This window comes from Ranitomeya variabilis, chromosome 3, assembly GCF_051348905.1.
Source record: "Ranitomeya variabilis isolate aRanVar5 chromosome 3, aRanVar5.hap1, whole genome shotgun sequence".
Lineage (NCBI taxonomy): Eukaryota > Metazoa > Chordata > Amphibia > Anura > Dendrobatidae > Ranitomeya > Ranitomeya variabilis.
In genome coordinates this window covers 261,553,229-261,671,107 of record NC_135234.1, presented here as the reverse complement: position 1 = coordinate 261,671,107, position 117,879 = coordinate 261,553,229, and the positions used below count along the sequence as shown (strand labels likewise).

At 45.4% G+C, this 117,879-nt stretch overlaps 1 protein-coding gene across 1 annotated transcript; it reads left to right on the top strand.

Moving 5' to 3' along the window:
* The first annotated feature begins 28,385 nt into the window (after positions 1–28,385).
* SARS1 (seryl-tRNA synthetase 1) lies at positions 28,386–107,451 on the top strand. The gene is made up of 11 exons (XM_077295419.1): positions 28,386–28,619; positions 34,565–34,635; positions 37,252–37,332; positions 40,476–40,634; positions 46,683–46,826; positions 51,749–51,904; positions 54,762–54,983; positions 80,397–80,526; positions 81,397–81,554; positions 88,739–88,868; positions 107,088–107,451. Exons 1-11 carry the CDS (start codon positions 28,484–28,486, stop codon positions 107,231–107,233), a joined length of 1,533 nt encoding a protein of 510 aa, XP_077151534.1. The 5' UTR covers positions 28,386–28,483; the 3' UTR covers positions 107,234–107,451.
* The last annotated feature ends 10,428 nt before the right edge of the window (positions 107,452–117,879 follow it).

Sequence of the window (117,879 nt, the reverse complement as noted above, 5' to 3'; positions counted from 1 at the left end):
GCCGGTACATGTGGACTGACTCGGCCAGCAGGTGTAGGCACTGTATGAGCTCAGCCAGGTGTATGTGACCCTAACAGCCGGTACATATGGACTGACCCGGGCAGCAGGTATAGGCATTGTATGAGCTCAGCCAGGTGTGTGTGACCCTGACAGCCGGTACATATGGACTGACCCGGGCAGCAGGTATAGGCACTGTATGGGCTCAGTCAGGTGTGTGTCATTCTGACAGCCAGTACATGCGGACTGATCCGGGCAGCAGATGTAGGCACTGTATGAGCTCAGCCAGGGGTGTGTGACCCCGTCAGCCGGTACATGCGGACTGATCCGGACAGCAGGTATAGGCACTGTATGAGCTCAGCCAGAAGTGTGAGACCCTGACAGCCGGTACATACGGACTGACCCGGGCAGCAGGTGTAGGCAGTGTGTGTGACCCTGACAGCCGGTACATATGGACTAACCCGGGCAGCAGGTATAGGCACTGTATGAGCTCAGCCAGGGGTGTGACCCTGACAGCCGGTACATGTGGACTGACCCGGGCAGCAGGTGTAGGCAGTGTGTGTGACCCTGACAGCCGGTACATATGGACTAACCCGGGCAGCAGGTGTAGGCAGTGTGTGACCCTGACAGCCGGTACATATGGACTAACCCGGGCAGCAGGTGTAGGCAGTGTGTGTGACCCTGACAGCCGGTACATATGGACTGACCCGGGCAGCAGGTATAGGCATTGTAAGACCTCAGCCAGGGGTGTGTGACCCTGACAGCCGCTACATGCGGACTGATCAGAGCAACAGGTATAGGCACTGTATGAGCTCAGCCAGGGGTGTGAGACCCAGACAGCCGGTACATGCGGACTGATCCGGGCAGCAGGTATAGGCACTGTATGAGCTCAGCCAGGCGTGTGTGACCCTGACTGCCGGTTCATGTGGATTGACCTGGGCAGCAGATATAGGCACTGTATGAGCTCAGCCAAGGGTGTGTGACCCAGAAAGCCAGTACATGCGGACTGATCCAGGCAGCAGGTATAGGCATTGTATGAGCTCAGCCAGGTGTGTGTGACTAAGAAAGCCGGTACATGCGGACTGACCCGGGCAGCAGGTATAGGCACTGTATGAGCTCAGCCAGGGGTGTGTGACCGTGACAGCCGGTACATGCGGACTGACCCGGGCAGCAGGTATAGGCACTGTATGGGCTCAGCCAGGGGTGTGTGACCCAGAAAGCCAATACATGCGGACTGATCTGGGCAGCAGGTATAGGCACTGCATGGGTTCAGCCAGGGGTGTGTGACCCTGACAGCTGTTACATGTGGACTGATCCGTGCAGCAGGTATAGGCACTGTATGGGTTCAGCCAGTGGTGTGTGACCCTGACAGCCGATACTTTTGGACTGATCCGTGCAGTAGGTATAGGCACTGTATGGGCTCAGCCAGGTGTGTGTGACCCTGACAGCCGGTACATGCGGACTGACCTGGGCAGCAGGTATAGGCACTGTATGAGCTCAGCCAAGGGTGTGTGTCCGTGACAGCCGGTACATGCGGACTGACCCGGGCAGCAGGTATAGGCACTGTATGAGCTCAGCCTACGGTGTGTGACCCAGAAAGCCAGTACATGCGGACTGATCCAGGCAGCAGGTATAGGCACTGTATGAGCTCAGCCAGGGGTGTGTGACTCAGAAAGTCGGTATGCAGCGCCCCAGAGTCCTGGTCGTTGCAGTACTGTGGCTCCGCCACTATGGGGAGCTGCGGTGCGTCCGATGGCACTGAAGGAGTTCATCTGATCAGGTATCACAGACACCAATACATTTCACAGCTGGGCCTCCGGGGGGAGCTAAGGGTGCTATTCATTAGGCCACTCCCCACCATAGTGGGTAAACTGGGGGTCAGGCAGGAAGTTAGATCAGAAAGCTGACTGGATTGGACGAAGCAACACCTGGTGGCAGAGGGTGTTGTGGAGGAAGAGACAGTAGGGTCTCTGTCAGGGGTGGGATCCTGACAGAGGCTTGGCATTGAAAAGAACGTAACGGGTCCGCGCCAGCTCCGGGAAGCGGCGGGACCCAAGAAAGGATTAGAAGCGAGATAGATTGTGCTGAGTGAGAAACGGGATCACGCAAAGGAGAAATACCAGTAGGAGTCGTGCTGTAAGACCGAAGCAACATCCTACTGAGGCGCACTACCGGTGGCCGGAACGCCGAGGCAGTAGAATAACATTCAGCTTCAAGCAATACTCCAAACAGCGGCAGGGCAGTCAGTCTCAGGCGGGCTGTCTAACTCAAATCACCTATGAAGTCTTGGGAGGCAATTGCGGGAGAGGGGCGTCTCTAGGGTCCCGGAAGAACTCCAGGCCTACCCGTCAAACGGGTGCCGTTCCTACCCGAACCTCAGGGAGGGACGGAGGATTAGCAGAACATCATCTAGTCGAGTTGTGAGGGAACATCAGAAACAGACACAACAGTTGTGGGGTACTTTCCGTAAGCACAGCAGGGAAGGACTACAACACATAGCGCTAGGGGGAAGGCACAGATTTCCTCCTGTGAAGAGAACTCTGGAAGTGTCATTGGACCGGCCGGACTTGCGTAGCCTGGTGAGCCGTATTCTGGATTGAGGACTCAGAGATCTTCAGTAAAGAGGTAAAGAGACTGCAACCTGGTGTCCTCGTTATTTACCGCGACCTGCACCTCACAACTGCACCGTTACAACACCACTTATTGCACCGGACGTCCCCCACTGACAAGCCAGGGCCACGGACCGGGTCTAGCCACTGTGACAACCCCAGGACTGAGACCCAGAGGCCCGGCTCCGGGTACCCCTCGGCCCTGCGGCGGTGTGGGGGCGCTCCAGGTACATGCAGACTGATCCAGGCAGCAGGTATAGGCACTGTATGAGCTCAGCAAGGGGTGTGTGACCAAGAAAGCCGGTACATGCGGACTGACCCGGGCAGCAGGTATAGGCACTGTATGACCTCAGCCAGGGTTGTGTGACCGTGACAGCCGGTACATGCGGACTGACCCGGGCAGCAGGTATAGGCACTGTATGACCTCAGCCAGGTGTTTGTGACCCTGACAGCCAGTGCATATGGACTGACCCGGGCAGCAGGTATAGGCACTGTATGAGATCCGTCAGGGGTGTGTGACTCTGACAGCCGGTACATGTGGACTGACCCGGGCAGGCAGCAGGTGTAGGCACTGTATGAGCTCAGCCAGGTGTGTGTGACCCTGACGGCCGATACATGCGGACTGACCCGGGCAGCAGGTATAGGCACTGTATGAGCTCAACCAGGGGTGTGTGACCCTGTCAGCTGGTACATATGGACTGACCCGGGCAGCAGGTATAGGCACTGTATGGGCTCTACCAGGTGTGTGTGACCCTGACAGCCGGTACATGCAGACTGACCCGGGCAGCAGGTATAGGCACTGTATGAGCTCAGCCAGGGATGTGTGACCCCGACAGCCGGTATATGCGGACTGATCCGGGCAGCAGGTATAGGCACTGTATGAGCTCAGCCAGGGGTGTGTGACCCTGACAGCCGGTACATACTGACTGACCCGGGCAGCAGGTATAGGCACTGTATGAGCTCAGCCAGGGGTGTGTGACCCTGACAGCCGGTACATACTGACTGACCCGGGCAGCAGGTATAGGCACTGTATGAGCTCAGCCAGGGATGTGTGACCCCGACAGCCGGTATATGCGGACTGATCCGGGCAGCAGGTATAGGCACTGTATGAGCTCAGCCAGGGGTGTGTGACCCTGACAGCCGGTACATACTGACTGACCCGGGCAGCAGGTATAGGCACTGTATGAGCTCAGCCAGGGGTGTGTGACCCTGACAGCCGGTACATACTGACTGACCCGGGCAGCAGGTATAGGCACTGTATGAGCTCAGCCAGGGGTGTGTGACCCTGACAGCCGGTATATGCGGACTGACCCGGGCAGCAGGTATAGGCACTGTATGAGCTCAGCAATGTGTGTGACCCAGACATCCTGCAAGATCTCACAGAACACCATATGTTACATCAGGGCACATCGCTGTATTGGAGTTTATTTTTGGAATTTATTTTGGTCATTAAACCTGAAAAAAAGAAACTGTAGAATAGAAAAACAACTTCTCAGCATCTTTTCAGGCCCAGACTAAGGCCGTCATCGCACTAGAGAGTTTTACGGACGTATGTGAAGCGCAAAAACATCGCCTTGCACACGGATCAATGAATCTCTATGGGGCAGCTCCTATTTGGCGTATATAACGCATCCGTATTTTACGGGCATAGAAAATCGCAGCATGCTGCGTTTGTCAGCGTATTGCACAGAAAATCACCAATGAAAGTCTATGGGTGCGCAAAAATACGGATTACACACGGACCAACAGTGTGACTTGCGTAAAATACTCAAGAGTTCAGCAGGTGACAGGAAATGTGCCAAGCCCTCAATCAGGAAGCTTAGACATGCTAATTAGCTGAAAAAGCCAAACAGACATCCCGGAAGTCTGCCGCACGCCTCCACGGAGTCTCCTGCATCATGGCCAATATTATTAATGTGGAAATGCTGCTGGTTCTGCTGCAAGAGAGGCCAGGAATATGGGATCAGCGAGATGCCCATTATTCCAACCGGGCCAGAAAAGAGGCGGCATGGAGGAGCATATGTGGGATCCTTTTCCCAGAATATGAGCAGCGGCCACGTGAGGTCCAGAGGCAGATAAGTACACGTTTATCTATGAAGAATATTGCGAACTGCATTACCTACATGAATTTGGGCCTTCTGATATTTTCATCAACATTAATCTCATTTATTTATATAGAACCATTAATGGTGCTGGACATAAGAAAGAGGTTACTTACAGAGTTTTATAGATGTCGTTTATATTAAACAAATTTACAATGACATACTGCTACAGAGGGGAGAGGACCTTGCCCTTATGGCCTGAAATTCTATGTATTTTCCATTATATCGTATTGTGCTGTTTGTGTTTACAATATTTATGTTGATTTTTTTTTTAAGAAATGCAGGTTACTAGGCCATATTAAAATCTGTTATATCACTGACACATTGTGGTACCACTGTGCACAATGGCCTTATACATTATTTTTTTCGCTTTCATTGCAGTGGAAGAAGTTATGATACGATGGCGCAGCATACGCCACCAATATAGGCAAGAAAGGCAGCAGCGGGCCAGGAGTGGGGCAGCAGCACCTGCAAAAAAAAAGGAAATATATTTATTATGACCAACTCTCCTTTTTAGATCCCTGTATGGATCTGAGACTGTAAGTAAAAACATAAATAAAAATTACACGTTTTATAAAGGTAAAATTTTAATTTATCATTAATTTTTCTCATACTTTACAAACAGAACACAGACAAACCTCACTGAGAGGGAGACCGGCTTAGACTCAGAGGCCCTGATAGATCCGGTTGGGGAAGGAGAAGAGGTGGCTGGCCCATCTTCTCATCCTTCCAGTGACATCCCTCCTGCAACATCTTCAGTTGCACCACAAGATCCGGCAACAACTGGCCAAGAAGCTGCACCACCACCCGCAGCAGCACCACATCCAGGAAGTCAGGATGATCCAGGAAACACTAGCAGCCCAACTGTTCCACTGGAGACATCCCCACAGCCTGCTGTCATTTCCCGCCGTGGCTCCAGAAGGAGAGAGCTGGAAGAAACTTGCAGATATGTGGACATTGGGGTCCCTAATTACTTGGCCAGGGCTGAACAGGATGATGGTGAGGAGGCCTATTAGAGGAGCCTGGCCCGGTACCTCCGTCCCATACTCCGTGAGGTGAGGCTACGTGTGAGAGGGTGTTTTCAAATACTTATTGATGCATGTACCCCACCAAATGAACCCTATGAATTATTTGAGTTCATTGAGAGGTGGCAGCTGTCAGCATGTAACGTCCTGCACCTTTCATCATCTCAACAGGTGCATGCTCAACAAGTATTTGAAGCACCCCCTCCACGTGTGCCTACACCTCTACCCGTTCCCACCCAAAACCCACCAAGGCCAGCACATTACCATATGCCATCATACCATCAACCTTCCCAATATGGCCACTTGTCCAGACCCAGTGCTGGAGGCTGGTCCCAACCTGGGTTTGGACGACATGGCCATATTGAAGGGAGGGTTATGATGCAAGGCCTTATTTTAAACCTCATGAGGGCCATATTCAAAACCCTTATTAACCCCTTCACCCCCAAGGGTGGTTTGCACGTTATGGACCGGGCCAATTTTTACAATTCTGACCACTGTCCCTTTATGAGGTTATAACTCTGGAACGCTTCAACGGATCCTGGTGATTCTGACATTGTTTTCTCGTGACATATTGTACTTCATGATAGTGGTAAAATTTCTTTGATATTACCTGCGTTTATTTGTGAAAAAAATGGAAATTTGGCGAAAATTTTGAAAATTTCGCAATTTTCCAAATTTGAATTTTTATGCAATTAAATCACAGTGATATGTCACACAAAATACTTAATAAGTAACATTTCCCACATGTCTACTTTACATCAGCACCCCCTTTTGTTAGGGAGTTATAAGAGTTAAAAGTTGACCAGCAATTTCTCATTTTTACAACACCATTTTTTTTTAGGGACCACATCTCATTTGAAGTAATTTTGAGGGGTCTATATGATAGAAAATACCCAAGTGTGACACCATTCTAAAAACTACACCCCTCAAGGTGCTCAAAACCACATTCAAAAAGTTTATTAACCCTTCAGGTGTTTCACAGGAATTTTTGGAATGTTTAAATAAAAATGAACATTTAACTTTTTTTCACACAAAATTTACTTCAGCTCCAATTTGTTTTATTTTACCAAAGGTAACAGGAAAAAATGGACCCCAAAAGATGTTATACAATTTGTCCTGAGTACGCCGATACTCCATATTTAGGGGAAACCACTGTTTAGGCGCATGACAGAGCTCGGAAGCGAAGGAGCGCCGTTTGACTTTTCACTGCAAAATTGACAGGAATTGAGATGGGACGCCATGTTGCGTTTGGAGAGCCACTGATGTGCCTAAACATTGAAACCCCCCACAAGTGACACCATTTTGGAAAGTAGACCCCCTAAGGAACTTATCTAGACGTGTGGTGAGCACTTTGACCCACCAAGTGCTTCACAGAAGTTTATAATGCAGAACCGTAAAAATAAAAAATCATATTTTTTCACAAAAATGATCTTTTCGCCCCCAATTTTTTATTTTCTAAAGGGTAAGAGAAGAAATTGGACCCCAAAAGTTGTTGTACAATTTGTCCTGAGTACACTGATACCCCATATGTGGGGGTAAACCACTGTTTGGGCGCATGGGAGAGCTCGGAAGGGAAGGAGCGCCGTTTGACTTTTCACTGCAAAACTGACAGGAATTGAGATGGGACGCCATGTTGCGTTTGGAGAGCCACTGATGTGCCTAAACATTGAAGCCCCCCCACAAGTGACACCATTTTGGAAAGTAGACCCCCTAAGGAACTTATCTAGACGTGTGGTGAGCACTTTGACCCACCAAGTGCTTCACAGAAGTTTATAATGCAGAACCGTAAAAATAAAAAATCATATTTTTTCACAAAAATGATCTTTTCGCCCCCAATTTTTTATTTTCTAAAGGGTAAGAGAAGAAATTGGACCCCAAAAGTTGTTGTATAATTTGTCCTGAGTACACTGATACCCCATATGTGGGGGTAAACCACTGTTTGGGCGCATGGGAGAGCTCGGAAGGGAAGGAGCACCGTTTGACTTTTCACTGCAAAACTGACAGGAATTGAGATGGGACGCCATGTTGCGTTTGGAGAGCCACTGATGTGCCTAAACATTGAAGCCCCCCCACAAGTGACACCATTTTGGAAAGTAGGCCCCCTAAGGAACTTATCTAGATGTGTGGTGAGCACTTTGACCCACCAAGTGCTTCACAGAAGTTTATAATGCAGAGCCGTAAAAATAAAACAAAATTTTTTTCCCACAAAAATTATTTTTTAGCCCCCAGTTTTGTATTTTCCCGAGGGTAACAGGAGAAATTGGACCCCAATAGTTGTTGTCCAATTTGTCCTGAGTACGCTGATACCCCATATGTGGGGGGGAACCACCGTTTGGGCACATGGGAGGGCTCGGAAGGGATGGAGCGCCATTTGGAATGCAGACTTAGATGGAATGGTCTGCAGGCATCACATTGCGTTTGCAGAGCCCCTAATGTACCTAAACAGTAAAACCCCCCCACAAGTGACACCATTTTGGAAAGTAGAGCCCCTAAGCAACTCATCTAGATGTGTTGTGAGAGCTTTGAACCCCCAAGTGTTTCACTACAGTTTATAACGCAGAGCCGTGCAAATAAAAAATATTTTTTTTCCACAAAAATTATTTTTTAGCCCCCAGTTTTGTATTTTTCCAAGGGTAACAGGAGAAATTGGACCCTATATATTGTTGTCCAATTTGTCCTGAGTACGCTGATACCTGATATCTGGGGGGGAACCACCGTTTGAGCGCATGGCAGAGCTCGGAAGGGAAGGATCATCATTTGCAATGCAGACTTAGATGGATTGGTCTACAGGCGTCACATTGCGTTTGCAGAGCCCCTAATGTACCTAAACAGTATAAACCCCCCACAAGTGACCCAATATTGGAAACTAGACCCCCCAAGGAACTTATCTAGTTGTGTTGTGAGAACTTTGAACCCCCAAGTGTTTCACTACAGTTTATAACGCAGAGCGGTGAAGATAAAAAAAAATAAAAAATTTCCCCAAAAAATTATTTTTTAGCCCCCAGTTTTGTATTTTCCCAATGGTAACAGGAGAAATTGGACCCCAAAAGTTGTTGTCCAATTTGTCTTGAGTACGCTGATACCCCATATGTGGGGGGGAACCACCGTTTGGGCGCATGGGAGGGCTCGGAAAGGAAGGAGCGCCATTTGGAATGCAGACTTAGATGGAATGGTCTGCAGGCGTCACATTGCGTTTGCAGAGCCCCTAATGTACCTAAACAGTAGAAACCCCCCACAAGTGACACCATTTTGGAAAGTAGAACCCCTAAGGAACTCATCTAGATGTGTTGTGAGAGCTTTGAACCCCCAAGTGTTTCACTACAGTTTATAACGCAGATCCATGCAAATAAAAAAATAGGTATTAAGCTTACCGTTAATTATGTTTCCAGGAGTCCATCCTGACAGCACTATGAAGGACGTCCTCCTCCCCCTTGCTGGGACAGGAAACACACGAGAGTTTAAAAGGTCCGGTCCCACCCCCATTCCTCAGTGTTGTAACAAGAACCGCCTCAAGGGAGATGCAAAAAAATAATATTTAATAGTAAAGAACATAACCACATATATTATGAACATATTACATCATATGTTAGGAACATACTACGGACATGTCAGGCTCATGTTATCAAACATAGTTATATTAACAGGGAGGGAATTACCCGTGCTGTCAGGATGGACTCCTGGAAACATAATTAACGGTAAGCTTAATACCTATTTTCCAGGACGTCATCCTGACAGCACTATGGAGAGTACCAAAGCACCTCCTCAGGGTGGGATTACCGCTTGGAGAACTTTTCTCCCGAATGCAGTATGTTGACCGGACAAAACATCAAGTTTATAATGTTTGCAAAAGGTATTCGCACTAGCCCATGTAGCGGCCTTACAAATCTGCTCTAGAGAGGCGCCCGCCCTCTCAGCCCAAGAAGTAGCCATCCCTCTAGTGGAGTGCGCATGAAGACCTTTTGGAGGAGGGATGCCCTCTGACTGATAAGCCTCAGAGATCACAGAAGTGATCCAGCGGGCAATCAATGGAGGCCTTTTTTCCCTTATTTTTACCGGCGAACAAAATAAACAGGTTTGGGTCGATGCGCCATGGGTTGGTGGCTGACAGGTAGTCGATGACCGCCTGTCTGACATCCAAGGAATGCAGAGCTTCCTCTTTAGAATTGGAAGGGTTACAGCAAAAGGATGGAAGCACTATCTCCTGATTCCTATTTTTTAGAGTACCCACTTTTGGAACAAATGAAGGATCTAGTTTGAGGACCACACTATCATCTCTAATTTGAAGGTACGGGTCCCGAGTGCACAGGGCTTGAATTTCCCCCACCCTCTTAGCCGTGGTGATCGCCACTAGGAATGCCGCTTTACGTGTCAGGGTTGAAATGGACATGTTATCTGCCGAGGCGTAATTATTTTTGCAGAGGAATCTCAGGACAAGGTTAAGGTCCCAAGGAGGAGATAATTGTCTGATAGTGGGACGCAACCTCTGGGTGGCTCTGATAAACCTAACTATCCAAGGGTGTGTTGCCAGGGGATAGTCTAGAAAGGATCTAAGTGCTGAGATCTGCACCTTCAATGTACTCGGCCTAAGCCCTTTATCAAACCCAGCTTGCAGAAAATCCAGAATTCTGGGTAAGTCTGGAGTGCCTGCCGCAACCTCGGACCTGCCACCCTCTAGACAGAAACGCCTCCAAATCTTCAGGTAGATTGCTGACGTGACTGGCTTCCTGCTAGCCTTGATAGTGGATATGACCTGGTCAGACAAGCCTCTTGCCTTCAAGATGTTCCTTTCAGGATCCAGGCTGAGAGATGTAGCTTCTCTGGGTTCGGATGGTACACTGGGCCCTGGTGGATTACATCTGGTGTGTGAGGGAGCTCCACTGGACTTTCTATCGCCAGGTCTACCAGCAGGGAGAACCAACTCCTTCTTGGCCAGTATGGAACTATCAACATCACTCTGGCCTGTTCTTCCTTGATTTTCCTGAGAACAGCCGGGATTAGAGCTAGAGGAGGGAAAGCATACGAGAGGGGCTCCGTCCACCTCTGGCTTAGGCCATCTATCCCTTCCGGCAGATCTTGAGGGTTCAGCAAGAAGAACCTTGAGACCTTCGAGTTTCTCCTGTTTGCGAAGAGGTCTATACTGGGAGTGCCCCAACGCCGGCACAGCTCCTGAAAGATGTCCTGGTTGAGTTCCCACTCTGTTGCAAACACTCTTCTTCTGCTCAGGTAATCCGCTACAATGTTCTGGGAGCCCTCTAGGTGGATTGCCGAGATGGAAAGGATCGACCTCTCTGCCCAGCGAAATATTCTCCCTGCCAGCTCTTGGAGAAGATGATGTCTTGGGCCTCCTTGGTGTTTTAGGAAGGAGACAGTTGTCACGTTGTCGGACAATACTCTGACGTGACGATTCTCCAGAATGCAACGATTCCTTCTCAGGGCTTCCCAGACGGCATACAGCTCTCTGAAGTTGGATGAGTTGCGAGCGACGTCTGGCGGCCACCTTCCCTGGAGGATCCTTCCTTCTAAGTGAGCTCCCCAGCCCCAGGCGCTGGCGTCTGTAGTAACTACTACGTAAGGGTCGGTAGTCCATAGAACTCCTGTTCTTAGCTTCTCCGGGTCTGTCCACCACAGGAGGGAACTTCGTACCGGATCTGGTAGATGTAAAGTATTGTCTAGAGAAGACTGACGACGGTCCCACTTGGAGAGGATTAGGCTCTGTAGAGATCTTGAGTGGAACTGTGCCCATCTTACGCATGGTATGCATGCCGTCATTAGGCCAAGCACTCTCATAGCCATCCTTATCGAGACTCTGCGTTCTAGTAGGAGTCTGATCTGAATCTGAATTGCCTCCAGCTTGGATTTGGGTAGTAAGGATATTCTGTTTGCAGAATCTAGACAGACACCCAGGAAGACCTTCCTGTGCTCCGGAATTAGGTCTGATTTTTGCCAGTTTATAATCCATCCCAAGTGCTCCAATACCGCGATGGTTCGGTTCCTGTGGTCCAACAGGATATCTGGTGTTCTTGCTATCAGGAGAAAGTCGTCGAGATACGGGACTATAACAATCCCCTGATTTCTTAGGAATGCTACAATCTCCGACACCAGTTTTGCAAATACATGAGGTGCTGAGGCAAGACCAAACGGCAGGCACTGAAACTGGTAGTGACAGGTCCCGGACGGCAGGACTACCGCGAACCTCAGAAGCCTCTGAGACAGATGGTGGACAGGGACCTGATAATAGGCACTCTTCAAATCGAGAGTGCACATTACCGCGTTCTGATCTATAAGGAGGATTGCAGAACGGATGGACTCCATACGAAACCTCTTGTACCTGACTCAGGCATTTAGAGGTTTCAGGTTTACGATTGTGCGTGAGTCGCCGGGCGGTTTTGTTATGGAGAACAGGGAAGAGTAGTGTCCCTGGCCTAGCTCTAGCGGTGGTACTGGTATTATGACTCTTGAGGACAGCATGTCCATTAAGTCTTCTAGCATGGGAGAGTCCTGCATAACCACCGTGGGTACGATGTACCTGTCTGGAGGAGGGGAGTAGAACTCTATACTGTAGCCCTCTGATACAGTGCGGAGGACCCATTGATTCTGCGTGACTCTGCTCCAGTTTACCGCGAAATGGCGAAGCCTTCCCCCTATAAGAGTGGCGTCATTGTGATTTGGACTTAGAGGAGGGGCTGAAGAAGAAACTCCTGTTCTTACTGCTGTGACCGCGGGAACCCCTATTAAAGCCTCTATTGGACCTTCCCCCTCGGAAGTCGGACCTGTAGTCGGACTGTCTCCTAAAGGGAAACCCTCTCCGAAAGGACTGAGGCCTCTTAGGCTTGTCCTCTGGGAACCCTTTTTTCTTGTCCGAAGCCGACTCTAATATAGTGTCGAGGGAAGGACCAAACACCCTTGCGCCTGAGAAGGGGATTGAACACAATTTTGTCTTGGACGCATTATCACCCGACCAAGACCTTAGCCAGACTGCCCTTCTAGCCGCATTAGACAATGAACCATTTCTGGCTGAAAATCTTACAGACTCAGCCGTCATGTCAGATAGAAAGGCAGTAGCCGATCTCATTATTGGGAGAGAGTTTAGGATCTCTGATCTTGGGGTCTTATTAGAGAGGTGCTCCTCTAATTGACCCATCCAGAGGTGCATAGACCTGGCCACCGAGGTAGCTGCGATGTTGGTCTTAATTAGAGCCGCAGAAGACTCCCAGGCTCTTTTTAGCAATATATCCGCCTTTCTGTCCATCGGATCGCGCAAGCTTGATGAGTCCTCGAAAGGGATAGCAGTCTTTTTTGCGACCTTCGCCACCGGGACATCCACGTTGGGTATCTCGTCCCAAAGTTTCACGTCATCCGGCTCAAAGGGCAGGCGTGCCTTAAATTCTTTAGACAGAGTCAGCCGACGTTCTGCCTCCTTCCATTCTTCAAGCACCATAGCCTTGATATGTTCACTAACTGGGAAGACGGTCTGCCGACGCGACATAAGTCCCCCAAACATCAGGTCCTGCCTGGACTGTGGCTTAGATGCCTCCTCTACTTGCATGGTGCACCTTACAGCCTGCACCAGCTCATTTGTGTCCTCCGCCTGGAAAAGGTACTTCCTTTGATGGTCCTGGCTTCCAGATGGAAGCTCGCCCTCTTCCTCAGAGATAGGCTCTTCAGAATCGGACCTGTCGTCCGAACTATAATCCACCTCCCGTCTGGCCCTTTTCCTGCTGGGCATAGGGCTGGACTTTCCCGTCAAGGTGGCCAGAGATGCTTGGACCTCTTCTCTTATTAAGGACCTCATCTCGGACAATAGGGAGGGCTGCTCGTCTCTCATAACCTTAGATGTGCAGTCTGCACATAAGGTTTTGCCATGAGTGTCCGGAAGCTTTGTACTGCATATCGGACATCTACTGGACTTTGCTGAAGCCTTCCCAGATTTCTTAGCTTGACCAGGGGGGACCGCTGAAGTTCCCTTATCCTTAAACAATATAAGATAGGGAAGGTAACAGGAAGGCTCTCACTACCAGGGTGCAGGGGGAGTTTGCGCTCTGCGCACTTACCCCATCCTCAGGTGGCATGCTTTCCATAGCTCCGGAGTACTGGTGCTCCCTGCGGCTTGTCGGCGTCTGAGCGCTGTAGTTCCTGAGCTGTTGGCTGGAGCGCACGCCTCCCCTGTATTCTCCGGCGTTACCGGAAGTGCCGGCAACGAATGGCGCAAACCGGAAGTGACGCGGTCCCCGGAACTTCCGTTGGAAGAGTCAGAGCCCGGCGTTCACGCCGCATGGAAGCTGCTGACCTCAGGGACCGCGTCCGCAGCCGAGAGCCCCCCCACCGGGAGGAGCGGCCGCTGGTCTTTGGGACCGAGGGACCCCCCTCTGGAGGGTTTCGGCCCTGAGCCTCTTGACAGGGGGAAGGATCTGGCCGAGCCGCACGATCCCCCTGAGCTCCGGTAAGCAGCGCAGCTTTCTCTCATGTGTCCCTTGCAGGGACAGGAAAAACACTGAGGAATGGGGGTGGGACCGGACCTTTTAAACTCTCGTGTGTTTCCTGTCCCAGCAAGGGGGAGGAGGACGTCCTCCATAGTGCTGTCAGGATGACGTCCTGGAAAAAAAAATTTTTCCACAAAAATTATTTTTTAGCCCCTAGTTTTGTATTTTCCCAAGGGTAACAGGAGAAATTGGACCCCAAAAGTTGTTCTCCAATGTGTTCCGAGTACGCTGATACCCCATATGTTGGGTAAACCCCTGTTTGGGCGCACGGGAGAGCTTGGAAGGGAAGAAGCACTGTTTTACTTTTTCAACGCAGAATTGGCTGGAATTGAAATCGGACGCCATGTCACGTTTGGAGAGCCCCTGATTTGCCTAAACAGTGGAAACCCCCCAATTATAACTGAAACCCTAATCCAAACACACCCCTAACCCTAATCCCAACGGTAACCCTAACCACACCTCTAACCCAGACACACCCCTAACCCTAATCCCAACCCTATTCCCAACCGTAAATGTAATCCAAACCCTAACCCTAACTTTAGCCCCAACTCTAGCCCTAACCCTAACCCTAGCCCTAACCCTATTGGGAAAATGGAAATAAATACATTTTTTACATTTTTTTAATTTTTCCCTAACTAAGCGGGTGATGAAGGGGGGTTTGATTTACTTTTATAGCGGGTTATTTAGCGGATTTTTATGATTGGCAGCCATCACACACTGAAAGACGCTTTTTATTGCCAAAAATATTTTTTGCGTTACCACATTTTGAGAGCTATAATTTTTCCATATTTGAGACCACAGAGTCATGTGAGGTCTTGTTTTTTGTGGGACGAGTTGACGATTTTATTGGTAACATGTTCGGGCACGGGATATTTTTTTGATCGCTTTTTATTCCGATTTTTGTGAGGCAGAATGACCAAAAACCAGCTATTCATGAATTTCTTTTGGGGGAGGCGTTTATACCGTTCCGCGTTTGGTAAAATTGATAAAGCAGTTTTATTCTTCGGGTCAGTACGATTACAGCGATATCTCATTTATATAATTTTTTTTTGTTTTGGCGCTTTTATACGATAAAAGCTATTTTATAGAAAAAATAATTATTTTGGCATCGCTTTATTCTGAGGACTTTTTTATTTTTTCGCTCATGATGGTGTATGGCGGCTCGTTTTTTGCGGGACAAGATGACGTTTTCAGCGGTACCATGGTTATTTATATCCGTCTTTTTGATCGCGTGTTATTCCACTTTTTGTTTGGCGGTATGAGAATAAAGCAATGTTTTTTGCCTCTTTTTTTTTTTTTTTACGGTGTTCACTGAAGGGGTTAACTAGTGATATAGTTTTATAGGTGGGGTCGTTACGGACGCGGCGATACTAAATATGTGTACTTTTATTGTTTCATTTTTTTTTTATTTAGATAAAGAAATGTATTTATGGGAATAATTTATTTTTTTTATTTATTTATTTAGGAATTTTTTTTTTTTTTTTTTTTTTTTTTTTTTACACATGTGGACGTTTTTTTTTTACTTTTTTACTTTGTCCCAGGGGGGGACATTACAGATCGATGATCTGATAGTGTGCACAGCACTCTCAGATCACCGATCTCACTTACATCGGTGCAGGCTTACCAGTGCCTGCTCTGAGCAGGCACTCGGTAAGCCACCTCCCTCCCTGCAGGACCCGGATGCTGCGGCCATCTTGGATCCGGGACCTGCGGCGAGGAGGGAGGTAGGAGACCCTCGGAGCAACGCGATCACATCGCGTTGCTCCGGGGGTCTCAGGGAAGCACGCAGGGAGCCCCCTCCCTGCGCGATGCTTCCCTATACCGCCGGCACACCGCAATCATGTTTGATCGCGGTGTGCCGGGGGTTAATGTGCCGGATGTCAGCTGCGATAGTCAGCTGACACCCGGCCGCGATCGGCCGCGCTCCCCCCGTGAGCGCGGCCGATCGCGTATGACGTACTATTCCGTCCTTGGGAAGTAGGGCCCACCCCACATGGACGGAATAGTACGTCTAATGACAGAAAGGGGTTAAAGCCAATACACAACTGGCTAATATGAGCAAAAGTATCATTTTGAGCAGGGACAGACATCATACACACAGGATGATGGACAATTGGCACCAAAGGCAACAAAGGCCACCTGACCAGGACCCTGAGCTTCCGCCATCACCTCCACCAACTTACAGAAATCTGTAATGAGAATTGTTTTATGATAATTCTTTTTTATTTTTGTTTCTAAACATGTTTTTCTTTGACTCTGCTGTGATAGCACTTTGTTATATTTTTCTAACAAAATGGGTTATGTCCTGTTTTCTTAAAAAAAACAACATATGATATTAATATGGTGTTTAAAAACCAAAAAAGGCTTTTGCTATAATAAAAAAATATAGTCAAAAGTCAATTTCAGTTTGTTGGACAAATCATTACAACATCATACTCAATTGCTCGGTTGATAAACATCTGTTACATAAGTCAATGAAACACACATGGTTAAGTAATTTAAGTAATTTATGCATTTTTAAAAAAAAAATATATATATAGGTATATATGAAAAAATTACAACAAAGAAACAGCATTATCTTGCCAGGGAGTAGCTCCCTGAGGAGAAACAAAATAATTTGTAAAAATATCCCTAACTTTTATGCCAGAAAGGGGACGTCGCGGAGAAAGGACTTGTGTTGTAGGCCTACCCACATTAGGCGACATGCCTTCACCACTGTCAGTTGAGGAGCACTCATGAATTCTTGTGAAATTGTGTAGAACAACACAAGCTTTTATTACTTCATTTACATTTGACTCACTCAGCTGAATGGCAGACTGGAGAACACGCCATTTGGATGCCATAATGCCAAAGGCGCACTCCACCAGTCGCCGTGCACGTGAAAGTCTGACATTAAACACCCGCCACCGGTGGTCAAGGTTGCGCCGGGGATAAGGCCTCATGACATACCTGGTCAATTGGAAGGCCTTATGAGCCACAAGTACATATGGGACTGCTTCAGCATTGGAGCCTGGGAGTTATTGTGGTGGTGGGAGGTCCAACAGGTTTTCACGTAGACGCCGACCCATAATGCACGAATTGAAGACCCTAGAGTCTCCAGTTCGCCCATAGGCCCAAATATCCACAATTATAAACCTGTAGTTACTGTCTACTACAGCTAACAGAACTACAGAGAAAAACTGCTTATAATAATAGAATTGGTTGCCCGAGTTCGGCGGCTTACGCACCCTGATATGTTTACCATCCAGGTCTCCAATACAGTGCGGAAATTGACAACAGTCAGAAGATCCACGGGCCATTTTCAGCCAATCCTCCATTTTGGGCTCCAGCATCACAAGTTCATGTAGTTTGTCCCATATTTGAACACATGTATCCCGCACTATGCCGGAAATAGTGGACCGCCCTATGAGAAATTCAAGATGTAGTCCCGCATAAGATAATCCAGCTGACAGGAATCTGAAAACAAAATAAAATTTAAAAAATTAGCTATGTTACAATGCTTTAAAAAAAACCTAGTAAACCAAAGTAATATGAGGAACAAAAAAGGCAGGAGACCAGTGTACCTTCCTAAATTTACACTGGATACTAACATTTAATCCATATTTGTATATGAGTTATACAAAATGTATCAATATAATTTAAATAAGATGCTATGAAAATCAAAATAGAACAAAAAACATCAACATACAGTATGTGAGGATGGTGAATACATACCGTAAGGTAAGAAGAAGACGCTCCTCTGCAGATATGCATTTCCTCATTCTGGTATCCTGATACATAATTCCTGGACATACTGTCTCCAACAAGATATCAAAGGCGGGTATTGTCATGCGACAGTACTGGAAGAATGTCAGGATGTGTCCGCAGAGCAGAATAGAGCCTGTGAAAATGCCCTTTAGTGAGGCGTTGCCGCAAAAGTGGATGCACCCACATTCTTCTTCTCCTCCTTCGCGGATCAACTATCACGGGGTATAGCTGGCCAAAGCGGCGTGACAAGACCCAATTAAATAACACCCGCTGAGTTGGTGTGAATTGCAGGAGGTCACACATGTTGCCCAAGTACCACCAAAACACCTACACAAGCACAGCAACAAAATGGCCATATGGGGGGGTTTCAGCTGTTGTAGAGGCCTTAAATAGGGTTTATGCTGATGATTTAAATTATTTTTAGGCCTCAAAACCATTAAATGTCCATTTTGTAAGGTTGCGTAAAAAAACGCATTACGGATGCCATACGGATTACGGAGGTTAACAAGCGTAAAATACGCAGACACACCCTGCCTACGGATGACATACGGAACACTGTTTTGGGCCGGTGTCACACTCAGCGTAGGGAAATATGGTCCATATTATACAGGCGTAATACGCAGAAATCCCAAAACAGTGTTCCGTATGTCATCCGTAGGCAGGGTGTGGCTGCGTATTTTACGCATGTCAACCTCTGTATGTAATCCGTATGGCATCCGTACTGCGTTTTTTTCTTGCACCCTTGCAAAATGGACATATAATGGATCCATGGGATCAAATATTCGTGAAAACATAGACAGTCCATATATACACATATTTATATTTCATACAGCGATAGCAGAAAAGCCGGTAATTCAATTAAAAACATCTGCCCCCAGCCACCCCAGAAAAGGCATATCTGGAAGATGCGCCTATTCTGGCACTTAGCCTCTCTCTTCCCACTCCTGAGTAGCGATGGGATATGGGGTAATAAAGGCTGAATGTCACCTTGCTATTGTAAGGTGACATTAAGCCTTGTTAATAATGGACAGGTGTCAATAAAACACCTATCAATTATTAATCCAATAATATTAAAGGGTTAATAATACACACACACATTAAGAATAAAGTATTTTATTGAAATAAAAACACACATGGGGTTGTAAAATCTTTATTATACACTTAATCCACCTGAAGACCCTCGTCCTATAAAAGAACAAAAATAAAAAAGCAACAATATCCCATACCTTTCCGGCGCTCAGTCATGTCCCATGCTGTAAATCCATCTGAAGGGGTTAAATAATTTTACAAGCAGAAGCCTGCTAATGCAGCTGTGCTCATGACTGTAAAAACTGGGGAATGAATTGAAAGCAAGGGAATGTAGCTACCTAGACTTGCGGTGCTGCGCCCCCTGCTGGCATAACCTCAGATGAACTCGAGCGTGGGAATTTTTCTATTTTCTCACGCTAGAGTTCATATGAGTTTATACGAGCAGGGGGCGCCGCACCGCAAGTCTAGGTAGCTACGTTCCCCTGCTTTCAATTAATTCCCCAGATTTTACAGTCAGCACAGCTGCAGTAGCAGGCTTCTGCTTGTAAAATTATTTAACCCCTTCAGATCGATTTACAGCGTGGGACATGACTGAGCGCCGGAAAGGTATGGGATATTGTTGCTTTTTTATTTTTGTTCTTTTACAGGACGAGGGTCTTCAGGTGGATTAAGAGTATAATCAAGATTTTACCCCATGTGTTTTTATTTCAATAAAATACTTCATTCTTAATGTGTGTATTATTAACCCTTTAATATTATTGGATTGATAATGGATAGGAGTCTTATTGACACCTATTATTAACCAGGCTTAATGTCACCTTACAATAGCAAGGGGACATTAACCCTTTATTATCCCATGTCCCACCACTACACGGGAGTGGGAAGAGAGTGGCCAAGTGCCAGAATAGGCGCATCTTCCAGATATGCCTTTTCTGGGGTGGCTGGGGGCAGATGTTTTTAGCCAGGGGGGCCAATAACCATGGACCCTCTCTAGGCTATTAATATCTGCCCTCAGTCACTGGCTTTACCACTCTGGCGGATAAAATTGCGCGGGAGCCCACGCCAGTTTTTTCTGTGATTTAGCCCTTTATTTTAACAGCTAGAGCCCCCAAATTTTGCACACACACTCTACTAACATTAGTAGTGAGGAATCTGCAAAAAAAAGGGATTTGAAATGGTTTACTGCATGTAAACCATGTCTCATATCCTGTCGGGTTTGGGAAGGAGACAGCAAAAGCCGGCAATTGAATTACCGGCTTTTCTGCTATCTAGTGCTGTATGAACTATAAATATATAGGCGTCTCACTGACATATATATATATATATATATCTCTATTCTGTGTACACATTTATTCTACCTATTCTATTCTGTCAGTGTGATTTTACTGTACACCGCACTGAATTACTGGCTTTTCTATAGAACACCGCTGCGTATTTCTCGCAAGTCACACGCATGGTCCGTGTGTAATCCGTAATTTTCTCGCCCCCATTGACTTTCATTGGCGGATTTTTGCGCAATACGCTGACAAACGCAGCATGCTACGATTTTCTACCCCCTGTAAAATACGGCCGAGAAATATACGGCAGATAGGAGCTGCTCCATAGAGAAATATTAGTCCGTGTGCAATGCGTTGTTTTTGCGCCTCTCATATGTCCAGCCTAGGGATCATTTCTGCGTATGACGCATGTAAACTATGGACCGTATTTCCCTACGCTGAGTGTGACGCCGGCCTAACGGGTAGGACACTGATGGGAATAACCAGGGGCGGACTGGGCCAGGTGGCAGGAGTGCATATGCCCCCCGGGCCGGTGCCTGAGCAGCTGCACAGGGCCGCTGGAGGACCGGCAGCGATTTTAATACATAGCGCGCCGCATCCCTCCAGCCGGCCCTTTAAAACTAAGCCAGGTCCTGTGTGTGCGCGTTGCCCGCGCTGATATAAGTGCCGCGGCGGCCCACGCTAGTGCGCGAGCACGGCCGCGGTCCTAGTTCCTGCGCGTGCTCGTCTGCTGCCCGTGTCAGCGCGGGCAAGCAGGAGACCACGCGCGCACATTTGAAAAGGCCGGCGCGCATAGGACGCCTCCACCTGACTGTGTCTGACGCTGGCCGGCCTGTACCAGCGTCAGAGAAGACTGCTCACCAATGCCTGGGATCCTCTTCACCGCCGACGCTGGAGAGGACCCGACACACCTCAGCCCTTCATCCTCCCGACCTCCCCCCCCAATCTCAGGGACCTGGGTGAGTCCCAAGATGATTTTTTAATGTATATACAGCAGTTGCACCTATATAATGTGTATAGACTGCTATATATACGTTATATAGGTGATACTGCTGTATATAATCACTATACCACTAAAATGTATGTATAGCAGCCTATATCTTATATAGGTGACACTGCTACTGATGCGTATATACGTTATATAGGTGATACTGCAGTGTGTGTGTATACATACTGTATATACAGTATACTGCACACACACATGTATGTATACACATATATGTACATGTATACGCAGCAGTACCACCTATATAAAGTATATACACATAAGTAGCAGTGTTACCTATATAAGATGTAGACTGCTATACATACATTATATAGGTAGTATAGTGATTATATACATCAGTATCACCTATATAATGTATATTTAGTAGTCTATACACATTATATAGGCAATACCGCTACTGATGTGTATATAGGTGATACTGCTGTGTATATATGTCGTTATATAGGCGATACTGGTGTGTGTGTGTGTATACACACACACACACACGTACATATATACACAACAGTATCACCTATATATAACATATATACACATCAGTAGCAGTATTGCCTATATAATGTATATAGACTGCTGTATACATGATATATAGGTGATACTATCATTATATACAGCAGTAGCAGTATCGCCTATATATCGTGTATCCAACATTTGCAGTATCACCTGTATAATGTATAGACTACTGCATATACGGTGTATAGGTGATACTGCTGTGTATAGCAGCACTATCTATCTGTGTCTAATATATATATATATATATATATATATATATAATATATATAATTTTATTTTATCAGTTTCATCTATATAATGTGTGTACACCAGTCACAGTATCACATACAATATATAGGTGATACTACAACTATACACATCAGTCGCAGTGTCAACTATATATTGTATATACAGTAGCTTCAATGTGATATATATTCAGCAGTCGCGGTGTCTCCTATGTACATCAGCCTCTGTGTCTCCTACGTGATGTATGCATCATAACATAGTATAATTCTGTCCTAATTACCGTATATTGTAGAGATGTGTGTGTATATATTTTTTGAATATATATATATACAGTATATATATTACATAGAGAGAGAGAGAGAGTGTAGAGATGTTTGTATAGTATGGCGCTATGTATATATATACAATATATAGTTGACACTGCGACTGATGTGTATAGTTGTAGTATCACCTATATATTGTATGTGATACTGTGACTGGTGTACACACACTATATATACACTGCTGCCACATCTCTACACTATCTACTATATAATTGTCTAAGGGTCACTTCCGTCTGTCTGTCACGGATATTCATTGGTTGCGGCCTCTGTCTGTCATGGAATCCAAGTCGCTGATTGGTCTCGCCAGCTGCCTGTCATGGCTGCCGCGACCAATCAGCGATGGGCACAGTCCGATTAGTCCCTCCCTACTCCCCTGCAGTCAATGCCCGGCGCCCGCTCCATATTCCCCGCAGTCACCGCACACAGGGTTAATGCCAGCGGTAACGGAGCGCGTTATGCCGCGTGTAACTCACTCCGCTACCGCCGCTATTAACCCTGTGTGACCAAGTTTTTACTATTGATGCTGCCTATGCAGCGTCAATAGTAGAAAGATCTAATGTTAAAAATAATTTTAAAAAAAATAAAAAATCATTATATACTCACCTTCTGCCGCCTTTCCCACTCCTCGCGACGCTCCGGTGACCGGTCCATGCAAGCGGCAGGTTCCGTTGGCAAGGATGGTCTGCGAGAAGGACCTGCCGTGATGTCACGGTCATGTGACCACGACGTCATCACGGGTCCTGAGCGCCTGCGCGAGAAGGACCTGCGATGATGTCACGGTCAAGTGACTGCGACGTCATCACACCCTGGGACCGGAAGCTGCCGCCTGCACGGCACACAGGCGACAGAACTACAAGGGACCCCTCGGAAGGTGAGTATATGTTTATTTTTTATTTTTTAACCTGTGACATACATGGCTGGGCAATATACTACGTAGCTGGGCAATATACTACATGGCTCTGTGGTGTATACTACGTCGCTGTGCTATATACTACGTGGCTCTGTGCTGAATACTACGTCACTGGGCAATATACTACGTCACTGGGCAATATGCTACGTGGCTGGGCAATATGCTACGTGGCTGGGCAATATGCTACGTGGCTGGGCAATATGCTACGTGGCTGGGCAATATACTACGTGGCTCTGTGCTGTATACTACGTAACTGGGCAATATACTACGTGGCTGGGCAATATACTACGTGGCTCTGTGCTGTATACTACATCGCTGTGCAATATACTATGTGGCTCTGCTGTATACTACATCGCTGTGCAATATACTACGTGGCTCTGTGCTGTATACTACGTGGCTGGGCAATATACTACGTGGCTGGGCAATATACTACGTGGCTGGGCAATATACTACGTGGCTGGGCAATATACTACGTGGCTGGGCAATATACTACGTGGCTGGGCAATATACTATGTGGCTGGGCAATATACTACGCGGCTGGGCAATATACTACGCGGCTGGGCAATATACTACGCGGCTGGGCAATATACTACGCGGCTGGGCAATATACTACGTGGCTGGGCAATATACTACGTAGCTGGGCAATATACTACGTGACTGGCCAATATACTACGTGGCTGGGCAATATACTGCGTGGCTCTGTGCTGTATACTACATCGCTGTGCAATATACTACGTGGCTCTGTGCTGTATACTACGTAACTGGGCAATATACTACGTGGCTGGGCAATATACTACGTCACTGGGCAATATACTACATGGCTGGGCAATATACTACGTCACTGGGCAATATACTACGTGGCTGGGCAATATACTACGTGGACATGCATATTCTAGAATACCCGATGCGTTAGAATCGGGTCACCATCTAATATAATATATACACCGCTCTATATTCCTTAACACGGTATATAATATGCCTCTGTGTATATAATAGATTGTAGTATACCGTATAAACTCATGTATAAGCTGAGTTTTTCATCATATTTTTTTTTGTCCTGAAAACACCCCCCTCGGCTTATACACGAGTCATTGTCCCAGAAAAACGGAGGGGGAGCAGCGAGTCACAGAATATTCCAGTGCCGTGAATATTCATTTCTCTTATAGGGTTCACAGCCACAGCCGCCGGCTTCCAGCACACATCCTACTTACCTTCCCTGCGCTCCCTCGCTGCATCTTGTTCTGGCGCCAGCAGCTCTTCAGACCGAGCGATCATGTGTCTGCCTCTCATTAAGGTAATGAGTATTCACCCCTCTCCACTCCCATAGGCGTGGGTAAAGGCCGGAGACACACTGGTGCGAGATACGGCCGAGTCTCGCTGGTTAAAAGCAAGCTGTGGCACCTGCACTCCGGAGCGGAGCGTGCGGCTCCATGTATTGCTATGCAGCTGCATGCTCCGCTCCGGAGTGCAGGTGCCACAGCTTGCTTTTAACCAGCGAGACTCGGCCGTATCTCGCAGCAGTGTGTCTCCGGCCTAAATATTCATTATCTTAATGAGTGGGTGACACGTGATCACCCAGCCACAGGAGCTGCTGGCACCAAAACGAGATGCTGCGAGGGCATGCAAGGACGGTAAGTAGGATGTGTTTTTTTTTTTTTTATCGGAACCATGCATACATGAACAAGGACGGAGCCATGAATAAAAGGACGGGGATAAGGAGCCATGCATACAAGGACGAGGATAAGGAGCCATGCATACAAAAATGGGAATAAGAGGCCCATGCATACAAGGACGGGGATAAGGAGTCATGCATACAAGGATGGGGATAAGGAGCTAAGGAGCCCATGCAGACAAGGATGGGGATAAGGAGCCATGCATACAAAGACGGGGATGAGGAGCCATGCATACAAGGACGGGGATAAGGAGCCATGCATACAAAGACGGGGGATGAGGAGCCATGCGGACGGGGACGGGGGAGCCATGCAGACAAGGATGGGGATGAGGAGCCATGCATACAAGGACTGGGATAAGGAGCAATGCATACAAGGACAGGGATGGGGGGACCATGCGTACAAGGACAGGGATGAGGAGCTATGCATACAAGGACGGGGATAAGGAGCCATGCATACAGGGACAGGGGAGCCATGCATACAAGGACGGGGATGTGGGGACAATGTATACCTGGCTTATACTCGACTCAATAAGCTTTCCCAGTTTTTTTCTGGCAAAATTAGGTGCCTCGGCATATACTTGGGTCGACATATACTCAAGTATATACGGTATATTGTGGAGCTGTGTATACTTCTACTGTCCTGCATAAATGGTATAATTCTCAGTATCTATTCTTATTATGTATGTGTGTGTATCTGTCTATCTATCACTCTGATTAATTGTGAGAAAAGTAGCGTACTCCTTATTGGCCCATGTGGCAACGTTTTGGATCCATAACTGCACATTTCTCTGATATGGAAGTGAAATGTTGCCACATGGACTAATATAGTGTATAAAAAAAAATCGGTTCCATTTTCTTCCACAAAAGTGGTACGATTCTCTTCTCACTTGCTGTCCGTGTGCAGTCGTTTTTTTTTTTCTCAGCAGATGTTGCAGTCTGATACACGGCGAGTCAGACCATTGAGAAGATGGAGAAATTAATTTCTCCGTCTCCTGCACACTTGTGCTGCGAGAGCATTGGAGCACGGACACTCGGATCGAATCTGTCACCCCCCCCCCCCGGCGTTTTTAACTAAAAAAGCCACCTTGTGCAGCTGTAATGCTGCATTCTGTGAAGGTGGCTCTTTTAGTTCTGGTCCCTTCCAACGCTGAAGTAATCGTTTTTAGAATTTGCCTGTCATACCTGTAGTTTGTCAGGGGGGCATGTCTTTTCCCCCCTGACACAAACGCCTCCCTCAGTACTCTGTGTGCCAGGCGCCACCTCCTCTTCCTTCATTAGCGTCTCCAGCGCCTGCGCTGTAAGTTTTTTTTCGGGCATGCACAGCTTGCGCTGCCCTTCCAACTTACAACGCAGGCGCCGGGGGCACTAATGAAGGAGAGGAGGAGGCGCCTGGCTCCGGAGCAGATACTGCTGGGCGGCAGGAGGAGCGCTGGTCCCCTGTGAGGGAGATGGCACCTCTGCTGTGAGTCCTCTGCAGAGCGGTCACTGGACGCTGTGCTCCTCAGTCCTCTGCCATCCTCTGGGCTCTCCTCATCCCCAGGGTGTCCCTGATGCCTGCCTGCAGTGTAAAGAGCACCATGTAAATGGACCTGTGTTCGATCATGCGCACTGCGGCGCCATTCACATGTGGCTCTTCAAATAACGCCTTTAAGAGAAGTGTTGAAGGGCAGGACAAAGTATAGCAAAATTCACTGATCGGGGATGGGGAGTGTTATAGTATGTGGGCTGGTGGGGTTTGTGTGGCAGGGCTGTTTTTTTTTTGTCCCAGTCCGGCCCTGTGTGTGTGATTATACAGTGTGTGCGTGAGATTATACAGTGGGGCTGTGTGTGAGATTATACAGTGAGGCTGTGCGTGTCATTATACAGTGGGGCTGTGCGTGTCATTATACAGTGGGGCTGTGTGTGTCATTATATAGTGGGGCTGTGCCTGTCATTATACAGTGGGGTTGTGTGTGTCATTATACAGTGGGGCTGTGCGTGTCATTATATAGTAGGGCTGTGCCTGTCATTATACAGTGGGGCTGTGCCTGTCATTATACAGTGGGGCTGTGCGTGTCATTATACAGTGGGGCTGTGTGTGTCATTATACAGTGGGGCTGTGCGTGTCATTATACAGTGGGGCTGTGCGTGTCATTATACAGTGGGGCTGTGCCTGTCATTATACAGTGGGGCTGTGCGTGTCATTATACAGTGGGGCTGTGCGTGTCATTATACAGTGGGGCTGTGTGTGTCATTATACAGTGGGGCTGTGCATGTCATTATACAGTGGGGCTGTGCATGTCATTATACAGTGGGGCTGTGTGTGAGATTATACAGTGGGGCTGTGCGTGTCATTATACAGTGGGCCTGTGCGTGTCATTATACAGTGGGGCTGTGCGTGTCATTATACAGTGGGCCTGTGCGTGTCATTATACAGTGGGCCTGTGCGTGTCATTATACAGTGGGGCTGTGCATGTCATTATACAGTGGGGCTGTGCGTGAGATTATACAGTGGGGCTGTGCCTGTCATTATACAGTGGGGCTGTGCATGTCATTATACAGTGGGGCTGTGTGTGAGATTATACAGTGAGGCTGTGCGTGTCATTATACAGTGGGGCTGTGCGTGTCATTATATAGTGGGGCTGTGCGTGTGTCATTAATTATACAGTGGGGCTGTGCGTGTCATTATATAGTGGGGCTGTGCGTGTCATTATACAGTGGGGCTGTGCCTGTCATTATACAGTGGGGCTGTGCCTGTCATTATACAGTGGGGCTGTGCCTGTCATTATACAGTGGGGCTGTGCGTGTCATTATACAGTGGGGCCGTGCCTGTCATTATACAGTGGGGCTGTGCCTGTCATTATACAGTGGGGCTGTGCGTGTGTGTGTCATTATACAGTGGGGCCGTGCCTGTCATTATACAGTGGGGTTGTGTGTGTGACTGTCACTGTATACAGTAGGACTGTGTGTTATATATATATATATATATATATATATACATATATATATACATTCATTCGCATGCTTGCAGTCACAAGACCACCTGTTCCCGGCACCAGAGAATCCTCACAGTGTGCACGCTATGGGGATTCACACACAGTGACTTTAGACATGTAGCTTAAGATCCGACAACCCCTTTAAGGATGGGCCGCGACTCATGGGCCACTGCTGTGTGGTTGCCCCCCAGGCTAAAATTTGCCAGCCAGCCCCTGGGAATAACGGAACAAATAAGGGCAGTAGATTGGGCTGGAGAGACTGCAGCACCGAGAGCCATGACCACTGGCCCGTTCCAGCACGCCCCGGCCCGCACTGCTCCCGTATAGGCAGTGATAGGCGCCCCCTGGTGGCGGCAGTGCAGAATGCGCGGTGCTTCCCCTCAGGTCCCGGCACAGCACCGGCCGCTGCTATCGTTCTGCTTCGTTGCTGCCCAGTGCGCGGTCACATGATCGGACAGTCATCCTTCCCTTCAACCAACCGCGTGCAGGATGAGCCCAGCTCCGCCCCTCCCACGTGACTCGCCAGACCCGGCTGTTCTCGCTGTCAGAGCGTGGTACCCGGCTGCAGCGACTACTGACATACTGCGGCTGTCACCATGGTGCTGGAGCTAGACCTGTTCCGTGCGGATAAAGGAGGAAACCCCGAGCTGGTGAGAGAGACGCAGAGGAAGCGGTTTAAGGATCCGGGTCTGGTGGACGCCTTACTGGAGGCAGACACTGCGTGGAGAAAGTGTGAGTATCACCGAGGCCCTGTACACGCACGGCCAGCAGAGGGCGATGCCGGGATCCTGCGCGCCATGTGGCTGATGCAATCTCATGCAGCAGGCTGACTGCAGGGGCGTGGCCATGTGACGTCAGGCCGAGTCCTCCAGGGATTGTGCCGGGCGAGACCCCAGTGCATCACATATATATATACGGGCCGTGCCGCAATACTGGCGGGTGTCTATCGTGAGATGATGCAACGTCTTACTGCCACAGCGCCACCTGCCGGCGCCTGGTACCCACGCACCCACTAGCCGGGCGCACTGCTGCGAGTCACTACCTCGCCCACCCGCTGTGTTCTGCTGAGCTCTCGCTGGCTTTGTTTTCCCTCTATCTCCGCCCCCTCTTTGATTGACAGCTGTCAGAGCCAGAGACGGGAAGAGTTGGAGAACAAGCAGGGTTGAAGGTGTGATGGAAGGGAATCTGTCACGTCTTTTTTTCCTATTAAACTGCCCCAGTGTCTTGTTAGTGATGCACATTGCTTCAGTAATATGTTTTTCTCAAGCAAAGCGTCCCAGTATTTATCACAAAAGACACGTCTTATACTTTCAGGGCTGGTTTTAGGCAACGATGTCCCCAAATGCTGACATATATCACATTACACAGAAGTATTTCTGCTGTATTTACATGCGCTGATCTCAGGCCACTAAACGAGTGTGATCGACAATAGTGAAGTCGTTCGCTTGTTTCCCGGCCTCTTTACACCAACTGAGAAAGAATTAAGGGAACAGAACAAGCACAATTAGATCAATCTGTCCCCATACAGTATCATGTTAGCAGCAGCACATCTGCAGCTTACATCTGGTGATGTGCTGCTGAGAACAAGGATTTGTGTTCCCACATAAACAGTCCAATCACTCGATGAATAGGCAGCATTTTGCTTGTTTAGTATAATACACCCCATAGTCCTCCACATAGCATGATGCATCCCACAGTCCTTCATATAGTATAATGCACACCCCATTGTCATCCATATAACATAATGTGCCCCATAGTCCTCTATATAGTATAATACACTCTTCAGAGTCCTCCATATAGTATAATACACTCCCCGTAGTCCTCCATATAGTATAATACACTCCCCGTAGTCCTCCATATAGTATAATACACTCAACATAGTCTATATAGTATAATACACTCCCCATAGTCCTTCATATAGTATATTGCACCCCCTATAGTCCTCCAAATAATATGATGCATCCATCATAGTCCTCCATGTAGTATAATACACCCCATAGTTCTTCATATAGTATAATGCATTCCCCATAGTCCTTGATACAGTGTAATGCAGGTACCATATAGTATAATGCACTGCCCATAGTCCGATAGATTACAATGCAGCCCTCCTATAGTATAATTCAGCCCCCCCACAGAATATAATGTAGCCCCCCTATAGAATATAATGCAGCCCCCCTCATATGGTATAATGCGGCCATCAAACAGAATATAATGTAGCCCACTCATAGGGTATAATGCAGCCTCCCCATAGAATATGATGTAGCCCCGTCATAGTGTGTATTTCAACCTCCCCATAGAATATAATTCAGCCCCCATTAGAATATAACACAGCCCCCCTCATGTAATATAATGCAGCTCCCTCATAGGGTGTAATTCAGCCCCCCATAAAAAATAATGCAGCCACCCCACAATATAATGCAGCCCCTTCATCGGGTATAATTCAGCCCCCATAGAATATAATGTCGCCCCCTATAGAAAATAATGCAGCCCCCTCCTTATAGTATAATCAGTAGACCCTCATATAGTAAAATGCAGCCCCCCCCATAGAATATAATACAGCCCCACAGAATTATGGCCACCAGTACTCACTGATAAAAAAAAAAAAAAATACAATACTCGCCTCTCCTCCTCGCTTCCACGCTGATTCCAGCTGTGCTTCGTTCTCAGCAGCTGCACCTTCCGTCTGCCTGGCACACACAGCATGGTGCGCAATTAAGTCATGTCATCGTGCACCCGCAGTGTCAAGGGCAGAGGAGAATGATGGGGGAGGGAACGTCATATGACGCCATCTCCTCCATTATTGCTTTCAACTGTATTGGTATCTATGATGCTGATACAGCTGAATGCGGCACCTAGGGGGTGGGCACTGACGCCGGGCAGACCCCTGGAGGAGCGGGGGCCCTAGGAAGCTGCCTAGTTTGCCTGCCCCTAACGCCGGCCCTGTGTACTTTGATGATTGCCCCACATACTTTCTGTTTTAGTCATAGGGGCAGGGATCTCTAGCTTTCCAGTCATGGTTAGTCAAATGCCTTTTCAAATTTTCCACACCCATCCCATCATAATTTCCTGCTCCCTACATCACCAAAATCTCCCAGCAGATCCCGGGCTTGCACAATGACTATCCGTTTCCTGGATACATATCCGCTTTTATGCTCCGGAGCCGCTGAGAGTCAGTGGCCACATGATAGTTTGTGAACACGCACGCTATGCGACTGTGACTCTTAGTGGTTCCGGAGCATGCACACATATGACATTAGCAAATACCTCCAATTAGAAATATAGTATAGTTCTTCTGATATGCTTTGCAGCTTACCTCCTGTGCAGGCATTGCAGTAGCTTAGAAATCCTTATATTCCACTGAAGCCCTCGTTCTCATGTAATGAAACAAAAATTAAAAAACAACAATATCCCTCACCTCTCTGTCATTCTGTCCCACACCGTAATCCATGTCTGGGGGATAATTAGCTTTCAACCTGGACGGTGCCAAGATGCTACCGTCCAGGCTGAGAACCACTGGTGAATGAGCTGCTGTGACCTCGGTGAGACTACGTTCCCTGCCGGGCTGAACTTCCGTGACCTCGGTGAGATCCCCGCTAACACCGTGAGAAAAACCGTGATGACCTCTCTGCCGGTCACTGACGCTGTGCTAGCAGCAGTTCAGTCACCAGTGGTTCTCAACCTGACATGACAGCGCAACAAACACCTGGTTTTTGGGCAGCCGAATCCGAACAGTAACATGGACTTCCTGGTGAAGTCCGTGCTCTGTGTCCATGCCCGAACTTTACTGTTGTGGTTTGCCCATCTTTAGTTCTGTGCTTTCCATGCATGGTGGCCTAGAGACCAATATTTCTCAATATTGCTTTTCAATTTTTCAATTAAGTTTTCAATTTATCTATTTAATTTTCCATTTCGCTTTTCAATATATTGATAGAACCTGCCTCCCTTCCCCTGCTGAAGGAGACACGGCATGTTTTTCCCGTTAAATCAATAAGGTGCTTATTCATCCATTGGATGCCCAATCACAATTGAGTGCAGAATTTTAGTGGTTAAAAATCTGGCACATGTTGGCATGGATCCAGGCTGTAGTAACAGTATCATCAGTACACTATAGCTGGCCACACAGCTCCCCAGTATGTAGCTTCTTTGATAGACAAGCAGCCATGGACGTAGCTCCTAAATTTCGCACAGGGGCGTGTAAGTGCATTTGGAGTGTTTCTTCCAAGTATATTACCCCGAAAAGGAGCAGAAAGTTTTTTATTTTTCTTTGCCTAAAATGATGCGGTAATAAATCTGCTGCTATATCTGCCTGCTGTTTAATGACCCTACGCTGGCCGATGGCTGCAGTGTTGTGTAATGACCCTACCCTGGCCAATAGCTACAGTGTTGTGTAATGACCCTACCCTGGCCGATAGCTACAGTGTTGTGTAATGACCCTACCCTGGCCGATGGCTGCCGTGCTGTGTAATGAGCCTACTCTGGCCGATGGCTGCAGTGCTGTGTAATAACCCTACTCTGGCCGATGGCTGCAGTGCTGTGTAATAACCCTACTCTGGCCGATGGCTGCAGTGCTGTGTAATAACCCTACCCTGGCAGATGTCTGCGGTGCTGTATAATGACCCTACACTGGCAGATGTCTGCGGTGCTGTGTAATGACCCTACACTGGCAGATGTCTGCGGTGCTGTGTAATGACCCTACTCTGGCCGATGGCTGCAGTGCTGTGTAATAACCCTACCCTGGCAGATGTCTGCGGTGCTGTATAATGACCCTACACTGGCAGATGTCTGCGGTGCTGTGTAATGACCCTACACTGGCAGATGTCTGCGGTGCTGTGTAATGACCCTACACTGGCAGATGTCTGCGGTGCTGCGTTATGACTGACCCTACCCTGGCAGATGGCTGCTGTGCTGTGTAATGACCCTACTATGGCAGATGGTTGCTGTGCTGTGGTGCAGCCATCTGCCAGGGTAGGGTCATTACACAGGGCTACAGCAGGTCGCCCACATCAGCACTGTATCTGTAACCTGTGAACAGGTTTTTTTTTTTTTTGCCAGTTTTTTTTCACTACTCTATCTATCTATCTATCTATCTATCTATCTATCTATCTATCTATCTATCTATCTATCTATCTATCTATCTATCTATCTATCTAGATGAAAAAAAGAAAGACAGCACAAAAAAATAGAAAAAAGCTTGAAAAAGGATAAAGATATCCGAAACGTCGCCACGCCGTTCAGGCATTAAAGCCCCTTTTTTCTATTTTTTTGTGCTGTCTTTCTTTTTTTCATCTATTACCAAAGACCATTTCAACAGTGGTTGGGAAGACGCTGCACTACAATTTGGTAATATAAGATGCTGTTCCGATTTTGAACTCTATCTATCTATCTATCTATCTATCTATCTATCTATCTATCTATCTATCTATCTATCTATCTATCTATCTATCTATCTATCTATCTATCTATCTATCTATCTATCTATCTATCTATCTATCTATTCAGCCCAGAAAGCGACATTTCGGTCCCAACAGGATCCTCAAGGTTCCTGTTGGGACCGAAATGTTGCTTTCTGGGCTGATTACATTGCTTCTTTTCACTACAAAACGGTGTGCTGCCTCCAGTTTTTCTAGATTTTTTTTTATCTATCTATCTATCTATCTATCTATCTATCTATCTATCTATCTATCTATCTATCTATCATTATTGTTGTTGATGTAATTCACTTGTGACTGCTCTTTTTATATATACAGTATATATTCATTGTGTGCCTTTTATGTGTTTTTTTTATTTGTATCTGTCTTCCTTCTTTTGGGACTTTATGTGATCACATATACTGTATATTTTCATATTTTTAATAATTCTATTTGTGCGATCAATAATTTTTTACCTTTGGTCCGCCTCTTACTATATTGGATGTGTATATCTGACTGTATATTGATTTTCTTGTATACTATTCTCTGTACGGTCCTTATACATGCACATGTTTTTTTAGTACTACTGATTGCCATTGGTTGTTTAATAAAGGCAATTTTATTAGAATATTTCTTGCTTGGTATTTTATGATAGTCCATTTAGTTTTCTCTTAGTTTTCTTCTTCTGAGTGGTCACGACTCCTCTCTACTGAACATCTGGGGTAATCACTACATTGGTGTGTTATATATCTTTTAATTGTACTTCTATATGAGTGCTGGCCTACAGGTATTTCTGCTGTGTTAATTCTGTGGACACGTGAGCCAGAAAGGCCATAAAAGTGGAAAAAAACAATCTGTACAAAGTGAAAAATCTATTCGGATGGGCAGAGTCAAGTCTTTGGTTATTTAAATCCACATTTTGTGGGGGGATTTTGACTTGTTTTCAATGGCATTATTATGAGGGTTCTTTTTTTTAAGTGTTTTGCTGCTGTCCGATTTTTTTTTAATTTTTTTTTATGGTGAAATCGGAGAACGTTTCCCTCCCTATGTAGAACATTTCTATAGTGATCAGTAGTGCTTTTATCAAAGCGAGGCATTTTTGTAATGTTTTTCCGCATGGGTTTATTTATAGAGAAATGCTGGGAATGAGTGTGTGAACTGTCACAAAGACATAAGACCTACCGCACCTAGGAATGCCTGCCTTTCTTGTGGGTGTATGGCGCACAATACTGGTTCATGCTTCTCATTTTCTGGTGTTTGTAATTCCAGGCAGATTTCAGGCAGATGCTTTAAACAAGTCCAAGAATCTGTGCAGTAAAAGCATTGGAGAAAAAATGAAGGTAAGTGGAAAGTTCCCGCAATGAGTTTTTGATGTTGCATATTTTCACTGCGCAAAATAACTTGGTGCCCTGCAGTTCCAGAAAAGTGGCTGGGATTCATAGAAATGCGCAATTGCTTCTTTTTTATGCAGTGTAAACTGACCTGCTGTACGTGTTTGAAAACCATATGTGAATCTGTCTTGCTGGTCCTCTGAATTGTTTGTGCAGATTTTTCATGTAGACTTCCATCAAATACGGAAAATCCGCAGGTGAATAACACATACGTTTTTAGTGTTTCCGTTGCATAAAACACATGTGATCTGCACATGACCGTTTCAATACAGTTTTGTCAAAGTCAAAATTCCAGGAAGTATCAAAACAAAGCCGTGTTCTATAAAACATGACATACCAACAAGAAACCAAAAGCCCTAGGCGTCAACAACACACGTAAAAAATGCACTCAAAACCGCACATTTATCTAATAGGGGCAGAAAATGTGCACCATCAAAAACTGAACAACAGGACATAGCCTCTAAAGAGAACCTTTCACCAAATTCTTCATGTTGAACTGAACAAACAATGTAAGGCTGTGTGCACACGTTGCGTTTTTTTCGCTATAAAAATGTGATAAAAGCGCATACATATGCATCCCATCAATTAGAATGCATTCCGCAATTTTTGTGCACATGATGCGTTTTTTTTCGCGGAAAAAAACGCATTGCGGTAAAAAATGCAGCATGTTCATTAATTTTGTGGATTTTTTGCTTTTTTCACGCCATTTAATACATTGGGGGAAAAAACGCACAAAAATGCGTCAAAAACGCAAAAAAAACGCATGCGGATTTCTTGCAGAAAATATCCGGTTTTCTTTAGGAATTTTCTGCAAGATATCCTGATGTGTGCACATACCCTAATAATGGCTGCAAAGCGGATTAAAATGTTTGTTTTTTGTTTTTTTTGCCCTTCTGTTGTAGAGGTAATAGAAATCAAATGAGGAGTTAACTTTAGTTAGGTCCAAGTGGGTGTTATTAGATAGTTTTCACTGGGGGAGTGTACTTCTGCCTCCTATATGACGCTGACCAATCATAAGAAGGCAGCAACATAGAAGTGCAGATGGACTTGTGGTGATGTCATCAGTCCCCAGGTCCTGCCAGCCAGCGTGCGCAGCCTAAATAAGCACTGAAGATGTATCCCACAGCACAAAAGTGGAAATATTGCCTGGAGTTGTCCCATAGACATATAAGTAGATAGCGTCCATCCTCTGTTCACATTCAGTGCAGCTGTTTGTCCATCAAACGACTATGGCAGGTTAACCCCTTAACATACAATGACGGGCAGAGTCTGTCATTGGACACCTCCCCCTGTTTGGTTCGGGTTCCGGCGATGAGCCCGCACCTTTTCCAGCACATGATAGCTGATCTGATCAGCTGATATGTGCCCCTAACAGCCGCGGGTGGAATTGCGATCTACCCACGGATGTTAACATGTTAAATGCCGCTGTCAAACGCTGACTGCGGCATTTAAAGGGAATCTGTCAGTTGTTTTGGCCGCTATAAGATGCGGCAACTGCCTCTCAGGGCTTATCTACAGCATTCTGTAGACAAGCGGAAGCTTTTCATTTCCTCCTCCCATAAGGTGCCCGTGTCACATGAACGCAAGTCAGCGATGGGTTGGCATGACAACCCGGGGTCAGCAGGAGACCCCTGTGTGGTTGTCATAGCCGGATAGCTATGAGCACCGCTAAGTGGGACGGCAAATCATAGCAACTGAGCATATCTGCTACATAGAGCAGGGCTGCAGCTTCTAGTCTCCCGTAGGGACTATTGCAGCACGTAAAAAGTAAAAAAAAAAAAAAAGAATTATGTAAAAGTTCAAATCATCCCCCTTCTTTCGTCCAATTCCAAATAAAACAATAAAAAACAAATATGCACATATTTGGAATCAACCGATCTATCAATTCATAAAAAGAATTAATCCAATCGGTAAACGGCGTAACGAGGAAAAAATAATCAAAATGCCATAATTAACAGCAATAACGGGCGATCCAAAGATTGTATACACACCAAAATGGTATGAATAAAAACATCAGCTCGGCGCACAAAAAATAAGCCCTCATCCGACCCGAGATCACGAAAACTGGAGACACTACGGGTATCAGAAAATGGCAACATTTTGGATTTTTTTTTCACCACTTAAATAAAAAATAACCTGGACATGTTTGGTGTCTGTGAACTCGTAATGACCTGGAGAATCATAACGGCAGGTCAGTTTTAACATCTGGTTAACACGGTAAAAAAAAATCCAAAAAACCATTGTGGAATTTATTTAACTTTTTTTTTTGCAATTTCACCCCATTTGGATTTTTTCCTGTTTTCTAGTACATGATATGGTAAAATCAAATTCAAAAGTGCAACTTGTCCCGAAAAAAAGAAGCCCTCACATGGCCATATTGACGGAAAAAAAAAAAATGTATGGCACTGGGAAGAAGGGAAGCAAAAAATGGAAACACAAAAACAGAAATACCTATGGTCCTTAAGGGGCTAGTGAAGGTCCCATTCAGTTACTGACAGCGGTGATCTTCAAAACCATGAATGAAGATAACTTGTATTTTTTTTTTTTTTTACTTTGTGATTACAGAAAAAGGAGCCCGTTGGTGACACCGATGTTCTTCCAGACTGTATATGTAATGTGGAGGAAATAACAGCAGATATACTTAGTGTAAGTTTACCGTAAAGCCACACTTTCTAAGGCATGCTAATGTTTTACTTTCCTTTTCAGGGGGCTGCAAAATAATGACGATGGAAAATGCACAAAAAGTAGTACCACGACCTTTGGCCCTCCTTTTCCTTATATTCTGCATTCTCCTAAATATATTGTCTGAAGCATTTGTAAAGAAATCTTTTCTATGGTTCTCTGCATCCGTTCAGGAAGGTCCCGCCACAGCATTTCAGTTGGGGTGAGGTCTGGTTGTTGATTGGGCCATTACAACACCATGATTTTCTTTTTCAGCCATTCTGATGTATACTTTCTGATGTGCTGATCATTGTCCTGTGTCTTGTCTTATGACTCCATTTCATCCAAGCTTTAGCTTTTGGATAGATGGTCTTTGAAAAGACTCTAAAATGGTATACAGGTTTATTCACTGACTGTAAAAAAAAAAAAAAAAAAAAGCCCAATTAGTCACCCCTTCACCACCATGCTTGACAGTTGGTATGAGGTCTTTGTGTTGATATTTTGTGTTTGCTTTTTGCTTGTACAGACAAATCTCCACTTTGGACTTGTCTGTACAAAGGACATTTCAGAAATGATTTTACTTTGTTTAGATACACCTGTGCAAACTTTATCCATGTTGCCATGTTCTTTTCAGAAAGAAGAGTCTCCTGGCAACGCTTCCAAACGATCCATACTTATTTAGCATTTTTCGTATATTACTGTTATGAACTTGACCGTTAAACATGGAAGCTGAGACTTTTAGAGTCTGAGCTTTGACTCTTGGGTTTCTTGCAACTTATTTGTGCATTGCACAGTTTGACCTTTTTGGTGAATTTTCCAGCTACGTCATTCCTCGGAAGATAGTTACTCTTTTTTTTTTTTATGTTTTCCTCTTGGTTTTCTCAATGTAGATTGATATGCTTCAAATTATTTGGAAATTGCCAGAATGATGTGCAGCAAAAATAGCTTTTCCAATATCATTGCAGATTAGTGATGAGCAGCGTGCTCAGATAAGGCATTATCGGAGCATGATTGTATACGAACAGAGTGTCTTCGGTGTGCTTGAAAAATATGTATGAGTCCCAGCGGCTGCATGTCTCGCGGCTGCAACACATGCATTGATTTCCTGTTTGTTTGCAATCCCTGCAAGTGTGGTGGTTGTCCGACAGCTGTAAGACATGCAGCCGTGGGGACTCAACCATAGTATTTGAGCACGCCGAAGACACTGTTAGCACACAAGCATGGCGGATAACGCCTTATCCCAGCACGTCCGCTCGGTACTATTATATTGATGCCTTTTTCCCTTGCCATTGTGTCACATGCCTGAATGCTCCAGAGCAGCAAACTGACAAAACTTCTGCTTTTATACTTACTGATGAATCCATCAAGAACATTTGGTCAGCAGAACCTGGCTGTGACTTGCCCTCTTAATTCCCATGGAAGCAGTAAGAGTCCACTTAATTTTTTACAGACTGCTTCCGCTTTTTGGCAAAGCACGAAAGTGTAGTTTGTCAAGGGTTTTTGTTCATCTGAGGTTGTATTTACCTAATTTTAACAGCTTCTTACGGAACAGATTTTTTCTGCCCTGATATGTGAAACGTATAATTAGTTTTTAGGTATTTATTTTCTTAGTTGTACATGTGATTACCGCATCAGCCTTTTAATAACGACTGTATAATACAGCTCTCAGTAAAGACTGTAACTCGCCAGTAAGTTTATCATAACCTTTCATTGAGACACATGCAAACAGTGAAAAGGGCAGAACTAGATACTAGTACCCCTAGCTTTTACCCCCTGCTCACTTCTATTATAGTATTTGTTTTCCTTTTACACATATTATTGTATTAGTAATTTATTATAATTGATTAACTTTGTCCTTTTGAATTTTGTATTTTATCACTCTTTATAATTGTTTTCACTGATCATGTAACACTGCTCGTTATGATATAATCATGCTTTTTGTGCTTTCTGGGTATTTCAGCTATTTGTTATATCCATTAAAGGGGTTGTCCGGTCTAAAACGAAAAGTCTGCAGTCACTCTGTGTGATTGCGGACTTCCGAATCCCCCCAGATCATATACTGTGTGCAGAGAGGATTCTCTGGTGTCTGAGCCGGGACTAGCGGTGATGTATGCATTATACATACTCCTGGGCAGAGCTTTTCTAGTGGGTGTGGCCTCGCTCCATAAAATTGTATAGAGCAAGACCACGCCCGCTAGGCAGCCGCGCCCACAAGCGCATACTTTACTTTTATGGAGTGAGGCTGTGTCCACTGGATGGCTTTTGCCCAGGAGTAGGCATATCTCATACATGACCGCTGTTCTCGGCTCATAAGGCTACTTTCACACTAGCGTTAACTGCAATACGTCGCAAATGCGTCATTTTGCCGAAAAAACGCATCCTGCAAAAGTGCTTGCAGGATGCGTTTTTTCAGCATTGACTAACATTAGCGACGCATTTGCGATGCATTGCCACACGTCGCAATTTTCGTGCGACGGTTGCGCCGTGTTGTGGCGGACCGCCGGGACCAAAAAACGTTACATGTAATGTTTTTTGCTCCCGACGGTCCGCTTTTTCCGACCGCGCATGCGCGGCCGGAACTCCGCCCCCACCTCCCCGCACTTCCCCGCACCTCACAATGGGGCAGCGGATGCGCTGGAAAAATGCATCCGCTGCCCCCGTTGTGCGGCGGAGACAACGCTAGCGTCGGTGACCTCGGCCCGACGCACTGCGACGGACCGAGCCCGACACTAGTGTGAAAGAAGCCTAAGCCAGCGGATCGTTGCAGCGTTTCTCTGGAGGATTCATGAGTCTGCAGTCACATAGACTGGGATTAAGAGGAATGAGTTTGGGAAAGGAATACTGATTATTAAAAGAAAAAATAGTTATCAGTAACTCCATCCCATCGAAGTCTTCATTGGGTATCCAGAAGCCCTTGACCGGAGTCTTTCTTTTGCTTATGTCATTTAACAATTGAGCTCTTAGTGTGGAAACTCTCTTATGGGAGTCATCACTGGGATTTTAGGGCTAACAGATGCAGGTGTGCGGTTCCTGTACTGACTGTGCGGATTATAAAGATACCGGTATATTGCCATTGGCTTTATGGTTTTTATTTTCATTTTGCACTTAATGTGTTTTGCTTGTTTCAGTCGTTGACAGTGACACAAATCAAGAAGTTGCGGCTAGAAATAGATGACAAAATAGCAGAAACGGATGCAGAGCGCTTACGTCTAGAAGCTGCAAGATTTGAGTGTCTGAGAGAAATTGGAAACTTGCTTCATCCGAGTGTCCCCATCAGTAATGATGAGGTATGTCATTCATGGTTGTATTTCGGGTACACGTAAGTAGCAGTATATGGTTTGGGGCAGGACTTTGTCTGCTTCCTCATAAATTATAGTCCATGAGCCGGGCCAGATATCGGTACCACCCGGAGTGACTAATTTTCTTTGGTATTTTTAGGTAGATGCATGTCTGTAGTTTATTTTTTGATATGATAGCCCTTACATATACGTAGCTTATTAACCCCTTCAGCCCTAGGCCTATTTGTACCCAAGTGCCTAAGCCAATCTGACCTGTGCCACTTCATGGGCTAATAACTTTGGAACGCTTTCACCTATCCAAGCCATTCTGAGATTGTTTTCTCGTGACATATTGTACTTCACGTCAGTGCTAAATGGGAGTCAATATATTTTACCTTTCTATATAAAAAAATGCTAAATATTCGGAAATTTTGGAAAAATCGGCAATTTTTTAACTTTGAAATTCTCTGCTTTTTACAAAAATACTGATACCCCCCATAATAGTTATTAATTTACACTCCCCACATGTTTACTTCATATTGGCATCATTTTGAAAATGAAACCTTATTGTTTTACGACGTAATAGGGCTTATAGTTTTATGCGCAATTTTTCACATTTACAGCAAAACCCACTTTTCAAAGGACCAAGTCACTTCTGAAGTCACTTTAAGGGGCTTACATAACAGAAACCACCCATAAATTACCCCATTTTGCAAACTACACCCCTCAAGCTGTTCAAAACTCATTTTTAAAAACTGTTAACCCTTTAGGTGTTCCACAGGAATTTTAGCAGAATGAAGGCGAAATTTCAAAATTTCATTTTTTTTCCAGATATTACATTGTAATCCAATTTTACCTGCAACCTAGCAAGGGTTAACGGCAAACCCAAACTTGGTTACCCTAATTCTGCAGTTTATAGAAACACCCCACATGTACTCGTAAACTAAAGTATGGGCACACAGCACAGCTCAACACGGAAGGAGCGCTATGTGGTTTTTGGGTGGCGGATTCACTGGAAGAAATCTAGGGGGCCATGTCACATTTGAAGGCTGCCTGAGGTACCCCCACAGTGGAAACACCAAAAAGTGACCCTATTTTGGAAACTACACCCCCAAGGAATCTTTTAGGGGGTATAGTGACCACTTTGACCCAACCAGTGTTTCACAGTAGTTGGAAACACTTGGTTGAGAAAATGGAAAAAGTGCATTTTTTACATGAAGGTGTCATTTTAGGCTCATTTTTTTATTTTTAAGAGGTGTACCAGCAAAAAATGCACCCCACTATTTGTTCACCAATCTCTCCCGAACACAACAACACCCGATATGTTGTCGTACACTGCAGTATTGGGGAACGGCAGGCCTCGGAAGGGAAGGAGCGCCAAATGACTTTTGGAGTGCAAATTTTACTGGAAGAAATCTAGGGGGCTATGTCACATTTGAAGACACCCTGAGGTGCCCCAACACACGCACACACACTGACACATACACGTACACACTGACACATACATGGTCGAGACCATGCTGGCCCTGGTTCGAGCTTCAAGAGAAGGCAACTGGATGCTTCACCTAGGAGCAATCCGACAGATGATACCATGGTGTTTTGCCTATGACAAGGTCAACTATGCCCGATACCTAACCTATTACTATGCCACAATGTCTCGGCTGCCCATAGAACACCCAGAGGTCCATGAATACTTCATGCAAGGTGGCTTTTCGGTCCAGATCGGTAGCAAGAATCCTTTTGGACGAATTCCTGTGGACCAGACCATTGAAGAGACAATCAACAAAGACACCCAGACACCAGGGGGCACAAAAGGCTTCAGCCTCAAAGTTGGAGCTGTTTCCAGGTTCTACCTGACATCAGAGTACCGCAGTATGTACTTGAGGCAGCTGAGGGCCCTGGTAGGCCAACAATATACTGACTTCAGCCATTCAGACCTACAGGTGTCTAGGATTAGAAGAGATGAAGCCGATGTCCAATCTTTCGTTCAACTGCTGGAGACAGGTTGGGTGAACCCCTTCAACAAAGAGCATAATGGTGAACTTATCAGTTTGTCAACAGCGACTGTAGCACCACCAGATGTAGCCAAAGACCTTCAAGGGGCATACAGTATAGGAGAGGATGCATATCAAACATTCAAGGATGAGCGTTTGGGTACCGATAAGCCAACTACATTGTTTCATGACAAGATGACGAAGAACAAACTTAAAACGTTCTCTAACATCCAAATGAAGACACGCAGACAAGGTCTTGGCAAGGAGGTAATTTTGAAGGCTGACAGAAACCTATTTGGCCAGATGATACTTGTAGCTGAGAACAGAAAGCTACAAATGAGTGATGTCTTGACTCATCCCCTGGGTCCATTGCCATGGGCACTTGCCAATGGTGATGGGTCTATCCGCAAGACCAACAAGGCTGCCCTCGCAAGGGAGTTGGAGAGGAATGCTCGTCCTGCAGAAGTGATCCCCGAGCCCTCTGCAACCATCATTGATGGGATGAGCCTGGTTCAGAAACTGAAGGGAAACAATGCAACATTTGGCCAGCTAGCAGGCACAGCAATGAGTCGCGCTATCCATGAGGGTGCTAAGAGCAAGCGCATTGATATTGTCTTTGACGTCTACAAGGAGACATCCATCAAAGATACAGAAAGAGTCAACAGATATGAAGGCACAGGGATCCATTTCAAGAACATTCAACATGGGCACAACATCCAGCAGTGGAAAAAGCTTCTAAGTAGTTCCTCCAACAAGGCAAGTCTCATAAAGTTTCTGGTAGAAGAATGGAAGGCGAAACACCACAGGGAGAAGCTTGAGGAGAAGGAGCTGTATGTCACATGTGAGCAGCTCTGCTTTAAGATCACCAAAGAACAGTGGGAAGAGGCTGCTGACCTTAAGTCAAATCAAGAAGAAGCAGACACACGCCTCCTTCTCCATGCTCTTCATGCAGCAGAATCTGGTTACAAGTCGGTCATCATCACTTCGGAGGATACTGATGTCATGGTCCTGTGTCTGGGCATGTGCCACAAAATCCCATCCCACCTGTTCCAGAAATGCGGTACACAGAACCGGACAAGATTCCTGGATATCACCACTCTGAGCCGAACATTGGGAGGCAGCGTATGTGATTCATTGATTGGTATGCATGCATTTACAGGCTGTGACACCGTCAGTGCATTCGCTGGCCGTGGGAAGATGACGACACTCAAGCAGTTGAAGATGAACAAGACATACCAGGATGCCTTTCAGGAAGTTGGTCGTTCATGGGAAGTGTCTACCGAACTTTTTGAGAAGTTACAGGAAATCACCTGCCACATGTACCTGCCAACTACCCAAACAACTGAGGTAAACAGGCTCCGTTATCAGCTGTTCTGTGCCAGACGTGGAGTGGTAGAGTCAAGTCAACTCCCTCCTTGCCAGGACTGCCTTTTCATGCATGCACTGCGTGCAAACTACCAGGCTGCGATCTGGAGGAGAAGTCTGCAGAGCCAGCCATGGGTTGCAAACCCAACAGACTGCGGTTGGATGATAGATAACGACGGAAAGCTTGTTGTCAAGTGGATGCAAGGGGCACCAGCACCAGAAGCTATTATACAGCTACTGTCCTGCAAGTGTGTGCGGTCATGTGAACTTCCTCAGTGTACTTGCCTCAGCAATGGCCTGAAGTGCACAGACATGTGCAGATTACAGACATGCCAGAACAAGGGTACTGAAGACGAGCCAGTAGAACAACAGTCAGATTCAGAGTCCGATGTTGAAGATATTATGGAGTAACATATATATATATATATATCGGACGATATCGGTACCACCCGGAGTGACTAGATGTAGTATTTGTAACAAAATTTAATCCAAGTTATGTAAATACACACTGAACATGTCATGTGCATATATATATATATATATATATATATATATATATATGCACATGACATGTTCAGTGTGTATTTACATAACTTGGATTAAATTTTGTTACAAATACTACATCTAGTCACTCCGGGTGGTACCGATATCGTCATATTTGGTTCTTGGCTCATGCTAAAATTCCTGTGGAACACCTAAAGGGTTAACAGTTTTTAAAAATGAGTTTTGAACAGCTTGAGGGGTGTAGTTTGCAAAATGGGGTAATTTATGGGTGGTTTCTGTTATGTAAGCCCCTTAAAGTGACTTCAGAAGTGACTTGGTCCTTTGAAAAGTGGGTTTTGCTGTAAATGTGAAAAATTGCGCATAAAACTATAAGCCCTATTACGTCGTAAAACAATAAGGTTTCATTTTCAAAATGATGCCAATATGAAGTAAACATGTGGGGAGTGTAAATTAATAACTATTATGGGGGGTATCAGTATTTTTGTAAAAAGCAGAGAATTTCAAAGTTAAAAAATTGCCGATTTTTCCAAAATTTCCGAATATTTAGCATTTTTTTATATAGAAAGGTAAAATATATTGACTCCCATTTAGCACTGACGTGAAGTACAATATGTCACGAGAAAACAATCTCAGAATGGCTTGGATAGGTGAAAGCGTTCCAAAGTTATTAGCCCATGAAGTGGCACAGGTCAGATTGGCTTAGGCACTTGGGTACAAATAGGCCTAGGGCTGAAGGGGTTAATAAGCTACGTATATGTAAGGGCTATCATATCAAAAAATAAACTACAGACATGCATCTACCTAAAAATACCAAAGAGAATTAGTCACTCCGCTTGGTACCGATATCGTCAAATTTGGTTCTTGGCTCATGGACTATTAAGATACATTTGTATTTATAGGATTGTAAAAGATTTAGTTTTCATTACAAGCTATAAGACATTTGTACTAGTTTTAGTAGAATGTTCCTTTATTGCACTAATGGCAATTTGGACCTTATTGAAGCTTCATATTGGCTTACCACAAGAAATACTCGTTAAAATGTAACTTTTAATGTAAAACATTCAACACTAGATTATAGGAATTAGAAGAATGAACCCAAAAGGGAAGGTAGTGTAACTAGTAATAGATATTGTGCGAGTTCGAGAAAACGCCCCTGTTGGAGGTAACAGTATGTCTATGATACAAACTGTACAAATACCACAAGAGACAAACGCTGATAAATATATCACCCTGATATGTCCCTGTAGAATGTCCCTAACTTGCCGCAGAGGTTGACACCCTAATTTGAACACAAAATGGCGCCCCTGCTCACCGATGGCTGACCCTTATAGGTCCTATTATTTGCTATCCTTATTTTATAATACAGTAAAGGAAGCTAAGGGTCTTACAGACCAAACAATATATGCTCTAGTGTAAACCATCAAGACAAATAACATCAGATAAAGTCAAAGCCATACCAGGTGCAGCACCCCACTGGAACAAGCTAGCTATAATTAAATAAGGTGGGACATGGGGATTAGATGAAAACTTGGTAATCACAGAGTAGTTACATGAGAGAAATAGTCATTTGTTCCAACCATTCATCTATAATATAAGGGCATACATTTAAAAAAATAAATGACATCCAGATCAGAACGTTACTTATCTGCAGCCCCGCGTCATGTAAACAGCCTCGACAGTCACAGGAGGCACGGTCCCTGCTTCAAGAGGTAAACAGCGGCGGCAAGAGTGTGGCAATGCTGCAGGCCCCGGGCTGGGAGGAAGAGTTGTTTTTCACGTATGAGGCTGCGGCGGGCTCTGGGCTTCCACAAAATGTTTGCAGAGTCCCTGCACTTCCCATTGTTTTCACTGTGGCTGACTTCGGGAAAATGGCTGCCAGAGGCAGCGCATGCACTAACTGAGATGTTGGCTAGCAGCATTGCCCCATTTCTATTGCCATCAGCTTCATGCAGCATCAACCCTGTCTCCTGTGACCCAACTCTACTGCAGCCGCTACGCCTTCCAGGTAAGCAACCGTAGAGTTAAACTATAAGACGCACCACCATTTTATAAAAATAAAAAATCCTATTTTCCTCCCCAAAATTTGGGGTGCATCTTATGGTCTGGTGCGTCTTATAGTCCGCAAAATACGATATATTGAGTAATGTCTTCCGGCTCGCCAAAAAAAAATCATTTAAAGTTTTTTTTCTTCTAGGACAATGATAACAAAGTGGAACGATTGTCTGGGGATTGTACTCAACAAAATAAATACTCCCACGTGGATCTTGTCACAATGGTGGATGGCTATGAAGGGGAGAAAGGGGCAGTAGTTGCTGGCAGCAGGGGCTACTTTCTGAAGGTGAGTGCTCCTAAGTGAGATGCTCGTTTTGAAAGATAATAAATCGTGATTTATTGTTAGCACCAAATCTGAGTGCTGCCTAGAATACAGTCAAACGTAATCCTTCCATGACAGGCCATTTTTTTTTAGATATTCACTTACACTTCTTCCAAGATCCATAACATTTATATTTTTGCATCTACCAAGGTAGATGAGGGCTTTTTTTTTTTTTTTTTTTGTCTCTTCAGATAAGATATAGTATTTCCCAAATAATGTCCTAAAAACAGGAAAGAAAATCCAAGTGAAGTGAAATGGTGAGAAAACAAAGCTGCCATTGTTTTTTGAGTTTTGTTTTTATGGTGTTCTTGGTGCAATAATAATTACCCAGCAGTATGATTCTCCGGGTCAGCATTATTACAGCATTACCAATTATTTTTTTTTTTAAATGTTTTAGTGGATAATGGGGTTTCCTGGCAGGTTTGAAAAACTGATAGTAGTAATCCATTTGGAGATGTAGTGGCCCCGGGAATTTGCTCCAGGGCTGCCAGTCTCTCCACTGGACCATTGCGATCGCCACATGACTAGATTTGAGCGAATTTGATTGAGTCCTTGCTTATTCGGCAAGCTAGAGCGCTTGCCGAATAAGTTGTAGAGGGAACCTGGATACATGGAGCACACTGGCTGATCAGCTGTTCGGTGCTGCACTACATGTGTCGTGGCTGTGTCACTGTAATAGAACATGCATGGAGAGCCTGTTTGTTGGGCTTTCCATGCATGTAGCTGCGGAGCCGATCAGCTGATCAGCCGGTGCGCCCCATGTATCCGGGTTCCCTCTGCAGCTTATTCGGCAAGCGCTATAGCTTGCCTAATAAGCAAGGCCCAATCAAATTCGCTCAACTCTACTCATGACCACCAATCACCTGACTTCATTGTTTCTGGCCTGGTGGAGACTATTGGAAATAGTGTCAGGAGCAGATTCCGGGGTTATTAAATCTTTTCTGTATCCTCATCGGTTGCCACTGTCAATTTTATTTAATGAAGAAAACCCCTTGAAATAAATGCCGAAATTTAGAAAAAGAAAAAAAAAAAACCTCTTTTTTCAAATATAAGTACCGTATATACTTGAGTATAAGCAGACCCGAATATAAGCCGAGGCACCTAATTTTACCACAAAAAATGGGATAAATTGACTCGAGTATCAGCCTCATCCCTATCTTGGTATGCATGGCCCCCTCATCCCTATCCTGGTATGCATGGCCCCCTCATCCCTATCCTGGTATGCATGGCGTCCTTATCCCTATCCTGGTGTGCATAGCCCCCTAATCCCTATCCTGGTATGCATGGCCCCCATCAAAAAAACATTAAAAATCATAAACTATCCTACTTACCTTCCCTTCTCTCGCTCGCAGCGTCATGTTCCAGTGCCAGCAGCTGAGGACAGCTGCCGGAATACTCACTGCTCTCCACGCCGGGACTATGTGCGTGGAAAGCAGTGAATATTCATTGCTCTTTAATAGCGGGCACAGTAACCTCAGCCGCTGGCTTTCTGCAGTGGCTGGTCGATCACGTGTGTTCACTACTACTAAGCCTATGGGAGTGGAGAGCAATGAATATTCATTTCCTTAAGCAGCCGGCACACGTGATGATCGCCTGGACGCTGCAGGAAGCCGGCGGTTTCGACTACTGTGCCCGCTAGTAAAGAGAAATCTGTATTCACTGTGAGCCCAGTGAACATTCATTTCTCTTTAGCAGCGGCCACAGGTGTTAGCTGCAGCAGCCAGTTCCTACCTCCTATGACCCGCTGCTCCGCTGTGGCTGGGTCTTCCTGCAAGACAATGACCCAAAACATAGAGCTAAAGCTTGTTTTACACTTGCCGTGTTTTTGCGGCCCCAATAGATTTCTATGGGGCCGCAAAAACCGGGCGGTAAAAATTTGTCAGAGCGCCGTATGGTCGTGAGGGCCGTATTTACGGCTGTGAAAAAATATCGAGCCTGCTCGATGTTTTTCACGGCTTACAGACACTGCCTCTATTGAAATCAATGGGGCCACAAAAACAACGGAAGCTTGCCCAGTGTGTTGATTTTGCGGTACACCGTTAAGACCGTACTTGCGTAACGCCATATTTTTACTAGGACACTCCCATGTACTTCCTGTTTATCACTTCGAAGGCCTGCAGAGACACGAGATGGACCTATTCCAAACCAGAAAAACGGCGATCCGAGAAGATTTTGTGGCCATTTTTTGCGAAAGACCGTGAAAATGACGGCAACACGGCCCGCAAAAATGGGCCGCAAAAAACACGGCAAGTGTAAAGGAAGCCTTAGGCAGCAGAGGAGTGGCTCAAAAAGAAGCACATTTACCCCCTTTCTGAGCTTAGACGGAATAGTACGTCCGAAGGCAGAACCCCCGCTTTGATGTGGGCTCCGGCGGTATTGCCGCTTTCACAATAGCCCAATCTAACAATAAAAAAATAGGATTAACCTGATCGCTAAACGGCGTAACGATAAAAAAAATGTAAAAACGCCAGAATTACGTGAATTGAGAAAAGAGAAGAAAAGAAGCGCAATAAAGGTGCACACACAGCCTTTTATATTAAATGTGAAAAAAGCTTTATTGAGACCAGATTAAAGTGCTCATAACAATAAAAACATTTAAAAACATGTAAAACATACCCAAACATACATATTCAGTATCCTCTTGATATGAGGATATGAATACATATGCTAATAAATGTTAATATATACTGTATGCAATAATTGTTACTGGACATGTTATGCACCTAATGGCTATTTTGTTTATATATATATAAATATTTGACCTAGGAGGCAACAGCTTTGGCCTATTGCATATAACCATTAGCTTTTTTGCCATATCATAATATAATACTTTCTGTAAAACTAGATTTCATACAGTTTTTTACAAGGTATCATTAGAGGGAAGGCATAACACCGGAGCCTAAAACAGAGACACGTGCCAATCTCTATTAGGGTATGTGTCCACGTTCAGGATTGCATCAGGATTTGGTCAGGATTTTTCATCAGTATTTGTAAGCCAAAACCAGGAGTGGAACAATTAGAGGAAAAGTATAACAGAAACACATGCACCACTTCTGTATTTATCACCCACTCCTGGTTTTGGCTTACAAATACTGATGAAAAATCCTGACCAAATCCTGATGCAATCCTGAACGTGGACACATACCCTTACTGTATTGTATATACTTGTGCATTACTCACTGTGGTGTCTTTAGGGGTCATTTTCCCCTTGGTGGCCCGCTACTTTTTTCATATCCTCATATCAAGAGGATACTGAATATGTATGTTTGGGTATGTTTTACATGTTTTTAAATGTTTTTATTGTTATGAGCACTTTAATCTGGTCTCAATAAAGCTTTTTTTCACATTTAATATAAAAGGCTGTGTGTGCACCTTTATTGCGCTTCTTTTCTTCTCTTTTCTTGATACGTGTAGTTCAAACGCATTGGTAGCACCAGGCTGATAATATTGATAATATTGTGGTGGTGCCCACTCCACTTTCTATCTTTGCTGAGAATTACGTGAATTAAAATGCAATAATGGGCGGTCAAAAGAACGTATCTGCACCAAAATGGTATTGTTAAAAACGTCAGCTCGGCACGCAAAAAATAAGCCCTCACCCAACCCCAGATCACGAAAAATGGAGACGCTACGGGTATCGGAATTTGCAAAAAAATTTTTTTTTTTCAGCAAACTTTGGAATTTTTTTTTCACCACTTAGATAAAAAAACCCTAGCCATGTTTGGTCTCTATGAACTCGTAATGACCTGGAGAATCATAATGGCTGGTCAGTTTTAGCATTTAGTGAACCTAGCAAAAAAGCCAAGCAAAAAGCAAGTGTGAAATTGCACTTTTTTTGCAATTTCACCGCACTTGGAATTTTTTTTCCCTTTTTAGAGTACACGACATGCTAAAACCAGTGATGTCGTTCAAAAGTACAACTCGTCCCGCACAAAATAAGCCCTCACATGGCCATATTGACAGAAAAATAAAAAGGTTATGACTCTGAGAAGAAGGGGAGCGAAAAACGAAACTCAAAACCGAAAAAGCTGGGGTCATGAAGGGGTTAAGGTCATGGAGTGGCCTAGCCAGTCTCCAGACCTTAATCCCATAGAAAACTTATGGTGGGAGTTGAAGCTCTGAGTTGGCAATCCTCAGCCTCAACATCTTAATGATTTAGAGATGATCTGCAAAGAGGAGTGGACCAAAATTCCTCCTGACATGTGCGCAAACCTCATCATCAACTACAAGAAATGTCTGACTGCTGTGCTTGCCAACAAGGGTTTTGCCACCAAGTATTAAGTCTTGTTTGCCAGAGGAATCAAATGCTTATGTCTCACTGCAAAATGCAAATACATTTATATAATGTATACAATGTGATTTTCTGGATTTTATTTTTGATATTCTATCTCTCAATGTTAAATCAAACTTTTATACTTTGTTTTTGTTTTATTGACATTTACTTATTTTGTTCTGGAATTGAACCTTTGATATTGTATAAATCTATAGCCCAATACTTAAGTATGTGGTAAAAATGTCAAAAGTGGCTTTGATGTGAAGGAGTTCAGAGAGGTGGTGCAAGCTTTAAATGACTTGCTCCAAAAACACAGCTGAAAGTCTTCAAGCCTCATTCACACATTGGAGATTTTTCCCTAATGCAAAAAAGACTCATTTTCATTAGCATTTAGGACCATATTTTCGTCAATTTTTTTTCTACCATTAGTTTTATCTGGTCTATTTTTGTTTGAGGATTTCTCAAGTTTCTCCTATCAAACAAAAGCAAATTGACTTAGATTTTTTTCAGTGTTTTTCTGTAAAATGTGATAAAAAAAAAATGTATTGCATTAAAAAAAACTTGTCACAAATCTGTTTTGGTTATGTTTTCCTATCTTTCTTTCTCTCTTTAGGGTCCATTGGTGTTTTTGGAACAAGCTGTTATCCAGTATGCACTTCAGACGTTGGCTGCAAAAGGCTACACCCCAATTTACACACCCTTCTTCATGAGGAAGGATATAATGCAGGAAGTAGCCCAGTTAAGCCAGTTTGATGAGGAGCTGTATAAGGTGTGTTCTGTACAGTATTGGGTGGAAATTGTGTCCTGTTAATAAATGCATGTGAAGTCCGTACACAATCATGGTACCGCTGCACTGAAGTTAAGATCCCTTAGGGAAGCTGATGCATCTGGCTGACAATCATGCCCATCTGCAGCCATGAATGGGCACTTTAGTTTTTGGTAAGACTGAAGTGCTTATATGTCTCTGCAGGTGATCTAGGCTTTTAGACATATTCAGTAGCGCACCGTATGACTGCAGGCATGGGGCCCAACGGTCTTGATAAGAGGGCGTGCTGGAGTCAAACACTCTTGTTCATGGAAAGTTGCATGTCTCTTGATGAATCTGGAGCATCTGACAAGTGGCCACAGTTCGTTATGAATTAGACGAGAGTTGGCTTCCTGCTCCAGCCTGGTTTTTTTTGGAGCTGGGAGAAACTTGGGTGAAACTGTTAAGACACAACATTTAGGCACAAATCTGAATTGCGACTAAATTTTGTGACTTTTGCCTACGTTCCCACCATGAGCTTTGGTTGAGTTTTACATGTTGCAGATGCACCCATTAAGTAGTTTAGGTTACTTATATATTTTTTTAAAATTCACAATTTAAAAAATGCATGAAAAACTCATCTTGAGAACTTAGCCTGAAGCTATTGTTTAAATGTTTTTTCACTTAGCATAATAAAAGAAATATAACTACCAGTGTTGCTATGTGCATCCCAAGAATAAATGTACTGCAACTGTATGCAGGGGCGGACACTGATAGCTTGGGGCTTGTGCAAGAATTGTGTCCGGGCCCCCCTCCTTTTATGGCGACAAAGATTATATATACATGTGTATATATATATATATTACGTAGTCTCCTTTGTTATGTATATTGCCATCCCTTATTATACAGTGCCCTCTCTTGTTATGTACAGTACCGCCCCTTACGTATTGGATTTTATAGAGCCCTGTTTTTTATTACATACCGTCCTCTCTTGTTAGCTGTATGATGCAATGATGGCTGATGGAACATGGGAAAGCTTCTTTTCTAATGGAGGAGCTGATGGACTGGTCGTCTGGTCACCAGCTCCTCCATCAGCAGTCATTTTATATCTAAAAAGAGAGGGACTATGTAATAAAAGTGGGCGCTGTGAATAACAAAATTAACAAGAATATACTATGTAAGAGACAGCATTGTACATAACAGCAGAGGAATCTATATAATAAGGGTTGGCACCATATATAGCTAGAGAGGATGGTCCGTAATAAGAAACGATGTTATACATACATACATAAAAGAGGAAACTATGTAACTAAGGATGTCGTTATATAGAATTAGTGAGTACACCCTATACTAAGGGACTCTGTTAGACATAATAAGTGATAATGTCGTCTTCCTCCACCTCCCCCTGTTCCTAAGTCCATTATAAGTCCCCCTTCCTCCCATCCCAATCCCCAGCATCCCATTACTGTCCTCTCACCTACCCTATCATTGCCCTCTTCACCACCTCCATCATTGCCTTCTCCACCACCACTATCATTGCTTTCTCCCCTACCACCCCATATCATTGCCCATTCCACCACCTCCATCATTTCCTCCTCCCCCACCCCCATTATTGCCCTTTCCACTACCGCCATCATTGTCCATTCCATCACCACCATCATTGCATTCTCCCCCACCACCTCCATCATTGCTTTCCCCCTCCACCCCATCATTGCCCTTTCCATGATTGCTTTCTCCCCTACCACCCCATCATTGCCCTCTCCATCATCCCCATCATTGCCCTTTCTACCACCTCCATCACAGCCTTCTCCTCCACCACTCCCATCAATGTCTTTTCCACTACCACCATCATTGCCTTCTTCCCCACTTCCATCATTGCTTTCTCCCCCACCACCCCATCATTGCCCATTCCACCACCTCCATCATTTCCTCCTCCCCACCACCCCATCATTGCCCTTTCCACCACATCCATCATTTCCTCCTCCCCACCATCCCCATCCTTGCCGATTCCACCACTTCCATCATTTCCTCCTCCCCATCAGCCCCATCATTGCCCTCTCCTCCCCTACACAGACACACACAGCACCATTCACCTCTCTGCACATTCCCCCGCAACGCTACGCATGCATACACACACACACACTCTGTTCTGCCGCAGCATCACCGTCGCCTTCCTCTCTGGCACAGCTGGCCACTGAATGATGACATCATCCAGCGGCGCTGCTGCCTGTGTGAGAGGAAGCGCAAGCAGGACAGATCGCTGCAGCTCCACTGCCATTATTTCTAGTAGGCAGCGGAGCTGCAGGGATCTCTCTCTGCCCGCTGCACATGAGGGCAATCTGGCCAGGGGCCCCCTGAAGCCTCGGGGCCAGATAAACAGGCCAGATTACCCTCATTATTAGCCACCCTTCAGGGGCCCCTCTCTACCTTCGGACCCCGGTGCAGCCACATAGGCTGCACATGCGGTATGTCCGCCCATGACTATATGGGCAGACATACAAGTTGATTTCATTTCATCTTTATTTGAAAAAAAAGGCCCATTCACATGTAGGAAAAAAAAATCCACACTCAAATGCATAATGTCAAATCTTGTGTGCATTTTCAGTGTGGGTTTTAACCCTTCCATGTATAGAGGTACCTATTCATGTAAATGTTGTTGCCTTTTATTGATGCTGCAATGGTTAGTGAATGATTGATACAAAACATTTGCTGCGTATATGTCCTGTGTGAATGTAAATTGTCACAGGACACAAAATAGATGGGCGACCCCTTTGTCTAGTGTCCTCGTAGCTTCACGGTAGTTTCATATTTTGAGGTACTGTAACACCTGACTTTTTAGGCAGTACAATAAAACAAAACTGATCTTTTCTTTTCACATTAGGTGATTGGAAAAGGTAGTGAAAAACAAGATGATAGCTCCGTTGATGAGAAGTATCTGATTGCTACGTCAGAACAGCCAATTGCTGCTTTGCATCGTGATGAATGGTTGAAACCGGAAGACTTGCCGATCCGTTATGCAGGTCTATCCACTTGCTTCCGCCAAGAAGTTGGTTCCCATGGAAGGGATACTCGTGGCATCTTTAGAGTGCACCAATTTGAGAAGGTAATTGATAGCTAAGAGTATATTGTCACATTTTATTTTCTGGTGATGTGCACAGACAAATAAGTCCATATTTGTTGGCCTACTGAAATATATTTTAAAACCGTGACTCAATCTGTCTGTGTACTTTGCGGGGCATGCAGTGTACTTTTAAACAACAATGTGCTTGGTCTGTTTTGCTGACAGTCTAACTCCTTCACGTCATGTGAAGTATATATATATCTCACAACGGGAGGAGGTGTTTGGAGTGGACTCCAACTGTCTGCTAACAGCGATTTGCGCTAGCTCTAATCACTGCTGTTGGCTTAAAGGTTATCTGTCACCACATTTCACCTATCTAATGTTTTAATATGAGCATACTGGTTATAGACTGCTGAAAAAAGTTCTACATGTGTCTTATATTGGGTGCCTTGTTGTTGCTGAGAAATCATGTTTCATCATTTTATATAAACGGCCTCCTTCAGGCTTTGGGAGGATGTTACCCAGAGGATAACTCTGCCTCCAGAGCTTATTTTACATGAAGTGGGAGTTACCAGTGTGAGACAAGTAACTAACACAGAACAGGAGAAGCAAACACATTTTTTGCTTCTTTTCTCAGCTCTGCTGTATTGTAACACTATTACAGCCCTGTCTGCTTGTGAGATGGAAGCTGGAGCTGAGAGGAATCTGCTGATGTGTTGGTGATAACCACACACAGCTCTGCAGAGAGCGGCTATTATATTTCACACTGTTAACTCCACCTCATATAAAATAAGCTCTGGAGGCGGAGTTCCAGGCAGCTGAAGTGTGAAGGAACCAGCAACGAACAACCTATTGCATACCTTGAAAAGCTTTTAAGCGGACCAGCAGGCTATGGGCTTCACGATTATAGGTGCTGCACCTATATCAAATAGCGTCGTAGAAATCCAGCCAAAAACATTCTTGGACCCGTTAAAGCGTGAAACGCGAAACGCCTATTGTCCATTGCTGGACCTGTTTCCCTGTATCAATGTACTAATATTCTACACTAAAAAATAATTTCTTTATCGCTTCATTGGGGGACACAGGTAACCATGGGTGTATGCTGCTGTCGCTAGGAGGCTGCCACTATGCAAAAAAAGGAAAATAGCTCCTCCTCTACAGTATACACCCACCGACAGGCAGGAAGTACCTCAGTTTGTGCTTAGTGTCTGTAGGAGGCGGACTTGGATCTCCCGGATCAGATTCAACTTTTTAGGGAATCAGGGTGTTAATTCACTCTGCCTTCCCATTATTAGCGGCTGAGTGAGCAGTAATAACGACAATTAATCCTCATTCACCAGTCATTCCAAATTGTAATGTGAGCGCAGAACTTCTGGTACCGGAAAAAGAAATGATTCAGACACGTAGCTGATTCAATCTTTGCTGACGCTCTTGCGTTCACCTGTGTCCAGAGCCGAGCAGCAACTACTTTATTTTTTTATTGAATACACAGTACTATTGTTTAGGAAAAAGGAATGCATTAGGCGGAGTTTAAGCAGCATACATCTAGTGCTCAGTCTCTCTCTCTCATTCGTCAGGACATCTTCGATAGTTACTTTCTTCACATTCCAGAGTTATCTTTTTCAAGAGAAATAAACTTAACTCTTCACATTCTAAACTGAAATGAACAATGAACACTGGCAGCCATCTTTAGATACAATTACATTTGCATTAGCTAGCAGATAGGAAAAACTTATTGTTTCACAGTATAAAAGTATAACAGTACAAAAAGAGTATAAAGATTTATAAAAGTATAAAAGGTATATAAGAAAATACATTTTCACCTTGACAAATCCCCTAAACACTAAGTTTTTTCCCTTAAAGAAGGATCCTTCGAGACTGTCCATGTGATGGGGAAAGGGGAGGTGGATTTCTTCATCCAGACACCTCAGAAGCTCTCCCCTAGTGAGAGGCCTCCAGGCAGCTGAACCCTTCACTAACCTCACATGGAGTTCTCCCACTGTCCCTAAACTAAATCTCTTAGCATCATCTGAGAATGGGGGGTTTTGCCTACTCTCTTGAGAGGAATATACTTAGGGATTTCCCCTGGATCAGTATCATCGTACTCTGGTAGATCTATTTCTTGATTGAGGAAGGTGCCAGTCGGAGTTGCTTTGGCAATAACCTTTTTGTACAAGGGAATAACACAACAGAGAATTATCGATCCAATTACAAGGAGGGCAATCAGTACCAGACAGGCCTGTTGAAAGAATCCCTTGAGCCCACCCAACCAACTGGAAAAGAAGGATGTGTCTACTCCGGCATTAGTTTTCAATTCTGCTGCTAACCCAGTTATCTTTTTAAGGGCTATCATAGTTTTTCCATTCACTCCAGTGTTCTGAGGGATATAGGTACAACATTCTTCTCCCACCATCCCACAAACTCCTCCTTTCTCAGCTAAAATCATATCAAGGGCTAGTCGGTTTTGAAGAGTCATTCTAGTGTTAGGGCCCAGTTCTTCAACTATACCCTGGAAGGCATCTTGGCTAAAATTGACAAACCTTTGTTCACTGTAATATATGTAATTGATCCATTCAACATTTTTATTAATCTGCACCTGTGGGATTATAGAAGCAAAGCCGGCATAAATCTGGTTCTGGGCTTTAAATTGGTCAGGCACCCCCCTTGGCACTCCAATAGCATCAATATATACTAGTGGATCTTCTTCATAACTCATGTGGAGCTGATCAAGGCTTCTCCTCTTTCTGGTAGGTTCATCAGGTATCTTTGGATCCCAAGGTAGAATCTTGAACTGCATGGCTAGTTTAACAAGGGTGCATTGGCCTATCCAGGCATTAGGCAACCTAGGACGGAGCTTACCATCCCCACATAACCAATAAATGTCGTACATATAATGTGTATGTTTGATTAGCAAGTCAGTATCTAAAGAACTGTTCTCTTTGCAGAAACCTGTCTCGAAGATCCCTACTGGTGTACCTGTGGTGTCGTGGGAATTATAGCAGGTGTAATTGTCAGCTAATACGGTTACTTCTCCTGGGACCTTTAGTTTAGGTTTCTCATGAATTAGTGGGACATAATCTGGGCAATCAGTGGGCTTCAAACCTTTCAACAAATTCATAACACAGACAGTAGTGTTGTCATCAGGAAAAAGCAATGCATGTGTGTAGAGGTGCGTATTCGCAGCAGCACAAGCAATACATCCTACAGAGATGTTCTGGACTTTTACATTGTATCTTACCCATTCTAACCATAGGTTTTTCCTTGGGGCTGTTTGTGTTTCTATGGAGAAAACCTCTTGCCACCTGAGACCTGGAATGGGTATCACTTCATTAACTACTTTTTGCAAACGCTCACCTGGGCCTGTTTTAGCTGTACTGGTAACAGGAGCCTTGGTTGGTCTAGAGCTAATATCCTGGAGCTGTATATGGCCTAAATACGAATGGGGTCCAGCACTAAATACATAATTGTAATTCCTTCCTAATACAAACGTCTGCAGATCAGCAGATTGGGCGTTTTCAAGATTCAAGAGGAGGGGGTGACAACTTTTACCCCATTTACAGCCCCTAAGTGGTTGCAGAAGGGCTGTAAGATGCATTCTCTCACGGAGAGTCCTACCCGTTCTATCCTTAGGGAACATGGCTTCGCTAGGTTTATATCCCCAATCTTTCCCTGTACTCCAGGCAGCATCTGTCCAATAGTGACAATTATCATTGTATTGTCTGGTAACACACAGATAAAACTGGATAGTTCCCTCTACTATCCGTTCAGTGTCAAGGCACTTGACTACATCACAGAAATCAAATCGCCAGATATTCACCGGGGCTGTCAGATTTACCCAGAGAATAGTGGGGCCAGAATTCTTATTTACAACAGAGGCCGAAAAGGTAGGGGCGAGGATGGCCCCCAGTCCCAAGGTTAAAAACAGCAACATTTCCCTTCAGTCACTACTGTGACTAAACACTGGTTCGGTCTCTTTTACAGTGTGAAGCGTGAATCCAGGTGCTCTTTCCTTCAAGTTTTACTGCAGTGGGGGTGACCAGGATCACTGTATGAGGTCCTTCAAATCTTGGCTGGAGACAATCTCTGCGCACAAACTTTTTCACATACACCAGGTCTCCTGGCACAAAGTCATGGACCACGTCACCTGTGGATTCTGGAAGAGAAGCAGAAACTGTAGAATGGGTGTTAGACAGTTCCTTAGACAATGCAATCACAAATTGTACAACTTTATCATTTGTCTCAGACAACTCTTGAGGCCTAATATCTCCTATTTTAGGTGGAGCACCGAAAAGAATCTCAAAGGGGGTCAAGCCGTGTTTTCCCTGTGGGGTGTGTCTGATATGGTATAAGACCACAGGGAGCAAATCTGGCCATGGGAGTGGGTGGTCCTGGCTCATTTTAAGCAACTGTGTCTTAATTGTGGAGTTCATTCTCTCAACTTTGGCTGAACTGGAGGGGTGATAAGGGGTGTGTAGACCCAAATCTGTCCCTAACATGTGCCACAATTCCTCGTAGACATTGGCAGTGAAGGCTGGGCCTTGATCTGATTCAACAACTTCGGGTATTCCAAATCTGCACGAAATTTCAGTGATGAGCTTCTTAGCTGTAGTTTTGGCAGTCATATTGGTCACTGGGTAGGCTTCAGGCCATCCTGAGAACATATCCACAGCCACTAGGACGTACTCATACTTTCCTGACTTGGGCATTTGAATATGATCAACCTGGATTCTCTGCCAAGGGTAATCTGGTTTGGCAAGATGCTGAAGTGGAACCTTGGCGGTGGCTGTTGGGTTACAGATGGCACAGACTGGGCAGGCTCTTGAGTAAGCTGTGACAGTGGTAGAGATTCCTGGGGCCCAGTAGAGCTTCTTAATACAGGCTAGTGCTTGGTTCTTTCCTCGATGAGTTGATCCATGAGCCCATGCTGCAACGGCTGGATACATTCTTTTGGGTAGACAGGGTCTCCCATCCACCTTATAGAGTCTAGGAAATTCGTATTGTCCAGCAGAACTACGATTCCCATGAATGGCTCCTGCAGCTTCCCACTGTTTCTTTTCTTCTCTAGAGGTCAACTTTTGTTCTTCCCACAATCTTTCTTCAGGTGGTCGAGCTGGCTTCCAGCCAGATCCGGTAGCAGGGTATTCCATTTCCATGTCTTCTATCAACTTCTTCTTCTTCTTTCTTCGGGCTTCAGACTTCTCAAAGTCTCGTTCTTCTTCGGCTTGGGTAGCTTCCTTGGTTGCTTGTTCCTTTGTTTGTGCTCTGGTAAGCACAGGCATCACGGGTGTAGCAGTGTCTTCCCAACAGGGTTTTTCTGGTGCTGTTTCTTCTTCTTCCCACTTTGCTGAGACATTCTTTATGGCAGCAGCTTTGGCAGCTTGATCTGCTAAATGGTTTCCTCTAGTTTCCTTCGAGTTGACTTTCCCATGAGCTTTGACCTTGATCACCGCAATCTGTGCGGGGAGCTCTAGTGCCTTCATCAGGGCTTTAATCCTTAGTGCATGTTTAACAGGGGTTCCTGTAGCCGTAATGAACCCTCGGGATTTCCATAGGAATCCGAAATCGTGACAGATTCCATAGCCGTATCTTGAGTCAGTGTAGACATTGGCCGTTTTCCCTTCTGCTAGATAACATGCTTGTTGTAGGGCCACAAGTTCGGCTTCCTGAGCTGACAGGTGAGGTGGTAGAGCTTCAGCCAGAAGGACTTCTGTGTCAGTGGTGACAGCATATCCAGTGTGGAACTTGCCATAAGAGTCTGCAAATCGGGATCCATCAGTCCATAGTTGCAAATCAGGGTTGAGGAGTTCCTGAGTTACCACATTCTGTGGTGCAGAAATTTCTTGCTCCAGTGCTTTTACACAATCATGTGGGTCACCAGGTGATCTCCAGTCTGGTAAGTCCTTATACCATTCAGGTAACTCCCCCCTAGAATGTGGAAGCAAAGTGGCTGGGTTGATAGTAGTACATTTCTGGAAAGTGATGTTGGAAGGCAGAAGTAGAGAGAGCTGAAGCCTGAGATGTCTTTGGCTCGTCAGATGCTTAGGAGATGTTTGTTGAAGGACGGCAGAGAGATCATGTCCAGCTTGAATGACCAAGTCATGACCAAGGGCTATGTCAGCAGACTTGTCCAGGAGAACATGGGCCGCATGTACAGCCTTGAGACAGGATGGAGCAGTTCTGGCAACAGGGTCTAGTCTGGCTGAGTAGTAGGCCAGAGGACGGAAACGATCAACATGTTTCTGTGCTAGCACACCAGAGGCATATCCTTCAGACTCTGAAACAAAGAGGTGGAACGGCTGAGTGTAGTCAGGGAGACCCAGAGCAGGGGCACTGACAACAGCTTCCTTGAGAGTCTCAAAACAGTCCTTTTGCTGAGCATAGATATACGGATTTTCAGCATGTTCCCAATCTGGTCCTCCAGTTTTAAGACAGTCATACAAGGGTTGCATGAGTCTTGAAGCATCTGGAATCCACTGTCTGCAGTAGGTAATGAGTCCTAGGAAAGACTGCATAGCAGAGTACGTCTTCGGATAAGGGATGTCCTCGATGGCATGTTTTCTGTCCTCGGTGAGGTGTCTCGAGCCTTGAGAGATGCAGTGTCCGAGGAAGACAACTTTCTCTTTGCACCACTGGACCTTGGCCTTTGAGACTTTGCAGTTAGCAGAGTGGAGGAATAGGAGTAAGGACTCAGAAGCAGCAAACAGATTCTCTTCAGTTCCACAGAGGAGTAGGTCATCAACATACTGGAGAAGCTTGACATGAAGATTCTGTAACACCCACGGATCCAGGGTCATCTTCATAGCATGTGTGAACTGGTTTGGGGAGTTCTGGGCACCCTGTGGTGTCCTGGTCCAGGTTAGCTGAGATCCTTGAAACGTGAAGGCAAATAAGAACTGTGAGTCTTCATGAAGCGGGACACTGAAGAAAGCATTAGCCAGGTCAATGACGGTGAAGAGTGTTGCTGAAGTAGGCACTTGGGAAAGCAAGGTGTTGGGGTTGGGTACCACAGGAGTTTCCAAGATGGTGGCTGAATTGATTGCTCTGAGGTCCTGTACGAGTCTGTATTTTGGAGGTTCTCCAGGAGCTGTCTTTTTCTTTACCGGAAACAGGGGCGTATTGCAGGGTGAAACACATCTGATTAGCACTCCAGAACGCAGGAGGGAGGTAATCTGTACTCCAAGGCTCTGCTCTTGGGCAGCCTTAAGTGGATACTGAGGTAGTCTGGGGTACGGATGCCCAGGTTTGAGGTGTACTTTTACTGGAGGCACTTTGAGCAGACCCACGTCTTCAGGTCCAGTTGACCACAGACCGATAGGTACATTAGGCAAATCCGGGGATGGTGTCGTTTGCAGAGTCATCATCATCAGAGGGAAGGCTTTAAGGACACAACGATCTTCAGCGCCTTGTTGTGAGGCAGGGTCCTGTAACTGCAGTTCCATCCCTTGATCACCGAAGGTGATGGTAGCATGAAGCCTTTGAAGGAGGTCAGCTCCTAGAAGGTTGACAGGGCAGGTTTCAGACACCAGAAATTTGGCAAAGACACCAGAGAAAGGGCCAGCTGAGACAGGAACAGTGAGTGGTGATGAGGTTTGTTGGCCTTCAACTCCAATACACGTGAGGAAATCTGAAGACAGGGAAATCGTAGGAGGCAGCTGAGATGAAGAGATAACAGAGGTGGCCGCCCCAGTGTCCACTAAGAACTTGAGAGGTTGGCTGTCCACTTCCAGGGTCACTGCACCGCAAGATGAAGAAGTACAGGTGGCGGGAAAAGTGGGCACCGGTTGGCCTGAACTTCATGAGTGTGGAGGAGGAGGAGGTCTCTGAGGGTACCCCCTGCGAGGACAACTTCTTCTCATGTGACCAGGGCTGGCACACTCCCAACACAGAGGCCTCCCCTGGTCATCACGAACTGGTCTGTCCCTGTAATTCCGGCCTTCGGGCCCTCTCAACCTCAAGGGTGGCGGTCCATATCGATCCTGAGCCTGGTACACCATAACAGGTACTTCTGAGGCCTCTACCATATACATGGCTGGTTTCTTCTTTCCTTTGTCCTTCTGCGCTTCCTTCTCTGCTTCTTTTTCTGCTTCTTTCTCTTCCCTTTGAAGCAATTTCTGATAACTCTTCACAACAGTAAGGGCCTGTTTTAGGGGACCATCAGGTAATTCGGGACGAAGCTTCATGACCTTATCCTTCAGTGGATCTTCCAGACCATCAATAAAAGCACGGACCAACAAGGCTGCCTGCGTCTTCACATGGGTTGAATAACCCAAATCTTCAAATTGCATAGTTAGTCTGGCAGCATATTTCTCCACAGCTTCTCCAGATTCTTGTCGTATATCCTGTATTGATCCTGCTTCGTCACAGAGACGATCCTGGGCCCACTTTGTGAGTTGAGCAATAAACTCCTTTCCAGACTTGAACTTATTGAGAGGTCCTGCTTTAGTGGGGTCCAATTCCTTCATGATAGTGGGGAGAAAGTATTCGGAGGCTCTGATAGATGTAATACCTGATAGATCTGACCATGTAGCCCCATAGATGCTCCTAATCTGCTCCAGTCTCCTCACATACTGCATGGGAAATTTGTCTGGGTCACATAACTTGCTGACAATAGCATCAATCTGTACCGGAGTGAAGGGTTTGTACTTCAGCTTCAGTTCTTCTTCTTCTTCGTCATGTGTCACTACCTCGCCCTCCGGGGCAGTTGGGGGTGCTGTGGGGGTTATCTCATCCAGAGGCTTTATACCCGTAAGCATCAGTGGCACCATGTATTCAGCTACCAAGGGCATAATGCCCTCTAATCCAGACTCGTGGTAACAGACGATTCTGACTTCTTGTAAGTCTAGATTTGGGGTTGATTGGAGGCAATTCTTGATGACTTCAACATGTTCCTTCATACAGGGGCCCAGTGGGTATCCAAAGAGTCCTGAAGATATCAATGGTACAGCCAAAGTTCTACGAGGAAGTGTATCTCTCCCTAGCCGTCCTGCAAGAATGACCACTGTCTGCAAGGCAGTCTGCAACATTGTACGGCAGTGTTCGGGTGTCCTGTTGTCGTATATAGGGCCTGCAGTGTGTAGCACTATATCACAGGGCAAATTCCCTCCCTGGGTAGTCATAGCATCTCCTGGATGCAAGGGGCCATAATTGACAAGGTAGGCCTGACACTCTTGGGCTATGGATGGGCCCCCCTTTTTAGCTATCTGTTGGGCCAAACCACCTCTATGTGACAGGGCAGAATTAGCTGGGTTCACTATGGCTCCCACCTGGTGGGTAAGTATGTCTCCATAGCCCACTGAGAAGAGAACCTGGGAGCCCTGAGGTGTGATGTAATAACGTGAATGACAGGGGAACCAGATTTCGGGGTCATGGGGCAGCTTAGAGGATTTGTTGAGAGGGGTAGGTAGTGGGCTCCTTCCAGGCCGGGGGGATTCGAATGGACCTAATAGCATTGGCAGGGCAGGGGGAATTGTAGCGGCCTGGTTGTCCAGGTCTTCTGATTCTTCATCATCTCCGATAACTTGGCGTCTCATACGCATTGCGGACTGAAAAGCTGCACTGCCGGTCAGAGCTTCGAGGGTAAAGGGACCCTGACCTGGCGTGTTTACAAATATCACAGTGGGTTGCACTGGGAGACTAGACCCCGAGACTGAAGTGGGTACGGGAACATTGGAGGTGGAGGCAGCATCAGTCGGTGCTGGGGGTTTCTCAGGAAGTGGTGGTCCCTGATAGTACTCGCCGGAAAGTGTTACCAGCGGACATAGTGGCTGGGGAGGAATTCCAGGTGCACCAAGATGGCTGCCGGTGGAGGCGTGGCATGCCCCACTTCCGGGGGAAGTTCCGGGTGCACCAAGATGGCCGCTGGAGGAAGTGTGGCATGCCCCACTTCCTCCCATGATCTGGGCGGACCCCTGAGGACGACCCGCCCCACACACACGGCAGATTTCCACCCAGTTTGGATTCTGCACGCCACAAGCAGGACACACCCACGCTTCTGGAGAGTTTGGCCCATCGCCATTATATGGTGGTGGTTGGGACTGCATTTTCATCACCAGTGGCACGGCGGCCATTTTACAATCTGTAAGATCACAGTTCAAAGGCATTTTATAACCAAACACGGGCTCCGCATTGTCTGAACCTCCCCCCCCATCGACTTCTTTCCATCCTTCATTCTTCAAGCCTCGCGCAACTCGCAGATGAGCTTGTGCTTGCTCTAACAATCCTTTATCTTTCAACATGCCTCGCTTGTTCTCTATGAGGTTATACCACATAGCCGGCTGCAATCTGCCTGACGAGGGCAATCCTACATGCTTATACAATCTCTCAACATTCTTGACTGCCTTCTTGCCCTCCCGTGACTGAACTATTGCCCTGACTTCCACAGCATCCTCATCTAACTTGTGGGGCACTGACTTCTTCTGCTTTAAGAGACGCAACATGACTCACAGAATACTGTGATTTTCTGCAGTAAAACCACTAGCAGCGATCTTCAACACTGACGTTCTAAAAACACGGAGCCTCTCGCTCAACGTATAAGAAAAAGAGCCTCGCGCTCAATATTCTCTGTCCCTAACCTGAACAATCAGTGATTAACAGACTATCCTGCTACGATATTCTAAACAGTCGGGAGGCGGTCTCCTAGTGAGAGCCCTCCACAGAAATACAGGTGGTCCCTGCTCGGGACGTCTTAATTACCTAGCTGGTACAATATCACAGAGGCTGCGTCTCCTATCCCTTCCTCTAAGCCGCCCCACAATCTACAACTTGCACAATTTTTCACTCCACTTCACTACTAGGCAATAGTCACGGGTAGGATGATTGAATGGAGTACAATGACCGGTAAAGAAGGTGTGGTGTACAGAGATCGCACAGAATGCGAGTCTCTCAGTTGCTGGTTCAGAGCGTGGCACAGGATCACATTCGATCTCACCACTCGACCGGTCACTCTCCAGACCCAAAAAGAGACCACAGACAAACCAATAACGGCTGAGACACTAGCAAGTGTGACACATACAGTGTATATGATCGCCACTTACCGTGTGAGGGTGATCAGTCCTCGAGGTCAGCCACTACGGGTATCATCCACAGACATCCAGGCATGGGTCCAGAGAGTCTCGGATCGCTGGCCACGCCCCCCGTTGGGCTCCAAAATTGTCGGGGCCGTAATAACGACAATTAATCCTCATTCACCAGTCATTCCAAATTGTAATGTGAGCGCAGAACTTCTGGTACCGGAAAAAGAAATGATTCAGACACGTAGCTGATTCAATCTTTGCTGACGCTCTTGCGTTCACCTGTGTCCAGAGCCGAGCAGCAACTACTTTATTTTTTTATTGAATACACAGTACTATTGTTTAGGAAAAAGGAATGCATTAGGCGGAGTTTAAGCAGCATACATCTAGTGCTCAGTCTCTCTCTCTCATTCGTCAGGACATCTTCGATAGTTACTTTCTTCACATTCCAGAGTTATCTTTTTCAAGAGAAATAAACTTAACTCTTCACATTCTAAACTGAAATGAACAATGAACACTGGCAGCCATCTTTAGATACAATTACATTTGCATTAGCTAGCAGATAGGAAAAACTTATTGTTTCACAGTATAAAAGTATAACAGTACAAAAAGAGTATAAAGATTTATAAAAGTATAAAAGGTATATAAGAAAATACATTTTCACCTTGACAGTAACACTATTACAGCCCTGTCTGCTTGTGAGATGGAAGCTGGAGCTGAGAGGAATCTGCTGATGTGTTGGTGATAACCACACACAGCTCTGCAGAGAGCGGCTATTATATTTCACACTGTTAACTCCACCTCATATAAAATAAGCTCTGGAGGCGGAGTTCCAGGCAGCTGAAGTGTGAAGGAACCAGCAACGAACAACCTATTGCATACCTTGAAAAGCTTTTAAGCGGACCAGCAGGCTATGGGCTTCACGATTATAGGTGCTGCACCTATATCAAATAGCGTCGTAGAAATCCAGCCAAAAACATTCTTGGACCCGTTAAAGCGTGAAACGCGAAACGCCTATTGTCCATTGCTGGACCTGTTTCCCTGTATCAATGTACTAATATTCTACACTAAAAAATAATTTCTTTATCGCTTCATTGGGGGACACAGGTAACCATGGGTGTATGCTGCTGTCGCTAGGAGGCTGCCACTATGCAAAAAAAGGAAAATAGCTCCTCCTCTACAGTATACACCCACCGACAGGCAGGAAGTACCTCAGTTTGTGCTTAGTGTCTGTAGGAGGCGGACTTGGATCTCCCGGATCAGATTCAACTTTTTAGGGAATCAGGGTGTTAATTCACTCTGCCTTCCCATTATTAGCGGCTGAGTGAGCAGTGTGGTGTCACCCACATCGCAACACTCAGGCCTGCTGGCAGGACATTTCACCCCTGCGCCTTCATTGGTGCCTCAGGGCGAGTTTGGTGGCCAGTCCTTGCCGAATTTCCTCCTCACCCCTCTCCTCGGAGAGGGCTGAGAGGGAGACGGTAGTCACCAGCGGTGACCTTCCCCCCTTTTCCCTAAGGGGGTTGATGCCGTCTCCTGGAAGAGTGTTCTACTCTTCAGCGTCCCTGCCTTCCCTTGGGCCCCTGGACGACCCTCACCATACAGCTCTGAAGATCAAGGTAATGAAGATATATCGGGGAGGAAGGGGTTATATTTGTATTAAGCGCCATTTCCACGCTGGCTCCCTTCCCTCCCTTGGACCTTTCTGAGCTGCCCTGCCGTCTATTCCAGGCATTGTCCTCGCGCGCAGGCTCTAGCAAATCGCTATCTGCTTGCCTCCATTCAGCTTCGCGGCCCCCCTTTTTTACTCTCACTTTCCCTCAGTTCGGGCCGGTCGGCCATGCCCGCGGTTTCTTGGCGCCCAGCGATATTTTAATACAGCTCACACGCACCCTTCTGCTGCTGGACCTATCAGGGGTTTCTCTCTCTTCCCTGTCATTGGCTGTGCCCTTAACCACTCCCCCCTTCCCCACGAGGCCTCCATTCCTCCTCTATCTTGGTCCTCAGCTAGTGCTTCGTTAACGCCTTCCGCATTAAGTGCGCGCATTTATCGCGCGCTTTTCTCCCTATCAAGGGGCCTCCTCTCCCTACCCGGTGCACTCCTCTGGTGGCACAGTCAACAGAAGGGCCCCTACTCCCACCAGACGCAGACTAGGACCTTCGTTTACCGGCCCTGCCACTGCTGGTGCTGAGACTGCATATAATTCCAGGTCCTTTGCAGGGCCCCCACTTCCTGACACTTTCAGATGTGGCCAATTTTCATACCGGACTTGGACCTTCGTTAATGCCAATTTCCTGTCCTGTCATTGTCGGTGCGGAGGCTTCGTATAATTATATGCACCCGTTAATTTAGCCCCCGACTTCGGGGCATTTTCCTCGGACTCTGTGTCCGCTTAGCCACGCCCTCTTACGGGACTCTCTGCTTATTAGGGCACGCCGTACGCTGGGGCCCCGTCTCCTGGCCTAATGAGAGTGTTTTCCTCTATCCCTCTATCCCTCTCTCCCGATACACGCGGGGGGGGACATGGTGGATCTCTGCCTGCAGGCTGAGTGAAGGTTTGAAACCGTGTGAAGAATCGTGCAGCCACCATCGTCTTCCGAAGGGCACACAAGGCGTCCATCTTTAACCTACTGGTTCTGGTGATACTGCAGCCTGAACATTGACAGCCGTCTCTGTTATCAGGTAGGACCAGCTCAGACTGGTTATTTTCTCTCTTCCCAAGGGCTTAGCTCCCCCAGCTGTAACCCTAGCCTATTACTTATGCCCAATCTCTGGGAGGCCCATTCCTGTCCCTATAATCCGCGATGCTTGTGCTATCCGTACAAGAGCAGAGGCATTCAAAGAAACCCTCTAACACCTGGGATGAGAGCACTCCCCTCCTTCCGGAGTGGGCTGTTGCCAGGTCACAGTCGGTCTCAGATCTGACCAAACTCTCACAGTCCCTGATCCAGGTCCTGGAGCGTCCTACACATTTGTCTTCTGCCACCAGTGCTCCGAACACCTCTCACGGTGATTCGCACGCACCCGACTGCGACCTTCACAGGGACAGATGGCGTGCAAACCAAAAGAACAGGCTGGTCTCTCTACTTTCTCCTGGACGCTTTCCTCATCCCATGCCCCTCCGCGGAGGTGGTTTTTTTGGTCGGATATGGATTCCCAGTCTGACTCTGAGTCCAATACGGACCAGACCTGAAAGATGCAAGATACGCGCAATAACCTTATCTGGGCAAAATACCAAATTTCTGAACCTACGGGAGGACGAGGCTCCTGCTCACGAGCACTCCATTACTTTCAAATGGGTAAAAATGTTTTTCCCGGAATTTTCTCTGATCACAGTGAACTTGTCATGACTATGTCCAAACACTGGGAACACTCTGAAAAGCGCCTCCCAGGTAGGAGGATGCTACACATCCTCTACCCCTTTAGTCCAGGCCTTCTTGATTAATGGGCAGAATCCCTAAGGTGGATCCGCCACCTTCTCGCCTGTCTTCCTAGACAGCCTTGTCTCTACTGATCAGTGCATCCCTTAGGCCATGTGCACACGTTCAGGATTGTTAGCGTTTTTTTCGCGTTTTTTTCGCTATAAAAACGTGATAAAAACGCGAAAAAAACGCTAACATATGCCTCCTATTATTTACAAGGTATTCCGCATTTTTTGTGCAAATGTTGCGATTTTTTCCGCGAAAAAATCGCATAGCGGAAAAAAAAGCAACATGTTCATTAAAAATGCGGAATTGCGGGGATTCCGCACACCTAGGGGTCCATTGATCTGCTTACTTCCCGCACGGGGCTGTGCACACCATGCGGGAAGTAAGCAGATTATGTGCGGTTGGTACCCAGGGTGGAGGAGAGGAAACTCTCCTCCACGCACTGGGCACCATATAATTGGTAAAAAAATAAGAAATAAAATAAAAAACAGTCCTATACTCACCCTCGATGTCCGGCGCTGTGTTCCCGCCTCTGTGCTGCACGCTGGCTGGTTCCTGTAGCTGGTGTGCGCTGAAGGACCTCGCCGAATGACGTCACTGTCCTGTGATTGGTCGTGAGCGGTCATGTGACCGCTCACGTGACCGGACCGTGACGTCACGGAAGGTCCTGTGCGCACACGCCAGCTAGAGAAAGAGGAACGGACGCCGCTGAGGAGATGTCTGGGTGAGTATAAGCATTTTTTTATTTTTTTTATTATTTTTAACATTCTATCTTTTACTATAGATGCTGCATAAGCTGCATCTATAGTAAAAAGTTGGTCACACTTGTCAAACGCTATGTTTGACAAGTGTGACCAACCTGTCAGTCAGTTTTCCAAGCGATGCTACAGATCGCTTGGAAAACTTTAGCATTCTGCAAGCTAATTACGCTTGCAGAATGCTAAAAAAACGCGAAAAAAACGGAAAAAAAACGCAAAAAAAAAAATGCGGATTTCTTGCAGAAAATTTCAGGTTTTCTTCAGGAATTTTCTGCAAGAAATCCGCAACGTGTGCACATACCCTTAAGAATTCTACAGATAGAGAGATTGAATCCTTTGTTAAGTCAGCCTTGGAGGCGGCTGGCGCCTGTCTCTCTCTCTGTCCCACATTTGCCTACATCTGGGTGTCAAATTCCATGTCTGTCGGGGCAAGAATACTTCGTCAAGGTATTCTAGCGGCCGCTCCTCCGGATGGGAGGCCAGATCTGGCTGATCAGATGGCCCATGCCAGCAAATATCTCGTGTCCGCTCCCCTTTTGATGCGGCTGGTTGTTCCGTCACGACTACCGTCAGCATCGTTGCCATTCGTCGCATTCTCTGGACTCACTGGTTTTGCCTCCCAAGTCTCTAGATCTTTTGGATCCACTTCTCCCCAGAAAGAGGTTTCCTTTTGTTTTTTTGTCTGTCAAGACATACGTCGCAGCCCCCAGTAGTTCTTCAGGCAGTCTTTACCTGCCATTCACAGAAGTGATCGTACCCGTCCCCAGGAACGTACTGTTCTCGGGGTTCTACTCTATTCTTTCTTAGTCACGAAGAACGCTCCTCCGTTTTTAGTCCTCGAGCGGTTTACCAGTCACGTTCGGTCCTGTCTTTTCAGGACGATATAACTAGGTTCGGTAATCACTTTCATGGACTCGGGAGTGTTTGTGTTTAGCTTCAGAGGCTCCTATGATGTGCGATCCAGGAGGGTCCTTATCAGTTCACGGCCCTCCCCTTCATCCTAGCCTCTGCTCCCAGACTATTTACGTCATGGCAGCGGTCAGGGTCATTCTTCTATCCAAGGGATTTTTAATATTTCCCTACTTAAACGATCTTCTGATCAATGAGCCGTCCTGCTGAGACTGCAACCAGAGTCTTCAGTTTACCTTACATATCCGGGTCCATCTCAGCTAGATTATAAACAGAGAAAAGTGCTCCCTCATCTTTGCTCAGTACTTGGGGTTTCTAGGTATGGGTTCGACATGACCCAAGCCCGTCTCTTCCAAAGGAGAAAGTTGTTCATCCCTCTGCCAGGGGTTTTCTGTACTCTAAAGCGATCAGCTTCTCTTCTCCTATGGTCCTGCATAGGAGTTCTAGGGGAAATGGATTGTCGCCTCGGAAACTGTTCCTTTTGCCCAGTTCCATGCCCGCCCCCTTCAGCGGGCCCTCTGGTTGTCTCCACGGACAATCCTGTGCTTCTTCCTCTGAGTGAGGCAGTCCCTCATCTGGTGACGCCGTCGGCATCAGTCCCATAAAGGAAGTTCCTCTTTTCTCTCTAGTGGCAGGTTTTCACCAACAACGCCAGTCTCATCTTTTGCGGAGCCGTTTTTTCTTCGTCACACAGCGCAGGGCCACTGGAACGCCCAAGAGTCAATGCCACGGCCGAGGTTTACAGAAACCGTTAAGACGGTACTCGCATCAAACAAGTGAAGTCAGAGTTCATGAGGATTCTGCGAGAGGCAGAGTGTAATGTTTCCGCCATTTCAGCCGTGCACTTTCCGAGGATAGGAAACCGGGCAATCAATTTTCTGAGCCATCTGGGTCTCGCTTCGGGCAGCTAATGGCTCAGCCCCGCTGTCTTCATCCATATACGCTAAAATGGGGCTCTCCAGACGTTGTCCTCGTGGCGTCTAGGTTTAAACCACAAGGTTCCTTGGTTCGTAGCCAGATCCCGGGACCTGCTAGCCATCTGTTGCGATGCTCTAGCAATATCGTGGTCACGATTCCATCTGCTCTCTCCTTTCCCATCTCTCCCCTCGGCCCGAGAGTTGTGAAAAGGATAAAGGAAGAAGGGATCCCTATATTCCTGTTATCTTCAGATTGGCCAAGAAAGGCCCGGTGAATATGTTCATAGACGCCCCTGGGAAGCTTCCAGGCCGTCCAGATCCTCTCTCTCAAGGTTCCCTCTTTCACCAGAGTTCATAGTCTCTGTCTTTAACAGCATGGCCGTTGAGGCCATAGTCCTGGGGGAGGCTGGTTTTTCCCCGTCTGGTCATTCAGACCATGATTGGGACCGGGAAACCAGCATCCTTGCATATCTACTACAAATACTGAAAGGCCTTCTTTTGGTGGAGTATGGACAAGGGTCTGGTCCCTATGTCCGTTTTCCTTTCATTCTTGGTTTTCTTCAAGGAGTCGCCCACCTGGCTCCTCCTTATTATCCTCCGATAAATCCATGGGACTTTAATCTGGTCTTAGGCGTGCCGCAGCGCGTTCCTGTTTTAGCCCATTCAACACATGACATTTCTCTTTGTTCAATTATGTCCATCAGGAGAGTTTCCAAGTTAGCGGCATTGTCCTGTCAGGACAAGGTGATTCTTGGGCCTGGCCCTTCCTTTCTTCCCGAGGTGGTCTTTTCCTTTCTCATTAACGAAGTCATTGACCTTCCTTCTGTGTCTCTCCAGTCCATCCCCTGGAGAAGCCCCTCTACAAGCTGGATTCCGACACAGCTCTCCGAGTCTACCTTTCAAGGACTGCTCCCTTTCATCAATCTGATTCCCTGCTCGTCATCTCTGAAGGTTGCCTTAAAGGGCTCCTAGCTTCTAGTTTCTCTACTGCCGTTAGGCATTCCGCGTTCAGGACAAACAGCCTCTTCCGACGGTGCAGGCTCCTCCGGGGGTGAAGGCTCACTCCGCCCTGCGGTAGGGGCCTCCTAGGCTGTTTGTTACCAGGATTTGGCTTTCCAGACTGTAAGGCCGCAATCTTGTAATCTTTGTCCTCTTTTGTTAGTCTTTACAGGGTTCATACCATGCCTCGTCTGATGCAGGTCTCGGAAGGAAGGTGCTGCAGGTGGCGGTTTTGCACCGACCGACCTGAGCCCATTTATTCCTTGAATCTTCCTGTTTCCCACCCTAGGGACTGCTTTGGGACGTCCCATGGTTACCTGTGTCCCCCAATGAAGCGATAAAGAAAGAGGGATTTTTGGTACTCACCGTAAAATCTCTTTCTTGGAGCCTTCATTGGGGTACACAGCACCCTCCCTAACTGTTTGTACCATTAACGTACCTCCGTAGTTGCATTGGCACATATGTGGTACCATTATTTGGTATGTTGTACCATCATTTGATCTATGTATCTTCATGTTGGATTGGTACATATTTTGTACCATTATTTGGTCTATGTGCCTCCGTTTTTGGATTGGTACATATGTTGAGTTTTGGTTGCTTCTCCTACTGCTTTAACACTAACTGAGGTACTTCCTGCCTGTCGGTGGGTGTATACTGTAGAGGAGGAGCTATCTTCCTTTTTTTGCATAGTGTCAGCCTCCTAGTGACAGCAACATACACCCATGGTTACCTGTGTCCCCCAATGAAGGCTCCAAGAAAGAGATTTTACGGTGAGTACCAAAAATCCCTCTTTTGCATAGGATCACCAAGTCCAGCCGTGTTTCGGCTGGATTTCTATCTTCCAAGCAACATCCTCCCCATAGTCTGGAACAACTCATTTACATAAAGTAATAAGATGATTTCTCAGCAACAAGGTATCTGAGACACACAGGTATCACTCTCCTCAGCATTCTATAACCTGTATTCCCATAGTAATAGTTTAGATAGGTCAAATATGATGACAGATTTCCTTTAAAGTGGACCTTTCACCAGTTTGAGCAAGAAAAACCTAGCCACATCATGGAGTAGTGGCCATGTAACTGATTAAAGCTTTATTTTTATGTTTTAATTTGTTCTATGCTTTGTGAAGTTATTAGCATGTAAAGTCAAGGTTATATTTTGATAAGTCCAAGGGGGTGTTACCAGAGATTCTTCTCTGGGGAGTAAACTTCCCTTGTATTACCATGACCAATGTTAACCAGACAGCAAACTACTGGGGGGGAAAAGAACATGCCCCCACAACAGCTGAGAACAGGCTTTCTTCTGGATGAGACATATAATGATAGATCTCACTGCAAGGTGTTTACAAGTAGAGATGAGCGAACTTGTTCTGAAAACGTTCGTCATTCTCAAATTCGGCACAAATGTATCTCATTTGGATTCATGTTTAGATTCCCAAGCATTTTTCCTAAAAAGCGGCAAAAGTTGGCCAAAGTTTGGTAAATGACTGAGTTCACTAAGGGATCTTTCTGCTGTCAGTGTTTCTGGTAGCAGCACGAGCGGCAAAACGTCGTGCACACTGATGACATATGGATGACATCACTGTGTCATCAGTGTGACGCATACCGGCGCCTGGGAATCAATGGTACTGTTCACGTTGTTCCCCAGCACAAGGTGAAGAAGTGAAGACAGCTCACATCATGGTTCCCTGCTCTCGCTGCATTCAGCACTAGCAGGAGACCATGTTGAGAGTTGTGTTCAATTGTTAACAGCCAAAGCAAGCGGCGGCTGATGGGAGTATTCATCATTTTCCGGCTGGGCTATAAATAATAATAAAAGTGGTGGGGTTCCCTTGTGTTTTTGATAACCAGCCAGGCAAAACTGACAGCTGCGAGCTGAAACCCTCATCTGTCAGCTTCAGCAAGGCTGTTCATCAAGAATAGAGGGGACCCAACACCCTATTTTTTAATTTAAGTAAATTTAAAAAATGTCGTGGGGTCACCCCCATTTTTTGACAACCATCCAAGCTACTGCAGACAGAGGGGCGCTGGTACTCCCAGGCTAGTAAGGGGCTATGGATATTTCCCCCTCTCCCCAGCCTAAAAATAGCCCACAGCCGCTCCAGAAAAGGCACATATATTAGATGCGCCAATTCTGGCGCTTTGCCCAGCTCTTCCCAATAATCCATTTGTCCCATGATGGGACTAGCTCTGCTACATTTAGATGGCAGGCTGCATTGTAGCATGTTGTGACTATACAGCCTGCCATCCAGCAGAGACACTGAGCAGCATGTGCTAACTCTGCTTAGTGACTTGCAGTGAACTACTATGACCTGATTGACGTCACGGTGCTATCAAAAAGGTCCTGGGAGCTCACAGCCAATCAGCTAAGTTCAACTCGCTGACGTCAGCCTAAGCGCCGTGGAAAAAGTTGTAATAGTTGTTTAGTCGCATCATGGAACCATGCAGCTTGCCATCTAGATGTAGTAGAGCTAGATCCGTCACGGGACAAATGGATTGTTATCTTATCTGCCGACGGGTGAGGAATATTGTTGTTTATTATTTTAATTCTGTTACAGTTGATCATGGCTTCTGTGGATTGGGCGATGACATAAGTATGGTTTAATTTAGATTAATTAAAGGATTCGCTGTCATTTTTTCAATTAAAGGACTTTATGCAGGGTGTGTGTTTTTATACAATATCACTATGGGGTTAGTAATAGAAGCCTCTCTATTACTAACCTCTGGACGTCATGTCACCTGACAACACAAAGGTGACATCAACCGCCTCCCCCAACTATCACCCCACTTGCCACCGCACCTGGGCAAGTGGCAGGAGCGAAGCTGAGTGCCAGATTTGGCACATCTTATGGATGCGCCCTGTCTGTGTTGGCTGATAGCTGATGTTTTTAGTCTGGGAAGAGCCAATATCCATGGCCCCATCTTAGGCTATTAATATCAGCCGCGTCTGCCTACCTAGCATTTGCTGGTTATTAAATATAGGGGGACCCTACGTTATTTTTTTTTTGGGGGGGAGGGACATTCATTTTAATAGCCAGTAAATGCTAAGCTGTGAGCTGATATTAATCACTTAAGAATCTTTATGAATATTGTCTCATTCCTGAAAAAATAACATTAGCCCCCCAGCTGTCGACTTTACCTCTGCTGATTATGAATATTACAGTGGCCCCCCATGCATTTTTTTTAATAACTTTTTTTAATTGTCAACAAGAACGGTAAGGTCACCTGAGTTCATAGCAGCTGTTTCTCTTTCTCTGCAAGTGCCAGTGTCGGACTGTAGAACGACCTCGAGTCTGGCACTCCGGCATTCAACAGTCTGGCACTGGAGCTACCGTGAGACTTGATCTCAGAGTTCACAGCACCCAGATATCCCGGCAGCTCTGAGTCCCAGAAACCTCATACGAAACTTTGAGGGACGTTTTAAGGTTACTGAAGTTTCCAACTGGTGGAAAACCTGAAGGCTGTAAACTAAGATAACCTTGAATGTGTATTTTACTGTACTAGTAAATAAATTAAAAAAAATAAAAGATAAAAATGGAGTGGGATTCCCCCCGGAATTTTCATAAACAACTGAGGAAAAAACGACGGCTGGAGTGGGGACTGATGTTAATATTCTGGGGAAGAGACCATATTCATAAAGGTTCCCAGGCTATTAACATCAGCTCACAGCTGTAAACTTAACCTTTCCTGGTTATTAAACTGGGCCACCCCACAAAAAAAAGTGACTTGGGGTTCCCCTGTAGTTTTGATAACCAGTCAGGCACAGCTATGGGCTGCAACCCCCACCTGTCAGCTTCAGGAAGGCTAGTTGTCAAGAATAGTGGGGTTGACACGCCGCCGTAATTTTTTAAATTATTTTAAATAATTTTAAAAGGCGTTAGGTCCCCCCATTTTGGACAACCAGCCAAGCTAAAGCAGACAGCTGGGGCTGCTATTCTCTGGCTGGTAAGGGGCCATGGATATTGCTCCCCCCGCCTACAAATAGCTGCACGCAGCCACTCCAGAGAAGGCGCATCTATTAGATGCGCCAATTCTGCACCTTGCCCGGCTCTTCCCAGTTGCCCTGTGGCAGTGGCAAGTGAGGTTAATTTTTGTGGGGTTGATGTCACCTTTTGCATTGTCCGGTGTCATCAAGCCCACGGTTTAGTAATGGAGAGGCGTGTTGTGACATATCGGCAGTGACAACCACAGGAGAATCCTGCAGAAACCGGGTTGTCATGCTAGCCCATTGGCGCCCGGCGGTCATGTGACAGGGGCACTGATGGACGTGGTTGATTACACACTTCTGTGACGTGCATGGTAAATTCCGCTGTTGGAACTCTACAGTGGCATTTAATGTTAACAGCTGCTGATGTATCGCGTGATCAGATCAGCTGTCATGTGCTTGAAACTGTGCGGGAGGGGTTGACGTATCTTTTTACATTAGGTTATGTTCGTTGAGCAAGTCGGCGAAAATGTAAATGTTCACCGAACCGACGTCAAAAGGTTCGCTCATCTCTAATTACAAGTATATGAAAATAGCGTCTAAAAGGAATTGAACTCTCTTGCCACCTAAAAGTCAATATTGACCCCTTAATGAGCCTTGCTAAATGACTTAGGCTATTAAACCAAACCATATGCTCCAATTGCAGATACATTTTTTTGAATATTTGCCTTTCTTGAGAGCAAAGCAAAAGGTGTGATTTTTACTGAATGAGATTCCTCTGACAGGGAGTAAGGTTCCTCTTTGTGGAAAGTGCTAAGTTGGCGCAAGGAGACTTATAAAACATGCAATGATCCTCTGGGAATTTAAATATGCAGATAGGTCGATATTGATATTTAGGATGATGGGGCATATAGAGACTATTTGCATATTTATATTCCCAGGGGAGCATTGCGTGAACTAAAATGTTTCCTTATGTCTGCTTGCATTCTCCACATTGAGAAATGTTCCACCCTAAGGCTCGCTAATGGATTCGGCATGAGACAAAAAGAATCGCAGCATGCTTCTAGTTGATGCGCAAGTTACATAGCACTCACCCTTTCAAGTCTATGGGTGCAATGGTATTCCTTGAACTGCACTCTAACATCTGATTACAGTCCGATTTTCTCGGACTCACAAAGACAATCGAGAAATTATCAGGCAGGGAGATATGAGTGACACTCACTGATGCTATCTCCTGGGAAAATAGGACCTGGAGATAGCCACAGACTCCCAGAAATGCAGGGCAAGCAAGACTGGAGAGAGATTGCTTCAGGCCTGTCAGGACCTGAATCACCTGACTGCTGGTGGGCGTGGCCTAAGCTCCAGGGAGCTAGGAGCTGAAGGAAAACTCCTAGAAAGGTAACTAAAGAATAGCGCTACCAAGGGGCACAGACAGAGACATAAACAGATCAGGCCGGGGTCAGAGCACGGGATAGCGTAACGGTACCAAGGGACTAGACAGAAAGGATAGTAGGGGCCAAGCAGAGGTCAATACCAAACGGACAGAGAAAGTACAGAGAGGGAATCCAATAAACAGTATCCAGAGAACAGACCGAGTCAAAAAGCCAAGAGATCAAGCAAATTAGCACACAGCACAAAACATACTCAGGGGTCAATACACTTAGCCAATGGCGGAAGTATCACTGACAAAGGAAACTCCCAGATGGAGGCTATAAAAGGTCCACCCAGGATCAGTGTGAGACTACAGGAGTTAACCCTAAAGGAAATGAAACAGACAAACCATGACAGAAATTTTGTTTTCTTCTCCGCACATATGCTACGGTTCTCTCATCCAAGGGAATCTGATCAACCAAGCTCTGATCAGAGTTTGATCAGTGTCAGCTTAGTGTGAAGTGTCGTTATTATAATCGACCCTTTCCTCTCGCATGGGAGAAACTACCCTTGAGTGACCCAGGCCTTAGACACCATATAACTTTAGTGACAAGAAAATAAACAAAGCAATGGCTGTTGAAAGATGAGGAAAAAAACAGGCACAAAAATGGCTCAAATGAGAAGGGGTTAAAATGATTGAACTTGTGAGGAGACGTGGCACAAGGTAATGTACAGGGGTTGGACAAAATAATGGAAACACCTAACTTTTGGCATCATAATCTTCGAACATGTGATAAACATGCAAACCATGACATATGGTAATGTTTTGTAGTTGATTATTTGTGTTATGTAATATCTGTACGTAAATTAACTGTTTGGCATAATTGTAAGAACATTGATGAGAACCTGATACCAATGGCAGACCTCTGGGATTTTCAGAGGCCAAATTGTTGGTGCTCGTATGGCAGGCGCTAGTGTAACAGAAAATGCCCAAATGCTTGGCGTGTCAAGAGGTACTGTCTCCAAAGTAATGACTGCATTTGAAAGAGAAGGAAAAACGTCCGCAGCAAAGCACAGGTCCGGCCAAAAGTCAAAGCTGACTTAGAGAGACCGTGGGACTTTAAAGCGAATTGTGAGGATCGCAAGACCACGGCTCCGAAAATCCTGCTAAGCTCAATGAACACCTACAGAACCCAGTTTCCATGAAAACTGTTCGTCGGGAGCTGCACAAATCTGGATTCCACGGAAGAGCTGCAATTAGAAAACCGCTGCTCTCAATGACAAATGTTTCCAAGCGTTTAGAGTGGCGTAGAAACCTCCAGAATTGGTCCCTCGAGCAGTGGAAACATGTGATATTCTCAGACGAATCATCGTTTATCCTATTTCCGACCTCTGGCCGAGTGTATGTTTGGAGACAGCCGAAAGGGGCATTCCATCCAGACTGCATTCTCCCAACCGTAAAACATGGCAGAGGTTCTGTGATGATCTGGGGTGCTATTTCATGGAGATCCGCCGGGCCAATGATATCCCTTCATGGAAGAATTAACAGCCAAGATTATTTAGGCATTTTGGGTGACCAAGTGCATCCAATGGATCAAGCACTGTTCCCGGAGGGGACAGCCATCATTCAGGATGATAATGCACCAATTCATACAGCTAGAATCGTTAAAGCATGGCATGAGGAACATTCTAATGAAGTTGAGCATCTCATCTGGCCCCCACAATCCCCAGACCTCAAAATTATTGAGCATTTATGGTCGATTTTTAGAGATTAAAGTTAGACGTCGATTTCCGCCGCCATCGTCGCTCAAAGAACTGGAGGGTGTTATAACTGCCGAATGGGCTAAAATTCCTTTGGAAACAATTCACACTTTGTATGAACCCATACCTCGGAGAATTGAGGCTGTAATCACCACAAAAGGTGGACCTACACCATATTAAACTAACTTTTGTTGATGTTTCCAGGTGTTTCCATTATTTTGTCCAACCCCTGTACATCGGTAGTTTGGGTGCCATGTTTTGGAAATCACACTACAGTGTTTGGCGTATATGCCGGTATATATGTGTCTGTGATATGTGAGTATCTGGCTGCAGACGTGTTGTAATGTCTTTTCTCTCCTTTGTCATTCTTTTGCTTAGATTGAGCAGTTTGTTTATGCATCACCTCATGATAACAAATCGTGGGAAATGTTTGAAGAGATGATCACGACAGCAGAAGGGTTTTACCAAACGCTGGGCATTCCATACCGTATTGTGAACATCGTGTCAGGTATGCACGCTGCTCCTCCAGTGCTTTGTGAGGGAATGGGTATGACCCCCACACATATTAGTTTAACGTCAGCCAAACCCCCCCATATCGACGAGTCTGAGTATAGGGGAGCCTTGACCAATGATGTCTGAGGAGATAGGGATTCACAATGGAAAATCCTCATTAAACCCATTAAATCTTGGCTTTTATAGCATGTATGCAAGGACCATAATCCTTTTTAGGGTTGTAAGTGCAGACAGTAACAGCACTCAGCAGTAGTCCTATGTCATCAGTTCAGAAAGGTGAAGAAAACTTGCATGTATACAGGATAAATGATGTGAAGACACAGAAATCCTTGAGACAAGTACCTGTTCATGCAAAATGGCATTGCACAGAGGGAGCGCCATTTAGCCTATATTCCTGCGGTATGTTAGAATAAAGCGCTTAGACTGTTCAGCTTGGAGGACCTCAGCTGGACTGCTTCAACCATTCCCCTCTCCTAGATATTCTGGCCTCTGGCAATCTGGATTGCCAGTGTTAGGTCTTGTACTGCCTAGTGAATGAGTGGAGGATTCAATGTGCCCCAGGTTATTAGTCAACGGAATCTTGACAGTATGGCTTTAATCTGCTGGATCATAGCATTGTGAAGCTGCTCGGAGCCTGCACTGAGAGCCCCGCTGCCAGGAGGAAATGAACATTATTCCCCCGACAGCCTCTGGCTTTCAGTCATAGTGGCACGAACGGCGTGGCTTCAGTTACTGCTCTGTAACCTCGCCCCAACACATGACAGGCGGCTCATCAGTAGATTTTTAAAAATGTTTATATTAAAACCCTATTTTAAATAGGTTGTCTTGTGCTGATGAATCGATTCCTTTCTTTCTTTTTTATTAGGTTCTTTAAATCATGCAGCAAGTAAGAAGTTGGATTTAGAAGCCTGGTTTCCAGGCTCTGGAGCCTTCAGAGAGTTAGTGTCATGTTCTAACTGTACTGACTATCAGGCTCGACGGCTGCGGATTCGTTATGGACAGACCAAAAAGATGATGGACAAGGTAATCTTTAGAAAATGATCAATTTAAGCTTGTTACTACTAATATTCAATTTAATTAAATAAGTCAGCAACTTGAAGTTACCATTTCTCTTGAATAGGGTATGTCCTCAGGAGTTTGTTGGTGATGGAGGTAATTGATTAATCCGCTATGACCCATCAATTTGACAGGACTGCGGAGCTGACAGGTCCTCTGTAAAGAGGTTTCTTACCCCTTACATCCTCTATCCACAGTGCTTGACTTTTTCTCGTAGTGCCTGTAATGGGGGCCAGGGTGGTAGCCATACTGAGGGATTGCTGCTGCTTCCTAATCACACCCCGACGCTCCGCTACAGAAATATCATGTCCATTTTGTGGTGAGCTGTGTGTGTCACGTATTTCACCCACCTGTGGGTCAGAATCCTTCACAGCATACAGGGCTCCAATCCGTCGCAGACACACACAAATGTTCTCAAAGTCCAAGTTCATTTTCAATAAAACTTTACTTAACTCGTGCATCTTCATAACAGTTACAGTCCATCCATTTTCCCAATACATGAGTAATCCATCTCCTGCGTTTTCCCTGGTCTGCTCCCTCAGCTTTTCTTCCTGCACCGTGGCTCCCAGGCCCGCAGCTTCCTGAACCATCCAGCTAGCTGATACTGAGTGCTCCCCGTCCACTTTCCCCATCTTGGGTGAAAATTCAGGTTGCCTCTGCAATTCCTGTTCGGACCGTAAGTCCCGGACGTCACGGGAGGTACCCACAGACTAGCCACTGATTCCTCCAGGCTGCCTCGCTCTCTTAACTCTACACACTGTTGCTCTGTTCAGCTTTCTGTCACGACTCCTTCTAGAACAATTCTCCTCAAACAGCTTTAGCTCCTCCCACTACCTGAAAATTACCTCAGGAAGGCACTCTCCCTGCCACTACACTGGCTCCACCCCCTTTCTCAACTGTCACTACTCTGACTGAAACCAGTTCTCAACACAATCTAATCTCCTACTCCACAGTGCCCCCCTAACACTAACCCGTAACTACACTGCCATAACCCTTACCAATGCTGACCTACCACTGCCACTGACTGTCCCTATTCCTGTCCCTAACACACAGATATCAGAACAGTGTCAGCCCTTATCATATTAAACAGTGTCAAATATCATAAACCACACAGGGCACACAGCAAACACAAAAAGTACCCAGTTTCAATAGGTAGGCATGCACAGGAATGCAGGGCTCAAACCAGCCGCCTGCACACCCTCTTACATGCCACATGTTTAACCACCATTCATGTTAGAAATGTGGGCAAGAAGGATCTGGGAACCTGCTAGTAGGGGGGATCTAGCTGTAGAGATCACCAGTTCTGTGGATAGGTGATAAATGTATTTTGAAAGGAAAACCCTACTAAAGGGGTTATCGACTACTTTACAAGTCCCTCTCATGTGAACTCACGGCCATAGATAAGCTCTCTTGTAAATATGTTGCTTTCCCAAATTCTTCTGTAACATGAGATGCTCCTCTGGTCACTTGATCTCCGACTGAGAATCCTCTGACTATGTTGTCCCTGATTAGAGGGAGACTTGTCATTCCAGAGCAGTGGGCAGGGAGAAGCCATCAGGGACCCCGCCTATCTGGCTAGTCTCCAGTGATGCTTGGTACAGTGAAATCTCTCTCGTAATTCCCATTTGTACTGAAAAAAAAATAATTTACCGTTTTTAGATGCTAAATACTTTGATCTGTGTTATCTCCACAAAGGAGAGGCGAAGTTCAAAAAAAAAAATAATTTGCAGTGCCTATTGCATAATGAACCACATGAAAAGTTTCGTGAAAGGTCCTCTTCATTTTGTAACATGCTTAGAAAATGCGTTATTTGAGTACTTTGTTTTATGACATTTGGAAGTGTAGTAAATATGTTTAAAGGGAACCTGTCAGCAGGATTGTGCACAGTAATCTACAGACAGTGTCAGGTCGTTGCCGTTATACGAATTATGATGATACGTTGGTTGATGAAGTCTGCCTTGTGGTGGTTGTTTAATCTTTGTTTTCAGTTTTCAGTTAATGTTCTGCCCGTTCTGTGGGGCGGCCTGTGGTGAACGTCTTCATGTGGTACCTGATTAGCTAATCATCTGTATGGCTTCTGGGGCAGCTCACTGATCCCTCAGTGACCTACCCACTATTTTACATACTTCATAGAATTATGGTTTGAAAAAAACCCAAAACATCATATTCATCAGGCAGGTGCTGGCAGTGGCGCCTGTACTGTGGCATGATAAGGTGGATAATATGCCTATTTTACACATTAATTTTTTTTTTATTTATTTATTTTTTTTTTACAACAAAACTCTATATTTATCGTAGTGCAGTACCATCTATCGCGTTCCGGCACCTGCCTGATGAATGTGAATTTTTTTACAACCATAATACTATGCAGTATGTAAAATAGGGGGCAGGTCAGTGAGGGGTCGGTGACCCGCCAGAAGCCATGATGAATACCTATCAGAGCACCACATGAAGATGCCCCCACAGGCCGCATATCATTAAGTCAAAACTGAAAATAAAGATTATACAACAACCACAAGACGGATTTCATCAACCCATATTTTATTCGGTGTACGGCGCCGACCTGACACTGTCTGTAGGTTACTGTACACAGTCCTGCTGACAGGTTCCCTTTAAATAGCTGCACTAGTATAATTTGTACCAAATCTCTCAATAATGTGCAACATTTGATAAATGTGGAGTGGCAGAGTTGAGGGGGGTACACTAAAGATTTGCTGCAAATTACTTCATTGTGACACCATTTTTGTTGGCTTAAAGCTTTTAGAAAAAAATAATAGTGCAGTTTTTGATGTAGTGGCAAATCCAGAAGTAAATTATAACAGTGAAAAGAAAGTTATTGCTTCTCTTTCCTGCTGGTTTTGAATAAAAAAAGTAAATAAAAACTGCAGAACTGCAAAACCAGCTGTCAAACCACACTAAAGTCCCCACAGACACCTGGCAAATTTGTTGGCACATGTCAGTGTATGTCCTGGTAAATAGCTGCAGCATTTATATGATATTTGTTTAACCCCTTCCCGACATGCGCCGTACTAGTACTGCGCTGCCGGCACTGCATTAGTGCCAGCCGCAGTACTAGTATGGCGCCCCGATCACCGCGGTCTCACGCTGAGCGCCGCGGTGATCGGGTGCGGGTGTAGCTGTATATGACAGCTGACACCCCGCAGCAATGCCGACGATCGGCGCTATCGCCGATCGCGGGCATTTAACCCCTCTGATGCCGCTGTCAGTGACAGCGGCATAGAGGGGGATCGCGCAGGGATGGGGGCTCCCTGCGCTCTCCCACCGGAGCAGCGCGATGAGATCGCGCTGCTCCGGTGACCTGGAAGGAGTCCCCGGATCCAAGATGGCCGCGGAACTCCTTCCGGGTCATGAGATGCCCTAGCTTGCCAGCGCCTGCAGAGAGTTCCTAATAGCAGGCGCCGGCAAGCCTCTGGAACGTGCCTCTCCAATCGGTGATCTGACAGAGTGCTGTGCAGAAAAAAAAAATTCCTAAATAAAGAAAAAAAAAATAAAATATTCCCATAAATACATTTCTTTATCTAAAAAAAAAAAAAAATCACACAATAAAAGTACACATATTTGGTATCGCCGCGTCCGTAACGACCCCACCTATAAAACTATATCACTAGTTAACCCCTTCAGTGAACACAGTAAAAAAAAAAAACGAGGCAAAAAACAACGCTTTATTCTCATACCGCCAAACAAAAAGTGGAATAACACGCGATCAAAAAGACGGATATAAATAACTATGGTACCGCTGAAAACGTCATCTTGTCCCGCAAATAAAAAGCCGCCATACAGCATCATCGGCAGAAAAATAAAAAGTTATAGCTCTCAGAATAAAGCGATGCAAAAACAATTATTTTTTTATATAAAATAGTTTTTATTGTGTAAAAGCGCCAAAACATAAAAAAATTACATAAATGAGGTATCGCTGTAATCGTACTGACCCGAAGAATAAAACTGCTTTATCCTTTTTACCAAATGCGGAACGGTATAAACGCCCCCCCCCTAAAAGAATTTCAGGAATTGCTGGTTTTTGTTCATTCCGCCTCCCAAAAATCGGAATAAAAAGTGATCAAAAAATGTCATGTGCCCGAAAATGGTACCAATAAAAACGTCAACTCGTCCCGCAAAAAACAAGATCTCACATGACTCTGTGGACCAAAATATGGAAAAATTATAGCTCTCAAAATGTGGTGATGCAAAAACTATTTTTTGCAATAAAAGGCGTCTTTTAGTGTGTGATGGCTGCCAACCATAAAAATCCGCTAAAAAACGCTATAAAAGTAAATCAAATCCCCCTTCATCACCCCCTTAGTTAGGGAAAAATAATACAATTTTAAAAAATATATTTATTTCCATTTTCCCGTTAGGCTACTTTCACACTAGCGTCGGTACGGGGCCGTCGCGCTGCGTCGGCCCGACGTACCGACGCATGCTGTGCAAGCGCCGCACAACGGGGGCAGCGGATGCTGTTTTTCCACGCATCCGCTGCCCCATTGTGAGGTGCGGGGAGGTGGGGGCGGAGTTCCAGCCGCGCATGCGTGGTCGGAAATGGTGGACCGTCGGCACAAAAAAGTTACATGTAACGTTTTTTGCTGCCGGCGGTCCGCCACAACACGACGCAACCGTCGCACGACGGTTGCGACGTGTGTCAATACGTCGCAATGCGTCGCTAATGTTAGTCTATGGAGAAAAAACGCATCCTGCAGATGACTTTGCAGGATGCGTTTTTTCGCCAAAACCACGCATTGCGACGTATGCAAAAAAACGCTAGTGTGAAAGTAGCGCTAGGGTTAGGACTAGGGTTAGGGTTGGGGTTAGGGCTAGGGTTAGGGCTGGGGTTAGGGTTGGGGTTAGGGTTTCAGTTAGAATTGGGGAGTTTTCACTGTTAAGCACATCAGGGGCTCTCCAAATGCGACATGGCGTCCGATCTCAATTCCAGCCAATTCTGCTTTGAAAAACTAAAACAGTGCTCCTTCCCTTCCGAGTTCTCCTGTGCACCCAAACAGTGGTTCCCCCCAACATATGGGGTATCAGCGTTCTCAGGACAAGTTGGACAACAACTTTTGGGGTCCAATTTGTCCTGTTACCCTTGGGAAAATAAAAACGTGGGGGCTAAAATATCATTTTCGTGGAAAAAAAAAATATTTTTTATTTTTGCGGCTCTGCGTGATAAACTGTTGTGAAACACTTGTTGGTTCAAAGTTCTCACAACACATCTAGATAAGTTCCTCGGGGGGTCTAGTTTCCAATATGGGGTCACTTGTGGGGGGTTTCTACTGTTTAGGTACATCAGGGGCTCTGCAAATGCAACATGACACCTGCAGACCAATCCATCTAAGTCTGCATTTCAAACGGCGCTCCTTCCCTTCCGAGCTCTGCCGTGCGCCCAAACAGTGGTTCCCCCCAATGTATGGGGTATCAGCGTACTCAGGACAAATTGGACAATAACTTTTGTGGTCCAATTTCTCCTGTTACCCTTGGGGAAAAAAAATTCGGGCTAAAACATCATTTTGTGGAAAGAAAAAATGATTTTTTAATTTTCACAGCGCTACATTCTAAACTTTAGTGAAACAATTGGGGTTAAAAGTGCTCACCACACATCTAGATAAGTTCCTTAGGGGGTCTTCTTTCCAAAATGGTGTCACTTGTGGGGGTTTCCACTGTTTAGGCACGTCAGGGGCTCTCCAAACACGACATGGGTTCCGATCTCAATTCCAGCCAATTTTGCATTGAAAAGTCAAATGGCGCTCCTTCCCTTCCGAGCTCTGCCATGCGCCCAAACAGTGGTTTATCCCCATATATGAAATATCAGCGTACTCAGGACAAATTGCACAACAACTTTTGGGGTCCAATTTATCCTGTTACCCTTGGGAAAATAAAAAATTTGGGGCAAAAAGATCATTTTTTGTGAAAATTAATATGAATTTTTTTTTACGGCTCTACATTATAAACTTCTGTGAAGCACTTGGAGGTTCAAAGTGCTCACCACACATCTAGATTAGTTCCTTAGAGAGTCTACTTTCCAAAATGGTGTCACTTGTGGGGGTTTCCACTGTTTAGGCACATCAGGGGCTCTCCAATTGCGACATGGGTTCCGATCTCAATTCCAGCAAATCTTGCATTGAAAAGTCAAATGGCGCTCCTTCCCTTCCGAGCTCTGCCATGTGCCCAATCAATGGTTTACCCCAACATGTGGGGTATCGGCGTACTCAGGACAAATTGTACAACGACTTTTTTGGTCCAATTTCTCCTGTTACCCTTGGTAAAATAAAACAAATTGGATCTGAAGTAAAAATTTTGTGAAAAAAAAGTTGAATGTTCAATTTTTTTTAAACATTCCAAAAATTCCTGTGAAGCACCTGAAGGGTTAATAAACTTTTTGAATATGGTTTTGAGTACCTTGAGGGGTGCAGTTTTTAGAATGGTGTCACTTTTGGGCATTTTCTGTCATATAGACCCCTCAAAGTCACTTCAAGTGTGAGGTGGTCCGTAAAAAAAATGGTTTTGCAAATTTTCTTGCAAAAATGAGAAATCGCTGTTCAACTTTTAACCCTTATAACTCCCTAACAAAAAAAAATTATGTTTCCAAAATTGTGCTGATGTAAAGCAGACATGTGGGAAATGTTGTTTATTAACTATATTATGAGATATAACTCTCTAATTTAAGGGCATAAAAACTAAAAGTTTGAAAATTGCTAAATTTTCATAATTTTCGACAAATTTTTGTTTTTTTCACAAATAAATGCAAGTCATATCGAAGAAGTTTTACCACTATCATGAAGTACAATATGTCACGAGAAAACAATGTCAGAATCACCAGGATCCGTTGAAGCGTTTTAGAGTTATGACCTCATAAAGTGACAGTGGTCAGAATTCTAAAAATTGGCCGTGTCACTTAGGTGAAAACAGGCTTTGGGGTGAAGGGGTTAATCTCATCTATATTACTATTGGTGTTGGAGCCGGAAGTAAGGGAAATTGAGGCGCCGGACCCGGTGTTTGGCTTACTGACTCCACAGCCCTGACTGTTACTATATCACGCTGCAGATTTGTCCCTGGAGCTAATGAGCAGTGTGTGCATTAACCCTTATCCTGGAGGTTTTCCCAAGATTAGACGTTGTTGAAATCTCTAATTTTTGTTACAGGTTGAATATGTCCACATGCTAAATGCTACAATGTGTGCTACAACACGGACCATCTGTGCAATTTTAGAGAATTATCAAACAAGTGAAGGCATAATTGTACCGGAAAAACTAAGAGATTTCATGCCTCCTGGTAAGGATGAGAGACAGTTATCCTTTTTTCATTGAATTTGTCACAATATGTTTCTGCAGTTGATGAGGTTTTCTACATTACATGCAATGGCTGCCATACTATTATCAAACCATAACTGACATTTGGCAAATTTCAGCAAAAATATAATAAATTGCTAAGGTCTATCGCAGGCCTATTACAATAAGGACATTGGTGTAGTACATTCATGTAACCCTGACACTGGCAAAACGAGTTCCTCTGGAACGGTGACTGGTGTTCAGCTTCGCGGATATTGCGCACTGCAGCCACAGGCCCTCAGATGTTACAGGAACACTAGATGTAATGAAGTCGCAACTAAGGATAGCAATCTAATTTATAAAAATAAAGTGAGCATGTCGAAAATGATGGGTAGCATGTCCAAAACTTGTATTTCACATCTTCTAGTGTACACCGTCACAATGTTATCATGTGTCGGCACTTGCTAATATCATTTTAGTAGTATTCCAGCATGATTTGAATACTCCACCTCATCTTTCTGTCCTTCGTGAACTACACTACCACTGCACTGCCACTGTTCCCATGATGTCTGCATCAGGTTTCCCAGGACTCTTGAAATTGCTATGCCACAATGCAGCCATTTGGACGACCACTAAAGGGTTATTTCACTCACCCTTCCTTTAGACTATCCTCAGATGTCGAAAGGAACTGTGAGAACTGCACCCTGTTAAGGTCTTCTGATTGACTGCAGCGCTCACATAGCATAACAATGTCACACAAGCCCTGCCATACCCGCTGCTGGAATAGCAGGAGATGAGTATCTGTTGTTTTTATTTTACACTGGGGAATATAGTATGTAAGAAGGGGTTGTTGGAGAACCCCTTTAACGATAGTTAAAGTGCGGGATTAACTTAACCCCTTAGGGATATAGCCAATATTGACCTTCCTGATAGAGCCCCATTTCTCTATCGCTTAATTGGGGGACACAGGAAACCATGGGTGTATGCTGCAGCCACTAGGAGGCTGACACTATGCAAATAAAAAAGTTAGCTCCTCCTCTGCAGTGTACACCCCACTGACAGGAAGTAGGATATTCAGTTTAGCTTAGTGTCAGTAGGAAGTGGACACGGGTCTTTCATTAGACCCTTATCTACCTCAGTGTGCGTCGTTTTCTTTCAGGTTTTCCGGAGGGATACAGGATGAACAGTCACACCTGTAATCCCACAATACGGACTATGAGTACGGCGTGTAATGCCACCCCGTATCCTCATAGATCCCTCAGCAGGACCATGATGCTAGCACGCAAGCGTGCTCAGAAGTCCGGTCCTAGCTCCGTCCCCCACCCACTCACCCACCAGAGCCTGTCGGTTGGAGGAGACGAGGACGTCCATCACCAGCTCCATGGACGTCTTGACACCTTTCTCGGCTTAAGGTTAGTAACGGACGGCGTGGGAGTTTTGAAGTATTTTCCCCATCCCAGATTACTCGCAGATGTGGAGGCCTTATTCACCGGCGAGAAGGGGTCCCTCTAGGCTGCGCGGTTCAATTTTTTTTATTTGTATTACGGGATCCCAGGACACCACGTTACATGCAGGCAGCCGCACGGGCAGAATCGCCGTATCACGCGGCGGCCTTTGATGCGCCCGCGCTCCCTCTTGGCGGCTGTGCCGCTTCCCCAGTGGCTATGACCGCTCTACCTTCTCAGGACGGCCGTCTCCCTGCTCGGCGGCCGCAATGCATTCCGGCGCGGTGGCCTTTCCAGGCTGCCATGCCGCTTCCTCCCATGCCCTGCGGCCGCACTGCTCGGCGGCCGCAATGCCTTCTGTTACAGTGCGACAGCCTTGGCAGGCTGCCGCGCCGCTTATTACCTGTGGCGCACTGCTCCTGCGCCGCGGTCATTTTCACCGGCGGCCGCCGGCCTCTAATTTAGGCCGGAGACACACTGGTGCGAGATACGGCCGAGTGTCGCTGGTTAAAAGCAAGCTGTGGCACCTGCACTCCGGAGCGGAGCGTGCAGCTGCATAGCAATACATGGAGCTGCAGGCTCTGCTCCACAGTGCCGGTGCCACAGCTTGCTTTTAACCAGCGAGACTCGGCCGTATCTCGCACCAGTGTGTCTCCGGCCTTAGGTCCCGGCTGCGGCCAGGGCCTACTTCCGGCGCCACGTCTCCGCCCACTTCCTTTTTGCTCGAGCGGGCTTTTCTCCCGCCCGACAGTCTTCCTCCCCGCATTCTCCGCCCACCAGCGCCATCTTGGTGCTCCTGGGCGCTCGGCAGACTCCGCCTCCCCACTACACTTGGCAGGATACGGAAAGCTGGCGTCCTTCTCAGCGGTCACCATCTGCGTGTTCCCACTTCTTGGATTGCGGCAGGAGCTCACTTTGCCTTCCTGCCTAAAGGGCCACTTCCCCGGAGGTCCACCCGCAAGCCGGACAGCTTCCTCCACCTGGAATCCGTTTTCGTCTGCCGTGAGTAGCTCTGCACTGCAGACTGACTCTCCCCTCTGCCCCCCCTGTCTCCTAACCCTCTAAGAACCCGTGCAGCCACTGGCGTAATACATAATAGTACTGTGGAGCCGTGCAATCACTGGCGTAGTGGTATTCTAGAGCCGTGCTGTCACTGACGTAATGCGTAATAGTACTCTACACTATGTTCCAAATTATTATGCAAATGACATTTTTCTCGGATTTTCCTAAATGGTCGGTGCAAATGACAGTCAGTCTAATAAAAGTCATCACCCGTTAGAGTATACATTGAATTTTATTGAAGAAACCTCCCAATGATAACAGTATAATCTCCAAAATGAATAAAAACTCAAAATGCACTGTCCCAAATTATTACGCACAGTAGTATTTCTAAACATTTGATATGTTTTAAAGAACTGAAAATGCTCATTTGTGGAATTTGCAGCATTAGGAGGTCACATTCACTGAACAAAAAAGCTATTTAACTCCAAAACATCCTAACAGGCCAAGTTACATGTTAACATAGGAGCCCTTCATTGATATCACCTTCACAATTCTTGCATCCATTGAACTGTGATTTTATGGAGCGTTTCTGCTTGTATTTCTTTGCATGAAGTCAGAATAGCCTCCCAGAGCTGCTGTTTTGATGTGAACTGCCTCCCACCCTCATAGATCTTTTGTTTGATGATACTCCAAAGGTTCTCTATAGGGTTGAGGTCAGGGGAAGATGGTGGCCACACCATGAGTTTATGTCCTTTTATGCCCATAGCAGCCAATTACTCAGAGGTATTCATTGTCATGCATGAAGATGATTTTGTTCCTGAAGGCACGTTTCTGCTTTTTAGACCATGGAAGAAAGTTGTCAGTCAGAAACTCTATTTACTTTGCTGAGGTCATTTTCACACCTTCAGGAACCTTAAAGGGCCCTACCAGCTGGTTCCCCATGATTCCAGCCCAAAACATAACTCCTCCACCTCCTTGCTGACGTCGCAGCCTTGTTGGGAGATGGTGGCCATCCACCAACCATCCACTACTCCATCCATCTGGACCGTCCAGAGTTGCTCGACACTCATCAGTAAACAAGACTGTTTGGAAATTAGTCTTCATGTATGTCTGGGCCCACTGCAACCGTTTCTGCTTGTTAACACTGTTTAGGGGTGGCCGAATAATAGGTTTATGCACCACAGCAAGCCTTTGAAGGATCCTACACCTTGAGGTTCGAGGGACTCCAGACGCACCAGCAGCTTCAAATAACTGTTTGCTGCTTTGTAATGGTATTTTGGCAGCTGCTCTCTTAATCCAATGAATTTGTCTGCCAGAAAACTTCCTCATTATGCCTTTATTTGCATGAACTCTGTCTGTGCTCTGTTTCAGTCACAAATCTCATCAGAGTATGATGATCACTCTTAAGTTTTCGTGAAATATCAAATTTTTTCATACCTTGTCCAAGGCATTGCACTATTTAACGCTTTTCAGCAGCAGAGAGATCCTTTTTATTTCCCATATTGCTTGAAACCTGTGACCTGCATAATAATGTGGAACATCATTTTTGAGTAGTTTTCCATTAATTAGAATCACCTGGAAAACTAATTATCACATGTGTTTAAGATTGATTTCAGTGATTCATTGAGCCCTGAGACACAATACCATCAACGAGTTTATTTGAAAAACAAAACAATTAAATCTTTAAGACACTTAAATCCAATTTGCATAATAATTTGGAACACAGTGTAAAGCCGTGCAGTCTATGGTGTATCAGTACTCTAGTCCCGTGCAGTCACTGGCGTAATTCGTAGTAGTACTCTAGACCCGTGCAGTCACCGGCGTAATACGTAATAGTACGCTGGAGCCGCGCTATCACTGGCGTAGTAGCACTCTACAGCCGTACAGTCACTGGCATAGTAGTACTCTAGAGCCATGCAGTCGCTGGTGTAATAAGTGCCCTGGAGCCGGGCAGTTACCAGCATGGTATGGCAGTATGCCCCACGCTGCCGTCATCTGTGCCACTGTCCACCCCTCACACTCCACAGGGAGATGGACCATTATAAAACCTGCCATATGGCATTCACTTCGTAGAAGGTTTCAGTTGTACATTTCTCCTCGGAGTTTTCCGTTTTGTCACACTACTGTTGTGGTTTCTGCTATTGCAGATCTGTGTCTTGATCTTCAGCAGTGCAAGGCTCGGCTATTTCTCTACACACGGTGATGCTAGAGCCCTGGCATATCGAACTTTTCCTTATCTCCTGCTCACGGGCACTCGCCCTCCATCTCCCTGCAGCCCCCTCCGGATGCAACCATTACACTGCTCTAAGCAGAGAGGGGAGCGGCTCCTACCCACTTCACGACTGCAGTGTTCGGACCTGACTTCCAGCTGGTTAAGAGTCCGTATTTCCCTGTAATGTCTGCTGTGGCTCAGTAGATAAAGAATCTGACCACATATCGCAGGCGCAAAGGTTTGAACTCAGGTGCACAACAGAGAGTAGAGTTTAGTCTCCCTGTTGACAAACCTACTGTCCTACCTTCAGGAGAACGAGCACGGCAGGACATACTTCAGACAGACTCCGTGCTGCGGCTTACTACACGGAAGCTGTTATTCTGCCTAATGCCGTCAGGTATCATGACCTAGACCGCTACACAGAATCAACTCTCTCCTATATTCTTCTCCAGGGTTCTCTCCATGCTGATTTAGTCACAGTATACCGAGAGCCGATCGCAGCAGTACTCTATCCGCTATAGTCGCAGGATACAGAGTGCCGATCGCAGCAGTACTCTATCTGCCATAGTCGCAGCATACCGAGAGCCGATCGCAGCAGTACTCTATCCGCCATCCAGGTTGCTCACGCACCACCTTCCAGGTACAGTACAGTATTTGAAACTGTTGTTTCTTCAGCGGATAAGACGTGTCTTGGATTGACCACTGTAGTGGTACTGGCGTTCTGTACTGTATTCAGGTAAGTCAGACGTACTCTCCTATTCCTCCCGTTCGATTGCAGCAGTACTCTGTCCGCTAGCCAGGTTTTAGATGTCATCTTCCAGACACATTTAGTCAATACCTGCCGTCTTTCCAGTGGTTTAGACGTGCCCGAGTTCGAATACTGCATTGGTCCTGCTCTTTTGCCCCAGAGTCAGGTGAGTCAGAAACGCCCTCTATCACGCTCTTAAGGGTTCTTTGCAGAATCTGCCTAGGCTCCCCTCTAGTCACCACTCAGAGAGAGGTGCCTGGTATCCATCACTTCTGGCTGGCTGCTGCAGCGGTTACAATCTGCTTTCAGTTAAACAGAAGATCTACGACATACCACAAGGTGGACCTCAGTGCCACAGGGTGGACCGCAGTGACAGCATAAGTGGCCTGTCCACTTTCAGGTAGGTCGGACACGCTGGTGTCAGGTAGCGACTGGGCGCAGTTTTTCTTCAGCCATGCATTGGGCCTTAATTACCTGTTGCTCCCCAGGGGCCTTCCTCTCCATCTGGTTATTCGGGCCTACCACTACCTATCCAGTAGGTCAGTTTACAGTGCTGTCCTAGGTCTATCTGCACTATCCAGTGCGTTACTCCTATCACATATGATTTACAGTATTATTCGTTCGGGCTGCCTCTTACGGAGTCAGAGCTCATATAATACCTTGACTCATGATTGTTCACTGCACTATTCTAGGGGTCTTTGAACTACCTCAATACAGAGCTTCCCTTTTATGTGTCAGTACTTACCTCTTCTTTCTTACAGACACTGGATTAAATCTCGAGCAGCTCCGGGATTTTATTTCCGACCGTGGCAGGAACAGCTTCTCCCACCTCGGATAGGAATTGGATCTTACTCTGTGCAAGCATCGTCCAGTGTAGAAGGCTGCTCCATGCCTGGATCCGATGATGGGGTTTTGGTGATAATACGTTCCTTCCTTCAGCAGTATTCGTATCCTTTTCACCGTTATTCTTGTTTGTGTGGTGTCTTATACCTAGGTAAGTAGATCCATACCCTACAACCCTCTCCCCGTTCCAGATGGTCCAGGTCGGATAGGGTCACTCATGTCGTCATAGGTAAGGATCTTCCTTTTGGCAGTCAAGTTTTTTTCTGGGGCCTATGTACTCCTTCCTAGGGCCAACTTCCCATGGAATTGACATTCTCCAGGTTTTCCATGGACTCTCCTCCTTTGACTGCTCATATCCGATTGTGCCTATCAATGCCCATCTTGTCCACATTTTCCATAGTCCCTGTTAACCACCTTCATCCCCGTGCGCTTAAGTTTAGCTTCCTGATGGATCTGAGTCTGCGGAATCGTCTGGTAGTCTCCGTTCTATCTATTTAGACCGGCAAGAGGTGGTCTCTTCAAACGGTTCTCCCTTTCTGAGCCGTTTCGTTGATGTAGCAGAGCCTACATTGCTGGGTTGAGATCCAGGGTTTCACCCGAGGTCCCCTTCAGTATGTCTTCAGCGTTTTGCTCTCTAGCAGGTCCTCAGTACCCTACTCTCAAGTCTTTTCTTGTCATTTCAATTTAATGGTCTTTTCTGGGGTTTCTCTTGGCATCCTTAGTCCAGCCGTTCCAAAGAGGGAAGCGTCTCTGGTTCCTATATTCCCTCTCTTCTGAGCTTACTGCGAACTGGACCTCTTCTCCGTTTCTGGACCCTCCAGTTTCCAGATTTTCCACCGATACAGTCCTCCTCTCCCAGAGAGAGCATCCCTCAAGGATACCAACGGCGGACTAATAGTCCATGGTGAAGTCGACCATTGAAGTGTCCGCCGCTACATTGTGCCCTGCCTTTGTCTCCCTTGCGGACTAATTTACTCTTGCAAGGAAGTACATGGTATCCGCCCCCGCGGATGCCGCTGCATGTGCTGCTTGGACATCCAGCAATCTGGTGCCCATCCGAAGGACCCTTTTGAGTAAGGCGTGGCAGGACTTATCCTCTAGGAGGTCCCTCACCAGCTTGCCTTCCGAGAGTTTCCGTCAGTTTGGCTCCAACTTGAACCAATTATTAAGGAGGTCATCGGAGGGACACGTTCTCTTCTTCCTCAGGCTAAACCTCGTTGTTCTCCTGGGACCGCGTGTGCTTTCCTTTATTTTATGAAAGCCTTTATCCAGGCCCTCCTTTTCTTCAAGACATTGGACATTCCTGCATTTTTGCGAGCGGCAGGTCCATTTTCATTTTATGCCTTCCTTTCAGGCTCTCAACCACTTCCAGAGTCTGTGGCAGAAGTTTTGTACATTCTGTGGATCACAGGTTCAGTGCTCTGCCCTTACCTTGCCGAGGTTCTCCATGGCGCTGTCCATCTTTCTTGATTCCCTTCCTTTCATCCTGCTCGGACTCATCCTTCGTAGCTTTTGCTCATCACGCTACCGGGTCAGGGCGAGGTGCATCTATCCTGCTAAGGCCGCCCCTCCCCCTTTTCAGTATACGGGCTCGGCGTAGAGAGGCCCTCCGGCTTCCAAATCAACGTATGCCCGCAAAATACGGTCAGTAACATTTAGATTTCCCAGGTCAGAGCAGAGCTCCTCCTTCCAGGTTTAAGGTGCACTCTACCCGGGCTGTGGGCGCCTCCCAGCGGTGCACATATAGGGCTTCTGCCTTGCACCTCTACAGACCGATGATCGGTCCTCCACATGTTCGTGAAACTTCAATGCCTAGCTTCGGCGTAGCCAGCTTAGGTAGGAAGACCTTGCAGGCGACGGTGGTGAGTTCCTCCGACCTAGATTGGAGTTGACTGCTGTTCCCACCCCAGGGTCTGCTTTGGGACGTCCCATGGTTTCCTGTCCCCCCCCCAATGAAGCGATAGAGAAAACAGGATTTTTGGTTGCTTACCGTAAAATCTGTTTCTCGGAGCCTTCATTGGGGGACACAGGATATTTTATTTGTGAAAATATCAGAATTTTGGCAAAAATGTTGGAATTTTCAAACTTTTCATTTTTATGCCCTTACATCAGATAGGTATGTCACACAAAATAGTTAATAAATAACATTTACCACATGTCTCCTTTACAACAGCTTCATTTTTGTGCGAGGAAGTTAAAAGGGTTAAAGGATTATCAGCAACTTCTACTTTTTCCAACAAAATTTACAAAACCAATTTTTTAGGGACCGTATTACATTTGAAGTGACTTTGTGGGGCCTATATGACAGAAAATACCTAAAAGTGACACCATTGTAAAAACTGCACCCCACACAGTGCTGAAAACCACATTCAAGAAGTTTATTTAACCCTTCATGGGCTTCCCCGGAATAACATATGTGGCAGGAAAAAATGACAATTTTACCTTTCCCTGAAAAAATGTTTTTTTTTTTACATTTTCACAAGGGTAGAAGAAGAAAATGGACCCCCAAAATTTGTTGTGCAATTTCTCTGAGTACAACAATACCCCATATGTGGTGAAAAACTAATGTCTTTTTTTAAAATATAGTAGGCACACTGCTGAGGGCCGTTTTGGAGCTCAGACTTTGATGGAATTGTTTGCGGGCTCCATGACGCATTTGCAGAGGCCTTGAGGTGCCAAAACAGTAGAAACCCCCACCTTCCACCGCAAGTGACACTATATTGGAATTGATCTAGTGTTTTTCTGATGTGTGAATTCTATAATGTGATGACATAATGTAAGTTGTGTAGAGGACATACCGTCATGCAATAAAATAGAGTAAATCAGAAATGTAGTAATTCATGGATGAGTGATACACTTTGAAACAGTCTTTTATGAACAGGCCAGGTTTGTTGGGGCAGGTGTCACACTGAAAAATGGTGTCCTTTCTAATCTTTATTCTGTTACACACATTGCACATTTTTTGTGACCTTTCTTTTCAGACTGGGTTACCTTTTTTTGGTGAAATGTAGCCTTGGTACTATATAGGCACCTTTAGTTCCAGAGGTACTGAGACCTTCCCCTTCCTGACTTCCAAATATTAGGGCCTTGGTCATTACCTTTTGAAATTGAAGAAATGTGCTGGTCTAGCCTGCACATTGTGATAGCATTATACATTGCCGTCTGTACCATGTGCATGGACAGCTTTTTGTACTACACCTTCGCTTTCCACTGTAAGGCTGGAGTACTTGATCAGAGAGATCAAATCCCCTCATGTTCTGCTAGTACCTCAGTACACAATCTGGCTTGGATACCTGTGTATATGTATCAGCTGTAATCTGACTGTTGGGGCACAGTCAGGTGACCGTATAACACAGACAACAATCGCATCGCAATGCTCAGACTGGCCGACAGCTCTTTTGACCCGAGCGTGGCAGTATTTCTATGCAGCTCTCATGCTTTAGTCAGGAGAGCCCACGGCCGGTCCGAGCATTGCAATGTGATGGTCATCTGTGTTATATGGCCGTCTGACTATTACCTTAGAAAGATATCCCGAACTCTCAGTATGCAAATGTCTATTATCACCAGGGAGGGTTGAATCATTGAATCACAGAATGTTAGAGTTGGAAGGGAACTTACCGTATTTTTCTGACCATAAGACACACTTTTTTTCCTCCAAATTTGGGAGGAAAGTGTGGGTGCGTCTTATGGTAGGGATGTAACGTGGGGAGGGGCAGCAGTGAGTGGGATTGCACTGGGAGGCAGGAGGCAGAAAAATGTCCCTGCCTGGCTTCAGGAATCAGCGATGGGGAAACCACATGGTCCCGATCATTAAAGTGCAGTGAATATTCATTAGCTGCTTCCCTGCCCACCTGTCAGCTGAGCGGGGAGCAGCAAATGAATACTCCTTCACAGGGACACACATGGTTTCCTCAGCGCTGGATTCCTGCAGCTGCTGGGGAGATCTGTGTGTCTGGTGGAGGAGGCAGCAGCAGGGGCCAGAGGGGACAAGAACGCTGCATACCTGCCTGCCGGGGCTGTGCTGGATGCTGAGTGCTCCGGCACAAGGACCTGTGTGATGTCAGGAGTGGGCGGGCTGGAGCATCACATGGCAGCACAGAGCCCTCCCTCTTCTGATGTCATCACAAGTCCTGCAGACACCACACTACAATCTGCAAGCTTCCTCCTGTGCTATGGAGAGGCAACAAGAGGGAGCGCTCTGTGGTGTCATGGGATGGGATGCTCCAGCATTTTACCTCACCGCAGCTGGCTGGCTGCCACAATTAAAAGGTTAGTCACTACAACACACAATAAAGCACTCTGCCACTTCTGTGGTGAACTATAACTGCCAGCATGCCATAGGATCTGCAGGACATGCTGGGAGTTATAGTTCTCCCAATGGGATCTCAAAGCAGCACTCCAGTGTTATTTTTCAGTGCTGGAGTGGTGCTTTAAATATAAGTCCTGTGCCCCCATTCTTATACTCGCCCTCCAGCGTCTTCATATAGTACTTTACAGACACCACACTGGTCCCGCAGCTCCATCTGCTACCCGCAGCTTCCAATATAATAACATATTATATATAATAACAACACATATAATAGTATGTTTATGTTATTAAATATTTTAACACCTTTTTTGCTTCAAATATTTTTTTCACTATTTTCCACCTCTAAAACCTGGGTGCGTCTTATAGTCGGGTGCGTCTTATAGTCCGAAAAATACGGTAAGTCATCGCTTCCAACCCCCTGCTCAATCCGGGAGTCACTAAAACATCTCAGACAGATGTGTGTCCAGCTTCTGTTTGAAGTCTTCCATTGAAGGAGAACTCATCACCTCTCATGGCAGCATGTTCCATTCATTGATCACCCTCACTGTCAAATTTTTTATCTAATATCTAATCTGTATCTTCTCCCTTTCAGTTTCTTTCCATTGCTTCTCGTGTTTCCATGTGCAACTGAGAATAATGAAGATCCCTCTACACTGTGACATCCCTTCACAGATTTGTAGACCTCTTTTAAGTCTCCTCCTAGCCTTCTTTTTTGCAAGCTAAACATTCCCAGATCCTTTAGTCTTTCCTCATAGGACATACTTTGCAGTCTGCTTACCATCCTGGTAGCTCTTCTCTGAACTTTCTCCAGTTTTTTCAGTGTCTTTTTTAAAATGTGGTGCCCAGACCTGGACACAGTAGTAAAGGGGGATAATTACTTCACGTGATCTAGACTCTATGCGTCTCTTAATACATCCTAGAACTGTTTCCTTTTTTGCTGCTGCATCACACTGTTGACTCATATGCAGCCTGTGATGTATTATTATACCCAAGTCTTTTTCACATGTGCTATTGCTTAGTTCTGTTCCTCCCATTCTATATATGTAATTTTCGTTTTTCTTGCCCAGATATAGAATCTTGCATTTCTCCATCTTAAATACCATTCTGTTAGTCGCTGCCCATTGTTCAAGCTTATCTAGATCCTTCTGAATCCTTTCTCTCTTCTCTAGTGTTAGCTATCCCTCTCAGCTTTTGCATCGTCTGCAAATTTCATTAGTTTATCTTAAGTTCCCTTATCTAGATTATATATATATATATATATATATATCAGATCAGATCGATATTATATAACCTTTAGTGATACCAGTAAAATAATAAACCTAGAATCAATGAGAAATAGAGACAAAACTAACACATTTTTATCAAGTGCAAGTGCTTAAAGAAGTTAAAGAAGTTGTCCACTACACTACAACATTTTTTTTTTTTTTTCATAAATCTTGCTATTATGTGCCACTGAAAACATCTTCTGTGTTTATTTTAGCAATATTACCTTTTATCATGCTGTAGCAGCACATCTTTAGTGCTGGATTCAGCTCTCAATGGGGTTAATCGACAACTTCCTTTCTCCTGAGTTATTGTGCTCTAAGGCTGCGTGTCCACGATCAGGATGGCCGGCGGTATCGCCGGAGCGGCAAAGCCTCTCGGCGCTAAGCCCCGCCCCCTTTCTGGGACGCGATGATGCCGGATGTGTACTGTACACATCCGGGATCATCGCACCCCTCGCCATAGGGTCCTGTGATATTACTTGCGGCGACGCAGCGTCGCTGCAGGTAGCACGGACATGCTGCGATCTGAAAAGACGCGCAGCATGTCCGGAGTCGCAGGGCCGCCGCGTGCGGGTTTCCACGCATAGTGGACACGGGATTTCAAAAAATCCCCTCCACTATGCTGGAACATCTGGACGCTGCGTGTTTGACGCTGCAGCGTCAAACACGCAGCGTCTACTGACCGTGGACACATACCCTAATACTACAAGTTCCATGATGCATTGCACTGCTACTAAGCACGAACCTACCACACCCACTCCAAAACACACCCAAACCCCTCCCTCCTCTCCCCCCTCTAGCTTCAAAAAGATTTGTGATGTCATTTCTGTCCAACCTCCTCTTTTACATTTGTCCAACCCACACTCCATTACACACAGATAGATGGATGGATAGATAGATAGATAGATACAGATATATCTATGTCTATTTCCATAGATCTGTCCATATCCATGTTTCTAAACCCCTTCACCCCTGGAGCTTTTTTGTTTTCGTTTATCGCTCCCCTTCTTTCCAGAGCCATAATTTTTCCGTCAATATGGCCATGTGAGGGCTTATCTTTTGCGGGACAAGTTCTACTTTTGAATGACGTCATTGGTTTTACCATGTCGTGTAGCAGAAAATGTGAAAAAAATTCAAAGTGCAACGCAATGGCAAAAAAAGTGCAATCCCACACTTGTTTTTTGCTTGGCTTTTTTGCTAGGTTCATTAAATGCTAAGGCTGTGTGCACACGTTGCGGATCTGATTGCAGATCTGCAGCGTTTTTTGACGCACTGAATTGCATCAAATCCGCAGTGTAGTGCACAACCAATGTAAGTCTATGGGAGCCGCAGACTTGTTGTGCACATGCTGCGGAAAAAGCCGCACCAAAACCACACCAAGAACTGCATCAAAACCGCACCAAAAACTGCATCAAAACTGCACCAGGTTTTGATGCAGTTTTTGGTGCAGTTTTGATGCAGTTTTTGGTGCAGTTTTGATGCTTTTTTTTGGTGCGGTTTATGCGCGGTTTTAATGCCGTTTTTGGAAATAAGTAAATAAACGGAAAATGTGCATGATTTGAATGGAAACATGCCTGAAAAAACGAATTCCAAGGCCGGATTCATCATTTCACAGCTCAGTTTCATACGTTTTTTTGCCGGATCTGTCGCTGTGCGTTTTTTCGCCGGACAGAAAAAACGTTCCTCTGTATGTGTTTTCCATCCGGCGGAAACAGCTTTTTTGATGGATCCGGCAAAAAACGGATGAAACGTGTGGCCATCAGGCGCAATCCGTCGCTAATACAACTCTATGAGAAAAAAACTCACCGGATTGTGCCTCACGGCAAAAACCTGATGTGTGAAAGCAGCCAAATATATGGATAGATACATCTATGTATCTATAGATATATCTATCTATAAATATATCTATGGATAGATATATCCATAGATATATAATAGAAAGGCCGATGTTTCTAAGGCCTCTTTCACACTAGCGTCGTGCACTGCATGTCGCAATGCGTCGTTGTGGAGAAAAAACTCGTCCTGCAAAGTTGTCTGCAGGATGCGTTTTTTCTCCATAGACTTTTATTAGCGACGCAGCGCGACGGACCCTTACCGATGCTAGTGTGAAAGCAGCCTAAGGCTACTTTCACACTTTCGTTTTTAGCAATCCGTCTTTTGGGGAAAAAAACGGATCCTGCAAATGTGCTCGCAAGATGCGTATTTTACCCATAGACGTGTATTAGTGAAGGATGGCCACACGTCGCGTCTGTCGTGCAATGGATGCGTCGTGTTTTGGCGGACCGTTGGCACGTCCGTCGCGTCTGCCATTTTCTACCGCACATGCGCGGGCAAAACTCCGCCCCCTCCTCCCCGGACTTCAGAATGAGCAGCAGATGCATTGAAAAACTGCTTCCGCTGCCCACGACGTGCACAAATTTCACAACGTGCGTCGGTACGTCGGCCCGACGCATAGCGATGGACCCGTACCGACGCAAGGGTGAAAGAGGCCTTAATGAGCGCTTAATTTAAGAAAAAAACGGCGTGGGCTCCCGCGCAATTTTCTGCGCCAGATGGGGAAAGCCGACGGCCGGGGGCCAATATTTGTAGTCTGCTATGAATATCAGCCCGCAGCTGTCTGCGTAGCCTTTACTGGCTATTAAAATAGGGGGACCCCCCCAAAAAAATGACGTGGGGTCCCCCTATATTTTATAGCCAGAAAGGCTACGCAGACAGCTGCGGGCTGATATTCATAGCCTAGAGAGGGGCCATGGATATTGCCCCCCCCCCCCGGCTACAAATACCAGTCCGCAGCCGCCCCGGAAAAGGCGTATCTGTAAGATGCGCCAATTCCGGCACTTAGCCCCTCTCTTCCCACTCCCGTGTAGCGGTGGGATATGGGGTAATAAGGGGTTAATGTCACCTTGCTATTGTAAGAGTCTGGAAATTGACGTGACGTCGGCGGAAATTAGCGGTGGCTGCAGCCTGGGGGTCACGTGACCTGGACTCAGCCACCAGCATAGCGCCGCTCACAGGCGAAAAAGGCAACGCAAGGTATTTACACAATTCGTCAGGGGCCCCGGGGGGATACATTGGGGGGATAATTGAAAGTAGTGGACAACCCCTTAATTAACTAGTGCTTTTATAAAAAGGTTCAATCTCGGCCATATGTCTTGATTAGAGATGGGCGAACCCGAACAGTAAGATTCGACGTCCGTACCGAACACCTACTGTTTGGGCACTTACACCGAACACAGGCTTCACCAGGAAGTCCTTGTTACTGTTCAGGTTCAGCTGCCCGAACACCGAGTGTTTGTCGTGCTGTCAAGTGCATAACAGCGCTGCAGCTTTGCCGTGATTCCCACGCTGTCAAATGACAGGTTGAGCCCATAGCTGTTATCGGATGTATAAAGTTTACCTCTGGTCACTGGTATCAGCGGATGCCTGCTGCCGCTAATAACAGTGATAGCAGGAGCAGCTGATGGGAGTATTCATCGGCCGGCACCTGCGCTATAAATAATTTTTACAAATTCTCCCAGTGAACACACCTCTGCACCGTGGGACTTTTTCTCACATTGCTGAACAGTTCATAGGCCCGGCTGGGAATGCAGCCTCCGTGACCTGCGGTAACCTCGATGAGGTCACCTTTGCTCACTGATGCTGCGCTCGCATTCATCAGTGGTTCTCAGCCTGGACGGTCGCATCCTGGCACCGCTCATGTTGAAAACTCTTTATCCCCCAGACATGGATATTGTTGATTGATATTGAGGGATATTGTTGTTTTTTTATTTTTGTTTTATTACAGGAAACTAGGAATTCAATGGAATGAGCGTTAGGTGAGTTTAAGGCAGGGGTCACACTTGTGAGTGCAATGCGAGAAACTCGCACGAGTCGCTCTCATCAATACCCGGCAGCAGTGCTACTGGCACTCGGGACCGGAGCGTGTGGCTCCATGTATTTCTATGCAACCACAGTGTTAGGGTGCCAAGGAAAAATGAACTTTGCAAATTGTAAGTCTTACCCCTCAAATTTGTTCCTTTTGGCATAAGGATTCACCATGTAAAATGTGTTGACATTAAATTTAGATTTACCACTTGCTCAAGGTATATATTGCCGCATTCAGAAACGCCCGATCTATCAAAATATAAAATCAAATAATCTGATCGGTAAACGGCATAACATACCATACATAACGTGGGATCTGCATGACGATAAATACTAAACAAACAATTAAAACTGCAATATGATGTGTTTCTTGCATTACACACGCAAGTGTGACCCCGGCCTAACTGTGTTTATTTTTAAATAAAAAAGGAAAAGTGTGTTCTGTTTTTATTTCAAATACAGGACTTTATTCTGACTGTGTGTTACCAGGCCCCAGCTGTGAGTTATGCCTGCCTGGCAATACAATACAGGGGAACACACACCGTTTTTTTTTCGCCGTTTTTTTTTAAATTTAATTATTTAATTACAGCACAGGCGCTCGATGATGAATACGGCCATCAGCCGCCCCTTCTCTCACTCTCATTAGTGTCAGCACGCGTCGGCTGGTCCCATCAGCCGACACCAGTGACTGGAGATAAACTTTATACCTCTGATCAAAGCTGCATGCTCACGCTGTCATTTGAAAGCATGGGAACCGCTGCGATCTGACCGGTGGTAATGATTTTACTGCCAATCAGAAGCGGTGTATATAAACTTTATATCTCCGATCACAGCTGCACGCGCACACTGTAATTTGACAGCGTGGGAACCGATGCTATATGGCCGGCGGTAATGATTTTACTGCCAATCAGAAGCGGTGTTATGTACATGGCAGCACGGCAAACACTAAATGTTCCGGCCCCCGATTCAAGTGAATGGGATCTGGGTACTGTTCTGGTACCCACATTTTTTTTTTAACTGACCCGCCGCACCAGTACATCCAGGGGTCCGTACAGCTCTAGTCTTGATGAGATACATCCCTCCATGATAACAGTGGCAGGGTTTTCCCATGAACATAATTTCACTCAACTCAAAAATGGGCAGGACAAAATTGTTGGCACTCTCAATTTAATATTTGGTTGCACACCCTTTTGAATAAATAACTGGAATCAGTCGAGCCTTACAGCCATGAACAAGCTTCTTGCACCTCTCAACTGGAATTTTGGACCTGCTCTTGAAGGGTGCCTTCTCCCAACAGAAATTTTAAAATCTTTCCACGGGTATTCAATGGGATTTAGATTTGGACTTAATTTTAATCCACCAGCGGCTGTTGCGGGCACATGCCAGCTGTATAGATCTGCTATCATGTACCCAGAAAGGTGCAGGCTCAGCCCGCCCCTAAGTGCTAGAAGAGCAGAATCGCCCCTCAAGTGACCCTATCTTGTGAATTGTACGGCTTTGGTAATTTATCTACAGGTATAGTGTTGATTTGACTCCATAGGTGAAACAAGCAGCAGTGGATGTTGCTGAGTGAAAATTGCAAATCTGCTGTTGTATTGTATTGCTATGGTAGTGACCACTACATTATGCCCAGATCATGCTTCTGGAGACATGCACCAGTAAATTAGGCGGGATCTCTACAGAAATACAAAATAAGGAAGTGGGCATTTGGATTTGGGAGTGCAGAATTCACTTTCTTTTGGGGAGTGAGGAGCCATGTACAATCAGTAATGTAAAAGCACCCTATATTTCTGTTATCAGATGATGGACCTGATCAGGCACTTGCTTTTTTTTTTTTTGTGGATTGAGGTGAAGGTTTTATTGGGAACATTTTCCATAATGTTTGGGATCACATTTATCCGGTGCTCTACGCTGAGCACTTACATAGGGGCTTCCATCTAAAGCTACGAATGACGTGATTCAGATGAAACCACCAAAGGATCCATTCACTATGAGATAGCAGAATAAGACACTTTTACTGTGGACTCCGTCTGACCTCTGTTCACTGGTGTCCTTCTTTTCAAAGGGGCGCAAATCTGTGGTCGACAAGACATCACAAAGAGGTTTTCTTGTTGAATGGGTGATCTGCAGCCTGTTTACTCCGAAAGATCATTGTGAAATGATACTTTCTGTGTAAATCCATCTTAAACTTGTCTACCTTTTTAAACCTTGCAAACTCAGACTATTGTGAAACAGTTGTGAAAAGTGCCAGATTTATCAAAGTGGCTTACATTTTCTAATGTTGGCTTACTTTTGTACACTAGATCATGCAAACTTGTGGTGCAGTTTGAGCACATAGGATAACAATTTAGGCCACTTCCCAATCCCACCCATTTACCAATGGGCCACGGCCCCTTATGGATCATGTCTACAACGCAAAATGAATGTGCAGGGCATGCAAGACTTTTTTTTTTTTATGGAAATTAAGTAGAATTAGAAAATTAATCCTACTCTGTTTTCTACCAGTTTATATTAATAAAGTGTTTTTTTTCGCAGGACTGAAAGAAATAATCAAATTTGTCAAACCAGCTCCAATTGACGAAGAACTTACAAAAAAGCAAAAGAAGCAGCAAGGAGGAAAGAAAAATCAAAATTCTGGTTTAGAATCTCCGATGCAGAATATGGATGTGAATAATGCTTAATTACTCCACAGTACAGTTTATTGATGTCCAATTGACTAATTGCTGCACAATAGCAACCAATATTGAACTAGTCTATTGCAGAATGTCTGTTACTGGTCTTCAGATCGGTTCCAAAAATAATAAAAAATACAAACTTCGTATGTACAAAGCATTTAACGATATTGACTACAATGGCAAAATGAGATGGAATAAAGAAATACATTACAAATGTAAATGTACCCATTTTATTCAACTGAGTGTTCTTTTGGGTGTAGAATCACTGATTTCTCAGGTTTTTCATTACAGTACACAGGTACCGTCAGTGTTTTCTGCTGCCACCTGAAGACTGATGCTAAGAGAACACCAAAAATTCAGCTCCTTTTCTGCACCGCAGGATACATTCATCTACTGGTGCCAAGTTAACACCAGTTTAGCTTCGAGACTCCATACACAATAGACAACTGTTAGCCAAATGATATTCCGGCCAATCCTTCAGCTGGCAGATATCTTGCCTTACTCTTTGCACAGAGGATCCGCTGCCAGACTGCTATGGCGGCAGCTGATCTTGTTAAGAATAGGTCCAAAATTGGACACGCCAGATCCTTGGTCTGGCGCCTAAAATTTATTTTCTAAATATCTATCCTTACACCCTAACCACTTTTGTGATTGGCTTTATTATGCAATACTATCATGCCCGCAGGTGGGTCATGTGGTTTGTGAACCAAGGCTGGGCTTACCTAGGAAGGGGCGTAACTTAGTGACATCGACTATAAGTTTGACATACTCCTTATACATTTTTGTAAGGTTGCTTTTTTTCATGGTGTTTATTTTTTTTATAAAGTCACTATAAATTCATCTTCATGGAGTCCCAAATTGACCCATCTAGAAAAGCACATGCAGTGCAATTATTTCAATCGATGACAAAAACTGTGGACACTCCCCCAGATTTATTAAACATCATGCATGAAGTTGAAAAACTGTCTTTCAGTGAATTACGTATCTGGTGGGATCAAACTATATGGGAGAACTATAAGGATCAAAACATGATCCCCAGAGGATTAACCCCTTAAGGACCATGGGTATTTCCGTTTTTGTGTTTTAATTTTTTGCTCCCCTTCTTCCCATGGCCATAACTTTTTTTTATTTTTTGTCAAAATGGCCATGTGAGGGCTTGTTTTTTGCGGGACAAGTTGTACTTTTGAACTACACCATTGGTTTTACCATGTCGTGTACTTGAAAACGGGGAAAAAAATTCCAAGTGTGTGAAACTGCAAAAAGTGCAATCCCACACTTGTTTTTTTGCCATTATGATTCTCCAGGTCATTACGAGTTCACAGACGCCAAACAAAGGTTCTTTTTTTTTTTTATCTAAGTGGTGAAAAGAAACCCAAACTTAGTAAAAAAAAAATAAAAAAATTGTTCCATTTTCTGACACCTGTAGCTTCTCCATTTTTCATGATCTGGGGTCGGGTGAGGGCTTATTTTTTTGCACGCCGAGTTGATGTTTTTAATGACACCATTTTGGTGCAGATACGATCTTTTAATTGCGCGTTATTGTATTTTAATGCAATGTCGCGGAGACCAAAAAAACGTAATTCTGGCATTTTGACTTTTTTCTCGCTATGCTGTTCAATGATCAGGTTATTTTGAAAACTTTTTTTTTTTTTTTTTACTTTTGGCAATAGTCTCCATGGGAGACTAGAAGCTGCCATATCTCGATCGGCTCTGCTACATACAGGTGATGCTTAGATCACTTGTATGTAGTAGAATTACACACTTGCTATGTGCGCTGACCACCAGGCGGCGCTCATAGCAATCTGGCGGTGATAACCATAGAGGTCTCCAGGCGACCTCTGGTTGTCATGCTGACCCATTGGCGACCTGCGGTCCTGTGACATGGGCGCTGATGGGAGGAGGTAATGACGTTTTTCCTGCGCGTGTACGTTAAATACCTCTGTCAGAGTATAACAGCAGCATTTAACATGTTAACAGCCACGGGTGGATCGCGATTCTACCTGCGGCTTTTAGGGGGACATGTCAGCTGATCAGTTCAGCTGTCATGTGCCAGAAAAAGAGCCCACACCAAATGGGGGGGGGGGGGCGTCCAATGACGGACTATGTTGGTTAAGTTATGAGGTTAAGGATCAAAAAGGTTCCCACCACAGTTTACAATAACGAATTTGTTACTGAATGGATCACCATTTTGTCTAATTGTTCAGTTCAGCTGATGCATTTAATTATCAAGCATGAAAACTGAATGTAAAATTCAAGCTGACCTGAATGAATAAGAATTTGTCTCTGAAATTCACAATGACCATTGACGTTTATGATAATTTCTATAAGTATCTTAAGTCTGGAATACTCTTTGGAGGACCCAAAAGAAAAAAAAATCAACAGAGATGTACTGTATTTGACTATTCTAATAATCAAGTCTATGAATGGGGAAGGTAGGAGACATAATTTGCATCACCAAAAGCTATCCTGAAAAAACGCGCTCGCACTTTAACGCTTTTCAAAGAAATCAGGTTACATTTTTATTATCAGGTTTGGAATCATCGGACGTCTCTGATTATTCTCAGGATAATATGGAGAATAATAATCAGACAAAATCTGCTACCAACAGGTAACAATCTAATTACTACAGGAAACCAACAACAACCTTTCATAAAAACACACCAGCAGGGGCGGAAAAAACACCAGAAACACGGCTACCTTTTTCAAGAGTCAATACAAATATCCACATGTACAACATTGTAGCCACATAGTAATCAGGAATAATCAATGCCACAACAAATGTTATATGGAAGTAACAGATTCCGTACAAAATTAGAATATCATAAAATGAAATAATGTACAAAAATAAATGTTTATTAACCCCTTAACCCCTAAGGGTGGTTTGCACGTTAATGACTGGGCCAATTTTTACAATTCTGACAACTGTCCCTTTATGAGGTTATAACTCTGGAACGCTTCAATGGATCCTGATGATTCTGACACTGTTTTCTCGTGACATATTATACTTTATGATACTAGTAAACTTTATTTGATATTACCTGCATTTATTTGTGAAAAAAACAAATTTGGCGAAAATTTAGAAAATTTCGCAATTTTCCAACATTTAATTTTTATGCCCTTAAATCACAGAGATCTGTCACACAAAATACTTCATAAATAACATTTCCCACATGTCTACTTTACATCAGCACAATTTTGGAACCAAAATTTTTTTTGTTAGGGAGTTATAAGGGTTAAAAGTTTTTTTCAAGTATATATTGGTCGGCGCAAAAAGCGGCAATATTGGGGGAGAAAAGATTCTTTACAGCTGCAAAACAGGACAAAAACCACCAATATTGTCAACAGTAGAAAATATAAAACCTTAGGTTTATTTTGCGCTATGCAAATAATCTTCACCTTCTGATGAAAAGAAAAAAAAAAAAAAAGCTTTCTGTTTTCTATAAAGTCAACAGCTTTTTTATATGTATAAGGCCGGGGTCACACTAGACCGTAATACGGACGAGTGCTATGCGATAAAAAATCGCATAACACTCGGCCCAATGTTAATCTATGGGGCAGCTCCCATCACCTGATATTTTCTCCGCCGTATTCCGGATCCGAGTGAAATCGCAGCATGCTGCGATTGTCAGTGTATCTCGGCCGAGAATCGCCAATGCAAGTCTATGGGTGCGCAAAAAAATCAGATTACACACGGACCATGCGTGTGCGTTGCGAGAAATACGGAAGACTTCTCCAGGTGACAGGAAATTGAATCATCCATTATCAGGAAGCTTTGGCATGCTAATTTCTGGCCCACGCTGGATTGCAAAGCAGGAAGCACACCTCCACGGAGTGTACTGTGTAGCAGCATGGCCAGGCATATAAATGTTGAGATGCTGATTGCTCTGGTCCATGATAGACCAGAATTATGGGACCAACGCGACGCACATTATGCGGACCATGCACGTAAAGGCGCAGCATGGAGGGCAATCTGTCGCCACATGTTCCCCGATTTTGATGAGCGACCTCAAGAGGTTCAGCAAGAAATTTGTAAGTACCATCCTTTAACAAAAAATGGGCTTTTATATTGGGTTCCTGATAAAAATAGGCATGAACACATCATATGTGGTGTGTTTATGAGTGATGTAAATGGTCAAAGCTCTTGGTTGAGGCTGCAAAAACATTAACAAGACACACAAATATGGTTCAAATGTATTAGCTCTAGTCCTTTAATATATTACCAAGGGAGTTTTATGTCCCCTTAAGCTCCAGGGCCTGTGTGTGATTGCAAACCCTGTACCTGTTGGAGTTATGTGCTTGGGCAGCATGGTGGCTCATTGGATAGGAGTCCTGGGTTCAAATCCCACCAGGACAACATCTGCAAAGAGTTTGTATGTTCTCTTCGTGTTTGCGTGGGTTTCCTCCGGGCACTCCGGTTTCCTCACACAATCCAAAGACATACTGATAGGGAATTTAGATTGGGAGCCCCATTTGTGACAGCAATGATAATGTCTGTAAAGCACTGCGGAATATGTTATCGGTATCTAAAAATAAAGATTATTTCTTATTATTTGTTATTCGAAAAACAAATTTTGTTTCTTTGCAGTGAATGATGTCACTAGACGCTGGTGTAGTTGCCGGGACCAATACCGGCGTGAACATCAAGTTTCTGGGCGGAGTGGTGATGCAGCAACAAAGAAAGGAAATATATTTATTTTGATCGGCTTAATTTTCTTGCGCCGGTGATGGAGCTCAGACCGTAAGTGCATGCATGTCACAAAATATTTTACACATCTTCTAACGTGAATATGTTTCAAATTTTTTGCTCAAAAATCCTTTTGGAAATCCAGAACAGAGTCAAATCTGACAGAAAGGGAGACTGCATCTGACTCGGAGTTGGTGATTGACCCCATTGGCGGAGGTTCCGAAATGGCTGGACCATCAGGGCAAGCACCAAGCAGCAACCAACCACTACCACAACCAGCAGCAGCGTCTTCTGCCACACAGGAGGCCAATCCAGAGGTTGAGGAAGGAGCCCAGAGCAGCAGTCCAACCTTGGCTCTGGATACATCACCACAGCCTACTACAAGACCAAACCGTGGTCGGCGCAGAAGGGTGGCTTCTAACCCTGGCACCAGGAGGCAAATGGATACAGGGCTATTGGACTATTTGTCCAGGGCTGCACATGATGGGGAGGAAGCGTACTTCCGCAGTCTTGCCCGCTATTTACGCCCCATTCCACGCTCGCTCAGGCTGCGGACCAGAGGTTGTCTACAAATTGTGATTGATGCAGCAACACCCCCAAACAACCCGACTCATGTGTTCAACTACCTCGAACGGTGGCAAATGTCAGCTACAAACATTCTGGCGGTGCAAGACCTTCCACAGGAACAAACACAAACAGTTGCAGCACCACCCCTGCCACGTATAGCTCCACAACAACAGCCTGGCCAAAGCACCCAACAACACCAAAACAGGCCAATTAATGAATATCCAGCAAATGCCCAATCTGACCACTTGAACTTGTTTGGAGGCTGGGCCCAACATGTGTCTGCTCGACATGGCCATATTGGGGGGTATGACCAAATGGGTCAATACAGTACACAGGACTTGATGCCCTTCTACCCTCAACATCAAGTTTTACCTCACACACAGGATAGAAACTTGCAACAACACCCTACATATATATCTGCCATACCACAGGTTGACAGTCTGGTTGGTCCACCACCTAGGCCAAGTTCCGCACATGCTGGACACCCGCCATCACCATCGCCACCCCCAACCTACCAGAACCTGTAATTTCTTCAAACAAGGTTTTGGCCTGTCATTTCTGCTTTTTTATGTGCTAAGTTATTTGCGCCCTTGGCATGTTCTGGTTTCTGGTTTCCTCTGGTTAATATGCCTACAATTACATATGATGTCAATATGTTTTGGGCTAATATATATATGCTTTGAGCAGTAAAACTGTTTTTCAAAATATGAGTGTTATGTATTCTTCTGACTAAAAAGATGATGTGGCAACTTAACAAATTTAGAGATTTTTTTAAGGAGAAACATACTACACAATTCAAACATGAACATTATTAACTAACAATATAACTAAACTTTAAAGCACAACAGCATTGTCTTGCCAAACAGTCGATCCCTCTGGTGACACAAAATAATTTGTTAACACATCACGAACTTTTAGGCCTGAGGGCTGACGACGTGAAGGAAGAACACGTGGAGTAGACAAGACAGTATTTGCATAATCAATTTCATCAGCAGCAGATGATGGGCAATCATGGTATCTAGTAAAGTTGTGAAGAACAACACATGCTTTGATCACACCATTGACATTGCCTTCACTCAGTTGTATTGCGGACTGAAGTACCCGCCATTTTGCAGTGAGAATGCCGAATGAACACTCTACAAGATGGCGGGCACGGGAAAGGCGCAAATTAAAAATTCTACGGTAGTCCAGGCCTCTCCGTGGATATGGCCTCATGACGTTCCTTGATAATTGAAACGCCTCATCTACCATCATGTAAGGCACCGCATCCAAATTCGCCCCGGTAGGTGACTTGGGGGTGGGAGATCCAAATCATTGTTGCGCAGCCGCCGACCCATAATGGAAGAACTGAAGACTCTAGAGTCTCCAGTTCTCCCATAGGCCCCAATATCTACAATTATAAACCTGTAGTTGCTGTCGACTAGGGCCAACAGCACTACAGAGAAAAACTGTTTATAATTATAGAATTGGGTCCCTGATCCCGGCGGCTTACGCACACGGATGTGCTTTCCGTCCAGAGCCCCAATACAGTGCGGAAACTGGCAGGTGTCCTGAAATCCTTGGGCAATACGTAACCAATCGGACATTTTAGGCTCAGGCATCACCTCTTGATGGAGTCTTCTCCATATTTCCGTGCATGTATCCCGCACAATTCCAGAAATTGTAGATTTGCCAAGTAAAAACTCTAAATGCAGTGCCGCATATGATAGTCCAGTGGCAAGGAAGCTAAAAGAAAAAAGAGAATTTTTTTTGCTAAATACAAAATTAACACATTACAGTGTTATATGGGCCAAAACTACAATTAGATAAATAATATGCCATGATTAATCAAACATTAAGGACATGTGATGGCTTTGATGTTCGATAAACTTAAATATTATAAAAGAAGCCGAAATGATGTTGAAGTTTCATAACCAGTTAATTAGATAATTTTCAAAATGGGTAAGACCATTAAAGACAAAACATTGTTTGTAAACAGAGGATTTATACATACCGTAAAGTAAGGATAAGAAATTGATTTGCGCATCCTGGTGTCCTCCTTGGTGATCCCTGGTCGCAAAATCTCACACAAAATATCAAACGTTTGGATCCTCATCCGACAATAGTTGAAGAACTTGTCTGGATTTGTCCTCAGAGCAGCATACAGACGGTTGAAATGGCCTTTATTGATCCGTTGCTTCAAAAGTGGATGTACCCACATCCGTCTCCGCCTCCTCGGATCTACAATAACTGGGCATGGCTCTCCAAAACGTTGGGAAAGTACCCAGTTGTAAAGCACACGCTCTGTGGTGTTAAAAGTCAGTAGATCCGACATGTTCCTCATCAAGCAGATGTGCATCAACACAAGCAGCGACTCTGCTGCATAGATTGGTGGCTGTCACCTGTTTTAGGGCCATTAAATAATGTTCTTGTTGATGATTTAAATTTTTTCAGGTGAAAAAAACGTTATATGTCCATTTTGCAAGGTTGAGTGAACATCTCGCAAGACGGATGGCATACGGATGTCACACGGATGTCCAACGGATCATTTGATGCGAGAAAAACGCATCCTCGCACTGCACACGGATCACTGTTTTGTTAACATTAGTGCTATTCTCGACCGTAAAAAACGGACCGTTTTTTTATACGTTGTGTGTGTCCCCGGCCTAAATCAGTGTCATGCAGCTATTAGCAGCAAGTCCACCCACGTAAATTAAAATCAACACGAAAATATAAAAATGGTTGCTATAAAAACAAACCCCCAATCTTGCTTTGACTATATAACAATTATTTTAAGTACCGCAAGTTCATTAGCGGTTTAATATAGTAAAATGTGTAACGCTAGTCAGTACCTCCTTAGACAATGGTGTCAGTCTCCGAAGTGGAGGTGCAGTCCCAGATGCTGTCCGGATAAAATCCGAAGTGGAAGAAATGTTTCTTCAGGAGTGTAGTCCTGGTTGGTGACTAACACCCCCTAAGCGTCCTCACTGATGGTGCGCACTAGAAGCCGGTGCACGCTTGGAGCCTGTGGTGCTGCAGACGCCGGAACAGGACCTTGCGTGACGTAGGTGATCACGTGGTTATCCAAAGTAAGGAACGCTGTGTGGACCAGTTCCTACGCGTTTCGAAGATCACGGTCTTTCGTGTTGATTTTAATTTATGTGGGTGGACTTGCTGCTAATAGTTGCATGACACTGATTTATACATATAAAAAAGCTGTCGGCTTTATAGAAAACAGAAAGCTTTTTTTTTTTTTCTTTTCATCAAAAGGCGGAGATTATTTGCATAGTGCAAAACAAACCTAAGGGTTAAAAGTTGACCAGCAATTTCTCATTTTTACAGCACAATTTTTTTAGGGACCACATCACATTTGAAGTCACTTTGAGGGGTCTATATGATAGAAAATACCCAAGTGTGACATCGTTCTAAAAACTGCACCCCTCAAGGTACTCAAAATCATATTCAAGAAGTTTATTGAACATTTAACTTTTTTTCACAAAAAATTTACTTTAGCTCCAATTTGTTTTATTTTACCAAGGGTAACAGGAGAAATTGGACCCCAAAAGTTGTTGTACAATTTGTCCTGAGCATGCTGATACCCCATATCTGGGGGTAAACCACTGTTTGGGCGCATGGCGGAGCTCGGAAGGGAAGGAGTGCCGTTTGACTTTTCAATGCAAAATTGACTGGAATTGAGATGGGACGCCATGTCGCGTTTGGAGAGCCCCTGATGTGCCTAAACATTGAAACCCCCCACAAGTGACACCATTTTGGAAAGAAGACCCCCTAAGGAATTTATCTAGATGTGTTGTGAGAACTTTGAACCTCCAAGTGTTTCACTACAGTTTATAACAGAGCCGTGAAAATAAAAAAATCTTTTTTATTTTCCACAAAAATTATTTTTTAGCCCCCAGTTTTGTATTTTTCTAAGGGTAACAGGAGAAATTGGACCCAAAAAGTTGTTGTCCAATTTGTCCTGAGTACTCTGCTACCCCATATGTGGGGGAGAACCACCGTTTGGGCGCATGGCAGAGCTCAGAAGGGAAGGAGCCCCGTTTGGAATGCAGACTTAGATGGATTGGTCTGCAGGCGTCATGTTGCATTTGCAGAGCCCCTGATGTACCTAAACAGTAGAAACTCCCCACAAGTGACCCCATATTGGAAACTAAACCCCCAAGGAACTTATCTAGATGTGATGTGAGAACTTTGAACCCCCAAGTGTTTCACTACAGTTTATAACGCAGAGCCATGAAAATAAAAATCTTTTTTTTCTACAAAAATTATTTTTTAGCCCGCGGTTTTGCATTTTTCCAAGGGTAACAGGAGAAATTGGACCCCAAAAGTTGTTGTCCAATTTATCCTGAGTACGCTGATACCCATATGTTGGAGTAAACCCTTGTTTGGAAGCACGGGAGAGCTCGGAAGGGAAGGAGCACTGTTTTACTTTTTCAACGCAGAATTGGCTGGAATTGAGATCGGACGCCATGTCGCGTTTGGAGAGCCCCTGATGTGCCTAAACAGTGGAAACCCCCAATTGTAACTGAAACCCTAACCCAAACACACCCCTAATCCCAACCATAACCCTAACCACACCCCTAACCCGAACATGCCCCTAACCCTAATCCCAACCACACCCCTAACCCCAACACACCCATCCCAGCCATAACCCTAACCACACCCCTAACCCTAATCCCAACCGTAAATGTAAACCAAACCCTAATTTTAGCCCCAACCCTAACCCTAACTTTAACCCTAACTTTACACGTGAAATTTGTGCACGACGTGGGCAGCGAATGCAGTCTTTCAACACATCCACTACCCATTCTGAAGTCCGGGGAGGATGGGGCAGAGTTTCGGCCGCACATGCGCGGTACAAAATTACAGACGCGACGGACAAAAAAATGTTCACTTGAACGTTTTTTCGTGCCAACGGTCCACCAAAGCACGACGGATCCGTTGCACGACAGACGCGACGTGTGGCCATCCATCGCAATCCGTCGCTAATACAAGTCTTTGGGTAAAAAACATCCTGTGAGCACATTTGCAGGATCCGTTTTTTTCCCAAAACGATGGATTTCGACGGATTACTAAAAACGCAAGTGTGAAAGTAGCCTTAGAAACATCGGCCTTTCTATTATATATCTATGGATATATCTATAGATATATTTATAGATAGATATATCTATAGATACATAGATGTATCTATCCATATATCTGGCTGCTTTCACACATCAGGTTTTTGCCGTCAGGCACTATCCGGCGAGTTTTGAAAAAAACGCATCCGTTTTTTTCCGCCGGATCCGTTTTTTTCTCATAGAGTTGTATTAGCGCCGGATTGCGCCTGATGGCCACACGTTTCATCCATTTTTTGCTGGATCCGTCAAACAAGCTGTTTCCACCGGACGGAAAACACATACAGAGG

Coding starts and splice junctions, on each gene's coding strand:
- SARS1 (XM_077295419.1), top strand. CDS start 28,484: ATGGTGCTGGAGCTAGACCTGTTCCGTGCGGATAAAGGAGGAAACCCC. Junction 37,333..40,475: donor TAACAGCAGATATACTTAGT/GTAAGTTTACCG, acceptor TGCTTGTTTCAG/TCGTTGACAGTGACACAAAT. Junction 88,869..107,087: donor AAGAGATTTCATGCCTCCTG/GTAAGGATGAGA, acceptor TTTTTTTCGCAG/GACTGAAAGAAATAATCAAA.